Below are 130,610 nucleotides of genomic sequence, written 5' to 3'. Positions count from 1 at the left end.
GAAAGAAAGAAAGGAAGGAAGAAAGGAAGACGCAAAAAGGAAAGAATAAAAGAAAGAAAGGAAGGAAGGAGGAAGGGGAAAGGAGAAGGAGAAGACAGAAAGAAAGAAAGAAAGAAAGAAAGAAAGAAAGAAAGAAAGAAAGAAAGAAAGAAAGAAAGGAAGGAAGGAAGGAAGGAAGGAAGGAAGGAAGGAAGAAGGTAAGGCATGGACAGTGGAAAGAAAAAGAAAAGAAAACAGGGAAGGAAAGGAAAAGGAAAAAAGAAAAGGTTGGGTAAGTCACATTGTTTCTATGGGCTATGGTTAAGTGGTCTCAAAAAGGTCCTTTCTGCTCAAATGTTCTATGGTATTCTTTCCTTCCCTTCCAAAGTTTAGTAGTTCTCATCCTTCCAGTAACAATCCCTCATTTTTAAGGGGTTAAGAAACCTGTCAGATGAGAAACTCAAATTTTATGGTCCTGTTGCTGAGGCTTTGAAATTCTATGATGCGGCCCCATTATATCCCAACTCACCCTATTTGCAAAGAGTCTGTAAGTAAAACTCTAGCAAAACAGGTGAGGCAGAGTTGCAAGGTAAAGTTTATGTGGTCATAAAATTCATAAATTTTAACTGGTCAGCAGGATAATCTTTTGGTTCTCTCCTGTGCCAAAGACTTACAGTGGGTGGGATCAGCTGACCACTTATGACCAATGGTATTTATGATTCTTCACCTAAATAGTTAATATTTTACACTGTAGCACTTAGAAAATAAATGAATTATATTTACCTGGCAGAGTTGCTATATTTGCTTTTGGGCTAATTATTACAATTGGAAGGTTGCTTAGCCAAAATTAGGTAGTTCTGAGTGATTAAAAAACTAAGGAAACTAAAGCATGAGGTTACCTCAGGAACCACTGATTAACTGGAATACTGGTCTCTAAACTCCTTCTTTTTTTTTGGTTATGTTAAAGACACAGGGGTCATTGGTCTTCAAACTTTTTATTTTCTTTTTTTTTGTTTGTTTTTGGAAGGGGAAAGCAGGACAATTGAGCTTAAGTGACTTGCTCAAGGTCAAACACCTAGTAAGTGTGTCATGTGTCTGAGCCTGGATTTGAACTTAGGTCCTCCTATCTCTACTCACTGTGCCACCTAGCTGCCCCACAAACTTTTTTTTTTAAAGAAAATACATAGTGGCTGGATTTATTTGCCAGGTTCTTATATGTTCTCTGGGAAACATAAAGTCACTGAGATGGGGAGTGGAGATGTCCCTGCCCCATCCTCCCAACATCTGCTCTGAGGACACAGAGCCTAAGTGGACAGCGAGAAATTCTAGACAGAACCTCAAGGACACTGAGGAAAGCACGGGAGGGTGGCAGACAGGGAGGTAAGGAAAGGCACTTCAGTGTGGAGGCTGGAAAGCCTTCAGTTATACTCTAACTCTGGGGTAGGTAAAGCTATAAAGGAAAGGGGCATGGAGTCAAAATGGGAGCATGAAAAGAGGGACTTGCTTAAGCTGTTCCCCAAATCCCTCCAAATACCTTTAAAAATGAGTCTAAACAAATTCTAGAGCTACAGAACCCGTGAAATGACAGAGGGAAACAAGTCTCCAGCCCAAGACAGCCTAGATGGTCCCTGGGAATGGTCTAGGGCACTATACTGGGAGCAGAGGGCAGGCTAGTGTGGAGAGCACCAGGAGAGATCAGGCTAGAGTATGCTGGGTGGAGCAGGCCTCAGGGCACTGAATCACTGGACTGTGGCAGTTACCAGACTTCCCACACAAACTCCAAGGACAACAGAGCAGGTCAGTGGGAAAACTTCTGGATCTGGGTGAGAGAAGTGAGTTGTCAGAGATGACTGCAGTAGCAGCAGTGGCGGCTGCTTCCAGCATCCCAGGCTGGATAGGAGAAATCAAGCAGCTGATCACAGTGGGAGTACAGAGGTCCCTTTGTTGGCACTGAGGCAAGGTTCTCTTATTTTGCCCTGCTTGGATCTGCGTTGTTGTCCTGGTTGGTAGTCCTTGGGGGAGGAGGAGTGCAGGGGTTGCAGAGCTTTGTGGTGGCTTCTACATTAAGGGATTGAAAGGCTTGGAATATGATATTCCAGACAGGGAGTCTGCATGGGGGTTACAGGGCAGAAAGGAGTTTCTACACTCACAGACCAGAGCACACTCCAGGAAAGGACCATCATACCATTTCAGAATAGAAGTAGCTCTGAAAACATCAGCACAATACCCCTGAAACTTGGGACAAAACACTCTACACACTGAAAGTAGTCATACGCTGACAAAAAGCTCAAAAGTCAAGTAGTTATTGGGGAAAATGAGCCAGCACTGTAAAAGGACTGAGACTATAGAATCTTTCTTTGGTGACAAAGAAGATCAAAACATACAGCCAGAAGAAGTCAACAAAGTCAAAGAGCCTACATCAAAACTCTCCAAGAAATATATGAATTGGGCTCAGGCCATGGAAGAGCTCAAAAAGGATTTGCAAAAGCAAATAAGAGAAGTAGAGGAAAAATTGGGAAGAAAAGTGAGAGAGATTCAAGAACACCATGAAAAACAAGTCAACAATTTGCTAAACAAGACCCCAAAAATACTGAAGAAAATATACATAAAAAATAGACTAACCAAAATGGCAAAAGAGCTCCAAAAAGCCAAAGAGGAGAAGAATGCCTTAAAAGGCAGAATTAGTCAAATAGAAATGGAGGTCCAAAAGACCACTGAAGAAAATACTGCCTTAAAAAATAGAATGGAGCAAGTGGAAGCTAGTTATGAGAAATCAAGAAATTATAAAACAGAACCAAAAGAATGAAAAAATGTAAGACATTGTGAAATATCTCATTGGAAAAACCACTGACCTGAAGAATAAATCCAGGAGATATAATTTAAAAATTATTGGACTACTTGAAAGACATAATCAAATAAAGATCCTCCACATCATCTTATGAGAAGTTGTAAAGAAAAACTGCCCTGATATTCTAGAACCAATGGGTAAAATAGAAATTGAGAGAATCCACCGATCACCTCCTGAAAGAGATCCCAAAAAGAAAACTCCTAGCAATATTGTTGCCAAATTCCAGACTTCTCAGGTCAAGGAGAAAATACTGCAAGCAGACAGAAAGAAACAATTTGAGTATTGTGGAAGCATAGTCAGGATAACACAAGATCTAACAGCTTCTACATTAAAGGACTGAAGGACTCAGAATATGATATTCTGGAGGCCAAAGGAGCTAGGATTAAAACCAAGAATCACCTACTCAGGAAAACTGAGTATAATGCTCCAGGGCAAATATGGATTTTCAATAAAATAGAGGATGTTGAAGCTTTCTCAATGAAAAGACCAGAACTGAATAGAAAATTTGACTTTCAAATGCAAGAATCAAGAGAAGCATGAAAAGGTATACAGGAAAGAAAAATCATAAGGAACTTACTGAAGTTGAACTGTTTAGTTCACATTCCTACATGGAAAGATGATATTCATAACTCATTAGACCTTTGTCAGTATTAGAGTAGCTGAAGGGAATATACATATATATAGACAGAGGGCACAGGATGAGTTGAATATGAAAGGATGAGATTGAGGAACACTTTATACCATTTTATATCATTTTTGTAATTTCAATAAGACTCAGAGTCTGAACTGATTAGCCAGAAGAAAAGCCTGATCCTAACAGTCTCTTTGTTCTCTGAGTAAACTCAGAATACCTCTATCTTATGTCAACAAGCCCAGATGGAACATTCTTTCCTCTGTCCTTGGCCATTAAGGATGAGACCTTTCACCCTGAGGAATTATCTTGAATTATGTGATTTTTTCTTATCTTAATATTTTATGGGCATATACTATGTTATGGAATGTTAATGGTAAATTAAACACAGAGATCCTGGGTTGTAATTTCAATTGACACTTTGTCAACTATCCTGACTTATTGTATTCACAACCTATTCCATTAAGGAAAATCCTCTTCTTGTATCATGGTTAAACATACATGGGGTTCATAAAAGTGAAGTAACACAGGCTTGCAAAGTCTGCTGAAAATAATGTACATAAGCTTTCTCATTCCCTTGTTCAGACAGTCAGAACTTTTGCTCTGGTTCCTTTTATGTACAAGTAAGCTTACTCTGCTAGCTTTAAGGGAATAAACAATATGGATTTTTCTGTCACCTAGCTCTGTTTGCCTTCTTTAACCAAACTTTCAGGTTAACAATATCTAAAAAATAAAATTAATGGGTGAGAGAGGAATATACTGGGAGAAGTATAAAGGGAGAGATAGAATGGGGTAAATTATCTCACATGAAAGTGTCAAGAAAAAGCAGTTGTGTTGGAAGGGAAAAGGGGGCAAAAGGGAATGAGTGAATCTTGTTCTCTCCAGATTTGGCTTACGGAGGAAATAACTTACACACTCAATTGGGTATCTTACCCTACAGGAAAATGGGGGAAGGGGATAAGAGGGGGGGATGACAGAAGGGAGGGCAGATTGGGGGAGGATGTAGTCAAAAGCAAGCACTTTTGAAAAGGGACAGGGTCAAAGGAGAAAACTGAATAAAGGGAGACAGGATAGGATAGAGGGAAATATAGTCTTTCACAACATGAGTATTATGGAAGTGTTTTGCATAATGATACATATGTGGCCTATGTTGAATTGCTTGCCTTCTCAAGGAGGGTGGATGGGGAGGGAGGAAGGGAGTGAATTTGGAACTCAAAGTTCTAAAAACAAATGTTTTTAAAAAAAAGTTGTTTTTACATGCAACTGGGAAATAGATATACAGACAATGGGGTATAGAAATTTATCTTGCACTACAAGAAAGTAAGGGGAAAAAGGGGTAAGGGGGGAGTGGGGTAATAGAAGGAAAGACAGACTGGGGAACGGGGTAATCAGAATATATGGCATCTTGGAGTGGGGGAGGGTAGAAATGGAGAGAAAATTCATAACTCAAAATCTTAAGGAAATCAATGTTGAAAACTAAAATTATTAAATTAATTAATTAATTAGATAGTTAATAGATAAATAAAAGATATAAAGGAAAATGAGAGGGCTCTGAACATGGGGTTGGGAATAAGTGGTAGGAGACTGATGAGGGCCAACCTCTTCCCCTAGCATTTGGAGAGGAAAATTGGCAGAAAGGGGTCTATTGTTTGGAGAGGCCTGATTCTTCCCCCAGGTTCTCAGTCCTTCTCTAGATTGAATTGAAGGGTCCTTAGTTACAGGAGTGAAATTAAGGTATGCTAAATTGTGAATCTTGGTGTGGGCCCCAAGCCTGGAAACTGTATACCACATCCTGAGAATCATTCCTGAGAACCTCCACAGGGAGGGAAGCTTGGAATCTAGGAAATATAGCCTAGAATACAGAAGAGATAGCATTTGGGGTGGGGGGTGTCTAGGACCCAGAAGGATGCAGCCTCAAGCTTCTAGGGGTAGATCCTTAAATTGTAATCGATGTGGAACCTTCAAGTTCAGGAGCAGAGAAGAAGGTTCTCTAGGACAGCCCTTAGATTTCAGGAAACAGAACTTGGAATAGGCTGGGAAGGGGCAGATAGGGCTTTAGAGCCTAGGGACAGTAGTTTCACCCCAGGAGTTAGATGTCATTCAGCATCTCCAACATGGGGCCCAGCAAGTAATTAAAATTTTCTTTGAAGCTGAGCATGGAGGTAGCACGAGTCTTGCTGGTCTGGCCCATATGCAAGGCCCAGGTGGAGGGTGAGCAGGGCAGCCAAGAGGATTCTGTCAAGGCCCAGTTGGGGCACAGCCCAAAGCGCACACACACAGGGTGTCTCAAGTACTCAAAGAGTCTCAGTACCTGAGGGGATTTCAGAGCCCCAGTTCTCCCAGCTCCCAGACATGACTAGACTTGTTTAAGGCCCATGAGCTCAGGAAAGTCAAAAACCAAGAGGGATACTAAAGATGAGAAGCCAAGCTGTGATGTGCAACACAAAGCAGAGGTGGGGTACCCAAGTGTGTTGGCAACCAAAAATGGGCTCCTTAGCACTTAGTCAACAAGTGCCCTTGACTAGTTTGGCTTTTTCCCCTGAACTGAATGCTGTTTGTATGTTGGACTGGAGTAAGCTTGTCGGCCCCTTCACCTTGCTTCCCTTGCTTAAGCTGATGGAAAGAACCTGTGCTTTCCTGGTCAACCCCTTCACCTTGCTTAAGCAGATTGAAAGAACCTGTGCTTTCCCCAGAGTACCTTACACCCCCGCAGAAGCCGGACAGTTAAAAACAGCTTCCGTTGGAGCCAGAGGCTGCTATAGCTACAGCCACAGCCAAAGCTGAAGCAGGAGCTGCTGGTAGCAGAGCTGACCGACGGGAGGAAGCTGAACAAGGACTTGAAGCCAGTGGGTAATCTTTTTACCATAGAGGGGGAAGCATGATTTTGTTTTACACCATCATGCTTCTCTGTAGCCTCCTGGTTACTCTTGTAAGGCATACTTATTGGGCCTGGAAGCTTTTGATTAATATGTCAAAATGGGGATGCTGGTTCATGGGTTGGTTACTGTGGAGCCTAAATATATGCTTTGATTCTTCTGCCTCCTACTTTGAGAGTTTCTTATATCCAGCGGTTCTGAACCTTTCAGACATATATATGATCCTCTTTGAGATTATAAACTCTGCCCTCCTAATACACCAAGTCAGGTCTCTGACTGTGCTTCCTATAAGAATGGCCCTTCTGGTATTGGCTCCAAATAATGCATCACTATCTGGGGCCAACTTCCTGGTGCCCTAAGGAGTAGTTGCAAGGATGTGAAGCATATAAGTTCTATACCAGTGCCAAAGGCCAGAACTAAGGAGACTAAGGGGAGAACTAAGGGACCAAGAGCAGTGGTGGGGTGGGGGTGGGGGTGGGAAATCTTTCACACATTTTTAATCACACAGTATACCCTAATGTATGAAAAAAAGAGTCGAATATGCCCCCTTAGAGAGAGAATTTTAGCTTAATTATAAATTATATATGTGTAGAGGTTTAGGCTCTGCCCACCCAGGGACACCAAAAACTGTTGAGATTTAATCTCTGCCCACCCAGGGATGCCAAAAACTGTTGGGGTTTCATGATGTTTTGTGGTGGAACCATCTCAACGAATTCAGAGTCAGACCACCTCTAATCCAAGTATAGGCATTTACTGAGACTGACATCTCTCAGGGAGCTGGCTAAGTTCCAAGAGGAACCAGCAACTTCAGAGAAAGCAAGATGGATTTTTATAGGGTAAATATGCAATTGCATAACAGAACTTATGAATATTAAAAAGGCAGGAGGGGCTTGTTAAGAGATTAAGTAATAGGGGAGGGGTCCCTGCCTCAGTGAAACTGCATGTGAGATTACCCACAATGTGTACAGAAAAAGCTATTTGGGGGGATATGTGTATATGATAATGATATTATGATAAGCCTCTCTACATCATAAGTTCACTCTAGGTCAGTTCTTTACTGTTACTGCGCAGATGTCTGCTTAGGGATAGTCCTTTCTATTGTTTTGGGGTCCACATCCTGCTCAGGCATCCTGGTGGTGCTGATTCTGATTGGCTGAATATTGTGGTCCTGTCTGAGACTAGATGGATGTGGTTGTGGTTGAGTGCATGGACACACCTGTTGTTTTTGTGAGTAATATAAAGAATGGATCCGGGGGCAGCGGCTAGCTAGAGACAGTGGCTGGGATCCCATCACACGGCACATCTGCTGTTCTGTGAGAAATATGAGTTTATGGACACACCTGTCATATCAGTGAGCAGTAAGGTATACATGAAGAAGTTAGGATATTAAGTGTGTTGGGGAGGAGTGGCTAGGTAGGTGCAATGGGTGCTGTTCAGTGGGGCCCATAAGGAAGTTAGAATATTGGGGTTTGGGGCAGCTTTATTAGGATTCCATCATATGTACTACTGTATTAATAATTATGTTTGTTCTTAGAAGTAACAGAGAACCACTGGAGATTGCTGAAAAGGAGTTGACTTGGTCAGAACTGCCCTTTAAGAAAGTCATTTTGCCAGCTATTTGAAGGAAGGATTGAATAAGGGAGAGGTTTAAATCAGGGAGACCAATTGGAAGGCTCTTGAAATAATCCAGGGAAGAAGAGGTAAGGGCCTAAACTAGGGTCAGTGGTTATATAAGTAGAGAAGGGGATAGAAGCCAAAGATTTTGGGAAAGTAGAAAGGACAACTATTTGGAAAGGTGGAGTGATGGAAAGTGAGAAAAGGTCTATGCCAAGGTTACAACCCTAGGTGAATAGAAGGACGACAGTGCCCTCGACGTAGATAGGCAAGTTCAGAAGAAAGGTGGGTTGGACGATGGGGAGGCTAGAAGATACATAATCACTTCTGTTCTGGACATGCCTACCAAATATTGGTTGAAATGTCCAGTAGGCAGATGATGATGCTGGCCTGGAACTCACAATAGAGACTAAGACTGGATTAGGTTCTGGGGGTAATATGTATAAAGATAATAAAGTCCATGGGAACTAATGAAATCATCAAATGAGAAAGTATACAGTGGGAAGAGAGAAGGGTACAGGACAGAGTCTTGGGGATACACAGTAGTTAGAGGTTAATGAATGGAGGACACTAAAACCAATTTACCATTATGTTAGCTTAGCAGGGCTGAGAGTACACTAATAAGACACTTACCAGTGTGTGCTATCAAACTTTATTGATCTAGAGCATGCAATCATCTATTTGACAATATAAGCATCAACTCTTCTAGGAACAAACCATGAACCTAATTAATAAAGATCTTGCTAAATGTAAGATTGATGCCTATGACAAGGTTTCTTCTTTGTTCAGCCAGAAGCCATGAGTGGAACAGCTAGGTGGCACAGTGAATAGAACACTGGCCCTGGAGTCAGGAGGACTTGAGTTCAAATCCAGCCTCAGACACTTGACCCTTACTGGCTGTGTGACTTTGAGTAAGTCGTTTAACCCCAACTTTCCTTCCCCCGTCCAAAAAAACAAAAACAAAACCAAGAAAAACCATCTTCGAGGTGGCATTCTGGCAAGTCTCCATCAATCAGCCCTATGCTTGAGCAAACACAGGATGCTCAAATTTCCAAACATGGCAAAAGAAGCTTATCTGTCCTAGTGACAACCCAGGAGCAGACAGATGGCTGGGTTCTCCATTGGGTTTTTGTGGTTGTGGCTAAGGATTTTTACAAAAGATCTCTGACTTCTGATTGATGAATGATTACCTTAACTTATCATGAAAGAAAATATTGTCAAATATTAAAGTTGTTTACCAGACTTGGGACACACATACGTGTATACACACACATGTATGCATACACATGCACAAATGTTGTTTATCAAGTTTAGAGGATACACACATCATTTGTAGTTGTTTAACCAATTTAGGAGATAAAACAAGCGTGAAATTAGTTGATGTTTACCAAATTTGGGGGACATACACATGATTGCCAGACTATATCACTCAAGTGCTTATCTTGATATAGAAAAACAGTTTACATAACAACTAAATCACAAAGTGAAAGCTTAAAACAAAATGGAATTGCTCATTCTAAGTTAACAAACATATTCTCACTACAAGGGAGCTTCATGTGAATGATGATCCAGCAAAGGAGAATGAAATGAAATAGTCATCCAGGTAGGAGAAGAACCAAGGGTGAAAAGTGTCATAACACCCATAGAGAAGAAAGTGAGGATCTACTAGAACAGGGTGGTCAATAGTCTAATAAGAATAAAAACATAAATAAATAATTATAAATAATAACACCACCTAATAAATCTCTCTAACAACTGTGTTCTAGTTTGGCACAAAAACTCTGAGGCTTAAATATCTTAATAAAAAATCATGTAGAAAGGCCTAGAAATTTCCTCATGCGGCACAGTTTGCATTAAAATTACAAATCAAGAACAGAATATTAAGCTAACATAAAGGGAAAATAAGTCAAAGATACATTTGTCATGTTAGGTCACAACAACTAGTAATATGCAGCTCAAGGACTACAAGACATAATAAAGTTATTGTGAATCACGATGATTCCCCCCAAAATAAATTATCAGGACAGGCCACTCATACTGATACACTTGTTAGTATCTTCTGATAGCTTGCCGTGTGTATGAGAGCACATAGGCATTTGTCACATGGGCCATTTGTCTTGACCAACAAGTGTGAACTTTTACAGGCAGAATCTAAAAAGTGCTGCCAAGCATAATGTCTTTCCTGACTTTTAAATTTACCTTTAAGTTTGATACCCACAATGCCATTTCTTCTGTCTACTTAGCACAACAAAAGACATCTCCTATTTCAAACATTTCAGCATATACCTCTTCTTTGTTCTGGATTAAACCTTTTGGCATCCAAATCAAAGAACGAGTCAAGCAACATCATTCAATTATGATTACCATATGTTTGCCATACAAATGCAAAGAAGTACAGTAGTTAATATAAAAACCCAGGTACCATGGTATAATCAAGGAATATAAAAAGAGAATCATACCAGGATTTGAAACTCAATTGTCTGTCTTCATGGAGTTTTATCTCCTGCCTTCTAATATAAACAGACAAATTATGAATATGTTCAGGTGTATCAGGAATGTGAGTATAACCTTCTCTCTAAAGGCACATATTCCACCATCTTAGCTAGCATGAAACTTATAGCCAATCAGTTCTGGAGAGCTACTGTTCTGACAGCAACCCCAACTGTAAGTCTAGGAAATCAACAATACCGTTATTTACTTTTTCTATAAGTCAAGATAATAAAGTTTCTTATTAATATTTCTAGCAATGGGGGCACATAGTTTTTGCAGTCTGTAGAGCACCGGCCCTGGAGTCAGGAGGACCTGAGTTCAAATCCGGCTCAGACACTTGACACATTTACTACCTGTGTGACCTTGGGCAAGTCACTTAACCCCAATTGCCATGCCTTCCCCCCTACAAAGATATATATATATATATATATATATATATATATATATATATATATATATGTGTGTGTGTATATATATATATCTGTGTGTGTGTGTGTATGTGTGTGTATATACATATATATATATATATAGAGAGAGAGAGAGAGAGAGAGAAATTTCTAGCTTTTTCTACATCTACTGAAACAATCATGGGGTCAATTATACTTATAATTTGCATAATATAACCAGTATAAATTGTACCTGGTAATAATGTATAATCTTTGAGATATGTTGCTAATATTTGTTTTATAATTCCCCCCCTCTCTTTTTGGTCTGTTCTTGGTTTAGATATTAAGATCATATATTCATAGAAGGAATTGAGAGGACTCCTTTTCCTGTTGTTTTTTCAAACAGTGTAATATTGGAATGAGTTGATATAATTAACACAGAAATCCATAAAATCCTAAGGTTTTTTTTTTAATTTGGGAGTTCATTTTATAGTTTGGCTTCAATTTATAGATTTTTTAAGAATTGGGTTATTTAAGTCCTCCGAAATAAGCATTTACATAGTACCTTTTATGTGCCAGTCACTAAGCTATATGCTTTACAAATATCTCCTTTGATGCATCCAACAACCCATTCAGGTAGGTATTGTTATCTCCCTTTTATAGATGAGGAAACTAAGGCAAATGTAAGTTAAACGACTTACCCAGGGTTACACAGGCAGTAAGTGTCTGAGACCAGATTAGAACTCAGGTCATTCTGACTCCAGGCTTGTATTCTGTCCACTGTGCCACCTTGCTGCCTCACTGAAATTAATGATTTTTTTCTATGATTTGTTCTTCCATCCACCCATTCTTTAAGACAAGATATTTAGTCCACAATTAAATGATTTTTTCATTTCCACTTGTTAAATATTTATATTGCATCAGATCCATTAAAGATGTGTTCGTTTTTTCTGCATTTGTTTGTGAAGTTTTAATGCCCTAATACATGATCAACGTGTGAAGGCACCACATACAATGAAATTATATCTATACTCCTTTTAATTTCCATTCAGCAGTCTCCAGAGGTGCATGATATCTAACTTCTCTAAAATTCTATTCATCTTTAACTTCCCGTTTGTTTAATTTTTGCTTATATTTATCTAGGTCTGAGAGGAAAAAACTGACATAGTGGATTCAGATGTGTTTTATAGGTAGGGTATGTTGCAGAATTTCTCAATCAAGAGGATATTGGCTCTCCTGGGAGTGTTTCATCCACCAGGATGTCCTTGGACTGGATGATAAACTGAGTAACCAAACTGAACAGAAATGAGATTGGCACCTAAGGAAGACACATGATGGTATGGGAAATCTTTATTGCATTGTTTGAACTTAGCCCTGTGTGACTGAGAGACCAAACCTGTTGCTTAGAGAACAAAATATGCTTAACTCAGGACTTCAAATTACACTGACTAGAAACCTTCCAGTGGAGGCAGATCCACAGATTGGTATGAGGAGTTTTCTCCTTTTATACATCTCAATAAACCCATGTGTCTTATGTGGAAACTGCCTCTGCGCTGACCAATCAACTGTTGTTTCCTTGTTCTTTTTTAAATCTTATATAATCCTATAACATACTCAAGAGACTTGGGGAAACAGACCACCTTTTTTTTCAGCTCTCCCCCCTGCTAGATGACTTAATAAACTTAAAAAGTTTTAGTGTCAGAAGTGGGATCTCTGATGGTCAATTTGAGAAGCCCAGAGTAGGGCAGGACTGACCTAGATGGGATCAATCTGTATGGTGAGAACCAAGTGAGGTACCTTAACTATCCAGTGGAATGCAGTATTTGTTCCCTTGTTTGAACTCTATATACTATAGGGGGCTGTGTGACACCCTGACTCAGAATAATCTCAGAGTAGGTTTAGAACAAGCCTAGCCACTCTTACTAGGAAATGAGTAGTCCTCTAAGATTGATTACCTAAGAACTCTGGAGGCAATGCTGCCATTTGCTAAATTTGGCCATTAACACTCTGTCTCAATCTTTTGTCTCTCTGTCTCTCTTTTCTTTCTCTCCCTGTATTCCCCTCAACCCTCCTGTAGCCATTAAAAATAAACTGGATACCTCTGTCTGGTGGCAGCCACCCTGATATCCTGGTGAGACACTGTGATCCAGGACTCAAATGCAGAGGCCACCACTTGAACCACATGACCTACCCAGAGGCAATCTTTTATCAGGTATTTGTGTTTGTCTTCTCATGTCCTAATATCACTTTAGTTGACTGAGTGACATTGATGTACAGCTCACCTAATATCAGACCTACACCTATTCACTTGGGATATCCCCAGGTGAGTGAGGGAAACTCCAATGTGTATAAGTCAGATAAAATGTTAGGTTTTATGGGCCAAACACTAGTACCCCAACAGCAGGAAACCCCTTTTTCTCCTACCCTAGGAGGTTCTCAGGGAAATATGCTATGTCATGCCTAGTGTTACTTGTAGATTCTGTTACTTTGGCAGATTTCTAAGGGGAAAACACAGCTGAACAATAAAGTCTGCTGAAAAAAAATGCAGAAAGGGAGTTTAGAATAGTGGGTGGGGAAGATGAATGAATCTCCTAGTTTTCTATAATCTGATTCTAAACTCTCCTTCTCAATAACCACAGATTCACTCCCACTTAAGACTTTTAGCTCTAAATAAGGTTTTAAGAATTTAAAAAGAAAAAAATCTTTAGGATACTTTCTCTCTCATTTCAATAGTCACATGGGGGTTACAGAGATAAAGTTAGACAAGCAAAGAAAGGAAATATTTTTTTTGGTTTGTAGAAATTTATGGCATTATAAACTAATTAGAGAATAAATTTGTAACTGAAATATAACATCTTTACCATAAATTTCCAAATTAGAGTTTAAAGATTTTTATAAATGCTGAAATATTTTAAGAAGAAGATGAGAATGTGAAACTTCCACTGTAAATCCTTGGAATGGACTTAATTTAAAACAATGGCCTCTAAAATTGAGGTGCTAGCAAGTATTAATCTTTGGGAAATTGACAATTGTGATTGTAAATCCAAACTAAATTATAATGTGATCCATTTAATGTTTCACCCTCCATAGCTAGATTATACCTTAATGAAAGAAACAATTGATATTTGGCATTAAGGTGATATACTTAGAAACTGCATGAATAAGAATTAAAAGTGTAATTACTCTATACCACTCTTCGGTATAAAATGCCAAATTCATAGGCGATGAAGTGATTTTTTATGTAAGAAGATTCATAAATGCATTAGACCAAATTGATGATATTTGCCTGGCAATAAGTTTAAAAATCCTGTTTTTGTTAGGCTTACAAGTTTATTTTATAAAGAATGCTTTTTTGAAAATAATATTTAAATAAATTTATTTATTTATTTTTAGTTTTCAACATTCACTTTCATAAATTTTAATTTTTCTCCACTTCGCTCCCCTGCCCCTTCCCCAAGATGGTATGCAATCGATATAGGCTCTACATTAAAGAATGCTTTTTATTTGGTAGATTTAATATGATTGATTTTTATTTGATAGATTGTTTAGCCATTAATTATTAAAATCATTAAAGTGCACCTGGAATAATCAGTATTAAAGTTACATCTTCTTTACTACAGATAGACTCCAGATTCAAAGATTTATTTTTGCCTTATGGGTTACCTGAGATATGGATATTTGTCAGCCTCAGGGCTTACAGGGGCTGGTTTTCTTCCAGCTTTTGTATGAACTATAACCTATTCATTATTTCTATGTAATCACAGAATGTGATTGTTTTCTTAATTTCTAATGATTGATTTCTGATCATGTGTGTGTGTGTGTGTGTGTGTGTGTGTGTGCATGGGTGTGGGAATTTATATGATTGGCTTTCTTCTCCACCCCAGAGTTACAGAAATTACTGCATTCATGCTGGATATCAAAGTAGCTGGCATTCAATTGTAGAGAACTGAAGGGCACTGCCATTCCTAGGACAGCTGATCTATGCTACTATAAAGATGGTGAAGTAATGAAGTTGTCCATGAGAGTTGAGGAAATTCAGGAATGGAGTAGTTAGGATGCTGGAGGGGATATCAACATATGGATTGAAGTACTTAGAATAACAATGAGATCTGAAAACAGAGGAAGATTGTGAACTAGATACTAGCTCTGATATAACCTCTCACAGTTAAGGTTACCTTTCTTGGAAAAAAGTGGATAACACTTGCACTATTGCATGAAAAGTACCTGGTAAACTTTGAAATGCTACATAAATGTGTACCATTGTGTCTGTCTTATTTGGGGCAGGAAAGTCAGGGCTTATGATAGAACAATTATTTTAAACCTATGCCTTGGTGTAGGCTTAGCTATGGTGCATGGCTTAACCATAACACTGGATTTAATTTCCATAAAAATCAACAGAATGTCAGCTATGCCTTTGAGAGAATTGCAATGCCTCAGGACCACAAATCTTCTGAGTCAGAACTTCATTAATATTCATCATTAAAAGGATAGTTGGGATGTTCCTGTGAACTAAAAAGGGAGAAATATACAAGTACAAATCTTATGCATTAAAGAAATCTCTCCAACACACCAACCCCAACAACCTATATCCCGCAAAACCTCAAATATCCAGATTAAGAAATGCAATCTTTATAGCAGTTTGCTTTCTTTGGCCCGTGCATCTAAACACTGAGCCAGGACTTAGCTGTAGGTTCATCTTGTCTTGAATTCAAGCAGTCTCTGTTCAGTTTCCTCAAACAAGAAAGCATTTCTGAGACACAAGGCAAATAAATGGGTGGTATAATAGAGCCAGAGAAAGAAATGGCAAATCACTCCAGTATCTTTGCCAAGAAAACCCCAAATGGGATTACAAAGGGTCAAACATGACTCAGTCAGTACATAATTGAATCAGTAAACATAATAGATCCTGGCTCTGGAACCAGAAAAGTTGGATCCAAGTTCTGGCTCTCTCAATTACTGGCTGTATGACTATGGGCAAATTATCCTAATGTTTCAGAAGCTCAATTTCCTCATCTTTAAAATGGAGAATAATGTTTTTTTGGACTACTTGTTTTACATGGTTATTGCAGGGTTTGCTTGGGACTATGGGTAAAAAGGACATTGCAACCATGAATCACTATGTAAATGTCTACTATTATCATTAAGAAGGGCCATATAAAAAGGGGTATTTGGAGGGCTCTGATTTAGGAAACTGAAGCCAACAGAGGAGAAGTTTGACCTCCAGTCAAACTGGCAGGAAGTGGGAAGAAGAGGAATCAAAGGTAAAATGTAAGACTTGAAATTCAGTGATTTTCTCCTCATAATCATCACACTGAATCCCTATACCACGGCATGCCTTTATCCACATCAATTAATAAAATGGGCTTTGTTCCTATAGCATGGAGGGAATTTAGAGAAAGAAAAGTATTGTGGTGCACTGTGGCCAGGCTCTACTATGAACGCCATTAAATTCTGATTGTTTAACATCAGAAGGAGAAGATATTCCAAGGGCAATCAAGAGCATAGTAAATATTCCACTATGCAGCAAGTTAGTCAGTCAATAACCATTGACTATGCCTACCATATGTGAGGCACTGTGCTAAGCAACAAGGATACAAAGAAAAGCAAAAGACAATCTCTGTTCCTGAACAACACACAATCTAATGTGAGTGAACGCATGCAAACAAATAATGTTATTCAGAAAATAATCGAAAGAGGGAAGGCACCATAAATACTTTTATATACGGAGATTTTTTTTCCCTTATTGATGATCTCTTAGGGATGCAGATCTAGTAACGGTGTTGCTGAATCAAAAGGTATGCACAGTTTTGTAACCCTTTGGACATAGTTCCAAATTGCTCTCCAGAATAGCTTGATCAATTCACAACTCTACCAACAATGAATGCAATTCTAATTTTCCCACATTTTCTCCAACATTTATATTTTCCTTTTTTCTAATAGTTGTGAGATGGTACATCAGAGTTGTTTTAATCAGCATTTCACTAATCAACAGCGATTTAGAGGAACGCTTCTTAAACTGTGGGTCCCAACCCCAAGTTTGAGAAGCTCTGATTTAGAGCATTTTATGTGATTATAGATAGCTTTAATTTCTTCATCTGAAAACTCCCTGTTCATGTCCTTTGACCATTTATCAGTCAGGGAATGGCTTGTATTCTTATAAATTTGAATCAGTTCTCTATATATTTCAGAAATGAGGCCTTTATCAGAGGAACTGGCTGCAAAAAATTGTTTCCCACTTTCTGCTTCCTTTCTAAACTTAGCTGTGCTGGCTTTCTGAAAAAAACCTTTTAATGTAACCAAAATGATCCATTTTGCACTTCATATTGTTCACTATCTCTTGTTTGGTCGTAAATTCTTCCCTTCTCCATAGATCTGACAGGTATACTATTCTTTACTCTCCTAATTTGCTTATGGTATCACTCTTTATGTCTAAATCATGCACCCATGTTGACCTATGTTAAGTATACAGTGTAAGAGTTGGTCTATGCCTAGTTTCTCCATACTGTTTTCTAGTTTTCGAAGCAGTTTTTGTCAAATAGTGAATTCTTATCCCAAAATCTGGAATCTTTGGGTTTACCAAACAGTAGGTTACTATGGTCATTGACTACTATGTCTTCTGTACCTAACCTATTCCACTGACCTACCACTCTATTTCTTAGCCAGTACCAAACAGTTTTGATGGTTGCTGCTTTATGGTAGACTTTTATATCTGGTACAGCTAAGCCACCTTCCCCTGCATTTCTTTTCATTAATTCCCTTTATATTCTTCATCTTTTGTTCTTCCAGAGGAACTCTGTTATTATGTTTTCTAGCAAAATAAAATAATTTTTGATAGTTTGATTCGTATGGCACTGAATAAGTAAATTAATTTAGGTCGAATTGTCAGTTATATTAGCTCTGACTACACAACACCTGACCCAGAATAAGTGCACAGGAGAGGTCCAGAGTGCTACTGCAGAGAAAAAGAAGAGGAGATTTGATGACCATTGTAAAACATTATACTTTGTAAATTTATAACTTCTCTGTGAAGGACTTGAAAAAGGACTCCTTCCTTTTAAGTGCTCCCCCATGTCCCTGCAGTCACAGACCTCTAAGATAGAAAGTAAGATTCTAAAGGCGAAAACTCACTTCCTAAGGTTCACGTAACGAGGGTTTTTGTTAAGGCCATCAATGGCTTTCATGTCTTCTGGAGTCAATTGGAAGTCAAACACCTGCCAAGGAAGAGAGGATATTATAATAAGTAGGATCTGCTTATAGCACGTCAGAACAGAATAGGCAACTTGACTGTCTGAATCAGTCACACTCTCCACTTAGGCTATGGTAACTCTGTTTTGGTACTGGAAAAACAACTGACCTGGAAAATAGATCCAAGGGAGATAATTGAAAACAATTGAAACTATGATATAAAAAAGACAGAGAGATCGTGGGAATCATATTTCAAGAAATTATCAAGGAAAACTGCCCTAATATCCTAGAACCAGAAGGTAAAATAGACATTTAAAGAATCCACCAATCGCCTCCATAAAGAGATTTCCAAAAGAAAGCTCCCGGGAATATTACAGTCAAACTCAATACTTCAAGCAGCACCTACATTGAAGGATTAAAGGGCTTGGAATATGATATTCCAGAAGGCAAAGCCTAGGATCACAACCAAGAATCACCTACCTAGCAAAACTGAATATATAATCCTCAAGAGCAAAAATGGATATTTAATGAAATAGAAGGCTTTAGAGCATTCCTGATAAAAAGATCATTGCTGAACAGAAAAATGTGACTTTCAAATATAAGACTGAAGAGAAGCATAAAAAGGCAAAGAGGACATAATAAAAAAACATAAGGGATTCAATAAAGTTAACTGTTTACATCCCTACATGGGAAAGTGATTCTTGTAATTTTTAAGACCTGTATTACTATTAGTCCAGTTAGAATGGTATATGTAGAGAGAGGGTTCAAAAATAAGTTGATTTTTATGTGATGTCATTTAGAAAAACAAATATAAGGTATGGAAACGAAGGAGAAGAGGGAAGAGAGGTAGAATGGGGTAAATTATCTTGCATGAAAGAGGATTACAGAGGGAATAACACACATACTCAGTAGGATATAAAAATCTATTTTACCATATTTAGAAGTAGAAGGGGAGGAGAATAAGAGAAGGAAGGGGACTGATAGAAGGCAGAAGATAGAGAGCAGATGGACGAAAGTGGTGGTCAGAAGCAAAACACTGGTGAGGAGGGACAATATGAAAAGAATGAGAAGGATGAACAGTGGGAAAATAGGATCAAAGTAAAACACAGTAATCACAACTGTAAATGTGAATGAGCAGCAATCACTCATAAAAAGGAAGCAGACAGCAGAGTAGATTAAAATCCAGAGTCCTACAATATGTCGTTTACAGGAAATACATTTGAAGCAGACACACAAACACACATACACACACACACACACACACACACATTCTCACAGAGTAAAGGGAAGGGGCTGGAGCAGAATCCATTGTGCTTCAGCTGATTAAAACAGAAAAGTAAACAATTTTAAAGTACAAAGAAGTTTTGGATTTAATGTCTGCCCTCTCAGGCAGCCAGAAGGGTGAGGAGAATGATAGGAGGAGTGGGAAAGAGTTACAGAGTTTGTTTTTATCAGATCTCCCAAGAAGACATTTCAAAATAAATGTCTGAGACATCTCAAATTTAATATGTATGAAAGAGAAGTCATCATGATTTCCTCCAAAGCAACACTGATTCCAAACTTCCCAATTTCTATAAAAAGAACCACAAGTTTCCAAATCTCACAGGTTCATGATCTTGGTGTTATGCTCACTCCCTCACTTTCTTTCACTCCACAAATATAATTAGTTGCCAGATCTGGATGTTTCTGCCTCAACACTTCTTATATCCCATCACTTCTGTTTGCTCAGATGGCTACCATCATCACTTCTCACCTGTAGTATTGGTCACTCTCCTTCAAGTCACTCCACAGTTTAGTCCATTTTCCTCACTGCAGACAAAGTCATTAACCTTAAGGTCAGAACTCACTGTGTCATTCCCTTATTCAATAAAATCCTTGTTGTCTAGAGGATAAAATATAAACTCCTCCACAAACTGGCCCCAACCTATCTTTCTCTTGGTTCCTCACAAACAGCACTGCATCTCTTGTCTTCTTTCCTTTGCACTGCCTATCCCCTATGCCTGAAATGCATTCTCTCTTAACCTCTACCTCACAGAATCCCTTTCTTCCTTTGGTATAACTCAAGTACTAACTTCTATATGAAGTCCTCCCTGATATGCTGAACTGCTAATGCTCTGCCTCCCAAACTACTATGTACTTAACTGCTATGTATTTATTCTCTTTATATTATATATGTGTATGATATAATGTGAATAAATACAAAGCAGTCATTCCAAAGTGCATATTACATAAACATCACACATACTATCTCCTCAGAAAACTGAAGTGAACAAGTATTTTCTTGGAGATCTTTTGAAAATAGCAGAGAATGTGGGTAAATTCACATTTCTTTCCACCAAACTGAATCAGTGAGGTCCACAAGACTCTTCAGGAATCACCTTCCTAATGACCAGCTTTCAGTCTTCTCTATTTTTCATCATTTTCTCCAATATTCCATTCACCAAAACCAGTGTTTGTGCATCTGCTTAAACCAATTCTGCCCATGCTTCTCTACCTGAAAGTTCTCTTTTATGCGCTTTTCAGTGAAGCTCTTTGCCAAGACTACCACCCCTCGCTGAATTTGGTATCGGAGAGCAACCTGGGCTGGGCTCCGATTATGCTTCTTGGCAATGGCTCCCAGGACTGGGTCTTCTAAGACAGTGGGAAACTGTTCAGTCCTGTAAGGGAAAATGAACATTTTGAAATCTGTGGTCAGGCAAATGGGGCAGAGTTCAATGCCATGTAGATAGTTTTCATCCTTTAACTTTTTATATTTTTCAAAGTATTTCCATAGACATCTCATTTGAACTTCAAAATAATACCATGAGATGGACAGGGCAAAAGTCATTACTTGTCTTTACATATAACGAAATAGGGTTTAGAAAGGTTAAATTATTTCTTCAAGATTATGCAACTAATAAAGTGCCAGAGGTCAAATGGGAATCAAATCCCGTTAATTATAATCGTATAATCAATGCTGTTTCCATAGCTCAGTGTTGCATAATTTGTAAGTATACACAAATTTGGGTAGACAATTAGTGTCTAAGAAATCCATTACAGACCCCCTTTCTCACCATGGAGCCTCTCTCTGGGATCCCAAAGCACTGTATGCTACCAATATGATATCTTTTGACTTGCAGAACTCCAACAATTTGCTCTGGTTCAGGTAAGGATGGCATTCCACCTGTAGTACAATAAATACTGAGGTTTTAGCTAATAAAAATCAGATGCATGAGGCCAAAAAGAACAATATTAAGCATTTTAATAATTAAAGGACTTGAGAATTACCTAGCTACACCACAAATCACAGAATGTTAGTACAATATATGTCTGTTTAAGGGCCTTTTCACATAGAGCCATTAGTGCTAAAAAGGGCAGAAAAAGTAGTTTTGAATTAAAGAGAAGACTAAAATCAATTAATAAAGGATATAAGATTCAGCTACTGCCATTGATGTCTGAAAGAATTACTAAAAGAACTTTGGTTTAATAAAAGCTATTTAAATGAAGAAACAGAGCTTTCAGGTATTAATTGTCTGAGTAATTGTGAATATTAAATCAACTGTTTAATAAAAATAGACTCAAATGACCTTATGGATTATATAGGATAAAACCCTGTATGTTTGAAAAATTTTAGGTTCGAAGGACCAAAGAAATAAGATTTGTTTATTAAAAACTAAGAAAATGTTTGTAAGAAGAAATAGTTTCAAGAACAAAAAATAAGATCTAGGACCCTGATGAAGATAAGAATTGCAAGGAGCTATGGTTCTTCCATTCATTTGTCAGGGAGGGGAAGGATAGGAAAGAAACTGCACTAGAAAAAGAATTGTTTTACCTGGTTGCAGACAGGTTTATGTTTAAGCCCAGTTTTATTCAGGATCATCTCCAATTGCCTGCGGTTGAAGTTGGACACTCCAATGGACTTCACAAGTCCTGCATCCTTACATTTCTCCATAGCCTGAATAGAGAGAGATTGTGAACCCCTATGGAACCTTGGAGGATATGTCAAGTAGAATCCTTCTCCCATTCATCACCTAGCCTTGATCTTTTCACTTGCTCTCCTTTAATTTGAAAAAAGAAACTCAGGAGAAGGCATGTCACAGAATTCAAACCTGGAAGGGGCTTTAGATACAATTTAGTTCAACCTCCTCATTTTTTTCCTGTTTTGATCAAGGAAACCAGAGTCTAGATAAGCTATTGCCAAACACCATACAGGTAGTAAGTAACCAAACCATGATTTGAGTTTAGGTCTTCTAACATTTTTACTATGCTGGTTCAGAGGACAGCTCTTCACCAGGCATATTTCTAGTTTTAAAAGAAAAAATATTAACTGAACTTTATCTATGTGACACTGGCTCCCATATGCCTTTTCAATCAAAGTACGAAAATCTGGAATTTAAGTAATTATTTCAGTAAATGAAATTTAATTATTAATATAGAATAATAGAGTAAATTATTAGGGTCAAGAGACTTCACTATCTTTTAGTCTAGCCTTCCTCATTCTTCAAATGATACCCGAGATGAATCACTCAACATCCAGAAATCAGTGTGAGAGCTAAAATAGAAGTCTAGGTTTCTAGCCCTGCACATATTCCATTTAAGAAGCTGCCTTGCATCTCTTCATTTAATGAAATTCACTTCCAGATACCTAAGGATCTCCCTCTCCAGTCACAATCACTTCCAGGCAGGGCTAACTTTACCTCAAAGCCATAGCATGTTTTTTGGTGTCTGCTTCCATAAGTCACCTACCTCCCAAGTATCACACAAATCCACAGAGTCACCAATAACTTTTTGATTTTCGTCCATTGGCATCAGGTCTTTGCCAGGCTGTGATTAGAGAAGAGAAACTTGTCTTTTTGAGACACTCAAGCAAATGAGTGATTCTATTCAATTCAACCTGCTGTGTGCATTGCATAAGGCACTGTGCCAGATGCCACAAATAAAACATTAAATGGTGATATAGTTCTTGTCTTGTAGGAGCTTATCTACTAGTAGAAATCAAGGCCATAGATAATTATAATACAAGTCCAGAGGATCAGAGATGTGGACCAGGAAAAAATCTTAGAGATCGTCTAATCAAACCCGTTCATTTCATTATGTATTTAAAACTTTATTGATAATTTGTGACACAAAACATTTCTCAACCAATATTGAATTAAATCCAATAAAGAAGCATATTTCCTGAAACAACCAAAACTGCCTAATTTAATCACATGGTTCTGTATGTGCATATGACACTTTTTAACTTGGCAGTCTACTGATACTTAAAAAAAAAAAGATGTGTCCTTTAACTGGAATAGTCTAGAATTTTTTATACAACTGTAGTCATGTATATCCATTCACTCACTCAATCCATAAGCATTTATTAAGCACCTATGGTGTGCAAGGCCCCAAGCTAGGCTCTGGGTTGACCAAAAGGAAACAATTCACTGCTGGATACTTTTAGTGATTCCTGTTTTGTTGCCTGTGGCCCAGAATCAAATTGCTAAATCTTCAATTCACTTTTATTTATTTGTTGGTTAATCAGCCTTCCATAGTTGTAGCTTGTTGTGCTTGAAGAAATTCTCCCCTCCCCTAACATATTCATTCCTCTTCCCTCTCTGACTTCCCTCTTGTCCTTCCTTAGTCCATTCAAGTCTCTTCTTCATTTTATCCCTTGTGCTTATACTTTGCTTTCCCCACATAAATAATAGTATGACTCATGTATCCCTTCTTCCCCAGCCCTCTCTTTCCATAGGGTATCTACTTTAAACACCCATACTCACTGCTTCTCTTTCCCCCTCACTAACAAATAGACAAAGAAGGGTCCCCTTTTAATATGTAAGCACTGGACCATCACCCAGACTCTTAAGGCTACTTGAACTTGTTGACATTTCACAAATTTCTTTCCTCCCTTGCATTCTGTTTTGGAGGCAATTGGGGTTCAGTGCCCAAGGTCACACAGATACTAAGTACGTGAGGCTAGCTTTGTAATCAGGTTCAAATATGAATTCAGATCCTCCCTACTCCAGGGCTGGTGCTGTGCCACCTAACTGATCCTATCCCTTGCATTCAAAGACTATGAAAAGAACACAGCCTGCAGTCAATGACTACAGCAATCTAATCTTTGATAAACCCATAGAATACAGCTTCTGGGCTGAGAACTCACTATTTCACAAAAACGGCTGGGAAAATTGGAAGATGGTATGGCAGAAACTGGGCACAGAACAATATCTTACACCATATACCAAAATAAAGTCAAAATGGGTACATGATTTAGGAATAAAGGCTGAAACTATAAGTGATTTGGGAAAGCAAAGAATAGTTTACCTGTCAGATTTATGAGAAAGAGAAGAATTCATGACCCAACAAGAGATAGAGAGCATTACAAAATGCAAAATGGGTAATTTTGATTATATTAAATTGAAAAGTTTTGTATAAACAAAGCCGATACAAAAAAGATTAGACGGGAGGCAGAATATTGGGAGAAAATCTTTACAACTAGTGTCTCTGATATAGGCCTCATATCTAAAATATACAGGGCACTGAGCCAAATTTATTGGAATACAAGTCATTATCCAATTGAGAAATGATCAAAGGATAGGAACAGGCAGTTTGTAGAGGAAGAAATTAAAGATGTCAATAGGCATATGAAAAAATGCTCTAAATCACTATTGATCAGAGAATGAAAATTAAAACAACTCTTAGGTACCATATCTCTCCTGTCAGATTGGCTAACATGACAAAACAGGAAAATGATAAATTCTGGAGAAGATGTGGGAAAAGTGGAACACTGTTACATTGTTGGTGGAGATGAGAACAGATCCAGCCATTCTGGAGAGCAATTTGGAACTATGCCCAAAGGGCTATAAAAATGTGCATACCCTTTGACCCAGCAATACCACTTCTAGGGCTGTATCCTAAAGAGATCACACAAGGGGGAAAGGGACCTGTATGTACCAAAATATTTATAGCAGCTCCTTTTGTGGTAGCAAAGAATTGGAAATCAAGGGAATGGCCATCAATTGGGGACTGGCTAAACAAGTTGTGGTATATTAATGTAACGGAATATTATTGTGCTATAAGAAAAGGGGAAGATATGGAATTCATAAAAACCTGGAAAGAGCCACATGGTATGATGCTGAGTAAGAGGAGCGGAACTAGGAGAACATTACACACAACCACAGACATATTGAGTCTGTGATGACTAACTTTGATAGACTTGGCTCTTCTCACCACTATAAGGTTCAAAGACAGCCCTAAAGGTCTCATGATAGAGAGAGCTATCTACATCCAGAAAAAGAACTATGGAGTGTGAATGAAGATTGAAGGAAACTATGTGCTCTCTCTTTTTTATCTGTATCTTTTTTTTTGGTTTTGTTTCTTCTTTCTCATGACTCACTCCACTGATCATGGTTCTTCTTTATGACTCGACTATTGTGTAAATATGTTTAAGGGGAAGGTATGTGTAGAACATGTATCAGATTAAATACTGTCTTGAAGGGAGGGGTTAGGGGAGGGAGGGGAAGAAAATTTGGAACTCAAAAACCTGTGGAACTGAGTGTTGTAAACTAAAAATTAAATAAATAAATAAATGGAAGAAGACAGCCTCCGGAAATAGAGGCAGTCAGTCCAGTTCCCACATACCTACTCTAGCAGAACTGAACTTCATATCCCACTGAATAAATGATCAAGAAATTAAGGAGAAACGATAGTATGTGAAATCTTCCACCCCATAACTGTACAAAAAAATCATCCAGCAGCCTAGAGACAAGAAAAACACTCTCTTCTCTCCTCCCAAGCAAAGCTTCCTGGAGAGGTGTGGCATCTGTGATCTGTAATACTCTGGGTCTAGTTTCTGCAAGAATGGAGGACTTGCCTGAGAATGCCCTAGGGTGTAGACTTTGAAAACTCCAGGGAGGAACAGATAGAACTACTGACCTGCCACTGAGCTTAGGTCAGAACAGCCAAGGCCAGAGCCAATGGGATCTGAATACTCTGTTCTGAGATGCCATAGGTAGCCTTGAAAACCCAGCTGTCTGAAACTCAGAGAACATGGGGAGCCAAATTCTAGGAGATGAAGGTCAGTACAAAAACACAAGGAATCCAGGCCAAGACCAGGCAGAGCAAACCACATCACCCAAACACCCAGCAAGAGCCCTTGCCTGTCCCTGGAAAAAAGCCCCATTTAAGAAACTAAATCTAGAGATGAGTAAATCAAACACCCAAAATAATAATTTAAAAATTTACTGCAAATCAAAGTAGAAAGAATGGGAGATTTAACAGTGTAACAGTTTAAGTATACAACATACTGGTGCCCTACTATTCAACAAAAAGAAGACCCCAGTTACTGGAATAGGTACTCACTACTTAACAAAAATTGGATAGTAGTGTGGAAGAAATTAGATTTAGATCAACACCTTATAACTTTTGCAAAACTTAAGCTGCAAATGTGTATGTGGCCTACATGTAAAAGACTACATTATGAACTAATTAGACAATCTTGCTCTGTTTCTAACCTAGGCAGGTTTGCTCCTCCTGAGGCAACCTGGGGGGCTCACCAGATCTGTGCCAGCCTTGGTGGAAATGATGGACACACAGTAACACTACTATAGATCACAAATCTCTAACTCAAGCAATTCACCAGCCTTAGCCTCCTCAGGAGCAGGTGTGGAGAAAAAATAGGCAACACAAATATTATGTGACATCTTGATGGACTAAAAATGTACAGATCCCCAAACCTCCTGGTGGTCTAACATTAGAAGGTCCATGACCTCTATGCAATGAGAGTATGAGCTTCAGGATGGACTTATCTCACTGTTGTAGTTTCTTCCTGTCCTTAGATAAGACATACTGAAGTTTGTTCTAAAAGGACTGCGTTCACAATTGTCAAAGACTAATTGTAAAACTTTGTTCTCTGCCCCTTACTGCATGCTGTTGAACATCTTTTTTTATTCTGACAGTAAATCCCACCACTCGTATTCCAAATACTCCTTTTTTCTCCTTTGACTGATACCCCAAGCCTTTACTGTGAAATGCCTTTTTTTCCTCTCCTAAGTTGCTACACAATGCTCATAAGTGGCTGTGTACTCTAAGCATCCTGAAGGTCACAAAAACAAAATCTATACTAAATCAAAGAAATATGAATTTGCTGTCAGCAAGAGCAGATTGCTTAGCACTCTAATAAATCTGTACATTTTTCCTCCTATCTTTGACTCACAGTCATTGGAGCCTGCTAGGACTATATGCCTCTCCCAAGAAGTCAAGAGAATTCCCCAACAGGGAGACCATAGGCATTCACCACCATGACCAGCCTCATCTCTTGAGGCTAAATCAGGATACCCTTGGAAATGTTTACTTGTAGACATCTACTTTAAATATTAGGACTCTGATACCCAATCCTATCAACATTTATCTGCAGTCCTCTAGATAAAACCTGAATAGGGACAAAACATTCTTTCACTTCTTATAGGAGGGCTGAAAAATACCAAGTCGGAAAGGAGAGAAATGTGGTCAAAAAGTCTTTGTACACCTAGAGGGGGTTCTAGCACTTACTTTAAGAGAAATAGGAAAATGGATAATATAAAGGTCAAGGTAATCAAGCTGGAGGTTCTTCAGGGTCTCTTCCAGGGCTGGCCTGACCAACTCTGGGCGGTGGCATGTATTCCAAAGCTAAAGGGAATAAAGGAATATTCAAAGTAACACCATATGTTCTTTATCAAAGCAATTCTAAGCAGGACAGAAAATTGTGGCAATAACAGGACAGCAGACTGAGTTCCCACAATGGCCAATTTACAGAAAAATTGTGAAGTAGCTGAAGTTCTTCCTTGTCACTTAATCTCTCTGTGCCTCTTTTTTTGTTTGTAAAATGAGGGATAATAAATAAATTCTATCTACCTCCAAGAGTTCTTCTGAGGCTCAAAAGAGATGTCACATGTTTTGTAAACAGCAAAAGGGACCTCTTTGGGAATTAGAGAAATTTAACCACTAAAGTGAAGGTCTTGAACTGCCTGTTGAAGGACAGTTAGGGTTAGAACTAGTGAATGTACACCCAGTATGGACACATCTCTGAATCAGGGGGTTTTAAAAGAAGTACTAGACAAGCCTGGAGCTAGAAAGGCAAGAAGAAGAAATAGCCATGGAGTGGGGTGCTTTCCCTGGGCAAAACCTACCTGACCTAGTGAAAAATGAGGTATCCTCCCAACTCAGGTTAATGTCAGAATTTTGAATATACATGAAACTGTGTTTTGGTAACTTATTGAGATTTTCTTCCATCTATGCAAGGAAGCTGTAGCTACAGAATCAAATGTCAAAAGAGATGATAGGGAAGTAGGCACTGAGATACAACACCTTCACCTTCACCTTTTCTGTTGGGTCTAATGGTGAAACTACATTGTTTCCTAAGATTGAACACAAAGATGATTTAGTAGCACACAACAGACAACAGGCCAGACTTGCAACTTTCTATGCCTGTAGTTTGGGAGGAGTTTTAGGAAATGGTAAGCAACATTGCTGTTACTTTGGTCCCTTATGATTTACTTTTCTCTCTACTTCATTTTAGAAACCTTTAATAAGATTGATTTAATTGGAACAAGGAGTTTGCTGTCCCCAGCAAATCAATGTAATGACTAACATCTTCTTTAAGTTTCAAGGTCGAAGTGCTAGAAATCAGCCACCATTGGGGACCAAAGGAAAAGAATAAGAATGAGCTAGAAAAAAAGTTGTTAAAGTGTATTTTAATCCTTTTCTTGTCTAAATCCAGTTAAATATGGATAGCAAGTCAAGACTATGAGAAAACCTTTAAATTAAGTCCATGAGACTTTTTAATTACATAATAGGATGTCACTGAATTTCTACCAAATTTAAATGCACATTACTGCTGTTCAGAAGCAGTTAAGCACATGTAAACTTCCTTAAAAAGAAGTTCCAGTCTACTTTTGTCTTGTCTTTAAGGCATTGTTCTATATTTGCCCAATGATAAGTTGCTTTTAAAGAATGACTGATAATTGACTACATATTTCTGATTTGTATCCTTTGCATTAAATATGGAATTTAACTTCCTGGTAGAAAATTTATTTCTAATTTTTTTAAAAAAATACAAGTCTGTCAAACACTAAATTCCAAAATAAGAATATTATTTTCCTCCAAATTAACTCCACTTTTGATCCATTAGTTAAAAATAAAATCTGCTAAGTGATCATCCCATGGAGTCTTCTCACAGTTTAGTCAAGGAACTTACATCCTGACTGAAAGTACGAATAATTTAAACTTTAGTCTTCAAGACTAAATTTAAACTGCTAGCACTGTTATGTAACTGTCAGTTCAAAATATTAAGTCCACTGAATACCAAAAATTTACGTTGGGTATGTCATAATAAGGAAAAATCTCACAGCTGCTCATTCAGAAAATATGGTCACTATACCTCCTTAATAGTTTGTCTTGGAGGTGCTCATTTTTCTCATTGTTCCTGAAGTGATTTCTTAATTATCTATTTGGGAAAATTAAATTTCCAGCTATTTTATACTAGCTTAAAACTGGTTTAAATGTACGCTTCTGAAGAACAAAGACTGTGTCTCTTCTTTAATAAACATCCCTGTGCAAGTAGTTGCTTATTAACTGAGTGGCCACTCTACCTTTGAAATTAAATGACTGAGAGTTAAATTCCATTATTTCTGATCAACACTAGCTAGCCTTCACCTTTTCCCTTATGCAGCATAATTCACTTTTGTTTTGTAGATTGCCTTGGTTGGGAGGATTTTTTTTCGTGCCACTTAGGATAATGTTTATATTTCATCACATTTTTTAACCATGAAAAAAAAATCCCACAAAACTCAATCACTTTTTTGTATACCTTCCCCGTGTAGAATATGTCCTCTCTGGTCACTGTCCCATCTGCAATCTTCGCTCGGATTGCCTGCCCAACTTCTTTTTCATTTTGATATAGGAAAGCCCCATCAATATGGCGGAAGCCCACTTCAATAGACAACTTTGTGGCCACCTCATGTTCACTTTTGGGAACCTAGGAATTCAAAGGGAGAGAATTTCAACCCGGATAAAGACATCTTAACCCATGGGACCTCCTTCTCTAAACATGGTCCTTTAATTATTGTTGTTTCTTCCCACTGTGAGAGATGAACAAAAGTTAAGTTTCCACACAATAATTAATTGTCAGCCTTGAGTAATAAAGGGAGTAAAAATTAACTAAGGCAGGTGGACCCAGCCAATCAGAATAAAGCTAGTTTAAATCAGCCAGAAAATGGTCAGGGTTGAACAGAGAACTGGGTCAAATGGCTACTAGCATGCTTAATTGGCTAGTTGAATATTACCTTACACACCCACAGGGAGGAGTTTTCAGCCATTTTTCAACATGGCACCTATGAAGAAGGAGGGGAGACATGCTAATACATATCAAGGGGGAGCATACAAGAAGGTGTATCAGGATGAGTATAACCCAGAAGGGAGCAGACCAATCCATTCTCTGAAAGGAAGTACTGGGCTGATGCAGCATCAGTCTAACACCATAAAGCTGCTCTCACTTTTGTATTCATTGCTTCCTCTTCCTAAAGAAGAACAAAGCCTGCTCCTGGCCAGCAACATAGCCCAACTCCTTCAGATTCCTCAATAATAAATTGTCCTTGACACCTAAATCTCTGTGCCAAGCCTGTTTCTAATACCTCTCCTCTATTTCTCCAGCTCCACTTTCTCTCTTGCTTGTCTTTTTCTTGGTCAAGTACTACTCATGTTCTTGCATGAACAGCTGCATTTTGTCATTTATTTTCTTTAGATCCTGATGCTTATTTTTCCACTTGGCTATTTTAAGAAGTATGGGGCTATTAGGCAATAGAGAGAATTAGACATTTTGGCAGATACGCATCTGCCCAGGTCAGCTGAATTCTTTGACTGAGACCAGGGGTGGGGAACCTGCAGCCTCAAGGCCCCATGTGGCACTCGAGGTCCTCAAGTAAGGGCCTTTGACTGAATCCAAACTTCCCAGAACAAATCCCCTTAATAAAAGAATTTGTTGTTTAAAATTGGACTAAGTCAAAAGGCCACACCCAAGAATCTAGGAGGCCACATGTGACCTGGAGGCCCCAGGTTCCACACCCCTGACTTGGAGTTTTGTCTTTAGATTTCAGTTTTAGGATCTGCTGCTACATTCCATGCCTTTCCTCCTCCCACAGCCCATAGTTTAATAGAATGTTTTGTTTTAAGTATATTGAGTTCCACGCTACTGCAAGACAGCAGAGAACTATGCCAGAAAACTGAGCAATATTAATTCACATTGCAAAGCCAGTAAGACCTAAAGGAGAAGAAAAGCTTTCAATGATAAAAAGTTTGGGAGAAGACTTTTCATTTATCAGGGGAAAAAACTGAAACAACATAAACTTAGAATTACTACCAGTCATGGACTGGAAAATAAAAAAAGAAAATTAACTTGACTTCTGCTATCCACGACACATTTAAATTAAAATTTTAGAATCACCTAAAAGGAAAAAACTGAGAGTTTAGAATTATTGTTAGGGAATCTATACCTATAGCCTCAGCCATCCTATTGATAAGGATAAGAGGGCAAATAATACTAGTTCAAAAATATTATAGTTCAGGGAAAGGTCAGCACCCTGAATGTGGAGAAAATGCAAGCAGAGAAAAATGAGCACAAAGACCAACAGAAGGGGCTACAACTCTCTGAAAAAGAAATACAACCACTTTCATAACCACCAGATCCAGGGAGCATAGATACCTCTGAGTAGTGGGGGTGGGGGGTGGGGCGCTCTGAACAAATGGGTACTCAGAATCCCATCCAGGGAATTATAAGGTCCTTCTCATAAGCAAACCCCCAAAGCAAAATGTCACCTCAGAATATACATACACTTTTGACTAATTGGCTCAGAACCAGAAGGCATCACAACCCTTGTGACTCAGTGCCTAATTATCTTACTACCAACAAGTATGAAAGCCTTCCTACAAGCAAGCTTCCCCTTAGCAAGCTTCCCTTTAGGCAAATTCCTCCCCCAATGGGCTCTATGTGACTCAGGATGTGTCACACTATGACTGAACATATGTGGTCACATAGGCCTATTAATGGATGGGGAAGATCTTCCTATTCCATTAACATTATAGGCAGAAAAGGACATTAACCTCTCTCTTCTCTCTTCTCTCTTCTTAAGGAAAAGTCATCAACTAGGTTTCTTCCACCAGAGGAGGGCATGGCTGGAATAACTAAGAACTAAAGAAAAGATCTCTCCTCTCCTCCCTCTCTCTCTCTCTCTCTCTCTCTCTCTCTCTCTCTCTCTCTCTCTGTCTCTCTCTCTCTCTCTCTCTCTCTCTCTCTCTCTCTCTCTGTCTCTCTCTCTCTCTCTCTCTCTCTCTCTCTCTCTCCTTAAAAGAAAAGCTATTGTGCCTGACCACAAGAGAGGAAAACTTTGGAGTCCATAGTGAAGAAAAAGGCCAAAAGAAAGACAACAGAGCTTGTAAAGGAAAGGTACTCAATTAGATCTGATCCCCCAGAGTAGAAGAAACCTAGAACTCAACCCCTAAGGCCTCAGAAACAAAAATGAATTAAACAAAAATTAAAATAAAAAACTTTTGTGAATGCAGAAAAACACAAAGGCACAAACCAGAAAAGAATAACACAAAAACTTCTATAATCAATACCACAAAGAAAATAAAGTTCTCCCACAAGAAAACTTCTAATTTATTTTTAAAAATTATAAGAGTTTTAAAAAGATATTATAAAAGAAATCAGATTTATGGAGAAGAGAACTAGGGAAAACAGCAATAGCTTAACAGCAGAGGTCCAAAACTTTAGTAACAAAATCTCTAAAAATTAGAATGGAACAAACAGAAATGAATGATCCTAGGAGACAACACAATCCTTAAAACGGGGTCAAAAGAAATGTCAAAATGAGAAAATAAAGTGAATGTGAATGGGATGAATTCATCCATAAGATAGAAGATGGAATGGATTTGGAAAACAAAATCCAACAATATATTCTTTACAAGAATCATCCTTGAAACAGACGCAACAAAGAGTTAAAATGAGGGGTTGGGACAAAATCTATTATGACTCAGCTGAACACAAAATAGCCAGGGTAACAATTATGATTTTAGTCAAGTCAATAGCAAAAATACTTAATTTAAAAGAGATATAGAGAAAACTACATTTCACTGAAAAGTAACACAATAATTGATTTCATGCTTAATATACATGTAATCAGTGGCATATCTATTAAAAACAAAGGAAAAACTAAATGAATTGCAATGAGAAACAAACCATAAAACTATAATAATGAGGGACTTCAACTTACCCCTTCAGCCCTATCTAAATGAAACAAAAAAATGAAAAATTAACAACATAAATAGAATCTTAGATAAATTAGATATGATAGACTTTTAATGATTATTAAAAGGAAATAGAAATGAGTATTCTATTTCTCAGCTGTGCATGACTCCTTTGCAAAAATGGATCATGACTTAAGATCAAGAACAGATGCAGAAAATGATAAATATTATATATGTATGTAATACATATTTACTTTACTTATAATGCAATGAAGTTATATTATTAAAAAGGGCCACTAGGAAAAGTATTAAAAATAAACCATACCACAAAGCTCAATTTAAGTATCATTTTGTCCAGAAAGCCTTCCCTTATTCCATCTCACCCTCTCCCCACTTGGTTCCTAGTCTCTGCTTCAAACTTCTCATAATTCTTTGTGCTATAATTCTCTAATGCAATTATCATATGACATATATTTACAGTTTTCTGAATTTGTATCTTATTTTTCTTTTAGATTGTGGCTTTTGTGAAATTAAGGGCAGTGTCTTACCTAACAGACCAGAAAGTATTAAAGTGACTCTATTTTGTTCTTCCTAGCTTGAAGGTCCCCAAATACCATGTTCTTTCCTCTTGTTAGGATAGCCCTGCTCGGGCTTGTACTCTTCCCCAGCTACTCAATCAGTCTTAATCAACACATCCAGACCTTCATCCTATGTAACCTCAACCAATCATAAAATTTTGTGTGCACAGCTGCACCCTACAATAGTAACAACTCCCTTACCCATCCTTCTCCCCCTTTTCCAAAAGTCCTGGTTTCACCCCAGAAAAGGGAAGAGGCAGGCAAAGCATGTCTAGCATTGAGACAGTGACACCTAGAGAGGGAATGGGTTCAGAGCTGTGACTGTTGGTCTCTCCTCAGCTGGGCTATTTCCCCACAAACCCCAAACTACTTCAAGAGCCCTGCCACCCTGAATGAAGGAAGAAATAAACTGCCTGCTTTCTGGAGACCACTATGTGCAAGCACAGAGGGAGGGGGCTGGAGAAAACCTCTTGGCTGGCTCCCATTTGTGCTCACATGTTAAGCAAAATGCACCTCCCTCCCCCCACTATTACCTGTCTTTGCCCTTTACTAGCTGTTATATTCACACAGCAGCACGAATATTCCCTAAGTACAGCTTTGCTTGCTGTGCACTTTTTTCTTCCCCAATGCTCAGACTATGCCAATATTCAGGTGCCCTCAGGCTGGCCCTGCATTTCCTGCACCTGAATTTGAAATAAAGCAGACTCCCTTCTTCTCACCCTCAGGGAGTCAGGGGAATCCATCCATCCATCTTCCAACATCCACACGGGTGCACAGGCTCAATAAGTACTCTATGTCTATAGAGTACAACCGTTTCCTCTTATAATAAATGTCCTTGCCTATGGTACATATTTACTTCAAAGATGGTGCACTGTTCACAGTAATTTTGTGACTAGAAGTGGAATTATGAAATGGCTTGTGCTTATGGCCTCAGAGCAAAAAGAGCTCCTTGCCTTGCCCTGAGTAAGGGCTCTCTCTCCAGTGTGGTTCCTATTTGACCTTCAAGCCTCAATCAAAGGAATACCCGGCAACATTAAGGACTAAGACAACCACAGGTAAAATATAATATTAAAAATTAATATAATTAAATCAATTTTATGTAATAATTACATTTTATATGACTTATCTAATTTATACATTTAATTAAAATAATTAAAAACAAAATTAAATCTGGAAAATGTTCTTTAATAGAATTTTTTTTTCAAACACGACTAAGCAGAAGGCAGGGGCAGGACCTCTGTTTTTCTCTCAGCACTCTGGCTCCAGGATCGAGCACGCATAATAATACACAACCCCACATCTCTCTGCTCATCCATTTAAATATCATCTCTTATGGTCTCGAAGATGGAAAAGGCAGATATAGCAGACATTGTCCGCCACAAGATGCTCATCTCCTCTCCTCATACACTTCTAAGTACTTTTTCAAGCTCTGGGGCTTAGTGAAAAACCTTCCTCCCTCCCATCTCAGAGCTGATCTCACATTAGCTTTCTTTTCCCAGCCTTGGAAGAACTCGCAAAAAGGTGGTAAAGAAATTCGAGATGTGATCCATTTACCACAGTGTTAAGTTTGTACAGAAATTCACTATCCTGCATTTGATACGCAATTGTGTATTTCTACCCCAGAGTCTCCAGCCCCAAACTGGGTGGTATGGGAAGGGAATTAGGATAACACACTTCGTCTGCCCTTCCACTACTCACCCTCACCCACAACCCTCTAAACTTACACTTCTAGGTGCGTAAGTACCAAATCCCAGCACCGGGATGGTATTCCCATCGTTCATTGTCACCCTATGAGAACTGGAAAGAGCCATTTCTTTTCACCTCACAGGTCAGGTCAGTTCTGTGCAGTCAGAAAACTCCCACACCGTGGCAAAGACTAATTAACTGAAGCATTGGCTATTTATATTTATACTCTATTGCCCAACCAAGCTCAGAGGGAGTGACTTGGGGTGGAGGGAACAGCAAGTCACGAATCACCTCCTTACAGCTTCCCCAGAAATGTAGATGCACTGAAATGTTTGCGTAAATAGTGTCTCTGTTTGACTTAAATTTGATTATCATCCCCTTTTTTGGTAGTTATTCCGAAAGGATGGTGGGGTTGAGTGGGAGGACGAAGGAGAAAGGGGAGAAACACAGCGGGGGGAAGAAGAGGGTGGAGAGGAAGACATCAAGAAGAGGGAGGAGTGATGGGAAGGGGAAGGAGAGGAAAGCTAAGTAGGTGAGCTGCTATGTGCAGTCTTTTTGTCCCTTTCTCCTGGAAGGCAATACACACACTGAGTTTGAAAGGAGGTAATGCACCCAGAGGAAAGTGAAACTGCCTTTGTAGCAGAAAGAGTTCTCCAGGCATGTGTACTGATAGTTCCATCTGCCTTGCTTGCCACAATCTCCTTGGTAAAAAGGAATTAATTTTTTTTTTCTGTTATGTATGCTTTTAAATGCCTTTATGTATTTTTCTAGTCATAGTAGTGTTATCACTGAAAATTATTTTTTTTCCTGTACTTTTGATGCTTTTGAGTTTTGAGCTGAATTCAGTTCAGCATTTCTTAATATTTTTGGAAATTTTTCTTTCTTTTTATAATATTTGGTGCATATTTTTTAAACTCTTCCATTGATTTTTTAAAATCTAGTTTCTAATTTGGTTTCTTTTACATTGATTTAGTTTGTGATGAGCATTTTCCTCTGTTGGGTTGATTTACAGAATTTATATCACAAATGGTATTTTTTTAAAAGTCTGCTGTTCAACGGCTACTAAAATTCCACAAATAATGTTGTGTTGAGATTATTCATATTATGCACTGGAATATGCATATTCCTATGGTGTTGGTTTGGGTCCTGTGGTGTTGTTGAGTGATTTCATTCATATCCAACTCTCTGTGACCCCATTTGTGGTTTTCTTGGGAAAGATACTGCAGTGGTTTACTGGCAGAGCTCCAAACCATGTCCTGGTTTGCCAGGAGAAAGGACCTTGATGGAGTTGTCCAGAGAGTTGAGATAGAGGTGAAATGGCAGTGAAATGACTCTATCCACTGGACCACCTACCTGCCCCTTGGGTGGTATGCTTAATTATATGACTAATTGTAGGCATATGCTTGTAATTTTAAGATTCAGGCTCAGGCCTGCTAAGGCATCCCCTTCAACATTTATTAGTTTACTTTTTTGTTATCTTTGTCATTCTAATATGTAGAATTTCAACAGATGGAATTTCAAAGGTACTTTAATTTGCAGTTCTCTAATTATTAGTGATTTGGAGCATTTCCCATATGGCTGTTAGTTTGAAATTGTTCCTAGAGTTTGAGATGGGCTACTGCTAGGCTCATTTCCTTCCTCCCCTTTTGAGATTCTTGACCTTTGTTACTTCAGATTAGGAGGTCTAAACCTCAATACATGGACCCCAAGATGTCTTTAGTTTTCAATGAGTCTATGAACTTGGATGGGAAAAATTACATATTTATTTGAATATAATTCATTTCTTTTGTAATCCTATGTGTTCTATTTTATTCATTTAAAAACATTATTTTGAGAAAAAGTTCACAGGTATTACCAAAGGGGTTCGTGATGCCAACAAAGGTTACAAACCCCTGCTCTAGATGAATTTCATTGTTATTTTTTCTAGCTCTTTAAAGTAATACTTGGGTATTGTTTCTTCTTTCTCATGATTCATTCCATTGGTCATAATTCTTCTTTACAACTTGACTATCATGAAAATAAGTTTAATGTGAAGGCATATGTAGAAGATATATTGGATTCCATGCTGTCTTGTGGGGAAGGGCAGACAGGAGGGAGGGGAAGAAAATCTGGAGCTCAAAAACATGCAGAACTGAGTGTTGCAAACTAAAAATTTAAATATCTTAATTTAATTTAAAAAATAATACTTGGGTTGTTTGATTGGTATGGCATTGGATACATAAATTATCATTTTTATTATATTGATTCAGACTACCTGAACAATTAATATTTCTCCAATTTCTTAGGTCTACTTGATTTTCATAAAGAGTGTTTTGTAGTTATATTCACATAGTTCTGTATGTCTTGGTAGCTAAACTCCCAGGTATTTTGTACTTTCCACAAAATTATTTAAAAAGAAAGTATTTTATGCAAATTAAAACAACTCTGAGGTTCCACCTCATACCTGTAAGATTGGCTAATAGGACACAGTGGCTAAATAAAGACTCTCCCTCATTTTCATCCAGTGACTCAGAATTACCACCATGTCAACTAATGGATTTACTTCTGATGGGATAAGAGCCCCAGGAAATCCCTTCTTCCCCCACCCCCAGCTTCCCCTGAACTCTCCCACATGGCCCTGGCATTCACTTGAGGCTCATTTCAGTATAATCCTTTTACCTGCCCTTTCCTTGTGGCCCTCATTGTCTGCACCTGGCTCCCACCCTAGACCACCACTCTTCAATTCCATCTAGTACCCCTTCCACATGGCCCCTCTCTGGCATTCACCTGGGACACCTAGCCCTTCCCCAGGCCTGCTCTATTACCTCCCAGGCACCCCAGACTACTTGGCCACTCTTAGATCACATCTGTATATAAGATCCATCTTGCCTCCATTAAAGTGTTCATACACCTCAAGAGTCTGGCCAAAGCTCAGATTCAGTCTGGCCTGCTTGTCAATACAAGTGTCACAATAGTGCAATTCTTAAAATCTCGCCCACCCCAACCGTGTTCTAATAAACTTTGTCCTTGGCTGAAAGAAGGCTTCAGTTGAATTCATTTGAGGCAGGACCTGTATCACTTGCCCTTGAATTTTGGGGTCCTGATACCCCTAGACCTCAACACTTCCTTCCAGGCAAAATAAAACCTGCCATAGTTATCCGGCTGGAAAAAACATTCCCTCTTAGCTGAAAAATTCCCCAGTAAATAACCCTTGTAACACATACATACATCAAAGTCTGATAAATATGGCACTAAACCACTATAATAAAATTGCACCCTCATTATTTCACTCACCATTACTTTATTAAGAGTCATGCATTTCTCCAGTGAATAATTGGATAAGGTAAATTTAGGCACCATAGCACACAGGCTGACATTAGCAATTTGTAGGTCAGTATTCTAAAGTCCTTCAATACCCTGTCTTCAGTGTCTTAGACAGTACTGGAGACTTTGCAAAAAATGGAAATTCTGGCCACCCTCCAAATCATTATGTTTCTCCATCAAAGTTGCTCTTATATACATTTTTATTAACCACAAAACACTTTCTAGGGCTGGGGTAGTAGAGAAAGTTTTCTAGAGGTTAAGAGTGATGTCTTTGTACTAAGAAGGGAAGGGCAGAGCATGAAGGCCAGTCCAGATCATCCTCGTATTCGATATGGAAAGGAAAGTCTTTGATTTTTAGCACTATAAAAGAGAGAGAAAAAAAGATCCTCGTATAAATTTAACAAATAAACATTTGAACTGAGTAACATATATTGTTTCTTCTTGTTGGCATTAAGTTAATCTTAACCCCACTTAGTGGCTTGCACAGGAGTTAATATTGCCGGTGTAGCAGGAAGTAGTGAGGAGGTCCCAAAGGAGAGGACTAGGGATTTCACTGATATAGGGAACCTCCAGGTGAGGAAACCCTCTCTACCCAGCACCTCCTCTGTAATTTAGAGTCTTAAAAAGCTGCTTAGAGTAGAGCTCCCCTGCCTATTTTATAAAGCAGTTTGATAATGTAAAAAACTTTATTAATTCAGGCCAAGCAAAAATAAATAGGAGGCCAGTTTTGGTCAGCAGGCCCTAGTTTGCCTCTCACCTTACCCTCTTCGCTGCCTCAGCCCCTCCAAGATGACTTGCCCCAGGTCACACAACTGGTATTTGTCAGAGCCAGCCAGGTTTTCCTGGCTTTCACATCTTCTCTCTATCCACTACACCACACTGCCTCTTAAAGCATTTTAATCAATCCTAATCATTACATGAAAAACATTTATTAAGATCCTAATTCCATGTGACAGTTTGCAAAGCATGATATAGATGGTTACAAAGCACCCCTTGGCACACCTTTCTGGGTTATGGATAAACACTCTTGACCTAAGAAAGGTTTGTTGTTATTTTCACTGTTGTCATTCATTGGTTCTTCAAGACCACAACATTGATGCTGCTGGGAGAGCTAGTTCCAGATAAACACTGCTATAAAATTGGCAATGAGCTGAATAATGCCGCAGTGGAGCGTCATTATAATTTATTACCGATTGCTTTGTGAAACTACTTCTGTGATGATAAAATCTTATGGGGGGTAGGTTCCCAACAGTTAAATATAAATATTAATAATTTCACCACTAGAAAGCTCTTTAAAAAGTTTTTACAGTACAAAAAGCTTACAAAAAGGCTAAGAAGGCAGCATGGCATATGGCAGGTAAAGTACCAGTTTGGAGTGAAGAAGACATGCAAGTGCTGCCTCAGACACTACTAGACAAGTGACTCAGGCCAAATTACTCAACCTCTTCAGGCAATTCTTCAATATTCATTTCTTTATTAAGTCAAATAAGCAGGTCCCAGGCTCCCCAACCATGGATACAGGAGATCACAGATAACTTTTATTGCATGAAAATCAAAAATTTTTAGATTAACAAAATTAAGGCAATTAGGATAAGAACGGAAGTGACTAGGAAAAAACTTTGCAACTATTTCTGACAAGGACTTGATATCCAAGATACTTAGATAACCAAAGACAAAAGCCAATGCCTGCTGTGTAAATGGGGAAAGAATATTTCCAAAGAGAAGAATTGCAAACTATGATATGAAAGAACAATCCAAATCATGAATAATAAGCAAAATGAAAACTCTGAGGTTTCACCCGCACAGCTAGCAAACTGGCACAGATGACAAAAAATTGGAAGAATCGATGTTGTGGGGGTGGCGGTAAAAGGGTTATACTAATGCATAGTATTTAGGGCTACAAATTGGTCCAACCCTTCTGTAAAGCAATTTGGAATGATTTTTTAAAAAACCAGATACTTGTCATCAATTCCCATTGCTATGCATATACCACCGCCTCTCAAAGGAGTCAATCACAAAAAGAAAGGCTTTATATATGCCAAAATAGGTATAGCGGCACTTTTTGTAATAGCAATAAACTGGAAACACAGTAGATGCTCGTTGACAAGGGTATAAATTTATTTATATACAAGGGTATATTTATTTATTTATTTATTTATTATATACAAGGGTATAAATGGAAAAACAAGAATACCTGAAGCTAAACAAAATTATAATGACCACACTTGGTCCCAAAGAAGAGTTATGACAAGATAGTTTCCTCTTTTCTTTGCAGAAGTGGGGCTAAAGATATGGAACACTGCAAATATCAGACTTTTTCTATACGTTGCCTCTGCTAAACTGTTTTCTCTTTTATACATTTTTGTTACGAGATAACTCTTTGGTGGAAAGTGGGGATGGAAATACTGAAAAATATAGGCTATATAAGAACAAAAAATGTTATTAATTTTTTTCTTTGGTACAGGAAGTTTCCATGCCAAGAATTGTCCATGCTGATGAAATCAGAGATTCTTCCTGAAAGAAATCCTCTGTGTCCCAAACAAGTATGTGATGTGCCTAAACTGGGTAACATGGAGAATATCCAGAAAACAAGAAATACAATCAATCATTTTGTGATCAGCTCTGACTTTTATCAGTGACTCTTCCCTGGACTCTTTTAAATCAAACTAAGTAAATTTACAGGTGAGTTACTTCTCCAACACCTACTAAATCTGTGCACACAGTTGACCCAGATTTTTGTTCTTGGTCTCTCAATCTGTTCCTGATGTAAATTAAGTTTCTACCTTAGTCCTCAAGTTCTGGACCAAATGTAGTCAATTGTTCCAACCCTAACATAGTTACCTGCCTTGATTTTACCATTGAGAAAAGATAAGTAGGCAGGACCACCTTGACCAGGAGGGAGAGTGGTACATACCTACCTTTCTGTCTGATGCTGACTGATCTGTCAAGGCCATCCACCACTAAAGCATGATTGCTGAATCCTACCTCAGGATTGGGTTGGGGTGTATCCCATGTTTCTTGACTCTGAATGGAACTAGTAACTGTCTCTGCTGTGACATTTTTCCCCCAGAATAGATATTATGGATTATCAGAAAAGCCTGTTGATGCTATCCCCACCACCACCACCCTCCAAGACAGTTCCAAAATCTCAAAGGATAACCTGAAGGAATATTGCTTTGGACTTGCTCTCAAACACTTAACTTTTCAAATGGACAAGAATTCACGGCTTTTTAACAGCTATAAACACGTGTTTAACCCCACTTCATGCCACATCTACCCTGGCAAAGTAAATGTTTATACATTTCTGAGCTGCATGTTTAGAAAATAGGCAGGAGAGTTTCTGGTAAATCAATGAATAATTATTCACTAAGGGTTGACTAGGTGCCAGACACTGTGTGAGAGGTTATGAAGACAAAAGAGAGAGAATTTCTGCCCCCATGGAAAAATACAGCACTCTCCACTCTCACAACTCAACTAGAGTGATAAAACATGCACAGTATACACCAATACAGACATTTGAGGAAGGGGGTATTAACACCTGAAGGGAATTTGGAAAGGTTTTTTGAAGGGTGTTGCGACTGAACTGAACCTGGAAGGGATATAGGAAGTCTAAGATGCTGAGGAAAGGAGGGAAAGCATTCTAGGCATCTGGACACCTTTTGCAATGACTAGGAGGCAAGAGAGAGGCAGATATTACAGGGGAGGATAACAAAAAGTTCAGACATTTAGGAAGATCAGAAGAAAATTGTCCCTTGTTGGTTAAAATGCAACAGTGCAGGGGGGCGGAGCCAAGATGGCAGCTGGAAAGCAGGGACTAGCGTGAACTCCCTCCAAAAACCTATAAAAAATGGCTCTGCACCAATTCTAGAACTTCAGAACCCACAAAACAGCAGAAGGAAGCAGGGCTCCATCCCAGAACAGCCTGGATGGTCTCTGGGTGAGGTCTATCCCACACGGAGGTGGGAGCTGGGAGCTAGGAGCTGGGAGCGGAGCAGAGCCCAGCGTGAGCGGCACAGACCAACCAGACAAGGACCCAGGTGGAGCAGGCCCTAGTGCACTGAATCAGTGAGCTATAGCAGTTACCAGACTTCTCAACACACAAACACCAAAGACAATAGAGAAGGTTAGTGGGAAAAGCTGTGGGAGTGGAAGGAGTTCGAGGTTCAGCCACTTCCCCTGGGACAGGGGAGGTGGAGCAACTACAGCTGCAGTTGCTTCCGGCCCCAGGCCCACCTGGTGGGAGGAATTAAGTGGTGGATCAGAGCAGGAGTGCACAGCCTGCTGAAGATCTAAGCCCAGTCCAGGTTCGGGGTTCTTGGGGAAGGAGGAGTGCTGGTGTGGCAGAGCTGGCACATCCCCCCCAAACATGGAACATAGAACTCTTTAGTTTACAAGCAGTCATACCCCAACAAAAAACTCAAGGGTCAAGTTAGTTGGTTGGGAATATGGCCAGGCAGCGAAAGCACACCAAGATTCAGTCTCAGACTTTGGATTCGCTCTTTGGTGACAAAGAAGACCAAAACATACAGCCTAAAGAAGTCAATAAGGTACAAGAGTCTACAACAAAAGCCTCCAAGAAAAACATGAACTAGTCCCAGGCCATGGAAGAGCTCAAAAAGGATTTGGAAAAGCAAGTTAGAGAAGTAGAGGAAAAATTGGGAAGAGAAATGAGAAGGATGCGAGAAAACCATGAAAAACAAGTCAATGACTTGCTAAAGGAGACCCAAAACAATACTGAAAAATACACTGAAGAAAACAACACCTTAAAAAATAGACTAACTCAAATGGCAAAAGAGCTCCAAAAAGCCAATGAGGAGAAGAATGCCTTGAAAGGCAGAATTAGCCAAATGGAAAAGGAGGTCCAATGGACCACTAAAGAAAATACTACCTTAAAAATTAGATTGCAGGGTGGAGCCAAGATAGCAGCTGGTAAGCAGGGACTAGTGTGAGCTCCGAACCAAGTCCCTCCAAATACCTATAAAAAATGGCTCTGAACCAATTCTAGAATGGCAGAACCCACAAAACAGCAGAGAGAAGCAGGGCTCCAGCCCAGGACAGCCTGGATGGTCTCTGGGTGAGGTCTATCCCACATGGAGCTGGGAGGTGGGAGCTGAGAGCTGGGAACGGAGTGGAGCAGAGCCCAGCCTGAGCAGCGTGGACTAACCAGACCAGCAACCGGGCAGAGCATGCCCTAGCACCCTGAATCAGTGAGCTGCAGCAGTTACCAGACTTCTCAAATCACAAACACCAAAGACAATAGAGAAGGTTAGTGGGAAAAGCTGCGGGAGTGGAAAGAGTTCGAGGTTCGGCTTCCAGCCCCGGGGGCAGCAGAGGTGGGGCAGCCAAGGCTTTTGTTGCTTCCGGCCCCAGGCCCACCTGGTGGGAGGAATTAAGTGGCGGATCAGAGCAGGAGTGCACAGCCTGCTGAAGTTCTAAGCCCAGTCCGGGTTGGGGGTTGGGGAAGGAGCAGTGCTGGTGTGGCAGAGCCGGCACCTCCCCCGCAAACGTGGAACATAGAACTCTCTAGTCTACAAGCAGTCATACCCCACTAAAAACTCAAAGGTCAAGTTAGTTGGCTGGGAATATGGCCAGGCAGCGAAAACGCACCAAGATTCAGTCTCAGACTTTGGATTCTTTCTTTGCTGACAAAGAAGACCGAAACATAAAGCCTAAAGAAATCAATAAAGTGCAAGAGCCTACACCAAAAGCCTCCAAGATAAACATGAACTGGTCCCAGGTCATGGAAGAGCTCAAAAAGGATTTGAAAAAGCAAGTTAGAGAAGTAGAGGAAAAATTGGGAAGAGAAATGAGAAGGATGTGAGAAAACCATGAAAAACAAATCAATGACTTGCTAAAGGAGACCCAAAAAAATACTGAAAAATACACTGAAGAAAACAACACCTTAAAAAACAGACTAACTCAAATGGCAAAAGAGCTCCAAAAAGCCAATGAGAAGAAGAATGCCTTGAAAGGCAGAATTAGCCAAATGGAAAAGGAGGTCCAAAAGACCACTGAAGAAAATACTACTTTAAAAAATAGATTGAAGCAAGTGGAAGCTAGTGACTTTATGAGAAATCAAGATATTATAAAACAGAACCAAAGGAATGAAAAAAAATGGAAGACAATGTGAAATATCTCATTGGAAAAACCACTGACCTGGAAAATAGATCCAGGAGAGATAATTTAAAAATTATTGGACTACCTGAAAGCCATGATCAAAAAAAGAGCCTAGATATCATCTTTCATGAAATTATCAAGGAGAACTGCCCTGATATTCTAGAGCCGCAGGGCAAAATAGAAATTGAAAGAATCCATTGATTGCCTCCTCAAATAGATCCCAAAAAGAAATCTCCCAGGAATATTGTCGCCAAATTCCAGAGCTCCCAGATCAAGGAGAAAATACTGCAAGCAGCCAGAAAGAAACAATTTGAGTATTTTGGAAAGATAATCAGAATAACCCCAGATATGGCAGCCTCTACATTAAGAGATCGAAGGGCTTGGAATACGATATTCCGGAGGTCAATGGAGCTAGGATTAAAACCAAGAATCACCTACCCAGCAAAACTGAGTATCATGCTCCAGGGCAAAATATGGATTTTCAATAAAATAGAGGACTTTCAAGCTTTCTCAGTGAAAAGACCAGAACTGAATAGAAAATTTGACTTTCAAACACAAGAATTAAGAGAAGCATGAAAAGGTAATCAAGAAAAAGAACAAGAAAAGAAATTGCAAGGGACTTACTAAAGGTGAACTGTTTTGTTAACACTCCTACATGGAAAGATGACAAGTATGATTCATGAGACCTCAGTATTAGGGTAGCTGAAGGGAATATGCATATATATATATATTTATATTTATATGTTTATGTGTGTGTGTATATATATATAAGTGAATGTGTATGTACGTATATATGTATGTGGATGTATATATATATGTAAAGAGAGAGAGACAGAGAGAGCAGATACCGGGTGAGTAGAAGATGAAGGGAAGATATCTAAAAGAAATAAAATGTAATTAAGGGATGATAGAGGAATATATTGAGAGATGGAGATAGGGAGAAATAGAACGGGGTGGATTATCTCACATAAAGGTGGCAAGAGGAAGCAGTTCTGTGGGAGGAGGGGAGAGGGCAGGTGAGGGGGGAATGAGTGAATCTTGCTCTCATCAAATTTGGCCTGAGGACAGAATACCATATATACTCAATTGGGTGTCTTACCCCACAGGAAAGAAGAGGGAAGAAGATAAAAAAAAGGGGGGGATGATGGAGGGGAGGGCAGATGGGGGTGGAGGTAATCAAAAACAAACACTTTGGAGAGGGGACAGGGCCAAGGGAGAAAATTCAATAAAGGGGGATGGGTTGGGAAGGAGCAAAATATAATTAGTCTTTCACAACATGAGTATTGTGGAAGGCTTATACATAATGATACACATGTGGCCTGTGTTGAATTGCTTGACTTCTTAGGGAGGGTGGGTGGGAAGGGAAGAGGGGAGAGAATTTGGAACTCAAAGTTTTAAAAACAGGTGTTCAAAAATTAAAAAAAAAAAGTTTTTCCATGCAACTAGAATATAAGATACACAGGAAGTGGGGCGTAGAAATTTATCTTGCCCTACAAGAAAGGAAGGGAAAAGGGGATGGGAGGGGAGTGGGGTGACAGAAGGGAGGGCTGACTGGGGAACAGGGCAACCAGAAGATATGCCATCTTGGAGTGGGGGGGAGAGTAGAAATGGGGAGAAAATTTGTAATTCAAACTCTTGTGAAAATCAGTGCTGAAAACTAAATATGTTAAATAAATAAATTTAAAATAGGAAAAAAAAAAAAAAGGAAATGCAGCCAACTGAAGATTCTTATTCAGGCTAAGGAGGACATCCATGTCTTCTTTTGTGAGTTCAAAATCAAACACCTGGAACCATAGAACATCATAAAATGTATTGCTAAAAAAAGACCTTAGACATAATCTATGGAGAGGAAGCATTGTGTAGTGGATAGACTTGAAGATAGGAAGCCTGGGTTGGAATCTTGCCTCAAACATTAGCTGTGTAACCTTAGACAAGTCATTCTCTGAGCCTCAGTATCTTCATCTATTTAATGGGGAAATTAATAGTTGTCTTGCCACTGGACTTCTATGACTCTGGAAGTGAAAGTGAAGCTGATTACTTCATGCCACTCTGCCTCACTTCAATCCAATTCACACTTAGGGTAGGACATCACCCTTGATGTTAAATGGTCCTCTTCAAACAAACGACACTATATTCCTCAAAGGCTTCTTAGGAAGATCCAGTGAGATCATGGATGTAAAGGATTTTGTAAAACTTAAAGCATTAAAGCAGTTATCATCACCAAAATCACCACCATCACATGGTCTAGCCCCTCATTTTGAAAATGAGGTGAGGCATAGACAGACTGAGTTACCAAAGGTAAGTAAGGTAGTAAGCATCAGAGCTAAAACTCGAACTCAAGTCTTTTGACTCCAAATCTGGGGCTTTTTCACTACACTACATATTGCTAAGAGAGGATTTAAAGCCAGGAAATGGAAAACTAGTTACAAATGTTTATGAGGCTAGACTGCAATGAATACAAACTAATGATAGCAGTTAAAAGCAAAATAATCCAGGAATCTAGTCCATCCCTGATCTGATGACTCCTCTCAGAACCAACTCCAAAATATTACATATCTGAATACTTAGAAGCTTACTTTGATCCTTTTCTATTGCCTTCTAAGCTTTTTATGAAAAACAACTATTTCTAATTGTAGCAGTTTGTGACAACTTTGGTACAAGAATGATGAGTTCTGACCTGACCCAACCTAACATTCTATTTCATACAAGACAGAAGAACGTTCCACTGCTAAGAAGAATTGGCTTGAGTTTTTGCCTTTCACAACAGATGTCACATTGGTGGCTGATATCCAAACATCCATCACTAGTAGGAAGAGGAAGCAGTTTCCCCAAAGCTGCTACCGTCCTAAGAGAATTTTAACATAGCCGTTATTTTGCCTGAGACAGTCAATCACAGAACAGGCTGCAGCCTGCAGAATTTAGCTGACATGTGAAACTTTGGCTCAGGTTACTGATAGAAGAATTTCTGGCTGAGCTTTATTATACCTACTTAATTAAGTTCAAATATCAATTACAGCCCTGACATTATCTGGTCAGTTCTTGCTTTGTTTTCAAAATTCCAGCTTGAGACCTTAGCTTTAGCTCCAGTATTTGCTGCTCAGTTTGTTAACTTACCTGATGTCTATCTTCCCCTTTTGCTAGCCATTCTTTGATGTATAAATTTTTACCTTCCCTCTATAAATTTATAATATATCCATCATGATTTGTCCTATGTAAGACTTAGAGAAATGTTACTCATTTCTAAATTGGTTTTTGTGTAGCCTGAGACTCTGCTCTGAGCATATAATAAAGCAGTTATTGAAATGTCTCTGTGTATTGACAATTACAATTGACAGCAGTATTCATCGATGAATCCTTGGATATATTTTTATCCCCAGTATTTGGATACAATTTCCCATTAAAATCTGAAGATATCAAGAATGCAATTAAAAGACTACAAAATGTAGACTGAGAAATTCTGTCTCCAGGATTTGGAGTCTCAGCCAGTGTCACAAAGCTCCCAGCTTGCATTCTGCCTATTGAAGTCCTTACAGATTATCATAACTACTCTAAAAGCTGGAATATTTTACAATGATCATGTTACCGTATAAATCCCCATAATGTTCTCTGAGTTGGGAGAAGAGGAATGATGGTGGTAGATTAGTGGAAAGTGATAGATATGAGAGAAAAAAAGCATCAATAACAAATTTTTCAAGGCCCAGAAGAAAAGAAAATGGTAAACAGGTCAATGTTGATACTACCTTGTTAAACTTTATATACTTCTTTGGAAGCAAAATATTCATAAACCTCAATTTCTTCTTTTTGTTATTGTTCAGACATTTCCAATTCTTCATGATTCTATTTGGGGTTTTCTTGGCAAAGATACTGGAGTGATTTGCCATTTTCTTCTCCAGCTCATTTTACAGATGAGGAAACTGAGGCAAGCTGGGCTAAGTGACTTGCCGAGGGACACAGATATTAAGTGTCTGAGTCCACATTTGAATGCAGGAAGATGAGTCTTCTGACTCCAGGCCTGTTGCTCTATCCACTGTGCCACCTGACTGCCTCCTTATACCTTTCTCTTAAAGAGGAGAAACAGGGAAGGAAATAAGCATGTATATAACACCTCCTACATGCCAGGCACAGTGATAAGCACTTTATAAATCTTATCATATGGTCTTTTCACTAGCTTTGATTTCGCCTAAGAGGTGGGGTTGGCACCTAGAAGTTGTTGGCACCAGTTCATCTGCCTTCCTTGGGTGAGTTAGTAGCCTGGGGACAAAACAAGCTGCTGCCCCTCTAAAGTCTCTCTCCCATTTTGGGGATGTAGGGATGGGGAAGGGAAGATATCTAGACCTATGCTTCCATTGATTTAGGGAACTCCTAGACAAGGAGTTCTTCTACCCATGCTGGGCAGCTAACTGTTCTGCAGTTTATAGTCTTAGAGCTCTCTAGAGTTAAGTGACTTGCCCATGGCCACACACACACACACACACACACACACACACACACACACACACACACTATATGTCAAAGGAACTAAACCCAGGGCTTTCTGACAATTTGGTTCTCTAGGCACCTAAGCCAGGCTAATTTCTATACTTCGTGTGTAATCTATCAATTAAGTATTCATTTGGGTTAACAAATCCTTTTTATTTTACTCTAATAACCTGTTGACCTTGTTAAATTTATCAGTTGTTCACACACTTACTTTAACCACATGTCTCTATCCTTAATACCTAGTTACTAAACAGCTCTCCCACCCAGAAAGAAAGAGAGCTCTGAATGGAGGATAAAAGGGGGTAAGTTAATACTGTAGGCCTGAAAGGAGTTCTGCAGGAAGGGATAGAGGGAATTATGAATGTGCCAAAAACAAAGGGCCCAGACCAAAAAAAGGACACCAACAAACTGCCAAAATAAGGGGTAAACTCATCATGTTAGGTTAGAGCTACTCAATGTTTACTCTAGTTAATGAACAACTGCAGCTTCCCAGACATGACCAACCCCACCTGACTTCGCTGCCCCAGTACTCAGACCATTTTTCCTATTTCTCTTACATCTTGGACTTGGTCACCCCAAATTTCTTGTAACAATGTAACAAAGACCTCATCAGAGGATCACAGACTGAGTTGGAAGGGAACTGAGAAATCATTTGTAGCTGAAACCCTTCTTTTTTATAGGTGAAGGATCAGGCCTGGAGGAGTGAAGTAACTTATTCAGAGTCACACAAGTAATAAGTAGCAGAGTCAGAATTTGAACCCAGCTCTTCTGACTACAAATCTAGTGCCTGTCCACTCCATCCTCCTCTCTCTAGTTCCCTAATCCTGAAGGAGATTGCAGAAGAACAATTCCCTTCACACCTTTTGACCTGATGACTTGAGAATTGTTGGCACAGTTATTTACCAGCCAGCAATACTTACCTGGAAGTTCTCTTTTATTCGACTTGGTGTGACAGACGTAGGGATGATGGCCACATTTCTCTGTATCTGAAATTGAATCAAAACCTGTGGAAGAAACCCACGTATGGAGATTGTGTGGAATCAGCTAATTATGGTTTTGTCCTAACAAAGAGTATAATAGTGCTTACTTTAATACCTCCCAACTCCCCAAATAATCAGAGTAATAGGTAGTTTTTATTATGTCATCACCCAAGCCTCAAATTACTCAACCAGATTCTGCCATCATGTCACACAGGGAAGGTCAGTGAGCCTTGGCACTCTAGTAATTATGACAATAGAACAAAAGGAATTTTAATAATAAATTCTGTCTTCCAATACACTCTTGTTTCTAGTAAACAGTGTAGGGGTTTAGTTATTAAATACTATATGGATTAGTTTACTGGGGAATACTACAGATTCCTCTGTTCTTATTCCAGTTTTTAGGGAATGGATTAAACAAGGAAGTATTCATGGAACTGGCAACACTATAGATTTTGGAAATTGTTGAACATTTATGTGGATCATCATCATCATCATCATCGTCGTACAGTCAAGTCTTCCTCATTCTGTGGAGAAGTCTTTTGGAGAAGTTAATATCTAGCAGCAGGAACTTCTAGTGTGTAGAAGGAACCTAAGATAACTGACTATGGGGCAAGGGAATTCTATGTTTCCCTCTTAAGGCTGGTTTCAGGCTCAGGGCCAAAGAGGGTTTCAGGCTCTCTATGAGTTGGCTCCAAACTGCCTCTCTAACTTCACCTCCACTACTTACCATCTTCCACATACTTCATTCTCTAGTTAAATTACACTAGTTACCATCACATGAAAACATCTCAGGCTTTCCCTCCTTTGTGTTTTATTCACATCATTTCCTACACCTGGAAGGCAACTATTGTAAATTTGAGTCACTCTTCAAGACTCAGCACAAGCAGCCCCATTTGGATCATTTGGGGCAGGGTAAAGAGGGCAATCTATGGAAGAAAGTAGTATTATGAACTCAGTATCTGTGCACTCTTTTGGCAACATCTAGTGTAGGGCCAAATGGAAACCTTCAGGGTTACCTGCATTCTATTTTGGAGTGTTTAATGTAATAAAATATCAGGTCCCCAGAAGGGTGAAAGCCATTTCTTCTCTCATTATACCACTTCCCTTTACAATAATCCTGTGTTACCTTTGAGGAGGGCAAATGGCACCTGGCAACTTGGAGTGGACTACAGGGAGCAGAACAAAGTCATCATGCCTGTCTCTACAGCTAGTCCTGATTTTGTCATTGCTATAGAAGAGTGAATGGTACGGGGCTGTCAAATGTGCCAATGCTTTTTTCTCTAGTCCTGTGGCTGAGATTAGTCAGGAACCACTTGTTTTCACCTAGGAAGGAGTCTGATGTACCTTTGTTGTCCTCCTCAAGGGTGCCTGAACTCTCCTTGACATTATTATTCACATTATGCTAGACAGAGACCTGAAAGAAGACTCCCTTCCTGTGGTGGTACACTAATGTATACCACTACATTATTATCATAATGTCAGCTTGGTCAGATGAGGCCTTAGATCAGACGGGAGCCTATATATGAGGGACAAGGGTAAGAATCAACCTTAAGAAAATCCAGGGTCCATTCAATCAAGTTCTAGGGGAATAAGGATAAGGAAATGATAAGGAAAGCCCAGAAGATTCCAGAAACTATTCAGAGTAAGTTATTTCCCTGGCTTCCCCATGATCTAAGAAGGAAGGCCAGAGATTTATTGGACTCTAGGTTTTAAGAAAACACACATTCCACACTGGGCATCCCAATGGCTCCCATTTACTGATTCATCTGCAAGTATGTCTCTTTCAATTTGGATCCATAATAACCCAGAAATACCTAAAGTAGCCTGTCTAACAGTGTAATGACAATGTTGCTAGCAGTTGCTGTGGGGGCAAAAGACCAACACCACCAGCACATAGGAAGGCTTTCTAAGGAAAGCAACTTTAAGGGGTTTCAATTTAATCAAACGTACATATATCATTCACTTAGTTCAGCGGGGAAAGCCAACACCCTGAACTTCAGAACATATACCATTCAATTAGTTCAGGGGGAAAGCCAGAACTCTGAACTTCAGAGCAAATACAAACAGAAATTACAAACAGAGACAATATAAACAGAGCAGACACACACAGTTATCAACAGATAGGCCTCTAGCTCTCTGATCAAGGAATTGCATAGTCACCAGAGAGCGAGGCACCAACATCTGGGTTTTCAAAGCCGGGGGGCTCCAGCAGCTACTCAGAGTCTCATCTGGTCAAATCACACAACACTCTTCCAGTGAGTGAGAGCCCCAAACAAAATGTTAACCTCTGAGTATATATACCCTATTCAGGGTCAAAGGGCCTCACAATCATGCAACCCAAAACCATGTGACAATTCTTCAGGCATCACAACCATGCAACTCAAACCTATGTGAACTAGGCTTTCCCTTGACAGGCAAGTCATCAAAGACTGCTGATTTAATCAAAGAAACAAAGACCAGACTCATCAAAGGCAATTGATTGCTACAGTGCTCCAAAAGAGTAAACAGTAAAAAAGTCCCACCTTAATTACCAATACAAACAGTTTCTCTCCTTAGGCTCTTAGCACCTTGAATGGTGCATGACTGTAAAAACTTGCTATCATTCTGTACATGGACCAGCCTGAGGCTTGAGACACAGTATTTCAGAAGGGGGATTTCTGGCTTTTATTCTCCTCCACATTTTTGTTCTCTTTTGTTTTTTCCCTTTTTTCTTTAGTAATGCCTGTGCTAGGAGGACTGTCTAGCAAAAAATAAACATTTAAATAATAGAACATCCACTAGAAGATCCTTAAGACCTAGCAACTAATGGGTAGAATGTAATGGGGCCAGAATTTCCCTAATGCAATTTCTTTCCATTTACAAGATGGGAAGGTCTTCCCTAAAAGAAAACAGCTACCCACATGGCTTAACTAGTTTTACCTTCTTTAATGTAGTTTCCTTTCTCCCCACCCCTCTTCCTTCAGTCAACATTGGGCAGCCCCAGGACAAAGCTGCCCCAGGACCTGATCACCCCCAGCTTCCTGCTCAAATACAGGCATAAAAAGTCCCAGTCACATAGAGTCCAAGCCTCTCAGACATGGTGGGTGTCCAAGACCACACAAGTCACTCTATGACCTGCCAATCATACACATTTCCAATAAGGAAAACAACTAAGTATCACTGTATACTTGTTGCATATTCTTGCTGTTTTAGGACAAAGACCTTCCTTTCCTAAATGTTCAATAACTCCTGAGTGATTTATTTCATCCCAATTGAACCTGAACTAATTAACTGCTGATATTAGAGCTATACCTCCAACAAATGTATATGTCTTATTTCTTCTAGCATACTTTAATATCCCTGCTAGCAGGGAGCAACTGGGTCTTATTTATCTTTGACTCTCCCACAGAGTCCAGTAGAGTGTCATTTACATGGAAGGCACTCAACAAACGTTTGTTAAGTTTGTTGAATATCATCCTGCAAGTTTAGCAGAACTTTCCATCGCTGTACCTGAGCTTCAGATTTCTTGTATTTTTCAGCAATCTTCTTAATAGTGGGTTCATTGAAGACATCACTAGAGAGAGGGGACACAAGAAAGTTAAACAGAAGACTGAATACCCAGCCCTTCTCTCCCCCTATCACCATTCCTCTGGACTCCTTCAATAGGAGACCTTTCCATATGTCTCCCTGCTTCACATTCTCCCCTCTCCAAGCTATCCAAATGGCGGCCAAGTCAGTTTTATTAAAACAAGGGCCCAGCATTGTCACTCTCCCACACAAAAAGCTTCAGTGGTCCCTGGCACCTACCTGTCTAAGCTGACTATGCTACTGTGCATACTTTCATGTATATTGGACCCATTCAACCATTGATCTCCTTGATATAGGTGCCTAGTGGTGGGATCTCTGAGTCAAAGTATGTGGACATTTTCATCACTTCTTTTTTATTTTTAGCATAATTCCAAATTGCTTTCCAGAACGGTTTGACTAATTTACAACTCTACTAACAGTATATTCGTTTGCCTTTCTTTCTGAAGTTTTCTCTAGCCATTGCCTATTTTTATCTTTTGATAATGGCTAAGTTAGGTAGGATTCTGGACCTACCCAAAGATATAACCAGTCAGGCCCTGCTCCCTGGAGCCTGACAACTTGGGACCAGCACAAACAATCTCCTACCTCCTAATTAGGTTTTCACTTGCCCAAAGGACCAATAGAGCCCTGCTCTGCTTTTAGTGTCATTTGACTAGGCAGGACAAACCATTTCTTGCCTCCTCAAATAAACTTCCAAACAGAACGTATGACCTGCCATCTTCTTACTAGCTTTATTACAAACTGAGGGCCACAACAACACCAGGATTACTACAAACTATACTTCCTGGCTGAAAACGTAATATTTCCTTCTTATGCCTACCTCAAAGTGGGCTTCCAGACACCTCCGTGGACAGAGCAACAGCAGGTCTGACAGCTGAGAACTGTGCCACAACCTTAGAGGATCAACACTGAGTCTTCTTATCACCTGCCTTCATCAGCATACCTCACTATTTCTCTGCCTGGTTGTTGTTCAGTTGGTTTCAATCATGTCTGACTCTTTATGAACCCATTTGGGGTTTTCTTGGCAAGGTTTACTCTGCCTGGACTCATTCCCAAATGGCTGATACTGAACCCCTGGCTACCAAAAAACAAATCCTTCCCAACTCTAGCTGTCCTCTCCCTCTTTCCTATTCACCATAATCCTGCCCCCTACAAAGTCCCACTCCAGATCCACTAACCCCTTCCGTTGTAGAATCCAAAATGCCTACTACAGAATTGATAAACTTCTCATCTCATATCACTTCCTTTCTACTTCTGTTTTATGGCAATCACTAAGACCTGGCTGCTTCCTGATAAAACTGCATCTCTGGCCACTCTTTCCAGTACTTGGTTGTGCTTTATTTCAAACTCCATTGTGGTCATGGTAGAAGGAGTCAGAATAGTCCTTGTTCCCCATAGCCACTTCCACTCTCCCTCTATAACCCTCCCTCAGCAACCACTACTTTGAAGTTCATACAGCTCAAATTTATGACCCATTCTGACTGGTATCTGCCAGCAACCAGGACAATCTTCCTCCTTTCTCAATCAGTTCTTTGCCTCGCTCACAGTCTTCCTTGCTACCTCAATTCCTGCCTTCGTTCCAGGGAACTTCAAGAAAATATTGATGTTCCTTTAAATACCCTAACTATCCAGGTCCTCAATCTACTCAACTGCCATGACCTACTCCTCCACTCTACCTCAACTACACATACACAGGAATGTTCATACCAAGTCTCCCACTTCCATGTTAAAGAACTCTGAATTTCCTTCATCATGTCATAATCTTTTCTCTGTCTTCCCTGTGCCTTATTTCTAAAACTAGTCATCTTCACCATAATCTTTAATCCTTCTATCCCTCAGTACCATTCCAAGCCATCATGCTTGCTCTAGCTACACTCTCTCTCCTTCCCAATCTTGACCCCTTGTTGAAGCAGTTACTCTCCCACTCTTGAATCTCTTGTCCCCTTGTCCTATCTCCTATCATGTCTTATAGAACTCCTACTTTGTATACTCTCATCGTCTACCTTCTTCATTTTTTCTCACATGCTACTGAAAGAAACTGAAGGAAATCAATTGTATAGATTGAGTCCACTAAAATTTGTGCTTGTTCATCTCTACTGGGATCTCAATGCAGCAAGACCATCCCATTCCTCTTCTTTAATTGATTCCCCATCCCTCTTACCACTCCAGTCTCTAATGATTTAACTAGTCTCTGGACTAGTTTAATCTTGTCTAAGGAAGCTCATGACCAACGCCTCTGCATATATCCTTTATTCCATCCCCTCCTATCTTCTCCAGATTACTCCCACACTCTTCCCCTCTCCAATCATCAGTCTTTCCTGATCTACTAGTTCCTTCCCTCATGCCTCCCTATTCATTTAAAAAAAACACTTCTATGGATCTTACCATGCCTGTTTACTACTGCCCTATAGCTTATCCTTTCTCAATAAAACTGCTTGAAAAAGCCATTGACAATCAATGCTTCCATGCTATTTCACTCCTAATCTGCCGTCTTTAGTCTGGCTTCTGACCTCATCATTTAACTGAAACTGCTCTCTCCCAAGTCATCGATGATCTCTAACCTATCATATCCAATGGTGTCTTCTCAGTCCTCATCCTTCTTGACACCTGTGTAATCTTTGCCACTGTGGATCATGCTTTTCTCCTGGATTCCTTTTTCTACTCAAATTCTTCAAGATCCTGCTCTCGCCTAGTTCTCTTCCTATCTGTCTGACTATGCCTTCTCAGTCTCTTCTGCTGGATCTTCATCTAATTGTGGATTCACTAATTGTGCCTCCACCCACCCACCCACCCCAGCTCCTGTTCTTTTTGTATTTCCTTAATTTTTTCACATGGTAACTTTACCAATTATTATTTCTAGGTAGATAGTATGTAGATCTGTTTTTTCAACCCTAGTCTCTCTCCTGAACTACAATCCCACATCTTCTCCTATATATTGGACTTCTCAATGGAATATCCCAGAGGTATCTCAAAACAAAAGGTATCTAAAACAAAACTCCCTCCTAAAGCTGTCTCTCTTCTGAACTTTTCCATTCTTCTAGTCACCCAAGTTAACAACTTCAGTATCATCCTCGACTCTCATTTTCCCTCATCCTCCACATATGTCATATAAATTTAGGGCAGAATTTGGGAGGATGGCATGTAGCAACACTAGAATTAATAACCACTAGGTTTATTAATACTCATGGCCAAGCCTAGCATAATAGCGTATGAAGAGATGAATAGCAATTTCAGCAGGGACAGAATTGTATGCAGCCTCCTTCATGCACTATTCCATGGGGCAGCATGCAAAGTGGTGGTCTCATAGAAATTGAACTGCAGCTCCCAACCAAACAACCATAGAATTTCTATTGCATGGGAATATGATGTCACGGGATGTATATAGCAAAAGGAAGTGCCAGCTGACTTCAGGTAAGCTAACCTTGCAAACAGGCTCTTGTCTATCTGCCTGTTAGCGTAACCAACAATTTATCATGGGCAACTAGAGGAGGTTAATTCTGGTGGAGGATTAAAACTAAAAAGACATTTTTATCTTTTGGCAAATTTTCTCTTTCACAAACTCACCTGGTTATTTGTTGCCTTGTATTGTAAATCAGGCTTGTTCAAAAGTCTCTCAATTTCTTCATGGTTGAAATTTGAAACCCCTATAGCTTTCACCAGTCCCTCACTCAACAGATCCTCCATGGCCTACAGGAAAACAGAGACCACATTTAGCAGAGAGAAGGAAGGAAGAAAGGAAGGAAAGAAGGAATGAAGGAAGGAAGGAAGAGAGGGAGGGAGGGAGGGAAGGACTAAGTGCTTACTATGTGCCAAGCACTGTACTAAGCACTTTACAAATATTATCTCATTTGATTTCCATATCAACCCCAGGAAGTACATGCTAAATCAGTAAGCTTATGAGGTTGCCTCTATGCCCCATTCTCCCTCTCAGGAATAACACTTGCCAGAGCACACCTCTAAAATCCATGCTTCCATGGGGAGAAGAGGGGTAATTAATCCATTCCATTTTGGACAGTGTTGCCAAGGGGCAGAGCTCTATAACCTGCTATATATCGTGACCCCTTCCCATGCTTCTTATCTATCCACCTCGGACATCATGCCATCTGCCCTGCTGCTAGGCCATATTTCTCTTCACACTCCCTCCCCCTCCAGAGTTCAAGACCAAGATCCTTCCATTGTGTGGCATGGACAAATCACTTCACCTCTCTAGGCTTAAATTTACCCATCTGTAAATGAATAGCTTAAATTATACCATTATTGGGATTCTTTGGAGATAAAATATTCTGGAAATCTACAGAAAAGGATTGGCTTATTGTGCAAAGCAGCCATTCTCTAATTGGGGTACAGAGACCCTTAGGGATTCCCATGACCTTTCTTAGGAGATCCAAGAGGTCAAAACTATCTTCATAAAAATACCAAAAATTACTTGCCAATTAAAAATACATATCTTTGTGAGGGTGGATTTTCTTCATATGTTTCCAACCAAAAAAAAATAATACAACAGATTGGATGCAGAAGCAAGTATGAACACACAGCTATCTTCCATTTAGTAAAAAATTAAAGAGATTTGCAAAAATATGTAAAATGAGCCATTCTTTTTGCAATTTTTTGTTTTAAAATATAATTATTTTTCATAAAAAATATGCTATTTAAGATGTAATAGGTTTATTCTTACTATTTTTAATGTACTAACAAACACATTTTAATTTCTAATATCCTAATATTGATACATATAACTCACTAAATGAAAGCTCTTCAGGTCCTCAATAACTTTTGGAATGTATAAGGGTCTCGAGACCAAAAAATGTAAGAACTGTTGGTCTAAAATAACACCAAAGACCAAGAGATCTTGGTTAATTAATAACCTAGTTTACCCTTCCTTCAAGTGATGGCTCACAACACTTGGGGTTTGGAGCATGGAGGAAGCAAGGGACAGGTTGCGAGGAGGTGTTACTATCCCTAAAGCCAATGCTATGGATTAGAGGAGAATTCAGTTTCCTTCCTAATTAGCAGCATATAGGAATATTTCCAAGATTCTGAATTTTTCAGCTAAGTGTTCTTTATAATTCATATGGCAAAGTTTATATTTCAAGCTGACAACTCCAGTTGTCCAGAAAGACAGTCACTCTTGGTGAAGACCCTACACCTTCCTAAACCAAAGACAGCATGTAAGCAGTCTTCCTCTGTGAGAGTCTGGGCTCACCTCCCATGTGTCCAAGTAGTCTATTTCACTGGCAATATTCATCCCATTCTGATCAGTTGCTAAATCATCATCTCCTGCCTGTAAAGATAAGGAAATTGGTTTAATACAGCTCTCTTTTTGTTGTTGTGTAGAACAAGAGCTCTCTCTCCTCCACTTTCAACATCAAATCAGTTGTCAAGGCCCATAAATTCTCCCTCTATAATCTCATCTCCCTCAATACCTTCCTTTCTCTCCCAACAGTCAACACCATAGTTACTTCATACCTCTTAGCTAGTTTCCTTTCTTCTAGTCCCTTCCCCTTCCAATCTATCATTTTTTAAAAAAATTACTGATATTTTCTTTCATGCATCAATATAACTTCTCAATAACTCGCCCAGTAAAATCTTCTCTTAGCACAAAGAACACCAGCCAAGCAGAATAAACTATCACAAAAGCTGCATCAGATAATATACACAACATTGTTTGCCTGTGGTCCAAAGGCAGGAAGAATGTATCATTGTCAGTCCTCTACAGCCAAATTCTTCCAGTCAATCCATTGGCAAATTAATTTTTCTTATGTGAAGAGGCTCATCATCAGTTTGGCTCTAACGTGAGGAATTTTTTTGTTATGATACCTCTGCAAGACCATTTTATAGAGAGAAGGTGATCTCTGTCAGAGGAGGACAACCACACTGACAAATTTACACATCTTTGATGTATTGATGTGTACATAAATCAAAGTATCACTCTTTGCACAATTTTTCAAATACCTGATTTCCTACAAAACAAACAACCAAATTCCTTAGCTTGGTATTCCTCCACAAGCTCAAAATGTCAGGGTTGGAAAGAACCTCAGAATCCATTTTTCCCAACCTCTTTCTCAACAAGAAACTCCTCTTGAATGTCCCCAACAAGAGGTCATCTATCCAGTACTTGAAGACCTCCAATGAATGGAAAACACTTTATCTCCTTAGCCAAGCATTCCTCTTTTGCATTTTTCCAATTGCTAGGAAGTTTTTCCTTATATCAGTCCAAAATGTTTCTTTCTGCAGCTACCACACATTTGTTCTAGCTGTTCTATGAACCAATAGAACAGGCTGATGAGGTCACCAAGTGAGAAGAGTATAGAGAAAAAATGAGGGCCCAATACAGAGCCTTGATGTAACTCACAGTTAGAGGATATGATATAGATGATGATGTAGCAAAGGAGACTCAGAACAAGTGGTCAGAAAGGTAGAAAGCAAATAAGGAGAATCCTGTATCATAAAAAACTCAACAAAGAGATAGTTTGGTTGTGAAGGGGAGTAGAATATCAGGAAAATTTAGAGGTGATGGTAGGGTCTAATCAAGGTTTTTTAAAGATGGTGAGACCTGGATATGTTTGCAGGCAGCAAGGGGGAAACCAGTAAGTAGGGAGAGATTAAAGATAAGAGAGATAGGGGATGATGGAGAAGGAAATATGCTGAGAAGACAAGAGGGAGGGCAAGATTAGAATCAAAGGCAGCTGTAGAGCAGATGGCTTTGTTGAGGAGAAAGGTCATCTCAACTTATGAGACTGGAGTAAAGGAAGAAAGAGCAGGAGATGACGTCAAAGGGTATGAGGCAAGGTCCTCAACTGAGATCATGGGGGAAGGGGGAAAGGTAGCTAGTTAGAGGAGAGAAGAAAAGGTCTGGAATAACCTCAGTGGGAAGTAGGAATAAGAATGATTTATGGAGGAGTGAAAAGACTGTCACATATTGAACGTTTTCAGTCATATCTGACTCTTCTTGAGCCTGTTTGGAGTTTTCTTGGCAAAGATATGCTTGTGTGTGTGTGTGTGTGTGTGTGTGTGTGTGTGTATGAAATAAGTGCCAGTCAGTTTAGGGCAGGAGGCCCTAGCGGCTGAGGGAATCAGGAAAGACTTCAAGTACAAGATAGCTCTTGAGTTGAGTCTTAAAGGAAACTAGGGTTTCCAAGAGTCTAAGATGAGGAAGTAGTGCACTCCAGGCATGGGGGATAGCCAGTGAAAAAGCAAGAAGATGCAAAATGGAGTGGCATGGATGAGGGACAGTGCTGTAGTTGCTGTTGTCCAACTCTTCATGACCCCATTTGGGATTTTCTTGGCATATAAACCACTGGGGTGGTTTGCCATTTCCTTCTCTAGCTCATTTTACAGGTGAGGAAACTGAGGCAAACAGGGTTAAGTGACTTGCCCAGGGGACACATAGCTACTAAGTGTCTGAGGCCAGATTTGAACTCAGGGAAAGTAGGAAGGTCAATCTGGCTAATCACAGAGTACATAAAAGGGAGTTAATGTGTAAAAGATTGGAAGGTGGGTTGAGAATAGTTTGTAAAGAGCTTTCAATACCAACAGAGGAGATAAAGTCACACCTTCTGCAAGAATCCTTTCCCACATCTACTCTACCTTTACAACATCTCTTGCCTCTGTTCTCACCTCCCCACTCACATGGTGGACAATACTCTGGTTCAGGCCCTCATCACCTCTCAACTAGACTATGATAATCATCCCTTAATAATTTTCTCCTCTTCCAGACACATCCCTCTCTAATTCATACTCCACACAACTGCTGTGTGGAATTTAAATACTCTCACACTCTGATCCCAGCTTTCTTTTCCATACTTCTTTCATTTTACTATCCTTCATCCTTTTTATTTACAAGAATCAACATATTTGGTGTTCCATACGTATATGTGTGTGTGTGTGTGTGTGTGTGTGTGTGTATGTGTGCATCTGTATGTGTGTTCCATATATATAGGTGCTCAATATAGATATAGATATATATACACATATGCAGATATAGGTGTTCCATATGTATGTGTGTATAGGTGTTCCATATATATGTGTATACACACACACACACATATATATATGTGTATGTATGTATGTATATGTATGTATGGCATTCAATCTCTTGCCTCCATGCTTTGACATCTTGGGATGTATTCCTTCCTTACTTCTTTCTCTTGGAATTCCTAGCTTTCTTGCAGGCTTAGCTTATGTACCACTTCATTTGAGAAGCCTTTCCTGATTCCCTTAGCCACTGGTGCTCCTTCTCTCCTCAAATTATGATGTATTTATATACGTGTATAATTGTTGCATCCCCCTAATGGGATATGAGGATTACTTTTTTGTTTGGTCTTTTTATTTTCCGGATCTAGCTCTATGTCTTATGTGCAATTGGTGTTTAATAAATTCTTGTTTTATTTTAAAAAAAAAAAGAATCCTTTCCCAGTCCTCCTTCATCTTAGGACTACAAAAGGAATTATGATTTTTTTTATTATTTGATATGATATGTGTAATGAATATACTAATAATTTAGATTTCTCAGAATTGTCTCTTCTGGTCTGTGAGTCAGAAGCTTATAACGCAGCTTGAAATAATCACTCAAACCCTTGATAATGCTCTCACAGTCACTGTATTTTTGTGTCTATTTACCTTAAGTGAAGCAACTCAAAGACTGTAGAACCTGTAACTGTCACAGAATTGTGGTCCTGTGACCCACCAAGTAATGACCGCCAAGGACCTGAAGCAATAGTGTTCCCACAGGACTACAGAACACCTGTACTGTGGACTCTTGTGCTTGTTGTGGGACACCCCTCAGGCCCTGGAAACGATTGTTTGTAATCCACCTTCCCCTCTCCCTTCCCACTTGTGACTAATGTATATAATCTCTGCCTTCACTACACCAAGGTGGAATTCTAATCAGGAGAGACCCTGATTTGCAAATTTCTTCCTCATAATGAAACTACTTAATTAAACAGCTCCTTAATTACTGGCCCTTTTTCTCTGGCCTGCTCTGTTTCATCAGCAGTTTTTAAGGAGTGGAAGTAGGGGAAGCCTTGAACAATCCAGTACCAGGGAGAAAGGAATAGGTGCCACTGCACCTTTTTCCACATTCCCAACTCATCTGTCTGGCAGGTTTAATGCCATGACTCTTGCTCCATTATGGGCTCAGCCTTTGAGCAAGCCCATATTTTATTGTGAAGAATGTTCCAGAGCTCCTTTTATTGATTGGGATCATTCTGATAAGGGCTGGGTGTTTTTTATTTTCTGGCACACAAACTGGTTTTTGTGTTTGTCTTTTAGCCAGGTTAAAGCCATCATAAAGATAGGAAATAGACTCAAAGTCCTAAATGGAGTCCTTAATCAATCTGATGGGATTATGGAGCACTGGCCATTGGATGGAGGCAACTGATAGGGCAAAGGGAACTTCTAATGATGGGCTGAGAGGCTCAGCCATACTCCTTGAGACTTGGATTAAAATCAAATAAATGATCTAGTCCCATTCTAAGAGACTTGAAAAGACAATGAACTTTAGGTTAGCTTTGCCCTTGCTGCAAGGTGGTAGGGGGAGGTGGTAATTTCTCTTCCTCATCTTGATTTCTCTTCTCTACCTCTACCTTGCAGCAGCAACATACATATGGCTGTAGGAGGTATATGCCTGAGAGGGGAATTCAAGAACATTGTTTCCTGAACCCCAGCCTTCTGCATAGAGAAGTTCAAGGAGAGAGCTTGGCACCTACAGCAAGAATCCTGCTGGCTCAGGAGATGGCAGGCCACAGAGCCAATTCGCTGAGGGAACTTCCTACTAGTCCTCTGGTAAAGGTTCTAGTTCTGTAGGAAAGCACCTGGTGATGCCTTAGCCAAGGATGTCAGCTGAGCCAGAAGCTGGAGGCTGTAGAGATTATAGCCTAACTAGTGAAGGGATATCCTCTACAGAAATCAGGCTGAATGAGTCCAGCTGAGCAACAAGCCCAGACTATCCATCTCACCCAGTGAAGGCTAGTGTGGGGATATCATAAGAGAAGGGATCTTTCAGCATTGGACTTGTAAGTTACCCATCTATGCTTGTTCTTTAAGTGTGATCCCTTCATACTGATCTGTTGGTGGGAATTTGGGTGGATTTGGGGGAATGAATGAATGAAAAAGCATTTATCATATGCCAAATACTGTGCTAAATGCTGGAGAAACAAGCTAAAAAATAGGACCGTCCCTCTCCTCAAGGGGCTCATCTCTAATTGTGGAGACAACACATGTAACAGAGTTCAGCTGCAGGGGGACAGCAAATTTGCAGGCAAACAGGAAGGCCAAGAAGACTTCAGGACACAGTGGTAGGGCAGATGGTAATGCTTGGAGGTCCTCAGTCTCAATGAAAAGTTTACAGTTTGTGACTCCTTGCTCATCCAACTGTTGGGTACAGCTATGCCTACTTCTCACCCAGCTGCCCCAATGGGTGTGGAGAGCCTGAGGGGTGATTGAGGAGGGGCAAAGGGAAGGGAAGAGGAATGTCTTATTACAAGTCTTCTTACCATGCTGTTCTATTATGTGCCTTTTTCTTGAGCTAACTGTCATCTGATTGACTTCTGAAAGGTAAATACATCAGTGAGAGTTCATGAGCTATAGTTCTGGGAATGGGGCCTTCAATGAAGGTAAATAGCATGTAAGGATTTGCTCCACGGTATTTCACTCTTAGGACATAAGAGAAGTAATATGGTTGATAACCATCACTGGTAAGTGATATTTCCAATTTTCATGAATTTTTCTAGACAGCTTTCCTCAATTACATAGGTCTTGCTGTAATTTCTTTTGGTATTTAAGTCTTTGGTTATGTTACTTTGCATGGTGTTGGGCCAGTGGAACACACTATAGAAAAGAAGTCACTGAGCAACAAGCATGATCAATCAGTCAATATATCCTTCTGGACTCTAAAAAACCCTTCTGCCAATTCTACCAGATGTGAATCCAGGGGTTATTTTCCCAGCAGAGAAGACATACCTTGGAAACGATGAAAAGGTCCTCCCGTTTCACAGTGCCCTCCTTAATCTTTTGCTGGATACCTTCTCCTACCTCCTTTTCATTGTGATAAAAAAAGGCACAAAGTGGTGGTAACCCACGTCTATGGCAACCTTTATTGCTTCAGTCACTTGATTTGGAGAAGACTGCAGCATGAGAAAAATAAAAATAATTCCACTGTATTCATGAGATTTCCCACCCTAGTCATGCCCTTTTAAGCTTTAGTTCTAGAGATCAGTGAATAGGTGAAAAATTAAATCTATAGGTACATCAATAAGACTTAATGAAGGAAAATACAAAGAATTAAAATCAACAAATATCTATTAAATGTGCTATGTACTGTGATAGGCACTGTGGATCCAAGTATAAAGTACAAAAGAATCCCTCCTCCCAAGGAGTTTACAAGAAATACACATAAAAATACTTACAGCACAAATATAAAGATATTTACATTTATATATAAATACATATAAGTTTATATGTATTTGTATAATGCATACATGCATATATATATGTATATATATGTATATATACATATATATATACATGCATACACAAAACAAGGTAGTTTGGGAGGAAGGGCACTGGTAGTTGAGGGGAATCAGGAAAGACTTCATGCAAAAGATGGCACTTGAGCTGCAATTTCAAGGAAGAAAGAGACCTTCTGAGGCAGAGACAAAGGTCAGGGTCCCATACCTCAAGGAGTTTACAGTCTAGTAAGTGAAACAACAGAAACATAATTACAAACAATAAACAGCTGTGCAAATATTGAGGTGAATCACACACAATCTGATGCACTCGTTCAGAAGAGTGGAGCAGCAAGGGGGTGCAGTGGCGTCAGGAAGACTCACCCTCTTCCCACTATCCCTGGAAAACATATTGTTTCTTCCTACTTCCACTCCTATGATCATGGTTTTCCCACTGCCTAGAATATCCTCCTTCTCTTCTCTGTCTCTGTGAGTTCTGTCCTTCCTTCCAATCCTAGTTTATAGCCCATCTCTCCCTCAAAGCTTTCCTTCAACAATCCTGAATTCTTCCGCTATCCATAGAACCAAAAGGTGATTTCCTTGCTCCTCTAATTTGTTTATGATGTGGTTTTTTATCTATGTTGTGTATCCATTTGAACCTAATTGTAATATATGGTATAGGGTATTGGCCTAATTTCTACTTCACTACTATACAGTTTTCCCAGTATTTTTTGTCAAATAATGAGTCCTTCCCCCAATAACAAGGTTATTTCGGTTTTATCAAACACTGTGCTAGTGTGTTTGGTTGCCTCTATATGTTGATTATCTGACCTATTCCACTGATGGACCTTTGCCTCCTTTTAAACTAATACCAAATCATTATAATGATTATATTTTGTACTACAGTTTGAGATCTGGTATTTTAAAAGAAAAAAAAAACCTAGTTAGGGAACTAACAGAACATGTCTTATTCTCCCTGGAAGGCAAGAGCTATATTTTACAGACTTTTATATTGCCACTGGTGTTTTGCAAATAGCAAGCATTTGGGAAGAAAGACTATCCCTAAAACCTAAACCCTGACTAATCTAAAACCTCACGTTTCTCTAGGGCAAAAGAGAAGTGGCAATATGAAAGAGAGTTAGGTGGTTCCTGAAACAGAGGAGAAGGGGATAGAAAGATGGGAGAGCTTCAATGACAAGCTCTGTTTCTATTTTATCTACCATGGGAGCTCTATGAGGGTAACAGAAAAAGAAATGTCTACCTTGCTAGACTCTTCAAGCCAGTCTTCACATGGAATTGCTTATATCACAGGGAGAAAAGATGTTAGGATAATAACAGCAGCAACAACAATTAGCTAGGATTTATACAGCACCTACTAGGAGCCAGGCACTGTACTAAGGTCTTTACTAATATTATCTCAGCTTCCTGGTGACTCTTCCTATCCTCATTGTAAAACAGAGAGGACTTGATTTTCTAAAATCTTAGAATCCCAGGAGCTCTCTGACTTACTGTCTCATAAAATATAGAGGCAGGCAAGCAGCAGCGCGAGTATTTGGTGAAGTAATTGACACAAAAAGACACAAACATGGGGCTAGGTGAGTCGTATGGTCAGGCTATAGACTGATTTTAATGGAGTTACTGACAGTATTTTATCCGGATTAATTGCTGAGTCGTCCTGACTTCTCAGAAGAGTACAATGAAGCATTTGTTAATATTTTTATCTCCTTGTTCCTGGAAATGAGACACCAGTCTCCTGCAAGCTAACCAAATTCAAACATTTCTATTCTTTTCCATGTGGATAATCAGCTACAAAGGCAGGTTTTCTTTGCCACATCTTTAAAAATGGCCTTTGCTATACGTAGACCTATCCTCACGTGATCCTGCCATGCAGAGATCTAAGAGGCTGCTGTGCAGAGGTCTAATGAGGCCTAAACAGTAACCAGGATATAGCTGGCTCCCCACAACTAACGAACTGTATGACCGGGAAAGATACTAAACCTCTCCCAGCCCTGTTTTCCTCATTTATAAAATAAAAAGGTTGTAAGTAATCCTCTCCAAGGACCCTTCCAGCTCTAATGATCTTTGATTCTAAACTCTTTCCCTTTTTCAGCACATTCTATATACCTTGATGGTTATTAAGGAGATCACAATTCAATCATTTCACCATTCCTAAGTCAAAGGCTTCACATGGGGTCAACAGGAAAGAGAAAACTAATAGAGTGAAAAACATTACGGGTATGAGAGATGCCAAATTATTGATCACCAGTTATTAAAATCATGAGAGCTTTATTGAAAGCCCATGATTGTTCTTATGTAAACAAGGAGGGAGAAAAATGAATAGGAGTAATAACCTTTATGGCTATCTTCAGCACTGCAGAGATATCTTAGCTGCTCTGTCTTCTTCCTCATGGTAGTCCTTCATTCCAAAAGGATTTGACTCCAAGTTCAAAGATTCCACTGGTTCTGCTTCTCAGGTCCTATTCAAAAGGTAAAATACCTTGCCCATTAAAGACCTTTAGTGGTAGCTCCCAAAGCACCATACTACAAGCCTGTCCTCAATACAAAGAAAGGCACTAACCACGAAGTATAGTTTGTAGGAGCCCCCAATGGTACTACAAATGTAAAACATAAACCAGGTATAACGAGTGGGGTAGGAATGAGGAGACAAGCCCTAATAACATGATCTCCTGTCATGACCAGCTAATGATGAAACCAGTTTTTAAAAATTATGTTCTGAAAGTGATAAACCTTAGCCAAACCCTAGAGAGCTCATAAAAATATAGAGCTGAATGACTAATGCAATTAATATAAATATAAGGGAGGTAGATCAGGGCAACTTCTGATCAAACGAAGAAGTTTTTCTAAACGATCTTATAACCTGGTATAAATGTTACCCAAATAGGGTATAAACATCCAGCTTGGTTGTATAAGGGATAGACTTCTGGACCTCGAATCGGGAAGACCTGAGTTAAAATCCAGCGTCAGACATTTAACACTTAACTCTGTCTGCTTCAGGGAGATAATAATAGTATCTACCTCCTAGGGTTGTTGTGAGGATAAAATGAGATATATGTAAAGGGCTTTTCAAACCTTAAAGTGCTATATAAATACTAGGTATTATTATTTCTAATAACATTACAAGGTATTGGCCATTAGATGAAAGTGACTAGCCGAGAATCAACTACACCTCATGGTGGCCTTTAAAAGACAGGTTGGCCCCATTCTAAGTGAGTTCTAAGGAAAGAGTCAAGAAGAGAACCACCTATAGAGGAAGAAGTTAATTCTTGAGGATTTGCTTGCTCCTCCAGCAAAGTGTGTGCATATGAGGTAAGGGGAAGGGCTTTCCATTTTACCTCCTCCACCATCAACAATTGTCTTACAATAGAAGTACATGGCCATTTAAATCCATGTTGCTTGATAAGGGAAATTCAAGGATACTGCTTCTTGAAGTAATCCAAAGGAAATGAGTTGTAGAGTTGAAGAGAAATGAGTCAGGGAAAGGAAAAGAAATTAAAAATCTATGTGCTAGACTGGGTAACTAAAGGAGCTGAGTTCAACTCTGTTCCTTTTTGGAGGAAACAAAATTATCCAAATACTTTTATTTCTGTCAATTCAACTGAAAAGTAGTAACATTGCTTCCCGTTTTTTTGTTTGTTTGTTTTGCTTCTTGGGACAAAAATTCTTTGCCTTGTTTTGGCTGAAAGCATAAAGAGCCAACATGCTCCTGAAATCACCTCTTTGGTTTTATTTATTCTGCCCAAGTTTGAATTTTCACAATTTCCTTCTCCCTCCTTCCCTCCTCCACCCCCAGCATTCAAGACTGATATACTGTAAAAAGGATCATCAAAATTATTCTTACAAAGCCAGTGTCACCTCCTAATATAGAAAAGCATAAGACAAATTAAGACAGGCTTTACTTGCTGGTCGAAATCAGCCTTTACTTTCGATGCCACAGCAGTGCCACCTAGTGGAATAAACCAAGAAGAAACTTCACTCTATAATAAACATGTCCATAACACTTCAAGGTTTACAAAACATTTTCTTCACAACAACCCTGTGAAGTATAAAGTGCTAGTATGATTAGCCCCACTTTACAGATGAAAAACCATGGGCTCAAAGAGGCAAACTGACTTGCTCCAAGTTACACAGATAGCAGAGCTATCTAGACCTAGCCCTAGAAAAATTGACAGATATCTATGGAGGCTCATTCTCTGCTCAGCTACTGTACTAGGTACCATGGGGGAGGAGCAATGGAAAGACAGAAATTAAGGAATAACAAAGAAGATTTAGAGTAAAGAACATCATCATAGATTTGAATGACAAGAAAAAAACCTAGGGTGATTGTATGGAGAGACCAAGAAAAAGTAAAGGAAATTATCTCACAGAAAAGAGGTGAGAAAAAGCTTTTACAGTAGAAGGGAAGGTGGCTGAGTGGAGAGCAGACAACAGGAACCTTACTGTCATTGGAATTGGCTCAAAGAAGGAATAACATATACTCAGTTGGGTACAGAAATCTATTTTACCCTACAGGGAAGTAGGAGGGGAAGGGGATGAGAGAAGGGGCAAGGAGTAGCTGATAGAAAGGAGGGTGGATTGGTGAAAGTGGAGGTCAGAAGCAAAACACTTTTGAAGGGGGACAGGTTAAAAGGAGGCAGATAGAAAAGGATAAAGAAGAGGAAAATAGGATGGAGGGAAATAAACAGTAATCATAATTGTGAAAAAAATTTTACAGCAAGTTACTCTGATAAAGGCCTCATTTCTCAAATTTGTAGAGACAAAAATCAAATTTATAATATAATTTATAATGTACAAATATTATATAATACAAATTTATAATGTAATTCCTCAATTGATAAATGGTCAAAAACATGAACACGCAGTTTTTAGATGACGATATCAAAGCTATTTATAATGATGAAGAAAATGCTCTAAATCACTATTTTTTGGTAATTTTTTTAAATATTAAACTTAAACACAAAATAAGAAAAGAAAAAAGAAACAAACTTAAATACTGAAACTTAAATACAAAATAAGAAAATAAAAACACTGTGCAAACAGAACATGAGAGGATTCAATATATAAAGCAATCAATTACCATTTCAAGAAAACCTATATAATAAATATTCCACATTCTGTTCAGAGCTGTCCATCTTTTCTTTACTTCCTTATATGTTTTATTTTGTTCTCTGCTGTGCATATTTTACTTTGTTCTTTACTTCTCCCTTCCTCTCTGCCCATCTCCCAAGAAGGCTACAATTAAGCAGGGATACATACACACACGCGCGCGCGCGCACAGACACACACACACACACATATATATATACACATACACACACAAATATATATGTATACTTACATATACATAAATATCTATAATCATACACATATATACACATATACATTCATATGCATCTATGTAAGACTGTACTATACTTGTTTGTGCTCTGTCTCTCTGAAAGCGGGTAACATCTTAATTCATAAGTCCAATTCTTTCTATATTTTTCTAAATCCACCAATTCAACATTTCCTACACCATAATAATATTCCAACCTTATCTGTCTAGTTATTTTAAATAGTCTAAAACAATATTGATTAATATGGCTGCCATATAATGTACTCTATTTTTCTCTTTTGATTAAATCTATTTTAGCTTTAACTTTGAGATCATGATTGCTACTCCTGCTTTTTTTCCTTAATAAATTCTACTCCTTATCTTTATTTTACATTTATGGGTCTCTCTTATTTCCTATCCCTCCTGACTCCTCTACTTCACTTCTACTCACTACCTTGCCCTCTTATTACTTAACCTATCCCCTCTCCAAGGATCCCTTCCTTATCCTCTCCCACCGCCCCCCTTTCCTCTTGCCCTCTTGTTTCTATCTGAATTTAGAAGATTTTTATAGCCTTCCAAATATATTGTCCCTCTTTATGCTATTCCCATTAATCTAGACACCCTTCTATACCCCTCTTTATCCTATTTCCTCACCCTCTTATTTCTTTATAAGTTTAGAAAACTGTTGTTCCCTTCTAAATGTATATATTGTTCTCTCTTTAACCCAGATCAGATGTGAGTCGAGTTCCCTTTAAAAATTCTTTCCCCCACCCTTACTCCTTAGCCTTTTATTTCTTTCTGAATTAAGAAGACTTTTATACATACATCCGTGTGTGTGTGTGTGTGTGTGTGTGTGTGTGTGTGTGTGTAATTCCCTCTTTAACACATTCCAGATGAGAGTTCCAGAACTGCATACCTTTTTCTCCCATCTAATTCCTCTGCTCCAGTTGTTCCTCTCACACCTCACTTGTATAAGATTGTATAGATAACTTGTATTGTATAGATCACTTGTATTGTATAGATCACTTGTATAGATAACTACTCTTTTTAGTTTTTCCTCAACAGTTTTGCTTTTTAGAATCACATCATACTCAGGTCTAACCTGATCTTTCTTTCAAACTACCCAATTACTAATCAATCTTAGACATATATTTACATTTCCTCATATAAAAAGTAAGCAGTTCGTCCTCATTGAGTCCCTTGTAATTAGTCTTTGATGTTTACCTTATATTTCTCTGGGATCTTGTATGTCAATTTTTCTATTACGTTCAGGTTTTTTTGCGATAAAATCCTAAAAGTCTGGTAAATCATCAAATATCCATTTACTTTCATTCAGGATTCTGCTTAACTTTGCTGGGTGTGATATTTTCAGCTGCAACCCCAATTCTATTGCTCTTCAATATATAGTGTCCTAAGATCTGTGGTTTTTTATGTCACCACTGCTAGGTCTTGTGTGATTCTAATTGTGGCTCTGACATATTTGAAGTTTTTTTTTTTCTTGTTTCTTGAGCTGGGGGTTTCAGAATTTAGCTATGGCATTCCTGCAGGTTTCCTTCAGAGGATCTCTTTCAGGTGATGATCAATGGATTTTTTTTTTCTATTTTTATTTTCCCCTCTTGTTCTAACACTTCAGGACAATTTTCTTTAATTATTTCTTTTATTATTTAATCAAGATTTTTTTTATCATAGCTTTCAGGTAGTCTGATTATTCCTATGTTTTTTCCTCTTGATTTGTTCTCAAGATCAATTATTTTTTCTCATGAGATGTTTCACATTCTCTCTTATTTTTTCATTCTTTATATTTTGTTTTATTATTTCTTGGTCCCTTATAACTTCGCTGGCTTCCCCTTGCCCAATTCTAATTTTCAAGGAGTCATTTTTTTCCTTAAGATTCTGGTTCTTCTTTTCCAATTGGATAACTTTCTTTTCATAATGTTCTTGTTTTTCTTAGATTGTTAGTTATTTTAAAAAAATTTTTCTCAATCTCTCTCATTTAATTTTTAAAGTCTTTTTAAACTTCTATGAATTCTTTTTAGGCAGGTGATGATTTGACATTGCTCTTTGGAGTAGGAGAGGCTTTTTTTTTGCTTTAGTATCCTCCTCTGAAGACAAACCCTCATCTTCTCTATTCCCATAGTAATGTTCTATGGTTGGGTTCTTTCTCTTCTGTATACTCATTTAAAAAAATATTTTTTGGAGGGGGGAGGCAAGGCAATCCGGGTTAAGTGACTTGCTCAAGGTCACACAGCTAGTAAGTGTCAAATGTCTGAGGTCACATTTGAACTCAGGTCCTCCTGACTCCAGGGTCAGTGTTACATTCACTGTGCCACCTAGCTGCCCCTAAATTTTTTTATAGCAACTTATTGCAATCACCTCTAATCCTAAGGTATAGTGGATGGTGCCTCTGGACCCAGCTCCTCCTTCAGTTTTCCCTCCTGCCCAGGAACTGAAGCCAAGTACTCCACCCTCCTATAAGCTCTCACTCCATTCCTTCTGCACTCACTGGGCATGTGCCAGTTCCTTTTCACCTACAGCTGAGCCTGGTGTCCCCTTATCAGCAGAAGTTCCCTCAATCTTCCCCTGCTCAGATGCCAGATTCCCCACACGGTCCAGGAGCTGAAAGATCCTGTGGCTGGGGCTAAGGCTACCTCCCAACCCAGCTAGTCCCAGGGTTCACTGCATGCTGTTACAGTAGAACTAGCCTGGAGGTGTTCAGACATCACACACACCAAACCTCAGTCCTTAGGATTTTTATTCCATTCTTCTCTGCTCATCCTGGGAGGACCACTGTTCTGCCCCAATTCTTGTTTATTATTACTGCTCTATGTTTGCCCAGAGGCAATACTTTGTCTTATTTAGGGGGGAAATCTGGAGAGCTTTGAATTTCCTGATCTACTCTTCCATTTTCCCAGAATCCTCTGCCTCTCTAAATCACTAATGATTAGAGAAATGCAAATTAAAACAATTCTGAGGTATCACCTCACAACTATCAAAAATGACAGATGCTGGAGGGAATGTGAGAAAATTGGGACACTAATATACCATTGGTGGAGCTGTGAACTTATTCAAACATTCTGAAGAGCATGTTGGAACTATGCACTAAGGGCTTGAAAATAGTGCTTTCTCTTTAACCCAGCAATACTACTACTAGGTCTGCAACCCAAAGAGATTAAAAAAAAGTAAAAGGATCTATATGTGCAAAAATATTTATGGAAGCTCTTTTTGTGGTGGCAAAAAATTAGAAATTGAGGGGATACCCATCAATTGGGGAATGTGGAATAGTATTGTGCAATAAGAAATGATGAGCAGCATACTTTCAGAAAAATCTGGAAAGACTTACATAAACTGATGCAAATTGAAGTGAGCAGAATCAGGAGAATATTGTACATAGTATCAGCAATATCGTATGATGATCAACTGTGAATGATTTAAGCTATTGTCAGCAATACAGTGATCTAAGACAATTCCAAATGACTCATGATGTAAAACGCTATCCCCCTGCAGAGAAAGAACTGATGGAGTCTGAGTGCAGATCAAAGCATAGTTTTTAAAATTTCTTTATTTCTCTTGGTGTTTTTTGGGTCAAGGAATGCATTTTCAGGATAACACAAGATCTAGCATTTTCTGCATTATGGGATCGAAGCGCTTGGAATATGATATTCCAGAGATCAAAGGAGTTGGGATTGAAACCAAGAATCAGCAAAACTGAGTGTCGTGCTCCAAGGCAAAATATGGATTTTCAATATAATAGAGGACTTTCAGGCTTTCTCAGTGAAAAGACCAGAGCTGAATAAAAAATTTGACTTTCACGTACAGGAATCAAGAGAAGCATCAAAAGGTAAACAAGAAAGAGAAATCATAAGGGACTTGCTAAAGTTGAACTGTTTTGTTTACATTCCTACGTGGAAAGATGATGTGTGTAATTCATGAGACCTTTCTCAGTATTAGGGTAGTTGAAGGGAATATACATACATACATACATACATACATACATATATATATATATATATATATATATATACACATATATATACACATACATATATAGAGAGAGACAGAGGGCACAGGGTGAGTTGAATATGAAGGGATGATATCTAAAAAATAAAATAAAATTAAGGGATGAGGGAGAAATATATTGAGACAGAGAGAAAGGGAGAGATAGAATGGGATAAATTATCTCACATAAAAGTGGCAAGAAAAAGCAGTTCTGTTGGAAGGGAAGAGGGAGCAGGTGAGGGGTAATGAGTGAATCTTGCTCTCATCGGATTTGACCTGAGGAGGGAATACCATACACACTCAATTGGGTATCTTACTCCTCAGGAAAGAAGGAAGAAGGGGATAAAAAAAGGGGGATGATAGAAGGGAGGGCAGATAGAGGGAGGAGGTAATCAAAAGCAAACACTTTCAAAAAAGGACAGGGTCAAGGGAGAAAATCGAATAAAGAGGGACTGGATAGGAGGGAGCAAAATATAGTTAATCTTTCATAACATGAGTATTGTGGAAGGGTTTTACATGATGATACATGTGTGACCTATGTTGAATTGCTTGCCTTCTTAGGGAGGGTGGGTGGGAAGGGAAGAGTAGAGAGAATTTGGAACTCAAAGTTTTAAAAGCAGATGTTCAAAAAAAAAAGGTTTTTTGCATGCAACTGGGAAACAAGATATATAGGGAATGGAGCATAGAGATCTATCTAGCCCTATGAGAAAGTAAGGGAAAAGGGGATGGGGGGAGTGGGGTGACAGAAGAGAGAGCTGACTGGGGAACCGGGCAATCAGAATATATGCCATCTTAGAGTGAGTGGGAGGGTAGAAATGGGGAGAAAATTTGTAATTCAAAATCTTGTGGAAATCAATGCTGAAATCTAAAAATATTAAATAAATTTTTAAAATTTAAAAAAAAAGAAATCCAAAAAGAAAAAGTGAGGGACACCTCTGGCACGTTGGCTGTATCCCCATGTTGAATTTATGGAAAGACATGAACAAACATTATACAGGATGATATGCATAAATGGCAGGAATACGACAACAATGAAATCACAGATCTATTTAAATACTTGAGTACCGCACGATAGCTACAACAATGTAAATGGAAAGAACTGCAAAATGATCAAAACTGAGTATTGCAAAATTATAATGGTGAAACTTGGCCCCAAAAAGACATAAGAAGGCATTTCTTCCTGCTTCTTTGTAGAGGTGGCAGATTAGAGGTGAGGATCACTACATATGATGTCAGACATTTTTATATGTTGGTTTGGCTTTTAAAAAATAAATCTTTATTAATATATTTTGGTTTCCCATCACCTAAATTTCTCCACCTGTCCTTTCTCCTCTTTCCTCTTAGGGAGCCCTCCCACATTAAAAAGTTTTTGATTTTCATTTTTTAAGAAAAGAAAAATGAAGAGAAAAACAGAAACAAAATTGGTCAATAATTTTTTTAAGTATACAATGTTCCATATCCATTCCCCCTCTCATCTCCCATCTGTGCAAAGGAGTGGAAGGTGGTATCTTCTCATTTCTCTTCCATTCAACAAACTTGCTCTTTGTAATTTCACAGCATTCATTTTCTATTGTTTTGTTATTATTGTTTTTCCATTAATTTTGTTGTAGTCATTGTGTATATTGTTTTCTTGACAATGCTCGCTTCACTTTCTGTCTGTTCATCTGTGTCTTTCCATGCTTCCTGACGTTCATCGTATTTGTTATCACTTACATCATGGTATACTTCATTACATTCATGTACCACAATTTGTCAGTCATTCCCCAGTCAATGAGCATCCACCTTGTTTCCGGTTTTTTGCTACCACAAAATGTACTGCTATAAATATTTTAGTGTGTCAGGATACCCATGCCAAGACCACTCCTCTCTTTTTACTATTAGGAACTATTAGCTAAGACCCAGCAAGCAAGCTGTGCCCTGAGCTTGGCATAACAACAATCCTTTGCACTCACCCTCTGGATGAACTCAGTCACAGCAAAATCCCAGAATTGTTTCGCACCAGCACCAGGTGATCCCTGAGCTGGGCGAAGCACCAGCAATATCCATGTTCTGGTCATGAAGTCCTGCTATGGATCAAACTTGTGTTATTGTTGCTGTTACTGTCATTGTCAGAGCTACAGTACACTGTGTAGCTGCTAGTATATGTACTAAGATTTGCCAACACTAAAGCAGGTCTCCTAGTAGAGAAGGCCCTGGTACTTGTGTCTAGTTTCCCTCCTCCAATGGAATAAAGAAAGCTTTGTGCTTATGACAACTGTTAGCTTTTTGGTTTTGTTTTTTTTTTTTAATTTTATTTTTCAAAGTTAACTGTGGTTGTGGTAACCTATGTGAGCTCTTTGATATTTTCAGAGTTAACAGTGGTTGTGTAACCTCTATAACTCTTTGGTCATTTGTTTTTAGAGTTGACAAGTATATATGGGGACTTCCTTCTCATCAATGACCATCTTGGGGTATATGCCTAGAAGTGAAATCCCTGGATCAAAGAGTATGGACATTTTAGCTACTTGTTTAGATAATTCCAAATCACTTTCCAAAATGGTTCTACTAACTCACAGTTCAACCAGCAATTCGTGGTAATATTTTTCCAAAACCCTTCCAACCTGGACTTCTAGTTTTTATCGTCTTTGCCAGTTTGCCAGAGGTAGGGTAAAAATTCAGGGTTGTTTTGTTTTGCTTTTGTTTTGTTTTGTTTCTATTCTTATTAGAACCTTGTGTGGTATGAGTATTCGTAGTTCACAATTCTTCTGAGAACTATTTGTTCATATTCTTTCACCACATTGCTATTGGGTAATGGTCTGGATACCAAACTCTTATCTGAGAAATTTAATACAAAGTTGTTTTTCCCCATTTGACTGCTTCTGTACTTATCTTAGATGTATTAATTTTGTTTGGCAGGAGGTTTTCAATTTCACATAATCAAAATTGTTTTTTCTTTTGCAATTACCTCTATCCTTTTTTTGATTAAGAATACACCCCATAGTCATTGTCATTGGTTAGTTCTAAGAAACTTTCTTGTTTCTCTTTTTTGCTCTTTGCTATAGAAAATGATTCTCTGAAAGGTAGCAGGGGATAGATTGTGCTACTGTAAGCGATGGAAAAACCAAAATGTCAATAAAATTTATTTTTAAAAATGTTTTGAATATTGAATTGAGTGGAGGCTTTTTCTATGATCCAAAAGCATTCACTGCCAAAGTATTCCCCTAAGTATCTGTTTGTTATTGAGGCAAAAGGGGACTCCCCCAGGAAGCTGAGCCTTCAATTTAGCTCCTTTCAGATGGTCCTATGCTCAGGCACCTTTCTAAAGGATGCATGACCAGAGGCTAGTGGTTGGTCCCCATGGTCTCTGTCACTGGGGGCTATGTCAAAGATGATTGACATCTGTGCAGGAAGAGCTGCTCAGTTGAACATGGAGTTTTATATTCCAAAAGCTCTCCCTTAGACTACTGACAGGGGCTGGGGGGATGTCATCTGAAGCCCAATGGGCACCTCCCTCCCACAAGGGGCTTTTGCTCTGGACTTCTATGGACCAGGTTCTATCTTGGGTGAGCCTGAGCCCCAAGTGGAGGAGTCAAGCTTTTTTTTGTATTCTGTGCCTTATTGTACCCCCGTCCTAGAGTCCCAGGGAAAACTTGATGAAGCTTGGGTTTAGCTGTTAACCAGGTCCCTTCTTAAAAAGTACAGTTAAAGGAGGCTACTTATTTCCTCCCCTACAAAAGAAATACTCATAACAAAAGACTCATAAGTAATCACTGCCAAATACTGAAAACATAAAACAATAACCCTTTAATCCTAATCTGCTTTCTCAGGAGGAGGAAGACTCTCAGGATACTTGGGGTTTTGCTGAACAGATTTTACTTTCACCTGAATCTGCACTATCTGAGCAGTAACTCAAAACCCAGGTCAGCCAGAGCAAGCCTCATTCTCCTGGCAATGATATCATTCCCTCTGAGAATATAGCTGCAGAGTGTATCTCCTGCTGCCAGCCAGCACCCAAGGTCTTCCGACCTCTAGAACATATGAGGTAGCCTTCAAGACTAAAAATATCCATCTCAGCATTGCTTTTGATCACTTATGCTCAGGAAGAGAAACAAAGCAGAAGATGCATCTGGGGATTGTCTCAGGCTCATTGGTATATGTACCATGTGTAAAACAATTGTACTACCTATCATGGGCACATAGATGTCACAGGGTGGGCAAAAGGGCAAGAAATCACCATGGGCATTACAGGATGTAAGAAACAAACAGACAATCTCTGGCTTCATTTTGAAAATCTATTGAGTGGGAGGCTTCCTGGAGAAGACACCAGTTCTCTTTGGCATAGTGCAATCCCCCATCCCAAACCTGGGTCATGCAGACCAAGGGACCCAGAAGAATCATGTATGCTCTTCAACAAAGAACATGTAACCCACTAGAAGGACCAAGGTACAGGTTCCCCTAACTACCCTATTACATATCAGTCAAACAGGGTATTCTTAACTGAGGCCACACAGGAATTGATAGGACCTGGATTCAAACCTATATCTTTTAGGTTTAAATCCAGTCTAACTTCCACCCTTCCACTTGTAATAGTAATTAAGGTGGGACATTTTGCTGTTGACCTTTAATGATTCTGGCCTTTGTTTGATTGGGGCAGATAAAGTGGGATGTTTTTGTATTTCTCAGCACTAAGACAATTGGGAGTCATTGATTGATTTGAATCTGATGTGATATTGGGGGTGAGTAACTTTTCCATGCCCAGCCTGGGTGAGGTCGGCAACCTCGAGGCCCTGAACAGGATACATAAGCACAGAGGTTACTGTTCTCTCTCAGAGCTCTGAGCCACAGCAGGAGTGGCATGTGACTCTGGGCCATCCATTGTAATGAGATCCCCAGCTAAACACTCAGATGTTGATAACTACAAATTGTATTTGGTCATAATTCAGGGTGCTGGTTTTTTCCCCTGAACTAAGTAAATGATATTTTTATGCTGGATTAAAGTAAGACTGTTAACACTTTAACATTGTTTTCCTTAATAAAGCAGGTCAAAAGGATCCAGGCTTGCAGCATTCTGTGAGCTGATTGTTGTTGGTTTTATACCCCCACAGCATCTGCTAGCCAGATTGTTGGAACACACTTCAACTAAAGTCCTAAAAAAAATCAAGAGATGTTCGCTCTACTTCATCCAAATGACACACTATAATTTTTAAAGAATAGCTAAACCAGACTAACAGGTAAGTATGTTTTCCCATTTTGAACCTCATACCCACACTCTAGGAAAGGCAGCAGGAGTAGCAGACACAGTGCTGGGCTTGGAGTCAAAAAGACCTGGGTTCAAATCTTACCTCTGACATTTACTAGATATACGGTCCCCATGTGCCTCAGGAAACCCCGTAGAATTTACTCATGAAACCATAAAGGATCACAGAAGAGTTTCTCATAAGACAAAATTAGAGGAGCTTTTCATAGCACCTATACTCCTGAGCAAAAGGCAGCCTTAGGAGAGACAAAACAGTAACTTTTTTTCATTTTTTAAAACTGTTATGCATCCCGTTTTCTAACATAAAAAGGGTTATGGAAAAAAATTTGAAATAGCTTTGATAATATAGCCCTGCCCCTGAAGCACAAGAGTTATGTTTCCAGACCATTCTGTGAAACTGTTCATATGTATGGTACTATATTGTGGAATGAAAAAGAACCAGATGCAACAGTATGGATGCCAAAAGTCACTTTGGTTCTACCAGTTTTAAAGATGTGGGTGACCCATCAAAGCGGGCTACCTCATCCTTCTGTTACTGGGCATGCTCAAAAGGCCAGGTTATAGCAATATTTTATAAAGTGAGACCTCAGAAACCATAAGTACTTTCATCGCTACAATGCAGTTTTTATCCTTTGGTTATATTCATAGTGGTCTTGTTCAAATAATTCTTGCATGCATCATTCTCAACAAAATCTTTCACTTCTCTAGTGACCCTCATTGCCCCATTGATCACCTTATCTGGAAAGGATTCTTGCAGAACTCGGTCTGTTAAATCATCTACTTTGAAGGCTAATTTGAGTAGAAATGAATATGAAAAGATCTATTGTGTCCCAGGAGTAGAAACTCTGACTCAGAGCAGCTTTCTGGTTCCCTGCTTTCTCACCAAACCCCTTTCTCTGTTCCACAGACAGAGAACCATATGTTTTAATGGCACTTGTTTTGGCAAGTGTTTGGCAAAATGTTTTTGAAGGGTTCTCATGGTTTGTTACATCATGAGCCAATAATTCTACTTGTTAACAGACTCTCAAAGACTTGTGATAATGCCTTGTGATGCTCTGGAAATTTCCAGGTTTTTTTTTTCCTTTACAAATTGATTTTCTTTATACTAAACTATAGGCAAAACAGACATAGGCATGAGTTTTTTTTTAAATGTCACAGATGTTACAGATAAATGTAACAGGTAAAATGTAGAACCCTGAAATTCTGACACATTCTCTTATCACGCACAATGCTGACATTACGATTCACTTTGAAAGTGCAATTAAAAATGTACAAAAAAAGAAAAGAAAAAAATCAACCCACAAAGCTTCTAAAAAAGGAAGCCACAGGCACTTCCTCTTGTGGAATGTTTGAAAAGTTAGCCTACTAAGGAAAACAGTTGACTTCTTGTGAAGGTTTTGGAGAAATATATATCAGTTCATTTTTATTTGACTATTCAATAATATCCTTGGTGATAATGCTGACTCCATGGCTTGATTGCCTTTGTCCTGTGAATGTAGAGGGAAGTTTTGGCAGGGAGCACAGAGGCAATACTTAATACCATCTCCCACTTGAATTTCAGCACCTGGTCGGCAGGGATTTTAAACTTCTCAACTACCTGGATCTGTGGCTTGAGTGGGCTGCCACCTGGTGGACACATTCGATATCACAATCCCTTGAAATAGAATAATTATCACAGTGCCATATTACTTTTCTTTAAACTTAAGAAAAGCAACCAGTAAACTGATCTAGAAGGTTTGCTTTGTGAGTCCATACGCAGTTTCCCAAGTGTCACACATAGTCCAAATAACTGTATCAGAGTCATCTGACTCTTCACTGTTCCTCAAACCTCATATCCAATCAGTTGCCAATCTTTTCAACTCCACTTCCACTATGTCTCCACTGTCAGTCTCCTTATCTTCGGGAACATAATTACCACCTTTGCTTGTATCCTTAACACAGCTCTTGCCTGGACTATTTCGTTACTCTCCTAACTGATTTCCTTGTATCACATCTATTCTCTTTCCAATCCATCTTCCACAGAGTTGTCAAATTTAAGTTTTCAAATGCCTCTAGGATAAAATACAAAGTGCTCAGTGGCATTTAAGGCCCTCCATAAGCTGGCCCCAGTCCAATTTCATGGACATTACAAATTTCTCCCCCTTCTTGTATCTTACTATTTACTGCCATTCCCTATGGAAGGTATTCTTTCTCCTATCTATATGACTTTTCATATGGACTATTCCCCATGCCTGGAATGATGAAATGACATGTTGAGGAGTACAGCTTAATTGTCATATATGAGGAAATGGAGAGAGGACCGAAAATTAATAATATCTTATTATCATTTCTCAGAAGCGCTCTTCCCTCCCAAACTTTCCCATTACTGTCAAGGACACCACCATCTTCCCAGTCCCTCTAGCTCTCACCTTCAATGGCATCCTTGACTCCACAGTGACTCATCTTTCATGACACATTTCCAATCTCTTGCCAAATCTTGTTGTTTCTACTTCAAAATATTTCTTATATATATATGTTCCCCATGGCAGCTAAATGGCTTAATGGATAAAGCACTGGGATTAGTATCAGGAAGATTCATATTCCTGAGTTGAAATCCATCCTCAGACAATTACAAGCTGTGCGACCCTGGGCAAGTCACTTAACCCTGTTTGCCTCAGTTCCTCATCTACAAAGTGAGTTGGAGAAAGAAATGCAAACCACTCCAGTATCTCTGCCAAGAAACTCCCAAACTGGGCTCATGAAGAGTCAGACATGACTAAAAGGAATTCAGTCAACAACAAAATGTATACCCCCTTACTTTCAGTCGTACAACTGTGCCCCTAGTTCAGGCTCTCATCACCTCCATCCTGGACTACTGCAATTACCTTCTAATGAGTCTCCCTGCTTCAATTCTCTTTCCACTCCAATTCATGTTCCACTTGCTACCAGGATGATTTTTCTAAAGAGTGGATTTGATCATGTCACTTCCTGTGAAGTGAGCTCCAGTGACGACTTACTACATCCTTACAAAACTCATACTTTTCGTGCAGTTTACCTCTTTTGTTCATATTAGTTGTACAGCAAACAGAGTTACATCAAATGCATTTTCCAGGTATCTTAAGATTTACAAACACAGTTTTGGAAACTTTATCAAATGCACAAGCTTTGGGTTTTCCCACCAAATTATAACAGTTTCTCTAATTTTGTTACTTGCAATGATAAAGAATTTTTTTTAAATTGCATCTTAGCAGGGGCGGAGCCAAAATGTCAACTGGAAAGCAGGGACTTGCTTAAGCTCTCCCCCCCAAATCCCTCCAAACACCGGTAACAAAAGGCTCTGAACAAATTCCAGAGCTGAGGAACCCACTAAATACCAGAGGGAAACAGGTCTCTAGCCCAGGAGAGCCAGGATGGTCACTGGGAAGGGTCTATCACATGGTTCTGGGAGCCCAGCATGGGCCACACACTAGGACAGACCAGACCTGGAGTCAGCTGAGCAGAATAGGCCTTAGGACCATGAATCATTGAGCTGTGGCAGTTACCAGACTTCTCAACCCACAAACTCCAAAGAGCAGGTTAGTGGGAAACTGCAGGATTGAGTTTAGAGCAGTCTGGCCCCATTCCTGGTGGTGGCAGAGGTAGTGAAGTGGCAGTGGTGGCAGCAGCAGGAAGCTCCTGAGGTTGCTTCCAGAGGTCCAGCTTCAGCTGCTTCCTGAGTCCCTGGCTTATGTGGCGGGAGGAATCTAGCAGTGGATCAGAGCGAGAGTGCAAGCAGTGCTTTGTGGGCACAGAGGCAGTTTCTCTTGCTGTACCCTGCTTGGATCTGGATTGTGGTCCTGGTTGGTAGTTCTTGGGGGAGGAGGAGCACTGCTGTGACAGAGCCTGGGGTGATAGTGGAGTAGAAGTAGCTCTGAAAACAGCAGCTCTGAAAACAGCAACACTTGGACCCTAAAACTTGGGACAAAATAGTCTCTACTCTACAAGCAGTCACATCCTGACAAAAAGCTCAAGGGTCAAGTAGTTGTCTAGGAACATGAATAGGCAGTGAAAATGGACTCAGACTCAGACTCTGTTTCAACAATCCGGCTAGCAGCTATTGTGGGAGTGAAAGCCACACAACAATCAGCACCCAGAAAGCTGCCAGCACACTGCGAAAGCACAGGTTCTTTTGATATGCTTAACTAAGGAAAGCTACGTGAAGGGGTTGACAAGCTTACTTTAATTCAGCATACAAGTATCATTCACTTAGTTCAGGGGAGAAGGCCAGCACCCTGAACTTCAGAGCAACATACAAACAAATTATAAACTTCACCAGAGAGACCAAATGCAATTCATAGTTACCAACATCTAGGTTCAGCCCGGGGGCTCAGAACATGGGCTTACCCAGAGTCAGGCATGCCACTACTGCTGCAGGAAAGAGCTCCAAGGAAAGGAGGCCAACCCCTGGTTTTATATCTTTTTCAGTGTCAGGGGTGAGTCACACATGCGACTCACTCATGTGACCTAAAATCGTCACAAAGAGGTAACTTAAGCCCAAGTAGTCTAAGAGCCTCTGATGTCCCAAACCTATCACTCAAACTCAGGTGTAAAACTAGGCCCTCCCCTGAGTTAGCCCCACCTTGGGCCCCACCTTAGTTACCAATCCACACCCACATAGGTTAGGTTAACACCTAACAGGGATTAGAGCCTGGGGCTTAGCACTTAGTAAGACTCAATGAAATACACTGAATTACTCAAAGCAAACAAAAGCCAAACTCTTCAAGGGCACTTGTTGAACGAAGTGCTAAGGAGCCCATTTTGCTTACCAACACAGACTCAGACTGTAGGAGATTTTTTTAGTGACAAAGAAGATCAAAACATACAGCCAGAAGAAGTCTTTGACTTTGTTAAGTCAAACAGCCTACATCAAAAGCCTCCAAGGAAAATATGAATTGGGCTAAGGCCATGGAAGAGCTCAAAAAGGATCTGGAAAAGCAAGTTAGAAAAGTAGAGGAAAAATTGGGAAGAGAAATGAGAGAGATGCAAGAAAACCATGAAAAACAAGTCAATAACTTGCTACAGGACACCTAAAAAAATACTGAAGAAAATAACCTTAAAGAATAGACTAACCCAAATGGCAAAAGAGCTCCAAAAAGCCAATGAGGAGAAGAATGCCTTGAAAGGCAGAATTAGCCAAATGGAAAAGAAGGTCCAAAAGACGACTGAAGAAAATTCTACCTTAAAAATTAGATTAGAGCAAGTGGAAGCTAGTGACTTGATGAGAAATCAAGATATTATAAAACAGAACCAAAGGAATGAAAAAAATGGAAGACAATGTGAACTATCTCATTGAAAAAACCACTGACCTGGAAAATTGATCCAGGAGAGATAATTTAAAAATTATTGGACTACCTGAAAGCCATGATCAAAAAAAGAGCCTAGATATAATCTTTCAAGAAATTATCAGGGAGAACTGCCCTGATATTCTAGAGCCACAAGGCAAAATAGAAATTGAAAGAATCCACAGATCACCTCCTCAAATAGATCCCAAAAAGAAAACTCCTAGGAATATTGTTGTCAGATTCCTGAGTTTCAAGGTCAAGAAGAAAATACTGCAAGCAGCCAGAAAGAAACAATTTGAATATTGTGGAAACACAATCAGAGTAACCCAAGATCTAGCAGCTTCTACATTAAGAGATCGAAAGGCTTGGAATATGATATTCTGGAGGTCAATGGAGCTAGGATTTAAACCAAGAATCACCTACCCAGCAAAACTGAGTATCATGCTCCAAGGCGAAATATGGATTTTCAATGAAATAGAGGACTTTCAAGCTTTCTCAGTGAAAAGACCAGAGCTCAATAGAAAATTTTACTTTCAAACCCAAGAATCAAGAGAAGCATGAAAAGGTAATCAAGAAAAAGAACAATAAAAAGAAATTGCAAGGGACTTACTAAAGTTGAACTGCTTTGTTTACATTCCTACATGGAAAGATGATGTGTATGATTCATGAGACCTCACTATTAGGGTAGCCGAAGGGCATAGACATATATATATATGTTTGTGTGTGTGTGTGTGTGTGTGTGTGTGTGTGTGTGTGTGTGTATATGTATGTATATATATGTATGTATATATATATTTATGTGTATGTATATATATATATATATATATATATAGAGAGAGAGAGAGAGAGAGCAGGCACAGGGTTAGTTGAAGATGAAGGGAAGATATCTAAAAGAAATAAAATCAAATTAAGGGATGAGAGAGGAATATATTGAGAGAGAGAGATAGGGAGAGATAGAATGGGGTAAATTATCTCACATAAAAGTGGCAAGAAAAAGCAGTTCTGTAGGAAGAGAAGAGAAGGCAGGTGAGGGGGAATGAATAAATCTTGCTCTCATCAGATTTAACCTGAGAAGGGAATACCATACATACTCATTGGGTATCTTACCCCACAGGAAAGAAGGAGGAAGAAGATAAAGAAAAGGGGGGATGATAGAAGGGAGGGCAGATGGGGGTGGAGGTAATCAATAACAAACACTTTCGAAAAGGGACAGGGTTAAGGGGTAAAATTCAATAAAGGGGGATGGGTTAGGAAGGAGCAAAACATAGTTAATCTTTCACACCATGGGTATTGTGGAAGGGTTATACATAATGATACACATGGGGCCTATGTTGAATTGCTTGACTTCTTAGGGAGGGTGGGCGGGGAGGGAAGAGGGGAGAGAATTTGGAACTCAAAGTTTTAAAAACAGACGTTCAAAAACAAAAAAAAAAGTTTTTGCATACAACTAGAAAATAAGATACACAGGCAATGGGGCGTAGAAATTTATCTTGCTCTACAAGAGAAGAAGGGAAAGGGGGATGGGAGGGGAGTGGGGTGACAGAAGGGAGGGATAACTGGGGAACAGGGCAACCAGAATATAAGCCATCTTGGAGTGGGGGGGAGGGTAGAAATGGGGAGAAAATTTGTAATTCAAACTATTGTGAAAATCAATGCTGAAAACTAAATATATTAAATAAAGTAAATAAATAAAAAAATAAAAGCAAAAAAAAAGAAAACAAGCAATATGATACCAATCCAATTATACGTAACGTAAAACCTATGTCCATGTTAGCCATATCACAAAAAAAACCAACAGTAAAAAGCAAGAATCATAAACTGGATAAAAATATGCTTAAATTTGCTCTCATTTTTCTTTCTACAGGTGATCATCACTATAATTTTGTTGTTATTGTGTACAATGTACTCCTGGTTCTGCTCACTTCACTCTGCATGAGTTCATGTAAGTCTTCCCAGGTTTTTTTTTTTCTGAAAGCATCCTGCTTGTCATTTTTTATAACCAACTAATATAATTCTATCACAATTATATAACACTTGTTCAGCTGTTCCCCAATTAATGGGCATCCCCCCATTTCCAGTCCGTTGACACCACAAAAAGAGCTGCTGTAAATATTTTTCTACAAGTAAGTCCTTTTCCCTTTTCTTTGATCTCTTTGGGATACAGATCTAGCAGAGGTATTTTTGAATCAATGGATATGCACAGTTTTAGAGGACTTTAGGAATAGTTCCAAGTAATTCTCCAGAATAGTTGGGCCAGTTCACAACCCCACCAGCAGTGCATTAGTGTGCCTAATTTTTCTACCTCAAGAAGAGATGTTTTATACCAACAATACCACCATAGTAAATTCCCAATTTCTTTTTGTGTGTATTTTTTATTTTTAACTTATAGAAAAATGAAACAAACATATATTAAAACAAAAATAATACAAATAAGAAAAAAAACATTGCATGTACATGAGCAGAGTGTGACAGAGGATTCAAAATATATAGCAATAAATTTCCATTTCAAGAAAGCCTATGTAGTAATTACTATGCATTGTATTACGAGCTGTTCATCTTTTCTTTGTTCCCTTGTAAGCTGTCTTTTGTTCTCTGCTGTGCACTTTTTACTTTGTCCTTTTTACCCCCCATCCTTCCCACTTCCCAGAAGGCTACAATTAAGCACAAATATATTTATATATAGATATATACATGCACATATACACATCATAATCCCTCAGTGGCAGTTCTTCCTCTCACACCTCATTTGTATAAGATAATTCCTCTTTTTAGCTGTTCCTAAATGGTTTTACTTTTTGAAATTTTATCATACTCAGATTTACCCCAATCTTTCTTATGAACTACCCAATTACTAACAACAATCTTAGACATGCATTTTACATACATAAAAGGTAAACAGTCTGTCCTTATTGAGTCCCTTATAATTAGTCTTTGGTATGTATCTAGAATTTCTCTTGGCTCTAGTATGTCAAATCTTTGACTAAGTTCTGGGTTTTTTAATGAAATCCTGAAAGACTGAAAATTCATTAAATGACCTTGTTTTTAAACCCAGGATTATGCTTAGCTTTGCTGGGTATGATATTTTCAGCTGGAGCACCAGTTCTTTTGTTCTTTGATTTATAGTGTTCCAAGACCTGTGGTTTTTTGGTGTCACCCCTGCCAGGCCTTATATGATTCTAAATCTGGCACCACCATATTTAAACTGTTTTTTTTCCTGTTGTTCATAATGTTTAATCCTTGAGCTTGGGGTTTCAGAATTTAAGTGGGATATTCCTGTGGATTTTCAGTGGAGGATCTCTGTCAGGTGGTGATTAGTGGGGGGTTTTTTCTATTTCTATTTTCCTTTCTTGTTCTAAAGCTTCAGAACAATTTTCATTAATTGTTCATTTAATTTTAATTTTCTTGTATTATTGCATCAAGTTTCCTTTTTGATCATAGCTTTCAGGTGGTCTGGTTATTCTTATGTCTTCTCTTCTTGACTTATTCTCCAGATCAGGTGTTTTTCTTATGTTTCACATTCTCTTCTATTTTTCGATTCTTTATATTTTGTTTTATTTTTTCTTCATCTATTCTTCACTGGCTTCCCCTTGCCCAATTCTGATTTTCAAGGAAATGTTTTCTTCCTTAATATTCTGGATCTCCTGTTCTAATTAGTTGATTTTCTTTTCATAATCTTGTTTTTCTTGGATTGTTCTTATTTTTTTAAACTTTTTTCCTCAGTCTCTCATTTGATTTTTAAAGTCTTTTTAAAGTTCTTCTATGAATTTATTTTGAGAATTCTTTTCTCTTTGATGTTACTCTTTGGAGTAGAAGAGGTTTCCTTTGCTTCAGTATCTTCCCCTGAAGATAAACCCTTGTTTTCTCTACTCCCATAGTAACTCTCTATGGTTGCATTCTTTCTCATTTGCCTGTTCATTATTATTTTTTGGAAGGGGTAAGGCAGGGCAATTGGGGTTAAGTGACTTGCCCAAGGTCACATAGTTGTAAGTGTGTCTGGTGTCTGAGGTCTGATTTGAACTCAGGTCTTCCTGACTCCAGGACCTGTGCTCTACTTACTATGTCACCTATCTGCCCCCATGTTTCAACAGTCTGGCTAAGCTGCTGTGGGGGTGTAAAACCAACAACAACCAGCTCACCAAATGCTGCAAGCCCAGGTTCTTTTGATCTGCTTTATGAAGGAAAACAATGTTAAGGGGTTAACAATCTTACTTTAATTCAGCATACAAATATCATTCACTAAGTTCAGGGGAAAAAGCCAGCACCCTGAACTTCAGAGAAAATACAAACAAATTACAAACAGACCAAATATAATTCATACTTACCAAGACAACCCTCAACATCTGAGTTCAGCTGGAAGACCCTTAGAACAGCTGCCCAGAACCTCCAGGAGTGAGAGCCTTAAGCAAATAACTCTGTTATCTCTTTTTAAACAGTTTCAGACGTCATAAACCATCATCTGAGTGACCAGAACTTAGGCTCTTACTATTGGCTTTGCAGTTACCCCTCCCTTCATTGGTCCCACCTGGAAACCCACCTTAGTTACCAATTCACACCCACATAGGCTTAGCACACAATAGATAGGGGTTTGGGTCCTGGGGTTTAACACCTAGTAAGGCTCAATCAAAGACACCCAACTTAATTGATATTACACCCCACTATTTTTTAGGTAGCAGCTTAGTTTTGTAATCACCTTTAGTTTGGGGGTAAAAGGGATGGTGCCTCTGGCCTCAGATCCTCCTTCAGTTCTCCCCTCTGGCTTGCAATAGAACCAAGACCTCCAGCCTCCTATAACTGCCAGCAAGAGGCATCCCCGCCCCACTGCTTCTGCACTCACCAACCATGTGCTGGTTCCTTCTTGGCCCACCGCACTTTTGTAGATCAGCTGGATCTGGTGTTCCTTGTCAGCAGAGGTTCCCTCAATGTTCCCCAGCTCAGATGCCTGACTCCCCTCACTATCTCAGGGATAAGAGTTCCGTAGCCGGAGCTGAGGCATCCTCCCAACCCAGTTAACCTCAGGGCTTGCTGCTTGTTGTTTAAGTGGACCTACCCTGGAAGAGTTTATTCTTCACAGGGACCAAATCCTGTCCTGGGATTTTTCTTCAAATCTTCTCTGATTGTCCCAGGGGGACCACTGTTCTGCCCCTACTCATATTTGTTTTGACTACTCTATGTTTGCCCTGATGTGCTCTTTCTGTGGGAAATCTGGAGAGCTTGGAATTTTCTGATATATTCTGCTATCTTCCCAGAGTCCTCTCTTGTAAATATGTTTTTCTAAAAGCTATTTTGATCTGGCTGACTAATTAATATTAACTTGTTATCATGAAGGGAAACACACTGGTAGGGGTCAACGAACTATAGCACTAGAAATACAGCTCCCAATACACCAAGGCTAGCCTTAGAGCCCTGAAGAGGATCAGTATCCTAGTTGTATTTTGGGCACCCCACCTTTCAGTATGAGTGAAGGTTGAGAGACTAAGTGTAGAATAGGCGCTACAAAATGAGAGGACTGCTGGAGCCCAACACTTGAAGGGAGCCAAAACCTGGACTAACCAATCAGAAAAGGACATTTTTGGCTCACCCTGGATTGGCATAACCATTGTGCTTTCTACGCTCTCTAGGTGAACCCAAAATTCTCCTGCTGGATTTAGCTGACTGGGAATATTCTTCTGACAAAGACCTGGAGCCCTGAAATGGACGTTTATCTTCCTGTTTCACATACCCCCTTATAAAGATGCCGTCTTGAATAACGGAAACTTTCTTATCTTGATGTTTTATGGACACTATGTTTTATGACAAACCCATGTTAATAGTTGACAGATAAGAAAACTATAATTTGTGCTACACAAACATCCTGAGTCAGGAGGGAGTGGGGGTGGTGGAATGCTTTCTTGCTGTTGCTCTAGGGGTATAAAGTCTCATTCAGCAGGCCTTTCTTTGAGTCAGATTATTCTGACTCCCATACATATATCTTTGCTAGCTGAAAGGAAATGAACAGCACATATACAACCTGAATTGTTTGTCTCCTTTAAAACCAAGCTGTGAAGGTTGACAATACACATGTTAAGAAGGGTCATAGAAACCACAGACCATACGCAATCAAATGAATCATAGCCATCATACTTTAAGGGGCCTATGACAATATCCCATGCTTCTGCACCTGGAAAAATAACACTATAGTAGTCTGTAGGCTTCTTATCTGATTAGTCAGCAGTCGCATAGTAGGAATTAGCCATGACTGGCTTTGGCTGTTGATATCTCTGCTATGCCAGGCTATGTGATAGAATGGAAAGAGTTCTAGAGTCAGAACTTGGATTTAAATCTAGATCTGCTACTTAAGATGCATGGCTTAACAAATAGAGTAAGCCTTGAAGTCAATATCTACGAATAGAATCACAACCAGGACAAATTACATTTTCAGTGCCTTAGAAAATTTTCTAAAACAATAAGTTGAAGAACTCACTGGTAGCTGAAGTTTCCTAATTTGAACTTGCTTCCCTATACAGATGGCACAATGAGACAGATGGAAAGGGAAAGAAAGGAAGGAAGGAAGGAAGGAAGGAAGGAAGGAAGGAAGGAAGGAAGGAAGGAAGGCAGGACGGAAGGAAGGAAGGAAGAATGAAAGAAAGAAAGAAAGAAAGAAAGAAAGAAAGAAAGAAAGAAAGAAAGAAAGAAGGAAGGAAGAAGGAAGGAAGGAAGGAAAGAAAGAAAGGGAGGCATGGAGGGTGGAAAGAAAAAAGAAAAGAAAAACTGAAGGGAAAGGAAAAGAAAAAAAGAAAAGGTTGGGTAACTCACATTGTTTCTATGGGCTATGGTTAAGTGGTCTCAAAAAGGTCCTTTCTGCTCAAATGTTCTATGGTATTCTCTCTTTCCCTTCCAAAGTCAAGTAGTTCTCATCCTTCCAGTAACAATCCCTCATTCTTAAGGGGTTAAGAAACCTGTCAGATGAGAAACCTCAAATTTTATGGTTCTGTTGTTGAGGCTTTGAAATGCTATGATGCAGCCCCATTATATCCCAATGCACCCTATTCACAAAGAGTCTATAAGAAAAACTCTAGCAAAACAGGTGAGGCACAGTTGCAAGATGATATTTATCTGGGCATAAAATTCATAAAGTATAACTGGTCAGCAGGTTAATCTTTCGGTTCTCTCCTGAGCCATAGACTTACAGTCAAGTCTTGCTTTCTTGGGTGGGATCAGCTGACCACTTACTACCCTTGGCATTTATGATTCTTCACCTAAATAGTTATTATTTTACACTCTAGCACTTAGAAAATAAATGAATTATATTTACCTGGCAGAGTTGCTATATTTGCTTTTGGGCTAATGATTACAATTGGAAGTTGCTTAGCCAAAATGAGGTAGTTCTGAGTGATTAAATAACTAGGGAAACTAAAGCATTAGGTTACCTCAGGAACCATGGATTATCTGGAACACTGGTGTCTAAACTCCTTTTTTTTGGTTTTGTTAAAGACACAGTGGTCATTGGTCTTCAAACTTTTTATTTTGTTCCTTTGGTTTCTTTTTGGAAGGGGAAGGCAGGACAATTAGGGTTAAGTGACTTGCCCAAAGTCAAACAGCTAGTAAGTGTGTCCCGTGTCTGAGCCTGGATTTGAATTCAGGTACTCCTAACTCTACTCACTGTGCCACCTAGCTGCCCCACAAACTTTTTTTTAAAGAAAATACATAGTGGTTGGATTTATTTGCCAGGTTCTTATATGTTCTCTGGGAAACATGAAGTCACTGAGGTGGGGAGTGGAGAGGTCACTGAGGTAGGGAGTGGAGAGGTCCCTGCCCCATCCTCCCAACATCTGCTGTGAGGACATAGAGCCTAAGTGGAGAGGGAGAAATTCAAGAAAGAACCTCAAGGACACTGAGGGAAGCGCTGGAGGGTGGCACAGAGGGAGCTAAGGAAAGGCACTTCAGTGTGGAGGCTGGAAAGCCTTCAGTTACACTCTAACTCTGGGGTGGGAGAAGATATAAATGAAAGGGTGGTGAAGTCAAAATGGTGGCTTGAAAACAGGGACTTGCTTAAGCTCTCCCCCAAATCCCCACAAAAACCTGTAAAAATGAGTCTAAACAAATTTTAGAGCTATGGACCCCATGAAATAACAGAGGGAAACAAGTCTCCAGCCCAAGGCAGCCTAGATGGTCCCTGGGAAAGGTCTATGGCACTATACTGTGAGCAGAGGGCAGGGCAATGTGGAGAGCACCAGGAGAGACCAGGCTAGAGTATACTGGGTGAAGCAGGCCTCAGGGCACTGAATCACTGGACTGTGGCAGTTACCAGACTTCCCACACAAACTCCAAAGACAACAGAGCAGGTCAGTGGGAAAACTTCTGGATCTGGGTGAGAGAAGTGAATTGTCTGGCTGCATCCCCAGGATGGCAGAGATGACTGCAGCTGCAGCAGCAGCAGCAGCAGCAGCAGCAGCAGCAGCAGCAGCAGTGGCAGCAGCGGCAGCAGTGAAGGCTGCTTCCAAAGTCCCAGGCTGGATAGGAGAAATTAAGCAGCTGATCATAGTGGGAGTACAGAGGTCTCTTTGTTGGCACTGAGGCAAGGGTCTCTTATTTTGCCCTGCTTGTATCTGGGTTGTGGTCCTGGTTGGTAGTCCTTGGGGGAGGAGGAGTACAGGAGTTGCATAGCTTTGTGGTGGCTTCTACATTAAGGGATGGAAGGGTTGGAATATGATATTCCAGAGACAGAGTCTGCCTGGGGGTTACATGGCAGAAAGGAGTGCCTACACTCACAGACCAGAGCACAATCCAGGAAAGGACCATCATAGCACCTCAGAATAGAAGTAGCTCTGAAAACATCAGCACAAAACCCCTGAAACATGGGACAAAGCACTCTACACTCTGAAAGCAGTCATACCCTGACCAAAAGCTCAAAACTCAAGTAATTGTCTGGGAAAATGAGCTAGCATTGTAAAAGGACTCAGACTATAGAATCTTTCTTTGGTGACAAAGAAGATCAAAACATACTGCCAGAAGAAGTCAACAAAGTCAAAGAGCCTACATCAAAAGCCTCCAAGAAATATATGAATTGGGCTCAGGCCATGGAAGAGCTCAAAAAGGATTTGGAAAAGCAAATAAGAGAAGTAGAGGAAAAATTGGGAAGAGAAATGAGAGGGATGCAAGAAAACCATGAAAAACAGGTCAACAATTTGTTAAACAAGATCCCAAAAATACTGAAGAAAATGACTTAAAAAAATAGACTAACCGAAATGGCAAAAGGTCTCCAAAAAGACAATGAGAAGAAGAATGCCTTAAAAGGCAGAATTAGTCAAATGGAAATGGAGGTCCAAAAGACCACTGAAGAAAATACTGCCTTAAAAAATAGAATGGAGCAAGTGGAAGCTAGTGACTTTATGAGAAATCAAGAAATTATAAAACAGAACCAAAAGAATGAAAAAATGGAAGACAATAAGAAATATCTCATTGGAAAAACCACTGACCAAAAGAATAAATCCAGGAGATATAATTTAAAAATTATTGGACTACCTGAAATCCATAATCAAAAAAAGAGCCTAGACATCATTATATAAGAAATTATCAAGGAAAACTGCCCTGATATGCTAGAACCAGAGGGTAAAATAGAAATTGAAAGAATCCACTGATCAACTCTTGAGAAAGATCATAAAAAGAAAACTCCTAGGAATATTGTTGCCAAATTTCAGACTTCCCAAGTCAAGGAGAAAATACTGCAAGCAGCCAGAAAGAAACAATTTGAGCACTGTGGAAACACAGGATAACACAAGATCTAACAGCTTCCACATTAAGGGATCAAAGGACTTGGAATATGGCATTCTGGAGGTCAAAGGAGCTAGGATTAAAACCAAGAATCACCTACTCAGCAAAACTGAGTATAGTGCTCCAGGGCATAATATGGACTTTCAATAAAATAGAAGATTTTCAAGTATTCTCGATGAAAAAACCAGAGCTGAGTAGAAAATTTGTCTTTCAAATACAAGAATCAAGAGAAGCACAAAAAGGTACGCAGGAAAGAAAAATCATAAGGTCTACTAAAGTTGAACTATTTTGTCCACAATCCTACATGGAAAAATGATATTAGTAACTCATGAGACCTTTCTCAGTATTAGGGTAACTGAATGGAATATACATATATATATAGACGCAGGGCACAGGGTCATTTGAATATGAAAGGATGATATTGTGGAACATTTTGTACCATTTTATATCAGTTTTGTAATTTCAATAAGACTCAGAGTCTGAACTGATTAGCCAGAAGAAAAGCCTGATCCTAACAGTCTCTTTGTTCTCTGAGTAAAATCAGAATACCTCTATGTTATGTCAACAAGCCCAGATGGAGCATTCTTTCCTCTGTCCATGGCCATCAAGGATGAGACCTTTAGCCCTGAGGAATTATCTTGAATTATGTGATTTTTTTTCATATCTTAATATTTTATGGGCATATACTATGTTATGGAATGTTGATGGTAAATTAAACACAGAGATCCTGGGTTGTAATTTCAATAGATACTTTGTCAACTATCCTGACTTATTGTATTTGCAACCTATTCCATTAAGGAAAATCCTCTTCTTGTATCATGGTTAAACATACATGGGAATCATAAAAGTGAAGTAACACAGGCTTGCTAAGTCTGCTGAAAATTATGTACATAAGCTTTCTCATTCCTTTGTTCAGACAGTCAGAACTTATGCTCTGGCTCCTTGTATGTACAAGTAAGCTAGCTCTGCTAGCTTTAAGGGAATAAACAATATATATTTTTCTAACACCTAGCTCTGTTTGCCTTATTTGACCAAACTTTCAGGTTAAGAATATCTAAAAAAAATTAGGGGTGAGACAGGAAGATATTGGGAGAAGGAGAAAGGGAGAGATAGAATGGGGTAAATTATCTCACATAAAAGTGGCAAGAAAAAGCAGTTCTGTTGGAAGGGAAAAGGGGGCAAGTGAAGGAGAATGAGTGAATCTTGTTCTCATCAGATTTGGCTTAAGGAGGAAATAACATACACACTCAGTTGGATATCTTACCCTGCAGAAAAATGGGGGAAGGGGATAAGAGGTGGGGATAATAGAAGGGAAGAAAGATTGGGGGAGGAGATAGTCAAAAGCCAGCACTTTTGAAAAGGGACAGGGTCAAAGGAGAAAACTGAATAAAGGCGGACAGGATAGGATGGAGGGAAATAGAGTCTTCCACAACATGACTATTATGGAAGTGTTTTGCATATTGATACATATGTGGCCTATGTTGAATTGCTTGCCTTCTCAAGGAGGGTGGATGGGGAGGGAGGAAGGGAGAGAATTTGGAACTCAAAGTTCTAAAAACAAATGTTTAAAAAAAGTTATTATTACATTCAACTGGGAAATAGATATACACACAACGGGGTATAGAAATTTATCTTACACTACAAGAAAGTAAGGGGAAAAAAGGGTAAGGGGGGGAGTGGGGTGACAGAAGGAAAGACAGACTGGGAAACGGGGCAATCAGAATATTTGGCATCTTGGAGTGGGGGAGGGTAGAAATGGAGAGAAAGTTTGCAACTCAAAATCTCGAGGAAAGCAAAGTTGAAAATTAAAATTATTAAATTAATTAATTAGCTAGTAAATAGATAAATAAAAGATATAAAGGAAAATGAGAGGGCTCTGAATATGGGGTTGGGGATAAGTGGTAGGAGGCTGATGAGGACCAACCTCTTCCCCTAGCATTTGGAGAAGGAAACAGGCAGAAAAGGGCCTATTGTTTGGACAGGCCTGATTCCTCCCCCAGGGTCTCAGTCCTTTCTCTAGATTGAATTGAAGGGTCCTTAGTTAGAGGAGTGAAATCCTGGATTAAGGTATGCTAAATGTTGAGTCTTTGTGTGGGCCCCAAGTCAGGAAACTATACCATATCCTGAGAACCATTCCTGAGAACCTCCACAGGGAGGGAAGCTTGGCATCTAGGAAATATAGCCTAGAATCAAAAAAATCAAGAATCAAGAAAAAGAACAAGAAAAAGAAATTGCAAGGGACTTACTAAAGTTGAACTGTTTTGTTTACATTCCTACATAGAAAGATGATGTGTATGATTCATGAGACCTCAAAATCATAGTACCTGAAAGGAATATGCATATATATACATATATATTTGTATACATATATATACATATGTGTGTGTCTATCTGTATATTTGTAGGTATATATATATATATGTGTGTGTGTGTGTGTGTGTGTGTGTGTGTGTGTGTGTGTGTATACACATATAACCTCAAAATCATAGTACCTGAAAGGAATATGCATATATATACATATATATTTGTATACATATATATACATATGTGTGTGTCTATGTATGTATATTTGTAGGTATTATATATATATATGTGTGTGTGTGTGTGTGTGTATACACACACACACACAAAAGGCACAGAGTGAGTTGAATATGAAGGGTTGATATCTAAAAAAATAAAATCAATTTAAAGGATAAGAGAGGAATATATTGAGAGAGAGAGAGAGAAAGGGAGAGACAGAATGGGGTAAATTATCTCGCATAAAAGTGGCAAGAAAAACTGGTTCTGTAGGAAGGGAAGAGGAGGCAGGTGAGGGGGAATGAGTAACTCTTGCTCTCATTGGATTTCACCTGAGGAGGGAATACCATACACACTCAATTGGGTATCTTACCCCACAGGAAAGAAGGAGGAAGAAGATAAAAAAGGGGGGACTGATAGAAGGGAGGGCAGATATGGAGAGGAGGTAATCAAAAACAAACACTTTCGAAAAGGGACAGGGTCAAGGGAGAAAATTCAATAAAGGAGGATAGGTTAGGAAGGAGCAAAACATAGTTAATCTTTCACAACATGAGTATTGTGGAAGGGTTTTACATAATGATATGCATGTGGTCTATGTTGAGTTGCTTGCCTTCTTAGGGAGGGTACGTAGGGAGGGAAGAGGGGAGAGAATTTGGAACTCAAAGTTTTAAAAACAGATGTTCCAAAACAACAACAACAAAAAAAAGTTTTTTCATGCCACTAGGAAATACGACACACAGGCAATGGGGCATAGAAATTTATCTTGCCCTACAAGAGAACAAGGGAAAGGGGGATGGGAGGGGAGTAGGGTGACAGATGGGAGGGCTGACTGGGGAACGGGGCAACCAGAATATATGCCATCTTGGAGTGGGGGGAGGGTAGAAATAGGGAAAAAATTTATAATTCAAACTTTTGTGAAAATCAATGCTGAAAACTAAATATATTAAATAAATTTAAAAAAAAAAAGTAGAATTGGCCAAATGAAAAAAAGAGGCACAAAAAAAGAGACTTGGGGGAACAGACAACCATTTTTTTAACTCTCCCCCCTGCCAGATGACTTAATAAACTTAATAAGTTTTGGTGTCAGAAGTTGGATCTCTGATGGTCAATTTGAGAAGCCCAAAGTAGGGCAGGACTGACCTAGATGGGATCAATCTGTATGGTGAGAACCAAGTGAGGTACCTTAACTATCCAGTGGAATGCAGTATTTGTTCCCTTGTTTGAACTCTATATAATGTAGAAGGCTGTGTGACACCCTGACTCAGAATAATCTCAGAGTGGGTTTAGAACAAGCCTAGCCACCCTTACTAGGAAATGAGTAGTCCTCTAAGATTGATTACCTAAAAACTCTGGAGGCAAAGCTGCCATCTGCTAAACTTGGCTATTAACACTCTGTCCCAATCTTTGTCTCTCTGTCTCTCTTTTCTTTCTCTCCCTGTATTCCCCTCAACCCTCCTGTAGCCATTAAAAATAAACTGGATACCTGTATCTGGTGGCAGCCACCCTGATATCCTCGTGAGACGCTGTGATCCAGGACTCAAATGCAAAGGCCACCACTTGAACCACATGACCCACCCAGAGGCAATCTTTTATCAGATATTTGTGTTTGTCTTCTCATGTCCTAATATCACTTTAGTTGACTTAGTGATATTGATGTACAGCTCACCTAACATCAGTCCTATACCTATTCACTTGGGATATCCCCAGGTTAGTGAGGGAAACTCCTCTGTGTATAAGTCAGATAAAATGTTAGGTTTTTATGGGCCAAACACTAGTACCCCAACAGCAGGAAACCCCTTTTTCTCCTATCCTAGGAGGTTCTCAGGGAAATGTGCTATGACATGCCTAGTGTTATTTGTAGATTCTGTTACTTTGGAAGATTTCTAAGGGGAAAACACAGCTGAGCAATAAAGTCTGCTGAAAAAAAAATACAGAAAGGAAGATTCGAATAGGGGGTGGGGAAGATGAATGAAGTTTCCTACTTGAAACAGTTCTCCTAGTTTTCTGTAATCTGATTCTAAACTCTCCTTCTCAATAACCACATATTCACTCCCACTTCAGACTTTTAGCTCTAAATAAGGTTTTAAGAATTTAAAAAGAAAAAAAAAACATTAAGATAATTTCTCTCTCATTTCAATAGTCACATGGGGGTCACAGAGATAAAGTTAGACAAGCAAAGTAAGGAAATATTTTTCTTGGTTTGTAGAAATTTATGGCATTATAAACTAATTAGAGAATAAATTTGTAACTGAAATATAATATCTTTACCATAAATTTCCAAATTAGAGTTAAAAAATTTTTATAAATGCTGAAATATTTTAAGAAGAAGATGAGAGGGGGTGGAGCCAAGATGGCAGCTGGTAAGCAGGGACTAGAATGAGCTCTGTACCGAGTCCCTCAAAAAACCTATAAAAAATGGCTCTGAACCAATTCTAGAACAGCAGAACCCACAGAACAGCAGAGGGAAGCAGGGCTCCAGCCCAGGACAGCCTGGATGGTCTCTGGGGGAGGTCTATTCCACACGGAGCTGGGAGCTGGGAACAGAGTGGAGCAGAGCCCAGCCTGAGCGGCAAGGAACAACCAAACTTGGAGTCGGGCGGATGGGGCCCCTAGCGCCCTGAATATATGAGCTGCAGCAGTTACCAGACCCCCTCAACCCACAAACACCAAAGACTGAGGAGAAGGTTAGTGGGAAAAGCTGCGGGAGTGGAAGGAGTTCGAGGTTCAGCTTCCAGCCCCGGGGGCAGCGGAGGTAGGGCAGCTACAGTTGCTGCTGCTTCTGGCCCCAGGCCTCCCTGGTGGGAGGAATTAAGTGGCGGATCAGAGCAGGAGTGCACAGCCTGCTGAAGATCTAAGACCAGTTCTGGCTGGGGGTTCTTGGGGAAGGAGGAGTGCTGGGGTGACAGAGCTGGCACCTCCCCCCCAAACGTGGAACATAGAACTCGTTAGTCTACAAGCAGTCATACCCCACTGAAAAACTCAAGGGTCAAGTTAGTTGGTTGGGAATATGGCCAGGCAGCGAAAGCACACCCAGATTCAGTCTCAGACTTTGGATTTGTTCTTTGGTGACAAAGAAGACCAAAACATACAGCCTAAAGAAGACAACAAAGTCATAGAGCCTACAACAAAAGCCTCCAAGAAAAACATGAACTGGTCCCAGGCCATGGAAGACCTCAAAAAGGAGATGGAAAAGCAAGTTAGAGAAGTAGAGGAAAAATTGGAAGAGAAATGAGAAGGATGCAAGAAAACCATGAAAAACAAGTCAATGACTTGCTAAAGGAGACCCAAAAAAATACTGAAAAATACACTGAAGAAAACAACACCTTAAAAAACAGACTAAATCAAATGGCAAAAGAGCTCCAAAAAGCCAATGAGGAGAAGAATGCCTTGAAAGGCAGAATTAGCCAAATGGAAAAGGAGGTCCAAAAGACCACTGAAGAAAATACTACTTTAAAAATTAGATTGGAGCAAGTGGAAGCTAGTGACTTTATGAGAAATCAGGATATTATAAAACAGAACCAAAGGAATGAAAAAATGGAAGACAATGTGAAATATCTCCTTGGAAAAACCACTGACCTGGAAAATAGATCCAGGAGAGATAATTTAAAAATTATTGGACTACCTGAAAGCCATGATCAAAAAAAGAGTCTAGATACCATCTTTCAAGAAATTATCAAGGAGAACTGCCCTGATATTCTAGAGCCACAGGGCAAAATAGAAATTGAAAGAATCCATCAATCGCCTCCTCAAATAGATCCCAAAAAGAAATCTAGGAATATTGTTGCCAAATTCCAGAGCTCCCAGATCAAGGAGAAAGTACTGCAAGCAGCCAGAAAGAAACAATTTGAGTATTGTGGAAACCCAATCAGAATAACCCAAGATCTGGCAGCTTCTACATTAAGAGATCGAAGGGCTTGGAATGCGATATTCTGGAGGTCAATGGAGCCAGGATTAAAACCTGGAATCACCTACCCAGCAAAACTGAGTATCATGTTCCAAGGCAAAATATGGATTTTCAATAAAATAGAGGACTTTCAAGCTTTCTCAGTGAAAAGACCAGAACTGAATAGAAAATTTGACTTTCAAACACAAGAATCAAGAGAAGCATGAAAAGGTAATCAAGAAACAGAAATTGCAAGGGACTTACTAAAGTTGAACTGTTTTGTTTACATTCCTACATGGAAAGATGATGTGTATGATTCATGAGACCTCAGTATTAGGGTAGATGAAGGGAATATGCATACATACATATATATATATATATATAAATATATATATATATTTATGTATATATAGAAGTGAATGTGTATGTATGTATATATCTATGTGTATATGTATGTATGTGTATGTATGTATATATATATATGTGTGTATATATATATATATATATGGAAAAGAGAGAGAGCAGACACAGGGTGAGTTGAAGATGAAGGGAAGATATCTAAAAGAAATAAAATGAAATTAAGGGATGAGAGAGCAACATACTGAGAGAGGAAGATAGGGAGAGATAGAATGGGGTGGATTATCTCGCATAAAGGTGGCAAGAGGAAGAAGTTCTGTGGGAGGAGGGGAGAGGGCAGGTGAGGGGAGAATGAGTGAACCTTGCTCTCATCAGATTTGGCCTGAGGAGGGAATACCATACATACTCAGTTGGGTATCTTACCCCACAGGAAAGAAGAGGGAGGAAGATAAAAAACAAAAATAAAAGGGGGGGGATGATGGAGGGGAGGGCAGATGGGGGTGGAGGTAATCAAAAAAACACTTTGGAAAGGGGACAGGGTCAAGGGAGAAAATTCAATAAAGGGGGATGGGTTGGGAAGGAGCAAAATGTAGTTAGTCTTTCACAACATGAGTATTGTGGAAGAGTTATACATAATGATACACGTGTGGCCTAGGCTGAATTGCTTGACTTCTTAGGGAGGGTGGGTGGGAAGGGAAGAGGGAAGAGAATTTGGAACTCAAAGTTTTAAAAACAGATGTTCAAAAACAACAACAACAAAAAAAGTTTTTGCATGCAACTAAAAAATAAGATACACAGGGAATGGGGCGTAGAAATTTATCTTGCCCTACAAGAAAGGAAGGGAAAAGGGGATGAGAGGGGAGGGAGGTGATAGAGGGGAGGGCTGACTGGGGAACAGGGCAACCAGAATATATGCCATCGTGGAGTGGGGGGGGAGGGTAGAAATGGGGAGAAAATTTGTAATTCAAACTGTTGTGAAAATCAATGCTGAAAACCAAATATGTTAAATAGATAAATTTAAATTTAAAAAAAAAAAGAAGAAGATGAGAATGTGAAACTTCCACTGTAAATTCTTGGAATGGACTTAATTTAAAACAATAGCCTCTAAAATTGAGGTGCTATCAAGTATTAGTCTTTGGGAAATTGATAATTGTGATTGTACATCCAAACTAAATTACAATGTGATCCATTTAATGTTTCACCCTCTATAGGTAGATTATACCTTAATGAAAGAAACAAATGATATTTGGCATTAAGGTGATATACTTAGAAACTGCATGAATAAGAACTAAAAATGTAATTAGTCTATACCACTCTTCGGTATAAAATGCCAAATTCGTAGGAGATGAAGTGATTTTTTTATGTAAGAAGATTCATAAATGCACTAGACCAAATTGATGATATTTGACTGGCAATAAGTTTAAAAATCCAAAATACTGGTTATTTTATTGTTAGGCTTACAAGTTTATTTTATAAAGAATGCTTTTTTGAAAATAATTTTTAAATACATTTATTTATTTAGTTTTACTTTTCAACATTCACTTCCATAAATTTTAATTTTTCTCCACTTCCCTCCCCTGCCCCTTCCCCAAGATGGTATGCAATCGATACAGGCTCTACATTATAGAATGCTTTTTATTTGGTAGATTTAATATGATAGATTTTTATTTGATAGGTTGTTTAGCCATTAATTATTAAAATCATTAAAGTGCACCTGGAATAACCACTATTAAAGTTACATCTTCCTTACTACAGGCAGATCCCAGATTCAAAGATTTATTTTTGCCTTAAGGGTTACCTCAAATATGGATATTTGTCAGTCTCAGGGCTTACAGGGGCTAGTGTTCTTCCAGGTTTTGTATGAACTATAACCTATTCATTATTTCTGTGTAATCAGAGAATGTGATTGTTTTCTTAATTTCTAATGATTGATTTCTGATCATGTGTGTGTGTGTGCATATGTGTGTGTATTTATATGATTGGCTTTCTGCTCCACCCCAGAGTTACAGAAATTACTGCATTCATGCTGGATGTGAAAGTAGCTGGGATTCAATTGTAGAGAACTGAAGGGCACTGCCATTCCTAGGACAGCTGATCTATACTACTATATAGACGGTGAAGTAAAGAAGTTGTCCATGAGAGTTGAGGAAATTCAGGAATGGAGTAGTTAGGATGCTGGAGGGGATATCAACATATTTGTTGAAGTACTTAGAATAACGGTGAGATCTGAAAAAAGAGGAAGATTGTGAACTACATACTAGCTCTGATATAACCTCTCACAGTTAAGGTTACCTTTCTTGGAAAAAAGTGGATAATACTTGCACTACTGCATGAAAAGTACCTGGTAAACTTTGAAATGCTACATAAATGTATGCCATTGTGTCTGTATTATTGGGGGCAGGAAAGGCAGGGCTTATGATACAACAATTAATTTAAACCAATGTCTTGGTGTAAGCTTAGCTATGGTGCATGGCTGGACCTTGACGCTGGATTTAATTTCCATAAAAATCAACAGAATGTCAGCTATCCCTTTGATAGAATTGCAATACCTCAGGGCCACAAATCTTCTGAGTCAGAACCTCATTAATATTCATCATTATGAGGATAGTTGGGAAGTTCCTGGAAACTAAAAAGGAAGAAACATACATGTAGAAGTCTTATGCATTAAAGAAATCTCTCCAACACACCAACCCCAACAACCTACCTCCCCCTAAAACCTCAAATATCCAGATTAAGAAATGCAATCTTTCTGGTGGTTTGTTTTCTTTGGCCTGTGCATCTAAACACTGAGTGACGACTTAGATGTAGATTCATCTTGCCTTGGGTTCAAGCAGTCTCTGTTCAATTTCCTCAAACAAGAAAGCATTTCTGAGACACAAGGCAAATAAATGGGTGGTATAACAGAGCCAGAGGAAGAAATGGCAAATCACTCCAGTATCTTTGCCAAGAAAACCGCAAATGGGATCACAAAGGGTCAAACATGACTCAGTCAGTACATAATTGAATCAGTAAATATAAGAGATCCTGGCTCTGGAACCAGAAAACTTGGATCCAAATTCTGGCTCTCTCAATTACTGGCTATATGACTATGGGCAAATTATCCTAATGTCTCAGAAGCTCAATTTCCTCATCTTTAAAATGGAGAATAATGTTTTTTGGACTACTTGTTTTACAGGGTTTTTGCAAGGTTCACTTGAGTACAAAGGACATTGCAATCATGAATCACTATGTAAATGTCTACTATTATCATTAAGAAGGGCCATATAAAAAGGGGTATTTGGAGGGCTCTGATTTAGGAAACTGAAGCCAACAGAGGAGAAGTTTGACCTCAAGTCAAACTGGTAGGAAGTGGCAAAAAGAGGAATCAAAGCTAAAATGTAGGACTTGAAATTCAGTGATTTTCCCATGATAATCATCACACTGAATCCTTACACCATGGCATACCTTTATCCACATCAATTAATAAAATGGGCTTTGCTCCCATAGCATGGAGAGAATTTAGAGAAAGAAAAGTATTGTGGTGCACTGTGGCCAGGCTCTACTATGAACTCCATTAAATTCTGATTGTTAGTATAGCATCAGAAGGAGGAGATATTCCAAGGGCAATCAACAGCATAGTAAATATTCCACTATGCAGCAAGTTAGTCAGTCAATAATCATTGACTGTGCCTACCATATGTGAGGCACTGTGCTAAGCAACAAGGATACAAAAAAAAGCAAAGGACAATCTCCATTCTTGAAGAGCACACAATCTAATGTGGGTGAACACAAGCAAACAAATAATGTTATTCAGAAAATAATCAAAACAGGGAAGGCACCATAAATATTTTTATACACGGAGATTTTTTCCCTTATTGATGATCTCTTTGGGATGCAGATCTAGTAATGGTATTGCTGAATCAAAAGGTATGCACAGTTTTATAACCCTTTGGACATAGTTCCAAATTGCTCTCCAGGATGGTTTGATCAATTCACAACTCTACCAACAATGAATGCAATTCTAATTTTCCCACATTTTCTCCAACATTTATATTTTAACTTTTTCTAATAGGTGTGAGATGGTACCTCAGAGTTGTTTTAATCAGCATTTCACTAATCAACAGTGATTTAGAGGAATGCTTCTTAAACTGTGGGTCCCAACCGCAAGTTTAAGAAGCCCTGATTTAGAGCATTTTATGTGATTATAGATAGCTTTAATTTCTTCATCTGAAAACTGCCTGTTCATGTCCTTTGACCATTTATCAATCAGGGAATGGCTTGTATTCTTATAAATTTGAATCAGTTCTCTATATATTTCAGAAATGAGGCCTTTATCAGAGAAACTGACTAAAAATTGTTTCCCAGCTTTCTGCTTCCTTTCTAAACTTAGCTGCATTGGCTTTCTGAAAAAAAAAAAAAACTTTTTAATGCAACCAAAATGATCTATTTTGCACTTCATAATGTTCAGTATCTCTTGTTTGGTCATAAATTCTTCCCTTCTCCATAGATCTGACAGGTATACTATTCCTTGCTCTCCTAACTTGCTTATGGTATCACTCTGTATGTCTAAATCATACACCCATGTTGACCTTATCTCAGTATACAGTGTAAGAGTTGGTCTATGCCTAGTTTCTCCATACTATTTTCTGGTTTTCCAAGCAGTTTTTGTCAAATAGCGAGTTCTTACCTCAAAATCTGGAATCTTTGGGTTTACCAAACAGTAGGTTACTATAGTCATTGACTACTATGTCTTCTGTACCTAACCTATTCCACTGACCTACCATTCTATTTCTTAGCCAGTACCAAACAGTTCTGATGGTTGCTGCTTTATGGTAGAGTTTTATATCTGGTACAGCTAAGCCACCTTCCCTTGCATTTCTTTTCATTAATTCCCTTTATATTCTTGATCTTTTGTTCTTCCAGAGGAATTCTGTTATTATTTTTTCTATCAAAATAAAATAATTTTTGATAGTTTGATTGCTATGGCACTGAATAAGTAAATTAATTTAGGTAGAATTGTCATTTTTATTATATTAGCTCTGACTACACAACACCTGACCCAGAATAAGTGCACAGGAGAGGTCCAGAGTGCTACTTCAGAGAAAAAGAAGAGGAGATTTTATGACCATTGTAAAACATTATACTTTGTAAATTTATAACTTCTCTGCGAAGGACTTGAAAAAGAAGTCCTTCCTTTAAAGTGCTCCCCCATGTCCCTGCAGTCACAGACTCTAAGGTAGAAAGTAAGATGCTAAAGGAAAAACTCACTTATTAAGGGGCAGGTAACGAAGGTTTTTGTTAAGGCCATCAATGACTTTCATGTCTTCTGGAGTCAATTGGAAGTCAAACACCTGGCAAAGAAGAGAGGACATTATAATATGCAGGATCTCCTTATAGCACCTGAGAACAGAGTAGGGAACTTGACTGACTGAATCAGTCACACACTCCACATGTCCAAAACAGAAGTCATTATCATTTCCTCCAAAGCAACACTGATTCCAAACTTCCCAATTTCTGTAAAAAGAACCACAAGTTTCCTAGTCTCACAGGTTCATGGTCTTGGTGTAATCCTCAATTCCTCACTTTCTTTCACTCCAAAAATATAATTAGTTGCCAAATCTCGATGTTTCTGCTTCAACATTTCTTATATCCCATCACTTCAGTTTTCTCAGATGGCTACCATCATCACTTCTCACCTGCATTATTGGTCACTCTCCTTCAAGTCACTCCCTAGTTTAGTCCATTTTCCTCACTGCAGACAAAGTCATTAACCTTAAGGTCAGATCTTACTGTGTCATTCCCTTATTCAATAAAATCCTTGTTGTCTTGGGGATAAAATAAAAACTCCTCCACAAACTGGCCCCGACCTATCGTTCTCTTGGCTCCTCACACACAGCACTGCATCTCTTGTCTTCTTTCCTTTGCACTGGCTATCCCTTATGCCTGAAATGCATTCTCTCTTAAGCTCGACTTAGGCAACTCGACTGACTGAATCAGTCACACTCTCCATTTAGACTATGGTAACTCTGTTCTGGTATTGGAAAAACAACTGACCTAGAAAATAGATCCAAGGGAGATAACTGAAAACAGTTGAAACTATGATAGAAAAAAAGAGAGAGAGAGATCATGGACATCATATTTCAAGAAATTATCAAGCAAAACTGCCCTAATATCCTACAACCAGAAGGTAAAATAGACAGGGAAGAGAGGAGAGAATTTGGAACTCAAAGTTTTAAAAACAGATGTTCAAAAACAACAAAAAAAAAGTTTTTGTATGCAACTAGAAAATATGATACACAGGCAATGGGGCATAGAAATTTATCTTGCCCTACAAGAAAGGAAGGGAAAAGGGGATGGGAGGGGAGTGGGGTGACAGAAGGGAGGGCTGCCTGAGGAACAGGGCAACCAGAATATATGTCATCTTGGAGTGGGGGGGAGTGTAGAAATGGAGAGAAAATTTGTAATTCAAACTCTTCTGAAAATCAATGCTGAAAACTAAATATGTTAAATAAACAAATTGAAAAAAAAATTCCAGAGCTCTCAGGTCAAGGAGAAAATACTGCAAGCAGCCAGAAAGAAACAATTTGAGTATTGTGGAAACACAATCAAAATAATCCAAGATCTGGCAGTTTCTACATTAAGAGATCGAAGGGCTTGGAATACGATATTCCAGAGGTCAATGGAGCCAGGATTAAAACCTAGAATCATCTACCCAGCAAAACTGAGTATCACGCTCCAAGGCAAAATATGGACTTTCAATAACATAGAGGACTTTGAAGCTTTCTCAATGAAAAGACCAGAGCTGAATAGAAAATTTGACTTTCAAATACAAGAATCAAGAGAAGCATGATAAGGTAATCAAGAAAAAGAACAAGAAAAAGAAACTGAAGGGACTTACTAAAGCTGAACTGTTTTGTTTACATTCCTACATGGAAAGATGATGTGTATGATTCATGAGACTTCAGTATTAGGGTATCTGAAGGGAATATGGAGATATACATATAAATATATGTTTATGTATATATATATATATACATATATATATATATATATGAGTGAATGTGTATGTATATATGTATGTGTATATATATATATATATATATAAAGAGATAGAGAGAGCAGAAACAGGGTGAGTTGAAGATGAAGGGAAGATATCTAAAAGAAATAAAATCAAATTAAGGGATGAGAGAGGAATATATTGAGAGAGGGAGACAGGGAGAGATAGAATGGGCTGGATTATCTCGCATAAAGGTGGCAAGGGGAAGCAGTTCTATGGGAGGAGAGGAGAGGGCAGGTGAGGGGGGAATGAGTGAATCTTGCTCTCATCAGATTTGGCCTGAGGAGGGAATACCATACATACCCAATTGGGTATCTTACCCCACAGGAAAGAAGAGGGAGGAAGATAAAAAACAAAAATAAAAGGGGGGGGATGATGGAGGGGAGGGCAGACGGGGGTGGAGGTAATCAAAACAAACACTTTGGAAAGGGGACAGGGTCAAGGGAGAAAATTCAATAAAGGGGGATGGGTTGGGAAGGAGCAAAATATAATTAGTCTTTCACAACATGAGTATTGTGGAAGGGTTACACATAATGATACACATGTGGCCTATGTTGAATTACTTGACTTCTTAGGGAGGGTGGGTGGGAAGGGAAGAGGGGAGAGAATTTGGAATTCAAAGTTTTAAAAACAGATGTTCAAAAACGAACAAAAAAAAGTTTTGCAAGCAACTAGAAAATAAGATACACAGGCAATGGTGCATAGAAATTTATCTTGCCCTACAAGAAAGGAAGGGAAAAGGGGATGGGTGGGGAGTGGGTTGACAGAAGAGAGGGCTGACTGGGGAACAGGGCAACCAGAATATACACCATCTAGGAGTGGGGGGGAGGGTAGAAATGGGGAGAAAATTTGTAATTCAAACTCTTGTGAAAATCAACGCTGAAAACTAAATATGTTAAATAAATAAATTTAAAATTAAAATTAAAAAAAAATCCACTAATTGCCTTTGGAAAGAGATTTCCAAATGAAAACTCCCGGTAATATTACAGTCAAACTCAATACTTCAAGCAGCTCCCACATTAAAGGATTAAAGGGCTTGAAATATGATATTCCAGAAGGCAAAGGAGCTAGGATCACAACCAACAATCACCTACCTAGCAAAACTGAATATATAATCCTCAAGGGGAAAAATGGATATTTAATGAAATTGAAGGCTTTCAAACATTCCTGATAAAAACACCATTGCTGAACAGAAAATGTGAATTTCAAATATAAGACTGAAGAGAAGCATAAAAAGGCAAAGAAGATGTAATAAAAAACATAAGGGATTCAATAAAGTTAAACGGTTTACATCCCTACATGGGAAGGTGATGCTTGTAATTTTTAAGACCTGTATTACTATTAGTCCAGTTAGAAGAGGTATATATAGAGAGAGGGTTCAGGAATAAGTTAATTTTTATGCCATGTCATTTAAAAAAACAAATATAAGGTATGCAAACGAGGGAGAAGAGGGAAGAGAGGTAGAATGGGGTAAATTATCTCACATGAAAGAGGATTACAGAGGGAATAACATACACACTCAGTTGCATATAGAAATCTATCTTAACCATATTTAGAAGTACAAGGGGAGGAGAATAAAAGAAAGAGGGAGACTGATAGAAGGCAGAAGACAGAGCAGATTGAGGGAAATGGTGGTCAGAAGCAAAACACTGGTAAAGAGGGACAAGATGAAAAGAATGAGTAGGATAAACAGGGGAAAAATAGGATGGAAGTAAAACACAGTAATCACAACTGTAAATGTGAATGGGCAGCACTCACCCATAAAAAGGACGCAGACAACAGAGTGGATTAAAATCCAGCATCCTACAATATGTTGTTTACAGGAAATACATTTGAAGCAGACACACACACACACACACACACACACACACACACAGAGTAAAGGGAAGGGGCTGGAGCAGAATCTATTGTGCTTCAGCTGATTAAAACAGAAAAGTAAATGCTTTTAAAGCACAAAGAAGTTTTGGATTTAATGTCTGCCCTCTCAGGCAGCCAGAGGGGTGAGGAGAATGATAGGAGGAGTGGGAGAGACAGACAGAGTTTGTCTTAATCAGATCTCCCAAGAAGACATTTCAAACTAAGTGTCTGAGACATCTCAAATTTGATATGTACAAAACAGAAGTCGTTATCATTTCCTCCAAAGCAACACTGATTCCAAACTTCCCAATTTCTGTAAAAAGAGGCACAAGTTTCCTAGTCTCCCAGGTTCATCCTCAATTCCTCCTTTCTTTCACTCCACAAATATAATTAGTTGCCAAATCTCAATGTTTCTGCTTCAACATTTCTTACATCCCATCACTTCTGTTTGCTTAGATGGCTACCATCATCACTTCTCACCTGCATTATTGGTCACTCTCCTTCAAGTCACTCCTCAGTTTGGTCCATTTTCCTCACGGCAGACAAAGTCATTAACCTTAAGGTCAGATCTCACTGTGTCATTCCCTTATTCAATAAAATCCTTGTTGTCTTGGGGATAAAATATAAACTCCTCCACAAACTGACCCAGACCTGTCATTCTCTTGGTTCCTCACACACAGCACTGCATGTCTTGTCTTCTTTCCTTTGCACTGCCTATCCCCTATGCCTGAAATGCATTCTCTCTTAACCTCTACCTCACAGAATCCCTTTCTTCCTTTGGTATAACTCAAGTACCAGCTTCTATATGAAGTCCTTCCTGGTGTCCTGAACTGCTAATGCTCTGCCTCCCAAACTACTATGTATTTAACTGCTATGTATTTATTCTCTTTATATTATATATGTGTATGATATAATGTGAATAAATACAAAGCAGTCATTCCAAAGTGCATATTACATAAACATCATACATACTATCTCCTCAGAAAACTGAAGTGAACAAGTATTTTCTAGGAGATCTTTTGAGAATAGCAGAGAATGCAGGTAAATTCATGCTTCTTTCACCAAACTGAATCAGTGAGGTCCACTAGACTCTTCAGGAATCACCTTCCTAATGACCAGCTTTCAGTCTTCTCTATTTTTCATCATTTTCTCCAATATTCCATTCACCAAAACCAGTGTTTGTGCATCTGCTTAAACCAATTCTGCCCATGCTTCTTTACCTGAAAGTTCTCCTTTATGCGCTTTTCATTGAAGCTCTTTGCCAAGACTACCACCCCTCGCTGAATCTGGTATCGGAGAGCAACCAGGGCTGGGCTCCGATTGTGCTTCTTGGCAATGGCTCCCAGGACTGGGTCTTCTAGAAGGATGGGAGACTGTTGATCTACCCTGCAAGGGAAAACAAACATTTTGAAATCTGTGGTCAGGGAAATGGGGCAGAGTTCAATGCCATGTAGATAGTTATCATCCTTTAGCTTTTTACATTTTTCAAAGCATTTCCATAGACATCTCATTTGAACCTCATAATCATACCATGAGATGGGCAGGGCAAAAGTTATTATCTTCTCTTTAAATATAATGAAATAGGGCTTAGAAAGGTTAAATTATTTCTTCAAGATCATGCAACTAACAAAGTGTCGGAAGTCAAATGGGAGTCAAATCCAGTTAATTATAATCCTATAACAAATGCTGTTTCTATTGCTCAGTGTTGTATAATTTGTAAGTATACACAAATTTGGTTAGTCAACTTTATTAGTGATTAAGAAATCCATTACAGACCCCCTTTCTCACCATGGATCCTCTCTGTGGGATCCCAAAGCACTGTATGCTACCAATATGATATCCTTTGACTTGCAGAACTCCAACAATTTGCTCTGGTTCAAGTAAGGATGGCATTCCACCTGCAGTACAATAAATACTTAGGTTTTAGCTAATGAAAATAAGCTGCATGAGGCCAAAAAGAACAATATTAAGCATTTTAATAATTAAAGGACTTGAGAATTACCTAGCTACACCCTAAATCACAGAATGTTAGTACAATATATATCTATTTAAGGCCTTTTTCACATGGAGCCATTAGCACTAAAAGGGGCAGAAAAAGTAGTTGTGAATTAAGGAAAAGACTAAAATCAATTAATAAAGGATATAAGATTCAGCTACTGGCATTGATGAATAGGTTGACGTCTGGAAGAAGTACTAAAAGAACTTTGGTTTAATAAAAAACTATTTAAATGAAGAAACAGAGCTTTCAGGTATTAATTACCTGAGTAATTGTGAATAGAAAATCAACTGTTTAACAAAAATAGACTCAAAAAACCTTACGGATTATATAGGATGAAACCTTGTATGTCTGAAAAGTTTTATGGTTTAAAGGACCAAAGAAATAAGTTTTATTTATTAAAAACTAAGAAAATGTTTGTAGGAAGAAATAGTTTCAAGAACAAAAAATGAGAACTAGGACCCTGATGAAGATAAGGATTGCAAGGAGCTATGGTTCTTCCATTCATTTGTCAGGGAGGGGAAGGATAGGAAAAAAACTGCACTAGAAAAAGAATTGTTTTACCTGGTTGCAGACAGGTTTATGTTTAAGCCCAGTTTTATTCAGGATCATCTCCAATTGCCTGCGGTTGAAGTTGGACACTCCAATGGACTTCACAAGGCCTGCATCCTTACATTTCTCCATGGCCTAAATAGAGAGAGATTGTGAACCCCTATGGAACCTTGGAGGACATGGCAAGTAGAATCCTTCCCCCATTCATCACCTAGCCTTGGTCTTTTCACTTGCTCTCCTTTAATTTGAAAAAACAAATTCAGGAGATGGCATGTCACAGAATTAAAACCTGGAAGAAGCTTTAGATACAATTTAGATCAACCTCCTCATTTTTTTCCCTTTTTGATCAAGGAAACCAGAGTCTAGAGAACCTATTGCTAAACACTATACAGGTAATAAGAAACCAAACCATGATTTCAGTTCAGGTCTTCTAACTTTTTTACTATGCTAACTCAGAGGACAGCTCTTCACCAGGCATATTTCTAGTTTTAATAGAAAAAATATTAGCTGAACTTTATCTATGTCACACTGACTCCCATATGCCTTTTCAATCAAAGCATGAAAATCTGGAAGTTAAGTAATTATTTCAGTAAATGGAATTTAAAATCACAGAAGCCAGAGCCAAATACTCAGAAATATCAAATTAGTCTTTCATTCTGTAAAATGGGTGACAAAATCTACACTGCCAAGAAAGAAAAAGAGTAACAACCACCAGAAAAAACCCCCAGTTTCTATCTACTTTTTCTTGTCTTTACTTTTCATTATTTTTAGCACACAAGTTACTCTCTCCCCTGCCATTCCCATTCAATTTGTGCTGGTTTCTTTCCACTTGATCCGAATCTGACAAGATGTTTACATTTCTTGGAGTTTAGAAAAATCCTGGGAGTGTAACTCTCCTCTTGTCCTCCCCATTCTATACCTCACTTCAAGGTGCCCAAGATCCCATTGTCACCAACAGAGGCTCCTTCAACAATATTTAAAGTATATAATTCCCTGGATTTTCTGATTAGCCTGTCTATCCTCATTTATTCCACACTCATACCTTTTATACTAATATAGAATAATAGAATAAATCATTAGGGTCAAGAGACTTCACTATCTTTTAGTCTAGCTTCCCTCACTCTTCAAATGATACTTGAGATGACTCACTCAACATCCACAAATCAGTGTCAGAGCTAAAATTAGAAGTCTAGGTTTCTAGCCCTGCACATATTCCATTTAACAAGCTGCTCTGCATCTCTTCATTTAATAAAGTTCACTTCCAACTACCTGAGGATCTCCCTGTCCAGTCACAATCACTTCCAGGCAGGGCTAACTTTACCTCAAAGCCACAGCATGTTTTTTGGTGTCTGCTTCCATAAGTCACCTACCTCCCAAGTATCACGCAAATCCACAGAGTCACCAATAATTTTGTGATTTTCATCCATTGGCATCATGTCTTTGCCAGGCTGTAATTAGAGAAGAGAAACTTGTCTTTTTGAGACACTCAAGCAAATGAGTGATTTTATTCAATTCAACCTGCTGTTTGCATTGCATAAGGCACTGTGCCAGATGCCACAAATTAAACACGAAATCGTGATACAGTTCTTGTATTGTAGGAGCTTATCAACTAGTAGAAATCAAGGCCATAGATAATTATAATACAAGTCCAGAGGATCAGAGATGTAGACCAGGAAAAAATCTTAGAGATCATCTAATCAAATCTGCTCATTTTATTATGTATTTAAAATTTTTTTGATAATTTGTGACACAAAACATTTCTCAACAAATACTGAATTAAATCCAATCAAGAAGCACATTTCCTGAAACAAGCAAAACTGCCTAATTTAATCACATGGTTCTGTACGTGCATGTGACACTTTTTAACTTGGCAGTCTACTGATACTTAAAAAAAAAAAAAAGATGTGTCCTTTAACTGGAATAGTCTAGAATTGTTTATACAACTGTAGTCATGTATATCCATTCACTCACTCAATCCTAAAGCATTTATTAAACACCTATGGTGTGCAAGGCCCCAAGCTAGGCTCTGGCGTGACCAAAAGGAAACAATTCACTGCTGGATACTTTTAGTGATTCCTGTTTTGTTGGCCCAGAATCAAACTGCTAAATGTTCAATTCACTTTTATTTATTTGCTGGTTAATCAGCCTTCCATAGTTGTAGCTTGTTGTGCTTGAAGAAATTCTCCCCTCCCCTAACATATTCATTCCCCTTCCCTCTCTGACTTCCCTCTTGTCCTTCCTTAGTCCATTCAAGTCTCTTGTTCATTTTATCCCTTGTTCTTATACTTCACTTTCCCCACATAAATAATAGTATGATTCATGTATCCCTTCTTCCCCAGCCCTCTCTTTCCATAGGGTATCTCCTTTAAACACCCATACTCACAGCTTCCCTTCCCCCCTCACTAACCAATAGACAAAGAGAGGTTCCCCTTTTAATATGTAAGCACTGGACCATCACCCAGACTCTTAAGACTACTTGGACTTATTGACATTTCACAAATTTCTTTCCTCCCTTGCATTCTGTTTTGGAGGCAATTGGGGTTCAGTGCCCAAGGTCACACATCTAGTAAGCATGTGAGGCCAGACTTGTAATCAGGTTCAAATATGAATTCAGGTCCTCCCTACCCCAGGGCTGCTGCTGTGCCACCTAACTGCTCCTATCCCTTGCATTTCAAAGACTATTAAAAGAAGACAGCCTGTAGTCAATGACTACAGCAATCTAATCTTTGATAAACACATAGAATCCAGCTTCTGAGCTGAGAACTCACTATTTCACAAAAACTGCTGGGAAAACTAGAAGATGGTATGGCAGAAACTGGGCATAGAATAATATGTTACACCATATACCAAAATAAAGTCAAAATGGGTTCATGATTTAGGAATAAAGGCTGAAACTATAAGTGATTTGGGAGAGCAAAGAATAGTTTACCTGTCAGATTCATCAGAAAGGGAAGAATTCATGACCCAACAAGAGATAGAGAGCATTACAAAATGCAAAATGGGTAATTTTGATTATGTTAAATTGAAAAGCTTTGTATAAACAAAGCCAATGCAACAAAGATTAGGCAGGAAGCAGAAAATTGGGAGAAAATCTTTACAACTAGTGTGTCCGATATAGGCCTCATATCTAAAATAGACAGGGAACTGAGCCAAATTTATAGGAACACAAGTCATTCCCCAATTGAGAAATGATCAAAGGATAGGAACAGGCAGTTTGTAGAGGAAGAAATTAAAGATATCTATAGGCATATGGAAAAATGCTCTAAATCACTATTGATCAGAGAAATGAAAATTAAAACAACTCTTAGGTACCACATCTCTCCTGTCAGATTGGCTAACATGACAAAACAGGAAAATGATAAACGCTGGAGAAGATGTGGGAAAATTGGAACACTGTTACATGGTTGGTGGAGATGTGAACAGATCCAGCCATTCTGGAGAGCAATTGGGAACTATGCGCAAAGGGCTATAAAAATGTGCATACCCTTCGACCCAGCAATACCACTTCTAGGGCTGTATCCTAAAGAGATCACACAAGGGGAAAAGGGACCTGTATGTACCAAAATATTTATAGCAGCTCTTTTTGTGGTAGCAAAGAATTGGAAATCAAGGGGATGCCCATCAGTTCGGGAATGGCTAAACAAGTTGTGGTATATGAATGTAATGAAATATTATTGTGCTATAAGAAAAGGGGAAGATACAGAATGCATAATAACCTGGAAAGAACTACATGTTATGATGCTAAGTGAGAGGAGCAGAACCAGGAGAACATTATACACAACCATAGACATATTGATTCTGTGATGACTAACTTTGATAGACTTGGCTCTTCTCAGCAATACAAGGTTCAAAGACACCCCAAAGGTCTCATGATGGAAAGAGCTATCTACATCCAGATAAAGAACTATGGAGTGGGAATGAGGATTGAAGGAAACTGTGTGCTCTCTCCTTTTTTCTCTATCTTTTTTTCGGTTTTGTTTCTTCCTTCATGTGGCTCACTCCATTGATCATGGTTCTTCTTTACGACTCGACGATTGTGTAAATATGTTTAATGTGAAGGTATATGTACATGTATCAGATTAAATGTTGTCTTGAAGGGCGGGGATGGGAGGGAAGGGAAGAAAATTTGGAACTCAAAAACCTCCGGAACTGAGTGTTGTAAACTAAAAATTGAATAAAGAAATAAAAAAATTTAAAAAAGAAGACAGCCTCCAGAAATAGAGGCAGTCAGTCCAGCTCCGACATACCTACTCTAGCAGAACTGAACTTCAAATCACACTGAATAAATGATCACGAAATTAAGGAGAAACGATAGTGAGTGAAATCTTCCACCCCAGAACTGTACAAAAAATCATCCAGCAGCCCAGAGACAAGAAAAACACTCTCTTCTCTCCTCCCAAGCAAAGGGATGTGGCATCTGTGGTCTGTAATACTCTGGGTCTAGGTTGTGCAAGAATGGAGGACTTGCCTGAGAATGCCCTAGGGTGCAGACCTTGAAAGCTCTGGGGAGAAACAGATAAAAGAACCACTGACCTGCCACTGAGCTTAGGTCAGAACAGCCAAGGCCAAAGCCAAGGGGATCTGAACACTCTGTTCTGAGATGCCATAGATGGCCTTGAAAACACAGCTGTCTGAAACTCAGAGAACATGGGGAGCCAAATTCTAGGAGATGAAGGTCAGTACAAGAACACAAGAAACCCAGGCCAAGACCAAGCAGAGCAAACCACATCACCCAAAAGCCCAGCAAGGGCCCCAGCCTGGCCCTGGAAAAAGCACCATTTAAGAAAATAAATCTAGAGATGATAAAATCAAACACCCAAAATAATAATTTTAAAAATTGCTGCAAATCATAGTAGAAAGACAGAGAGATTTAACAGTGTCACAGTTTAAGTATACAACATACTGGTGCAAATATATCTAACACCCTACTGTTCAACAAAAAGAAGACCTCAGTTACTGGAACAAGTACTTACTACTTGACAAAAATTAGATAGTAGTATGGAAGAAATTAGATTTAGATCAACATCTTATAACTTATGCAAAACATAAGCTCCAAATGTGTACGTGGCCTACATGTAAAAGAATATATCACAAATTAATTAGACAATTTTGCTCTGTTTCTAACCTAGGCAGGTTTGCTCCTCCTGAGGCAAATTGGGGGGCTCACTAGATCTGTTCCACCTTTGGTGGAAATGATGGACACACAGTAGCACTACTATAGCTCACAAATCTCTATTTCAAGCAATCCACCAGCCTTAGCCTCCCCAGGAGCAGGTGTGGAGAAAAATAGGCAACACAAATATTATGTGACATCTTGATGGACTAAAAATGTACAGATCCCCAAACCTCCTGGTGGTCTAACATTAGAAAGTCCATGACCTCTATGCAATGAGAGTATGAGCTTCAGGATGGACTTATCTCACTGTTGTAGTTTCTTCCTGTCCTTAGTTAAGACATACTGAAGTTTGTTCTAAAAGGACTGAGTTCACGATTGTCAAAGACTAATTCTAAAACTTTGTTCTCTGCCCCTTATTGTGTGCTGTTGAACATCTTTTTTATTCTGACCATAAATCCTACCACTTGTATTCCAAATACTCCCTTTTTCTCCTTTGACTGATACACGAAGCCTTTTCTGTGAAATGCCTTTTCTTCTCTCCTAAGTTGCTACACAATGCTGCTAAGTGGCTGTGTACTCTAAGCATCCTGAAGGTCACAAAAACAAAATCTATACTAAATCAAAGAAATATGAATTTGCTGTCACCAAGAGCAGATTGCTTAGCACTCTAATAAATCTGTAAGTTTTTCCTCCTATCTTTGACACACAGTCATTGGAGCCTGCTAGGACTATATGCCTCTCCCAAGAAGTCAAGAGAATTCACCAACAGGGGGACTATAGGCATTCACCACCATGACCAGCTTCATCTCTTGAAGCTAAATCAGGATACCCTTGGAAATGTCTCCTTGTAGACATCTACTTTAAATATTAGGACTCTGACACCCAATCCTATCAACATTTATCTGCAGTCCTCTAGATAAAACCTGAATAGGGACAAAACATTCCTTCACTTCTTATAGGAGGGCTGAAAAATACTAAGGCAGAAAAGAGAAAATGTGGTCAAAAAGTCTTTGTACACCTAGAAGGGGTTCTAGCACTTACTTTAAGAGAAACAGGAAAATGGATAATATAAAGGTCAAGGTAATCAAGTTGGAGGTTCTTCAGGCTCTCTTCCAGGGCAGGCCTGACCAATTCTGGGCGGTGGCATGTACTCCAAAGCTAAAGGGAATAAAGAAATATTCAAAGTAATAGTGTATGTTCTTTATCAAAGCAATTCCAAGCAGGACAGTAAATTGTGGCAATAACAGGACAGCAGAATGAGTTCCCACAATGGCCAATTTACAGAAAAATTGTGAAGTAGCTGAAGTTCATCCTTGTCACTAAATCTCTCTGCTTCTTTGTAAAATGAGGGATAATAAAGAAATTCTATCTATCTCCAAGAATTCTTCTGAGACTCAAAAGAGATGTCACATGCTTTGTAAACAGCAAAAGGGACCTCTTTGGGAATTAGTGAAATTTACCCACCAAAGTGAGGGTCCTGAACTGCCTGCTGAAGGAGGTTCTGACTGAATGGACACCCATTATGGACACATCTCTGAATCAGGGGGTTTGAAAAGAAGTACCAGACAAGCCTGGAGCTAGAAAGGCAAGAAGAAGAAACAGTCATGGAGTGGGGTGCTTTCCCTGGGCAAAACCTACCTGACCTAGTGAACGATGAGATATCCTCCCAACTCAGGTTAATGTCAGAATTTTGAATATACATGAAACTGTGTTTTGATAACCTATTGAGATTTTCTTCCATCTATGCAAGGAAGCTGTAGCTACAGAATCAAATGTCAAAAGAGATGATAGGGAAGTAGGCACTGAAATATGATACATTCACCTTCACCTTATCTGTTGGGTAAGTGCCCAACATTGAAACTACATTGTTTCCTAAGATTGAACACAAAGATGATTTAGTAGCACACAACAGACAACAGGCTAGACTTGCAACTTGCTATGCCTGTAGTTTGGGAGGAGGTTTTAGGAAATGGTAAGCAACATTGCTGTTACTTTGGTCCCTTATTATTTACTTTTCTCTCTATATCATTTTAGAAACCTTTAATAAAATAGATTTAATTGGAACAAGGGGTTTGCTGTCCCCAACAAATTAATGTAATGACTAACATCTTCCTTAAGTTTCAAGGATGAAGTGCTAGAAATCAGCCACCACTGGGGACCAAAGGAAAAGAAGAACAAGCTAGAAAAAAATTGCTAAAGTATATTTTAATCCTTTTCTTCTACAAATCCAGTTAAATATGGATAGCAAGACAAAACTATGAGAAAACCTTTAGATTGTCCATGAGACTTTTTAATTACATAATATGATGTCACTGAATTTCTACCAAATTTAAATGCACATTACTGCTGTTCAGAAACAGTTAAGCTCATGTAAACTTCCTTAAAAAGAAGTTCCAGTCTACTTTTGTCTTGTCTTTAAGGCATTGTTCTATGTTTTCCCAATGATAAGCTGCTTTTAAAGAATGCCCAATAATTGACTACATATTTCTGATTTGTATCCTTTGCATTAAATATGGAATTTGACTTCCTGGTAGACAATTTATTTCTAATTTAAAAAAAATACAAGTCTGTCAAACACTAAATTCCAAAATAGGAATATTATTTTTCTCCAAATTAACTCCACTTTTGATCCATTACTTAAAAACAAAATCTGCTAAGCTCCCATACAGTCTTCTCACAGTTTAGTCAAGGAACTTACATCCTGACTGAAAGTAGGAATAATTTAAATTTTAGTCTTCAAGACTAAATTTAAACTGCTAGCACTGTTATGAAAATGTCAGTTCAAAATATTAAGTCCACTGAATACCAAAAAATTACATTGGTTATGTCATAATAAGGAATAATCTCACAGCTTCTCATTCAGAAAATATGGTCACTACACCTCCTTAATAATTTATCCTGGAGGTGCTCATTTTTCTCATTGTTCCTGAAGTGATTTCTTAATTCTCTATTTGGGAAAATTAAATTTCCAGCTTTTTTATACTAGCTTAAAACTGGTTTAAATGTACGCTTCTGAAGAACAAAGACCATGTCTCTTCTTTAATGAATATCACTGTACAAGTAGTTGCTTATTAACTGAGTGGCCACTCTACCTTTGAAATTAAATGACTGGAAGTTAAATTCCATTATTTCTGATCAATACTAGCTAGCCTTCATCTTTTCCCTTATGCAGCACAATTCATTTTTGTTGTTTAGATTGACTTGGTTGGGAAGTTTCTTCTTTGTTCCACTTAGGATATTGTTTATAATTTATCACATTTTTTTACCATGAAAAAAATCCCACATACCTTCCCTGTGTAGAATATATCCTCTCTGGTCACTGTCCCATCTGCAATCTTCGCTCGGATTGCCTGCCCAACTTCTTTTTCATTTTGATATAGGAAAGCCCCATCAATATGGCAAAAGCCCACTTCAATAGCCAGCTTTGTGGCCATCTCACTTTCACTTTTGGGAACCTAGGAATTTAAAGGGAGAGAATTTCAACCTGGAAAAAGACACATTAGCCCAATGGATCTCCTTCCATAACATGGTACTTAAACTATTGTTTCTCCTTCCCTCCATTTTCTCCCTTGCTTGTCTTTTTCTTGGCCAAGTACTATTCAAGTTCTTCTATGAACAGCTGCATTTTTTTCATTTATTTTCTTCACATCCTGATGCTTATTTTTCCATCTGGCCATTCTAAGAAGTATGTGGCTATTAAGCAATAGAGAGAATTAGACATTTTGCCAGATACACATCCGCCCAGGTCAGCCGAATTCTTTGGCTTAGACCATGGGTGGGGAACCTGCAATCTCAAGGCCACATGTGGCACTCTAGGTCCTCAAGTGTGACCCTTTGACTGGATCCAAACTTCACAGAACAAATCCCCTAAAATAGAAGTTGGAATGGATTTGGAAAACAAAATCCAACAATACATTGTTTACAAGAATCATCCTAGAAACAGACTCACAAAGAGTTAAAATGAGGGGTTGGGACAAAATCGATTATGACTCAGCTGAACACAAAATAGCCAGGGTAACAATTATGATTTTAGTCAAGTCAATAGCAAAAATAGACTTAATTTAAAAGAGATAAAAAGAAAACTATTTTACTGAAAGGTAACACAATAATTGATTTCATACTTAATACATATGTGATCAATGGCACAACTATTAAAAACAAAGGAAAAACTAAATGATTACAAGGAGAAACAAACCATAAAACTATAATAATGAGAGACTTCAATTTGCCCCATCAGCCCTAGAAAAATATAACAAAAAATAAATGAAAAATTAAAATCATGAATAGAATCTTAGATAAGATTCTATGAGATCTTAGATAAGATCTTAGACAAGAACAAATGCAGAAAAGCATAAATATTATATATGTCCATAATATATATTTACTTTACTTATAATGCAATGAAGTTATAATATGAATAAAGGGCTACTGGAAAAGTATTAAAAATAAACCATACCACAAAGCTCAATTTAAATATCATTTTGTCCAGAAAGCCTTCCCTTATTCCATCTTTCCCTCTTCCCACTTGGTTATTACTCTATACTTCAAACTTCTCAAAATTCTTTCTGGTATAACTCTCTAATGCAATTATCATATAATATATTTATATTTTTCTGCATTCGCGTCTTATTTCTCTTTTAGGTTGTGAGTTTCTTGAAATTAAGAGCAGTGTCTTACCTAATAGACCAGAAAATATTAAAGTGATTCCATTTTGTTCTTCCTAGCTTGAAGATCCCCAAATATCATGTTCTGTTTTCTTGTTAGGGTAGCCCTGCTTGGGTTTGTACCCTTTCCCAGCTGCTCAATCAAGTCCAGACCTTCACCCTATGTAACCTCAACAATCATAACTGCACCCTAAAACAACTCCCTTCCCCATCCCTGCCCCCTGTCCCAAACTCCCCATTTCACCTCAGAAAAGGGAAGGGGCAGACAAAGAATGTCTGACAGTGAGACAGTGACACCTAGGGAGAGAATGGGTTCAGAGCCGTGGCTCTTGGTCTCTCCTCAGCTGGGCTATTTCCCCACACACCCCAAACTACTTCAAGAGCCCTGTCACCCTGAATGAAGGAAAAAATAAACTGCCTGCCTTCTGGACACCACTATGTGCAAGCAGAGAGGGAGGGGGCTGGAGGAAACCTTTTGGCTGGCTCCCATCTGTGTTTAGATGTTAAGCAAAATGCACACACACACACACACACACACACACACACACTCACGACTATTACCTTTCTGTTTCTTTCTCCTTTACTAGTTGCAATATTCACACACAGCACCAAGTAACCCCTTTGCCTTCTGTGCACTCTTTTTTGCCCCAGTGCTCAGACTATGTCAATATCCAGGTTCCCTCAACGCTGGCCCTGCATTTCCTGCACATGAATTTGCCTTCTCCTCACCCACAAAATGTCTGGACAATCCGTCCACCCATCTTCCAACAACCACACAAGTGCACAGGTTCAATAAGTAGTTTATGTCCATAGGGTGCAACCGGTTACTCTTATAAGGCCCTTGTTTGTGGTACACCTTTACCTAAAAGATAGTGCCCGTTCATAATAATTTTGTGATTGTAAGTAGAACTATGAAAAGGCTTGTACTTCTTGTGCTTATGGCCTCAGAACAAAAAGAGCTCCTTGCCTTGCCCTGGGCAAATTCCCTCTCTCCAGTATGGTTTCCATTTCGTCCTCAAGCCTCAATCCAAGAACACCTGGCAACTTTAAGGACGAAGTAACCACAGGTGAAAAATAATATTAAAAATGAATGTAATAAAATAAAAATTAAATTAACTTTATGTAAGTTATATTTTATATGTTATACAATTTATAACTATACTAAAAATAATATTAAATCTGGGAAATATTCTTTAATAGAATGTTGTTAACAACACGAATAAGCAGAATTAAGGCAGGGGGCAGGACCTATGCTTTTCTCTCAGCACTCTGGCTCCTGGAGCGAGCGTGCGTAATAGTACACAGCCCCACATCTCTCTGCTCATCCATTTAAATATCATCTCTCAAGGTGTCGAAGAGGCGAAAGGCAGGTATAGCAGACACTGTGTGCCACAGATGCTCATCTCGTCTCCTCATACACCTAAGTACTTTTTCAAACTCTGGGCTTAGTGAATAACCTTCCTCTTTCCTTTCTGAGGGCTGATCTCACGTTAGCTCTCATTTCCCAGCCTGGGAAGAACTACAACTCCCAGGAGTCTCTGTGGCCAGCCTGTGGTGGCTAAATTCGAGATGTGATACGTTTACCACAGTGTCAGGTTTATACAGAAATTCACTATCCTGCATTTGATACGTAATTGTTTATTTCTACCTCAAAGAGTCTCTAGCGCCATTCTGGGTGGTATGAGAAGGGAATTAGGATAATTCGGACTTCATCTCCCCTCCCAGTGTTCTACTCACCCTCACACAACCTCACTCCTCTATACTTACAGTTCTAGGTCCGTAAGTACCAAATCCCAGCACTGGGATGGTATGCCCATCATTCATTGTCACCGTATGAGAACTGGAAAGAGCCATTTCTTTTCACTTCACAGGTCAGGTCAATTCTGTGCAGTCAGAAAACTCCCGTGCGGTGGCAAAGACTAATTGAGGCCTTGGCTATTATACTCTATTGCCCAATAAAGCTCAGAGGGAGTGGCTTGTTTTTAAAGTTGCACCAGTGGGGCGGAGGGAACATCAAGCGACGAATCACCTCTTTACAACTTCCCTAGAAATGTAGCTGCACTGAAATGTTTGAGTAAAGTCTCCACTTGACTTAAATTTGATTGTCATCCCCCTTTTCGGTAGTTATTCCTAAAGGATGGTGGGATCAGAGTGTGAGGAAGGAGGAGGTAGGGGGGAGACACAGGGAGGGAAGAAGGGGGTGGAGAGGAGGGCAGAGGGCAAGAGGAGAAAAAAAGGAGGCGGAGAGGAAGAGATAACCAAGAGGGAGGAGTGATGGGAAGGGGGAAGGGAGAGGAAAGCTCAGGAGGTGAGCTGATAGGGGCAGTCTTTTTGTGCCTTTGCCCTGGAAGGCAGTACACACTGAGTACGAAAAGAAGCAATGCCCCCAAAGGAAAGTGAAACTGCCATTGTAGCAGAAAGAGTTCTCCAGGCATGTGTACTAATAGCTAGATCTGGCTTGCTTGCCACAATCTCCTTGTCGTTAGATATTGGTAAAAGGAATTAATTTTTTTCCGTTATTTGTGCTTTTAAATAGGTTTATCGTAATATTATCACTAAAAATGTTTATTTTTTTTTCTTTACCTTCGCTGCTTTTGAGTTTTGAGCTGAATTCAGGTCAGCATTTCTTAATATTTTTGGAAACTTTTCTTTTTATATTGTTTAGTGCATTTTTTTTAAACACCTCCACTGGTTTTACAATTTGATTGTTTATTTTTTAAATCTAGTTTCTAATTTGTTTTCTTTCACATTGATTTAGTTTCTGAAGAGCATTTTCCTCTATTGGGTTTGATGCAGTTTTATACATTTGGGAACTCCTGAAGGACCTGAGTACTGGACATTGGACATGGTCTCCTGGAATGAATTCATGGATTCAATCATTCTTTAAGTCTAGGTGGCAAAGATTTATTTTTACGCTTTTCAGTGGGCAAAAGTTCTTAAGGAACCTGTGGGTACAGTTAAAGTTTATACAGGATATACTATAGTAGAACACCTATGGAATATGCTAACTAGGTGGTGTGGAGCTGGATTAGGGAGTGGTTAAGGAGTGGCCAGTTCTTAAAGGAACATGCACTTTTTGTATCTACAGCACAGGTGGTTTACCCAGAGTTCACCAGGGAAAGCTCAAGGAGGGGCACAGGGAAGGTATTGTTTTAGGCCTGCTACTTCAATAAGTTAACTAGCAGTCAGGGCTGACTGAGGAATGCCCAGTCTGCCACCTATCAGTGTCTTTTTTGACAAGATAGATGTAGAGAGTATGTATCTCTCTAAAGTCTAAGGTATACACAATGAGGAGGTCAGAATATATGTAATGAGGTAGGGAGGTGCCATAGATAATCCAGTGGAATTCTTACAGGTATAGCTTGTTACTGTTCTACGGAGAAAGATAAGTATGTGGCTAGGGCCCACTCATGAGTGATTGCTAGATATAGTGTCCTTGGACTGAGGAAAAGCTGCCAGGGATAATATCTTGAGGCTAGGGGAAAATGGGATTTTGCAATTGGGGTCCAAGCACAGGCAACCCAATCATATTGATTTACAAGACTTATATCACAATTGGTATTTTTTAAAAGCCCTGCTCTTCAACTGCTACAAAAATGCCACAAATAATGTTATGCTGAGATTATTCATATTATGCATTGAAATATGCATATTCCATTGATATTGGATTGGGTGCTGTGTTGTTGAGTGATTTCATTCATTTGTGAGCCCATTTGCAGTTTTCTTGGCAAAGATACTGCAGTGGTTGACTGGCAGAGCCCGAAGTCATGGCCTGGTTTGCCAGGAGATAGGACCTTGATGGAGTTGTCCAGAGAGTTAAGATTGAGATGAAATGGCAGAGAAATGGCTCTATCCACTGGGTCACCTAGCTGTGCCTTGAGTGCTATGGTTAATTATATAACCAGTTGTAGGCATATGAGTATAATTTTAAGGTTCAGGCTCAGGTCTGTTGAGGCATCCCCTTCAACATTTATTACTTTCCTTTTTTGTTATCTTTGTCATTCTAACATGTAGAATTTCAACAGATGGAATTTCAAAGGTACTCTAATTTGCAGTTCTATGATTATTAGTGATTTGTAATATTTTTCATATGGCTCTTACTTTGAAATTGTTCCTACAGTTTGAGATGAGCTACTGCTAGGCCCCTTTCCTTCCTTCCTTTTCAAGATTCTTGACCTTTGTTCTTCAGATTAGGAGGTTCTAAACCTCAATACGTGGACCCCAAGATGTCCTTAGTTTTCAGGGTGGTCTATGAACTTGGTTGGGAAAAATCATATGTTTATTTGAATATAATTGATTTCTTTTGTAGTCCTATGTATTCTATTTCATGCATTTAAAAGCATTATTTTGAGTAAAGGTCCACAGGTATTACCAAAAGGGTCCATGATGCCAACAAAGGTTATGAACCCCAGCTGCAGAAGAATTTCATTGTTATTTTTTCTAGCTCTTTAAAATTATACTTGGGTTGTTTGATTGGTGTGGCATTGAAGAAATAAGTTGCTTCAAAGAGTATTATCAGTTTTGTTATATTGATTCAAACTACCTGAACAACTATATTTCTCCAATTGTTTAGGTCTACTTTATTTTCATAAAGATTGTTTGTAGTTATAGTCATATAGTTCTGTATGTCTTAGTAGCTAAACTCCCAAGTATTTTATACTTTCTACAAAATTATTTTAAAGGGAAGTATTTTATGCAAATTAAAAGTACTCTGATGAGGGGGCAGCTAGGTGGTGCAGTGAGTAGAGCACCGGCCCTGGAGTCAGGAGGACCTGAGTTCAAAAGTATTCTGAGGTAACACCTCACACCTATAAGGAAAATTATAAATGCTGGAGAAGATGTGGGGAAATTGGGACACTAATGCATTGTGGATGGAGTTGTGAACGGATCCAGCCATTCTGGAGAGCAATTTGAACTATGCCCAAAGGGCTATAAAATTGTCCCGCAATGCCAATGCTAGGTCTATATTGCAAAGAGATCATAAAAAAGGGGAAGGACCTACATGTACAAAATACAGCAGCTTTTTCTGTAGTGGCAAAGAATTGGAAATTAGGGAATGACTGAACAAGTTGCAGTATATGAATGTAATGGAATATTGTTGTTGTATAAGAAATGATGAGCAGGCAGATTTCAGAAAAACTTGGAAAGACATAAATGAACTGATGCTGAGTGAACTGAGTGGAACCAGTAGAACATTGTACACAGTAACAGGAACATTGTGCAATAATCAACTTTGATAGCCTTTGATACAATGATCCAAGACAATTCCAAAAGACCCATTATGGAAAATGCAATCCACAGCCAGGGAAAGAACTATGGAGTCTGAATGCAGATTAAAGCATACTATTTAATCTCTTTTTTCCTTTCTCCCTTTTGTTCTGATTCTTCTTTCACAACATGACTAATGCGGAAATATGTTTAATATGATTGTACATGTATAGTCTATATCACATTGCTTGGGGAGGGGGGAGGAGAGAGTGGGAGGGAGAAAAAATTTGGAACTCAAAATTTTATAAAAGCAAATGTAGAAAACTATCTTTACATGTAACTGGAAAAAATAAAATACTATTAAGGAGAGAAAAAGATAAATGGAAGTATTTTAAATAATTTCTCTTTCTATATCTTTCTGCTAAGTTTTGTTGGTAATATACAGAAAGGCTGACGATTTACATGATTGCATTTTATATTTCACAATTTTGTTAAAGTCATTAATTATTTCAATTAATATTTAGTTGGCTCTGTAAGGCTCCCTAAGTATCATCTCTAAGTAATCATCATATCATCTGAAAAAGGGCATTTGTTCTGTTTCCTCTTTGCATATGCTTATTCCTTCAATGTCTTTTTCTTGTCTTATTGCTATAAGTTTCATGTATAATACAATATCAAATAATAACAGTGATAATTAAAATCTTTGCATTACCCCTGATCTTAATGCAAAGGTATCCAGTTTTTTCTCATCAACTGTCACTCTGACTCTTGGTTTTAGATGGATACTTCTTACCATATTATCAATTTTATTATATTTATATCACCACTTACCATGTTAAGGAAAGAGTTAAGTATTTCTATGCTTTCTACTGTTCTTAAAAGAAATTGGTGTTGAATTTTATCAAAAGTTTTTCAGCATCTATTGATATGATCATGTGACTTAAATTATTATTGCTATTAACATGGTCTATTCTAGTCTTAGTTTTCTTAATATTGAATCATCCCTGCATTTCTGACATAAATCCGACCTGGTCATAATTTATAATATTTTTCATATGTTGCTGTAGCCTTTTTGCTAATATTTGATTTGAAACTATTGCATCAATGTCATTGCTTTAATCATTTTCTTTCTCTTTTGATTCTCCCTAGTTTAGACATCAAGACCAAAAATATAACTTTCAGTCTCAATAACTAAATCCCTCCCCACTGCCTTAAAGGCAAACTGAGTGCTTTAAAAAAATTCTCAACTTAGACACAAATAGAGTGGATAAAGCTCTGGGTCTGAAGTCCAGAAGATGTGAGTTCAAATCCAGCCTCAGACACTGACTAGCTGAGTGACTCAGGCAAGTCAATTAATCTCTGTCTGTTTCAAGTTTCCTTGACTATAAAATGGGGATAATAATAGCACCTACTTCCCAGGGGTGTTGTGAGGATCAAACGAGATAATATTTGAAAAGTGCTTAGCAAAATCCCCGGCACATAGTAGGCACTTAATAAATGCTTGTTTCCTTCCTTCCTTCCTTTCACATAGCAGAAAATCAAAAGAAGGATTCTATATGAAACCATGAATTTCCATAGCATAGAACTCTTTTTTAAAACTCATATAATAAATTCTATACAGTACCTTCGAAACTACCCTGCTTGTCTATACTTCCTTATAAACATCTCTCTTTCTTTTAAACTGATACAAGGGTGCCCTCTCTTTTTACATCATTATTGCTAGCCACTTTCTCTCCCTTCCATTGCCCTTCACCCAGTTAAAAACAGGGAGAAAAAGAAAATTCTGGTTATAAATAAGTGCTATCTGGCAAAATGAATTCCCACAGTGGCCATGTCTAAAAGTGTGTCTCTGTACCTCTCAGCTCGATTCACTCTCTGGAGTTGGCCATCTCTTCATCAGCAGATTTTTATAACCCAAGATGCCTCCACCCTAGCTAGGGCCTGCCCTCCTGATTGGTCCTATCTGGGATCACCATGCCAAGTGAGACCACAAAACTGAATTCATTATCTTTCCCCCAAAATCTTGCCTTCTTCCTAACTTTCCTATTACTCTCAAGTGTACCCCCATCCTCCCAGTTACCCAGGCTTGCAAACTAGGTGTCATCCTTGACCCTTCACCTTCTCCCTTCTCATAAAAATCTGTTGTCAAGGTCTGTCAATTTTGTTTTCTTAACATACAATATACCCTTAACTATATGCCCCCTCCTTACCTCTGATACTGCCACCACCTAGTGCAAGCCCTCATCATCTCCTGCCTGGACTATTGCAATAGCTTCTGGTTTACCACTCTTCCTCAAGTCTCTTCCCCTTCAATTCATTTTCTACACAGCAATCAAAATGATCTTCCTAAAATGCAGATCTGGCCATATCATTCCTCCAGTCAACTCCAATAGCTCCCTATCACCTCTAA

The 130,610-nt window shown here is 38.9% G+C and overlaps 3 protein-coding genes across 4 annotated transcripts; all 3 read right to left on the bottom strand.

The window, feature by feature from the left end:
• Positions 1-14,306: 14,306 nt before the first annotated feature.
• LOC118850335 (prostaglandin-E(2) 9-reductase-like) lies at positions 14,307-35,699 on the bottom strand. The gene is made up of 9 exons (XM_036759653.1): positions 35,549-35,699; positions 29,816-29,983; positions 27,520-27,636; positions 22,735-22,812; positions 21,821-21,943; positions 21,063-21,172; positions 20,504-20,666; positions 17,953-18,035; positions 14,307-15,333 (listed from the first exon to the last, which is right to left on the bottom strand). Exons 1-9 carry the CDS (start codon positions 35,633-35,635, stop codon positions 15,291-15,293), a joined length of 972 nt encoding a protein of 323 aa, XP_036615548.1. The 5' UTR covers positions 35,636-35,699; the 3' UTR covers positions 14,307-15,290.
• A 3,359-nt stretch (positions 35,700-39,058) lies between these two features.
• On the bottom strand, positions 39,059-81,603 carry LOC118851175 (1,5-anhydro-D-fructose reductase-like). The gene is made up of 6 exons (XM_036760694.1): positions 81,505-81,603; positions 59,160-59,312; positions 57,521-57,643; positions 50,330-50,413; positions 46,635-46,714; positions 39,059-39,178 (listed from the first exon to the last, which is right to left on the bottom strand). Exons 1-6 carry the CDS (start codon positions 81,601-81,603, stop codon positions 39,070-39,072), a joined length of 648 nt encoding a protein of 215 aa, XP_036616589.1. The 3' UTR covers positions 39,059-39,069.
• Positions 81,604-103,214: 21,611 nt separating this feature from the next.
• Positions 103,215-124,944, bottom strand: LOC118850334 (aldo-keto reductase family 1 member C1 homolog). 2 transcript variants are annotated; one of them, XM_036759650.1, is made up of 9 exons: positions 124,760-124,944; positions 121,616-121,783; positions 119,370-119,486; positions 114,583-114,660; positions 113,225-113,347; positions 112,453-112,562; positions 111,885-112,050; positions 107,019-107,101; positions 103,215-104,397 (listed from the first exon to the last, which is right to left on the bottom strand). In XM_036759650.1, the coding sequence occupies exons 1-9, from the start codon at positions 124,844-124,846 to the stop codon at positions 104,355-104,357; spliced, it is 975 nt and encodes a 324-aa protein (XP_036615545.1). In that variant the 5' UTR covers positions 124,847-124,944; the 3' UTR covers positions 103,215-104,354. The 2 variants fall into 2 exon arrangements, with proteins under 2 accessions (XP_036615545.1, XP_036615546.1); XM_036759651.1 differs by lacking the exon at positions 124,760-124,944 and adding an exon at positions 123,006-123,122.
• Between the last annotated feature and the right edge of the window lie 5,666 nt (positions 124,945-130,610).

Source organism: Trichosurus vulpecula, chromosome 5, assembly GCF_011100635.1.
Source record: "Trichosurus vulpecula isolate mTriVul1 chromosome 5, mTriVul1.pri, whole genome shotgun sequence".
Classification (NCBI taxonomy): Eukaryota; Metazoa; Chordata; class Mammalia; order Diprotodontia; family Phalangeridae; genus Trichosurus; species Trichosurus vulpecula.
The sequence above is the reverse complement of the archived record's forward strand: the minus strand, read 5'-3'. Positions and strand labels throughout refer to the sequence as shown.

What these genes read in the sequence shown, in the direction of transcription:
- LOC118850335 (XM_036759653.1), bottom strand. Translation starts at nt 35,635, where the DNA reads ATGGCTCTTTCCAGTTCTCATAGGGTGACAATGAACGATGGGAATACC. An exon ending in ATAAACCTGTCTGCAACCAG is followed by an intron (nt 21,173 to 21,820) that starts GTAAAACAATTC and finishes ATTGTACTACAG; the next exon opens with GTGGAATGCCATCCTTACCT. An exon ending in TCCCAGAGAGAGGCTCCATG is followed by an intron (nt 20,667 to 21,062) that starts GTGAGAAAGGGG and finishes TTTCCCTTACAG; the next exon opens with GACTGAACAGTTTCCCACTG.
- LOC118851175 (XM_036760694.1), bottom strand. Translation starts at nt 81,603, where the DNA reads ATGTGTCCACCAGGTGGCAGCCCACTCAAGCCACAGATCCAGGTAGTT. An exon ending in ACAAGGCAACAAATAACCAG is followed by an intron (nt 50,414 to 57,520) that starts GTGAGTTTGTGA and finishes TTTCTTCCACAG; the next exon opens with GTTTTGATTCAATTTCAGAT. An exon ending in CTTCAGTTGGCTGCATTTCC is followed by an intron (nt 39,179 to 46,634) that starts TTTTTTTTTTTT and finishes TTCTCTCTCTTT; the next exon opens with TATAGTGCTAAAAATCAAAG.
- LOC118850334 (XM_036759650.1), bottom strand. Translation starts at nt 124,846, where the DNA reads ATGGCTCTTTCCAGTTCTCATACGGTGACAATGAATGATGGGCATACC. An exon ending in ATTTTCCTGTTTCTCTTAAA is followed by an intron (nt 114,661 to 119,369) that starts GTAAGTGCTAGA and finishes CTCTAATTACAG; the next exon opens with CCTGGCAAAGACATGATGCC. An exon ending in ATTTGCGTGATACTTGGGAG is followed by an intron (nt 113,348 to 114,582) that starts GTAGGTGACTTA and finishes CTCTCTATTTAG; the next exon opens with GCCATGGAGAAATGTAAGGA.